The sequence below is a fragment of the Oncorhynchus gorbuscha genome, linkage group LG08 (genome assembly GCF_021184085.1).
Source record: "Oncorhynchus gorbuscha isolate QuinsamMale2020 ecotype Even-year linkage group LG08, OgorEven_v1.0, whole genome shotgun sequence".
Taxonomy (NCBI): domain Eukaryota; kingdom Metazoa; phylum Chordata; class Actinopteri; order Salmoniformes; family Salmonidae; genus Oncorhynchus; species Oncorhynchus gorbuscha.
In genome coordinates this window covers 4,894,976-5,039,154 of record NC_060180.1, presented here as the reverse complement: position 1 = coordinate 5,039,154, position 144,179 = coordinate 4,894,976, and the positions used below count along the sequence as shown (strand labels likewise).

Below are 144,179 nucleotides of genomic sequence, written 5' to 3'. Positions count from 1 at the left end.
GGACTTGCAACGCGATCTGCGCCAGAAATAGAACTGACTTCTATTTTAGCCCTTGGCAACACAGACGCTCATTGGCGCGCGCGAGCAGTGTGGGTGCAATGATTAAATAATATAGATTTCTACATTTATTTTGGAACACTCACACGACGTGAGCAGTGTAGTCAGCCTGTTAGGTCTCCCTTTATGAAGTATTGTCTCTCTTGTTGTGATGTGTGTTAAATTCTGTATTTATAATGTATTTATTATTTATTTTTAATCCCAGGCCCCGTCCCCGCAGGAGGCTTTTTGGTAGGCCGTCGTTGTAAATAAGAATTTGTTAACTGACTTGCCTAGTTAAATAAAGGTCAAATAAAACATTTAAATAAACAGACCGGTGGAAATCTGTCCTTTTGTCTGATGAGTTCCAACCGTTTTGTTTTTGTGAGAACCAGAGTAGGGTCCCTGGGCATCTCTGCAGGTTCTCAGGATTCCATCTAGAACATCCCTGTAGGTTCTCAGTGTTAAATAACATCCCAGGATGAAGGTTCAACATAAAGGGTACTAAAGGGCTACAATCTATAGAATCTATATAGTTCTGAGTGTGAGAGAATGAGCATACTCCCAGGCAGTCCACTCTCTCAGCCATGCCTTATGACATCCCATCTATAGAGCAGTGAACAACTAAGCAGGCCTGGCCTGCAGAAGAAGACATTCTATTAAGTGGTATTGGGAGAATTAAAGACAGCTTTCAAATAGGCCGCTATTAGAGAGATGATTTAGCTTTCATGATTACAGCCTTAATGGATAGGCTCATTATGAGCAATGATAGAAACAAGCAACATTGGTTGCATCGTTAATGAATTATCTTTGGAAAACACACGTGAACTTAATGCTGTACATGATGTGCTACCTAAAGGAATGCTATACATGGTGTGCTACGTAAAGGAATGCTGTACATGGTGTGCTACCTAAAGGAATGCTGTACATGGTGTGCTCCCTAAAGGAATGCTGTACATGGTGTGCTACGTAAAGGAATGCTGTACATGGTGTGCTACCTAAAGGAATGCTGTACATGGTGTGCTCCCTAAAGGAATGCTGTACATGGTGTGCTACCTAAAGGAATGCTGTACATGGTGTGCTCCCTAAAGGAATGCTGTACATGGTGTGCTACGTAAAGGAATGCTGTACATGGTGTGCTCCCAAAAGGAATGCTTTACATGGTGTGCTCCCTAAAGGAATGCTGTACATGGTGTGCTCCCTAAAGGAATGCTGTACGTGGTGTGCTCCCTAAAGGAATGCTGTACATGGTGTGCTCCCTAAAGGAATGCTGTACGTGGTGTGTTCCCTAAAGGAATGCTGTACGTGGCGTGCTCCCTAAAGGAATGCTGTACATGGTGTGCTCCCTAAAGGAATGCTGTACATGGTGTGTTCCCTAAAGGAATGCTGTACGTGGTGTGCTCCCTAAAGGAATGCTGTACATGGTGTGCTCCCTAAAGGAATGCTGTACGTGGTGTGCTACCTAAAGGAATGCTGTACGTGGTGTGCTACCTAAAGGAAAGCTGTACATGGTGTGCTCCCAAAAGGAATGCTGAACATGGTGTGCTACCTAAAGGAATGCTACGTAAAGGAATGATTCAGCATGTCAGAGCTCACACCAACCACCTTGTGAGAGATCAAGTACTGTGGAGAAAAATCCTTCATTGAAGATATGCTTTTCAAATCTAGAATGTACTTCATCAAATCCAAACAGGGAATAACAGAAATCCTCTAGTCTGTAGAGGGGAATAACAAGAGAAGCGGCCACAGACTGCAGGTCGCTTCGGGTAGGCGCAGGCCGTAGTAGACAGAGACACCTGCTCACACGCAGCATCTGATGAAGGCAAAAAAACACGACAGGACAGGGGCGAAACACAATCACAGCATGGTGAATACAAAACCGACGGGACAGGAACGGAACACAAAGGAATAAATAGGGACTCTAATCAGGGGAAAGGATCGGGAACAGGTGTGGGAAGACTAAATGATGATTAGGGGAATAGGAACAGCTGGGAGCAGGAACGGAACGATAGAGAGAGGAGAGAGAGGGAGGGGAGAGAGAGGGATAGAAAAGGGGAACGAACCTAATAAGACCAGCAGGGAAACGAACAGAAGGAAAAGCAAAATGACAAGATGATATAAGACAAAACATGACAGTACCCCCCACTCACCGGCGCCTCCTGGCGCTCTCGAGGAAGGAACACTGGCGGCAACGGGAAATCATAGATCAAACGGTCCAGCACGTCCCGAGAAAGAACCCAACTCCTCTCCTCAGGACCGTAACGAAAAACGATAAAAAGGAAACTAGGGTACTACTCTAAAAAAAAATGAGAACTAGGGACAGACTGAGACACAGCAAGGGCAGGAACAAGAACAGGAGAGATGCGATGGCAGGGAACAGACTGAGACCCAGCAAGACCAGGAGCAGAAGCAGAAAAAAAAAAATTACCAGACTTCTTCTGCGCGCAGTCTGAACACGCAGCCACGAAACGGAGGCGCGTGTCACGCTCCTGAGTCGGCCACCAAAGCGCTGGCGAATAGACGCAAGAGTGCCTCGAACACCGGGATGACCAGCTAACTTGGCAGAGTGAGCCCACTGAAGAACAGCCAGACAGTGGAAACAGGAACGAAAAGGAGGTTACTAGGACAAGCGCGCGGCGACGCAGTGTGCGTGAGTGCTTGCTTAACCTGTCTTTCAATTCCCCAGACTGTCAACCCGACAACACGCCCATAAGGAAGAATCCCCTCGAGATCAGTAGAAGCCACAGAAGAACTAAACAGACGGGATAAGGCATCAGGCTTGGTGTTCTTGCTACCCGGACGGTAAGAAATCACAAACTCGAAACGAGCGAAAAACAACGCCCAACGAGCTTGACGGGCATTAAGTCGTTTGGCAGAACGGATGTACTCAAGGTTCTTATGGTCTGTCCAAACGACAAAAGGAACAGTCGCCCCCTCAACCACTGTCGCCATTCGCCTAGGGCTAAGCGGATGGCGAGCAGTTCACGGTTACCCACATCATAGTTGCGCTCAGATGGCGACAGGCGATGAGAAAAATAAGCGCAAGGATGAACCTTATCGTCAGACTGGAAGCGCTGGGATAGAATGGCTCCCACGCCTACCTCTGAAGCGTCAACCTCGACAATGAATTGTCTAGTGACGTCAGGAGTAACGAGGATAGGAGCGGACGTAAAACGTTCTTTTAGAAGATCAAAAGCTCCCTGGGCGGAACCGGACCACTTAAAACACGTCTTGACAGAAGTAAGAGCTGTGAGAGGGCAGCAACTTGACCGAAATTACGAATGAAACGCCGATAGAAATTAGCGAAACCTAAAAAGCGCTGCAACTCGACACGTGACCTTGGAGCGGGCCAATCACTGACAGCTTGGACCTTAGCGGAATCCATCTGAATGCCTTCAGCGGAAATAACGGAACCGAGAAAAGTAACGGAGGAGACATGAAAGAGCACTTCTCAGCCTTTACGTAGAGACAATTCTCTAAAAGGCGCTGTAGAACACGTCGAACGTGCTGAACATGAATCTCGAGTGACGGAGAAAAAATCAGGATATCGTCAAGATAGACAAAAACAAAAATGTTCAGCATGTCTCTCAGAACATCATTAACTAATGCCTGAAAAACAGCTGGCGCATTGGCGAGACCGAACGGCAGAACCCGGTACTCAAAATGCCCTAACGGAGTGTTAAACGCCGTTTTCCACTCGTCCCCCTCTCTGATGCGCACGAGATGGTAAGCGTTACGAAGGTCCAACTTAGTAAAGCACCTGGCTCCCTGCAGAATCTCGAAGGCTGATGACATAAGGGGAAGCGGATAACGATTCTTAACCGTTATGTCATTCAGCCCTCGATAATCACGCAGGGGCGCAGAGTACCGTCCTTCTTCTTAACAAAAAAGAACCCCGCCCCGGCCGGAGAAGAAGAAGGCACTATGGTACCGGCGTCAAGAGACACAGACAAATAATCCTCGAGAGCCTTAGTTCGGGAGCCGACAGAGAGTATAGTCTACCTCGAGGAGGAGTGGTCCCCGGAAGGAGATCAATACTACAATCATACGACCGGTGAGGAGGAAGGGAGTTGGCTCGGGACCGACTGAAGACCGTGCGCAGATCATGATATTCCTCCGGCACTCCTGTCAAATCGCCAGGTTCCTCCTGAGAAGTAGGGACAGAAGAAACGGGAGGATGGCAGACATTAAACACTTCACATGACAAGAAACGTTCCAGGATAGGATAGAATTACTAGACCAATTAATAGAAGGATTATGACATACTAGCCAGGGATGACCCAAAACAACAGGTGTAAACGGTGAACGGAAAATCAAAAAAGAAATAGTCTCACTGTGGTTACCAGATACTGTGAGGGTTAAAGGTAGTGTCTCAAATCTGATACTGGGAAGATGACTACCATCTAAGGCAAACATGGGCGTAGGCTTGTCTAACGGTCTGAAAGGAATGTTATGTTTCCGAACCCATGCTTCGTCCAAAACAACCCTCAGCCCCAGAGTCAATCAAGGCACTGCATGTAGCACCCGAACCGGTCAGCGTAGATGGACCGACAAAGTAGTACAAGATCTAGATGAAGAGACCTGAGTAGTAGCGCTCACCAGTAGCCCTCCGCTTACTGATGGGCTCTGGCCTCTTACTGGACATGAATTAACAAAATGTCCAGCAACTCCCGCAATAGAGGCACAGGCGGTTGGTGATCCTCCGTTCCCTCTCCTTAGTCGAGATGCGAATCCCTCCCAGCTGCATGGGCTCAGTCTCAAAGCCAGAGGAGGGAGATGGTTGCGATGCGGAGCAGGGAAACACCGTTGATGCGAGCTCTCTTCCACGAGCCCGGTGACGAAGATCTACCCGTCGTTCTATGCGGATGGCGAGAGCAATCAAAGTCCACATCTGAAGGAACCTCCCGGAGAGAATCTCATCCTTAACCACTGCGTGGAGTCCCTCCAGAAAACGGCGAGCAGCGCCGGCTCGTTCCACTCATAGAGGCAGCAAGAGTGCGAAACTCAATAGAATAATCCGTTATGGACCGTTCACCTTGGCATAAGGAAGCCAGGGCCCTAGAAGCCTCCCTACCAAAAACTGAACGGTCAAAAACCCGAATCATCTCCTCTTTAAAGTTCTGGAACTTGTTAGAGCAATCAGCCCTTGCCTCCCAGATAGCTGTGCCCCATTCTCGAGCCCGGCCAGTAAGGAGTGAAATGACGTAAGCAACCCGAGCTCTCTCTCTAGAGTATGTGTTGGGTTGGAGAGAGAACACAATCTCACACTGCGTGAGAAAGGAGCGGCACTCAGTGGGCTGCCCGGAGTAGCAAGGTGGGTTATTAACCCTAGGTTCTGGAGGCTCGGCAGGCCAGGAAGTAACAGGTGGCACGAGACGTAGACTCTGGAACTGTCCAGAGAGGTCGGAAACCTGAGCGGCCAGGTTCTCCACGGCATGGCGAGCAGCAGACAATTCCTGCTCGTGTCTGCCGAGCATGGCTCCTTGGATCTCGACGGCGTAACGAGCGTCTGAAGTCGCTGGGTCCATTCCTTGGTCGGTTCCTTCTGTCATGCAGGTGATAGAGGACCCAAAAGCGACTTAACAGAAACAGAGTTTATTCAAATCCAAACAGGGAATAACAGAAATCCTCTAGTCTGTAGGGGAATAACAAGAGAAGCGGCCACAGACTGCAGGTCGCCGGGTAGGCGCAGGCCGTAGTAGACAGAGACACCTGCTCACACGCAGCATCTGATGAAGGCAAAAAACACGACAGGACAGGGCGAAACACAATCACAGCATGGTGAATACAAAACAAGGAACCGACGGGACAGGAACGGAACACAAAGGAATAAATAGGGACTCTAATCAGGGGAAAGGATCGGGAACAGGTGTGGGAAGACTAAATGATGATTAGGGGAATAGGAACAGCTGGGAGCAGGAACGGAACGATAGAGAGAGGAGAGAGAGGGAGGGGAGAGAGAGGGATAGAAAAAGGGAACGAACCTAATAAGACCAGCAGGGGAAACGAACAGAAGGAAAAGCAAAATGACAAGATGATATAAGACAAAACAGCATTTCTGCCTTGCCATGAGGCTAACAATAAGTTAGCTGCCTTGCCATGAGGCTAACAATAAGTTAGGCTAACAACAAGTTAGCTGTTAGCATGTTGATGGGAGGCTAATGGAGTTTTTACATGACAGCCCATATGATAATTTGTATGAGGGTTACATGGATAAACTGTCAATTCTCATTCCTCTCAAAAAATGTAATTATAAATGTTGTCCAACATCATTATTTGGAAACAGCACATTGATGATATTTTTTCAATGGAAGAGTGATGTTGAACAGCGCCAGCAGTTCCATGCTTTTCTTAACTCTTGTTCTGAGCACCCCAGATTCACCATGCAATCTGACATTGATGAATAAATGATTGCATTGGAGCAACTAGAGAGTGAAGCTTTTCCTTTTCTTTTTACATGACAGCCCAGCCTGCATGTTTGCCCTCTGGGTCTAGCTAGATACCCATCAGAGCCCTGTTGTCGTCACACAGCTAGTCTGATATCTGAGCAAACAGAGCCGAGGTGGCACCACTGAGATTCCTGAAGGTCACAGTCATGTTCTCTACACTGCCTGCCTCCCTCCCTCCTTCCCACCACCAATCCCTCCCTCTTTCTCTTCTTTCCTTCCTTTCTCTCTCTCTCCCGCCCTATTTCACTCTCTTTCTCTGCATCACTGCACACAGCTCAAAGTACCAATTATGACGTTAAGCACATTTTGATTTCTGCAGATCACTGGTTTGCTACCTTCCCTTCCTGGCTGCTAGGGGGTTGAGAATGGGGGAGGGAATGGGGAGACTGGGGGGCGCAGTGTGAGAGGGTGATGGCTGGCTATGGCTTAGTAATAATAAGCAGCAGCACCAGAAGAGAGCAGCAGGCTATTGCTTTGCGTGTCCCAGCAGTGTCCGGTCACTGTTCCCGTGTGATAGCGGAGAGAACAGACAGGACATTTCCATAGGCACATTGTTCCAACGAGACCAAACTGGCACTCAGGATGGCATTGTGCATAATATGTCTGTCTCAGCTAGTCAACTTGCATTCAGGGTTGATCTGTGCTGGCAGAATAGAGGAGCTTTTATTTAACAGTACACAAATATGCACACACACACAAACTAAGACTCACTCAAACAAACAGAACAATTAGCAGGAGATGCTTCTGAGAGGGTGAAAATGGGTCTCATATCCTATATCCTGACAGACCATGCAGAGTCCATCATTCCCCCTGTGATATTTAGAATGAGGCACTCTAGACAGTATCAGTAACCGACAATGGCGCTGCTATTGTGGCGAACACTGACAATACCAAACCTAAATAAGCACATTCCACTGAAATGACCTCAAATCTCCATGTGATGGGGGATGTGACGGGGGATGTGATGGGGGATATGATGGGGGATGTGACGGGGGATATTTACATTTACATTTAAGTCATTTAGCAGACGGGGGATGTGATGGGGGATATGAGCACCCTAAAACAATCCATGCCCTTTGTGTGGCCATAGTGCACCCTAAAACAATCCATGCCCTTTGTGTGGCCATAGTGCACCCTAAAACAATCCATGCCCTTTGTGTGGCCATAGTGCACCCTAAAACAATCCATGCCCTTTGTGTGGCCATAGTGCACCCTAAAACAATCCATGCCCTTTGTGTGGCCACCCTAAAACAATCCAGTGCACCCTAAAACAATCCATGCCCTTTGTGTGGCCATAGTGCACCCTAAAACAATCCATGCCCTTTGTGTGGCCATAGTGCACCCTAAAACAATCCATGCCCTTTGTGCCCTTTGGCCATAGTGCACGGCTCTCCATCAAGAAAAAACAATCCATGCCCTTTGTGTGGCCATAGTGCACCCTAAAACAATCCATGCCCTTTGTGTGGCTATAGTGCACCCTAAAACAATCCATGCCCTTTGTGTGGCCATAGTGCACCCTAAACAAAAATCCATGCCCTTTGCTGCCCTCCATCCTAAATGCTGCCAGCTCCAAAGCATCTCACTCACACGGCTCTCCATCAAGAAAATGGGTTTCTCAGACACATCGCGACTGCGCGCATCCTTATCCAATTCCAAGGTGCATAATAAAAACATTGGGATAACTGTCTATATTTACTTTGTCAGCCAACAAGATTAGTAGGCCTAATGAAGAGCAAAAGCATGTTATTAGCCTCGGTCAATCTACTGTCCCCCATAGTACAAAAGTTGACCTATTCTATTCTGAGCGAGAAATAAATATTCCAAACAGATCCAAAATTACTACAACCACCAGCATCAAAAACACATTGTTATTCCCAGAGCAGGAGAGAGGGGCATGTTATTCCCAGAGCAGGAGAGAGGGGCATGTTATTCCCAGAGCAGGAGAGAGGGCATGTTATTCCCAGAGCTGCCAGAGCAGGAACAGATCAGAACGTTTAGCATGTTTCCCAGAGCAGGAAAATGTTGATGAACTATTAGGCTTTTTCATTCACATTATAAGCGTCCCAGAGCAGGCAATGTGCATGTTATTCCCAGAGCACAGCAGTAGGCTGTAATGTTATTCCCAGAGCAGGAGAGAATGTTCAGAGCAAGAGAAAATTCCCAGAGCCATGTTATTCCCAGAGCAGGAAAGGGTAAGCAAGAGAGAGGGCATGTTATTCCCAGAGCAGAAAAACCATTATGCATGTAATGCTTCTATTATAAAGGTGCTTTTTTATGGTGAAATGTATCTGATCCAAACCCAGGACATCAGAGCAGGAGAGAGGGGCATGTTATTCCCAGAGCAGGAGAGAGGGGCATGTTATTCCCAGAGCAGGAGAGAGGGGCATGTTATTCCCAGAGCAGGAGAGAGGGGCATGTTATTCCCAGAGCAGGAGAGAGGGGCATGTTATTCCCAGAGCAGGAGAGAGGGGCATGTTATTCCCAGAGCAGGAGAGAGGGGCATGTTATTCCCAGAGCAGGAGAGAGGGGCATGTTATTCCCAGAGCAGGAGAGAGGGGCATGTTATTCCCAGAGCAGGAGAGAGGGGCATGTTATTCCCAGAGCAGGAGAGAGGGGCATGTTATTCCCAGAGCAGGAGAGAGGGGCATGTTATTCCCAGAGCAGGGGCATGCAGGAGAGCAAGAGAGGGGCATGTTATTCCCAGAGCAGGAGAGAGGGGCATGTTATTCCCAGAGCAGGAGAGAGGGGCATGTTATTCCCAGAGCAGGAGAGAGGGGCATGTTATTCCAGGAGAGAGGGCATGTTATTCCCAGAGCAGGAGAGAGGGGCATGTTATTCCCAGAGCAGGAGAGAGGGGCATGTTATTCCCAGAGCAGAGTTATTCCCAGAGCAGAGAGGGGCATGTTATTCCCAGAGCAGGAGAGAGGGGCATGTTATTCCCAGAGAGAGAGAGGGGCATGTTATTCCCAGAGCAGGAGAGAGGGGCATGTTATTCCCAGAGCAGGAGAGAGGGGCATGTTATTCCCAGAGCAGGAGCAGGAGAGGGGCATGTTATTCCCAGAGCAGGAGAGAGGGGCATGTGTGTCAGTGAGTAGAAACTTATCACGCCCTGGTTGGACGGCTGGGAGGCACGCTGCCGACTCCATTCCAGTATCAACAACACATGACACAACGCATCGAAGTCAACCACTGACAGCCTACTGTAGCAGCCAGGCCATAGGGAGGGACAACACATACAGTAGGCTACAGTGGACAGCAAAAGGTCAGGAAATTGTCCAGTGCTCATTCACAGTTCAGATGAATGGACCAATGCACATTTTGAAAAGGCATGTGATATTTATTATGACCTTTTTAAAGTTATTTCTCAATTGTATTTCTCACTGCATTTATTGGTAAGGGTCGGGTGCTTTTTCTATGCTTCCCTTTTGTTTTTCTTCAAAAACGGCCGAATACACAATATTTTTGGTTAAGGAAAATATTATTTACAACGTTTTAAATAGTACAATGATTCTCTACACAATGATTGCTTGTTTTGTCACAAAATCTGAAATTAGGCGAACTATTAGAATTTTAGCAACCAGGAAATGGCAGAGAGATCACTGCATAGTGCCCCTTTAAAAACAAACAAACTGCAGCACCACCTCTCAGGCTGTCTCCCAATGTACTGCTGGCACTCTGCTCCCATTCCAGTGTGTGTGTCCTGGTCTAAACCTTGCATGGAGTCCCCAGACACCCAGTCTGGTCGTAGGAAGTACAAAGTAGGAAGTACAAGTCAGCAACACTGGGACACTAAGAGAAAATAATAGGTACCCCTGTATATAGCTTTAGAACTGCATTATCCTGTTTCTTCTCTCACATTTCACGTGTTTTATTTCATATCAATATTACAACCTTCTTTCTCCATTGTTGGGAAAGAGCTCGCAAGTTAAGCATTTCACTGTACTTTATTGCACATGTGGATGTGACCAAAAAGCTTTAAAATGTTCCCCTGCAGAAAACACCTGCCTGAGTGAATGTGATAGGTGAGAGCCCTGAGTTGAGTGCCCATCCAGTGATCAGGAAGGGAGGGAGATGAGGTTAAAATAGATGAAGAGAGGAAGCCATTTAACAGTATCGGGACATGTCCCAGGGATGGTACAGAGAGGGGGTAAGGGAATGAAATGCAACACCACCTCACACACGCATCACCCCCCCCCCGCAGCCATTAGTTTCCCCCTGATGCCCAGTATCCCCAGTGCCAGAGGCCCCCGCTGCCCTGAATCCCGTTACTAACACCATGCCAACGGAGCCGGCCTCGCCAGTCAGCTGAACACGGATCCGGTTTCCCTCCTTAATGCTCCCAACAAGCCTGTTCCCTCTGTGGCCAAGTGTCAAACCAACCCCTCCCCCCAAAGTCACCCCCGAGGACTAGCACCACTCTACCCTGCCTTCACCCTGAATATCTTTATACATTATATTGAGAAAGGCAGGTGATCCATCCAGAGACCCAGGTCAGGCATGGTTGCGTTAGAACCGCTCCCCAGGTACAAAGCCAAGTGTTTCAGCTGGGCTGCCTGGTTGGCTGGCTGGCCTGGGTGATGTGTTGACGCTGGTAATTCAAAGGGAATACAGGAAAGATAAGCTGTTAGACCTATAGCTCTCCCTGGCATAATCCTAACTTCAGATGCAGGAAACTGCAACTCAAATCTTAGCGCGAATTTCCTATTGAGACCAATGCACGATTCAATGGTGAAGTAGTTTCACGCATGTTTCTCAAATTAGGTTTCTATCCTTTAATTACTCCTAACCAGAAGGGACACACCATCGTCACGTTAACAAACATCATAATGCCCAGTTTCACATCCCCCAAAATCGGCTTAAGGGGTTCAACACAATCTGTCATCTTCTAAAGAGGAAGCCTGTGTCAGAGGAAGGCCCAAAAAATGGTCAAAGACTCCAGTCACCCAAGTCATAGACAGTTCTCTCTGCTAACACACGGCAAGCGGTACCAGAGAGCCAAGTCTAGGTCCACATACATACTACTATAGGACGAAGTGGATATACACATACACACACAAAAGTATGTGAACACGCATTCAAATGAGTGGATTCAGCTATTTCAGCCACACACGTTGCTGACAAGTGTATACAAATCAAGCACACAGCCATGCAATCTCCATAAACAAACACTGGCAGTAGAATGGCCAGTACTGAAGACCTCAGTGACTTTCAACGTGGCTCCATCATAGGATGCCATCTTTCCAACAAGTCAGTTCCTCAAAATGTCTGCCCTGCTAGAGCTGCCCTGGTCAACTGTGTCGTGTCTGGACTATCATTAAATGTGAAGACCGCTATTTTATCAAATCTATTCCCTGTGTAATTATTATTACATGATTTCACAAATCATGTAAACTTTGACTAGGAATTTGGGGCACCACGGAAAAATGTTTATAGAGTCTCTAATTCCCGAAATTACTCTTCACATATTTTCATATCTTATCGATTAGTCTTCTATGAATGTATCATTATTACCTCATGAGTTCTCATTACTGAACGTCGCAAACCCTTGGATATCTGCATGAACCCTAGCCTAAATGATGAATCATCGATATATAAATTGGCTTAATTATTTATTTACTGATTAACGAAATAACCACAGAAATACATAAAACAAACAATAGATATTGGTTAATAACACAATGCATTGATATGTCCCTAGTGGGCTAAACCCATATGACGGCTTGGTAGACAATGAAAGGGGTGGGGACAGATAAGAGTGGGAAAGACTAAATTGATTCACTACACACAGTTGATAATTAAATTAATTGAACTGCTAATCCTTTGCACATGAACGGCCGCTCATTCGAGAATAATTGCAACGTATATATTGTCGTCTTCTCTGTTGGAATTGCTGGTCCGTATTGCCAGTCAGTTTATCAGAGAGTCTCTGGTTAACTTCCCCAGGAGTCAATGTCTTTCGTAGTTGTCACTTTCTCCGCAGCTCTGGATAGTGTCTGTTGTAATGGATACGCCAGACGTAGCATAGAATAGATTATTCAGCGGACGTCGGTATTCTCGTACTAGACTTATGTCATTTCCAGCTGCAGACTAGTAATTCTACGTCTAGGATTTGCTCTTATTCTGTAGTGATCGATAGTCTCAGAGTTGAACCATTTCCAGCCGTGTAGCCAACACTACACTCTGTATGGTCTCCATGGACTACAGAGTTGTTGTTCTTAACCATTTCACATGTTGCGTCAGCTGCATGTTTTCTGGTCTAATAGTCTATAGAATTGTAGCCATTCCAACGTGGGGACTCCGTCCTGGCGTTCTCTGAATTCATGTCAATTTTTTAGGTAGTGGGTTTTATACTCTGTGGAAAAAGGGACGATTCCATGACACATGATGTCATGTCTGGCCTCATGGGGGCATGGTCACTGACTAGTTCAACTTTATATGAAAATCCATACTCAAATTTAGAAGGCTAACATCACATTACATCTTTTCACAAATAGTTCATATTTACTCATTCATTTTATCCAACATCTATATGTAAATCTGATCATTGAAAAGTGTAGACAAACAGAAATACAGTAATGTGGGTTTCCTGTCCTTCATGAGATCACCAAATGAAACACACTCGTCATGACTGTTCCTTAAGTGTCCACAGACCACTCCCACATTATCAAAAATAGAACATTTATTTCATTATTCAAACTTTTGATGTCCAAGGGTTTCTCTGTGTTCCACAGTTTACATTCCAATCTCCAACACTACAGAGCATAGGGGCAGCGTGTTTTATGACAGACCATAAAACAGCCAACTTCCCACTCCCAACCTGAACCTTCAGATCGTCACAGGAGAGTTAACAGCTCTAAGTGTTGTTATTGTGAAGTGGAAACGTGTAGGAGCAACAACAGCTCAGCCTGGGAAATGGTAGACCACAAACTCACAGAGTGGAACAGTGAAGCGCTGAAGCTTGTAAAATTTGTCTGTCCTAGGTTGCAACACTCACTACTGAGTTCCAAAGTTCCTCTGGAAGCAACGTCAGCACAATAACTGTTCGTCGGGAGCTTCTTGAAATTGTTTACCATGGCCGAGCAGCCGCACACAAGCCTAAGATCACCATGTGCAATGCCAAGCGTCGGCTGGAGTGGGGAAAAGCTAGCCGCCATTGGACTCTGGATCAGTGGAAATTAGTTATCTGGAGTGATGAATCACGCTTCATCATCTAGCAGTCCGAAGGACAAATCTGGGTTTGGCGGATGCCAGGAGAACGCTATCTGCCCCAATGCAGTGTCAACTGTAAAGTTTGGTGGAGGTGGAATAATGGTCTGGGGTTGTTGTCATGATTCGGGCTAGGAAAATCTTAAAGCTATAGCATATGATGACATTCTAGACAATTCTGTGCTTCCAACTTTGTGGCAACAGTTTGCAGACGACCCTTTTCTGTTTCAGCATGACAATACCCCTGTGCACAAAGCTAGGTCCATACAGAAAAGGTTTGTCGAGATCGGTGTGGAAGAACTTGACTGGCCTGCACAGAGCCCTGACCTCAACCCCATTGAACACCTTTGGCATGAATTGGAAAGCCGACTGCGAGCCAGGCCTAATCGCCCAACATCAGTGCCCAACCTCACCAATGGTCTTGTGGCTGAATGGAAGCAAGTCCCTGCAGCAATATCCCAACATCTAGTGGAGAGCCTTCCCAGAGGAGTGAAGGCTGTTATAGCAACAAAGGGGGTGGCAACTCTGTATTACACTGTACTTGTGCATGTGAAAAAAAAAATGTGAAGTTGAAATTAAGGGATGGTGGAGGCTGGAGGATAGGAGGAGGGTGGATGGAAAGAGTGCCCTCTGCCTGTCCTGCTGTCATCCCTCTGATGCCCCTGGCTGTCACAATACAACACCCAACAGAGATGGGCGGAAAGGGGCCGTCCCCCCACCCTATGCCAGGAGGACTTTGCAGAGGGGCGGAAAGGGGCCGTCCCCCCACCCTATGCCAGGAGGACTTTGCAGAGGGGCAGAAAGGGCCCTCTTTCTCACTCTCGCAACCTTTTTTGGGGGGGTGCAATTTCAAAACTTATTTCTTGTAATTATACACATTTTGCAACGACTTAAGCCATGTTCATATGATATCTGAGTGAGAGTGACTAACAAAATCAATGGGGGTCCCTGGAGGTCAATGTCGCTGGACACTTATATAACTGGCAAGACTAACTTACTGTAAATTGAAAATGTTAGTGACTGTCAGTGACTGACATAAGAGGAAAACGTCTGATGCACCAAATGTATAAATTGCATGTTATTATATTATGCTCCCAGTAAGTTGAGACCGACTGACTTCCTAAAACAGGTTTTTTTAACCCGACAGCATCATCTGTGCAGACTGGAGAAAACAATGAAATGCTCTTGGAGTTGCAGCGGTGTATTACGTGTGCAATTTGATTTGATCTGTGAGGTGCCCACCTCGGAGGTCTAGAACTATCCAGCTAAACCAACAAGAGGACCACTTGTGCCCTATACAACACGGAGTGATAGCAAACTGAAGCAGCCGTTTACCCACAGGTGATTCATACATGATTCATTCTTTATGTGGGCCACCCCTAGCCTACTGTTGCACTGGAACAAACCAACTAGGCAGGCAGCACAGCAGGGGCATCCATACAGTCTATTTTCAGATCAGCCATCCAGGTTACATTCATCAAGCAACAACACAGGGCATTTCACAGACACAGAATACTGAAATATACCAATAATTGATTCTACTGAAATATACAAAGTATTAACTCTACTGAAAAACATGTAATAACTGGTTTCCCAGGGGCCTGGAATATTACCATAAAATAAGATAAAATAGAGAATTTTGCAGCCTATATTAGGTGTACTCCCCTACCACATAGACTGGCCTGTTATTGTATGTTGGTGAAAGTTTTCTAGCTATAGGGTAGTTGACAGCTCCTCAGCCTACCCACTTGGAAAAAAAAAATCAACGTTGTTTCCACATCATTTCAACAATGTGGAAAACTTCACTATTTTTTTCACCCTACCTTTAACCTAAATCCAATAACATGTTTTGTTGATTTTACGTTGAATAAACGTTAGTTGACAACTCAACCAAATGTAAATCAACACTATAAGTTGATGGTGAGTCACTATCCCAGTGAAGGCTAATGCAACAACACGAATTGGACTCCAAGTCAATATGCCATGGTAAATCAACCACCCCAGCCCAGGCCGGGGAGCTTTTATAAACAATGGATGACAACGGTGGACAGTAAAATGTGTCAAGACAGACAGTGGCGTAATATCTATCACCGTAAATGTGACATTATGCACAACTTGCCATTATAATATGAGCGCCACATCAATAACAAACCGTTGAGGTGTTTGTCATTACCTTCTTTTTGATGTTACAGTGGCAGCAGACGGTCCACAGGTATTTGAGGGTCCTCCACAGGAGAATGATGAAGAGACCCCCGAAAAACGTGACCATGGAGGAGGCGAGGAATGCCCACCACATGCGCTGCCCATTGTTGTCGCAGGGCACGTCTGGCGAGAAGGGGATGATCACGTCCATCTTGGACATAGAGATCGAGGAGTCCGGATTTTTGTTAAAATAGTTATTTCTACTCATCATAGAGTTGCCGCTTCCATGGGTAACGGTGGCGTCCGCCTCAGCTAGCATCTAGGAGCCTTGGAGAGCCTATGCCAGCGTCCCCAGCCCCACTCACCAGCCATATTGCTTTAGAAAAACTATGCGTTGTATATTCTCACCCGCACTTAATTAATTGTATGTTTATTTCAATCTATTTCAGATTTCCACGACAGTCGAAAACGCAACACGCACTAACTGGACCGAAATAGCCGGTCGGTGTCCATTCGCGAGAGGCATTTAAATCCGCAGTAATGACTAACGTTGAGCGCTTTTCATTTTGAGAGCTTTTCCGAGTTTTTCAGGACCAATGCCATGGCAAAGATGGACTGTCTCATCTAGCAGCCGTCGAGGCTGCCAATGATGTTTCAGATTATGATAGGCGCAGCGACATTGAAAAAGGGCTGTTTTCTTCAAACAGTTTCTGTCCGACCTCTCAAGTCGTCTTCCATCCAGGGATTCGGTCGATTAACAGCGGAAAATTGATTTCACTTTTCTAAACACCAATTTCATCGATAGCTTCTGCCATTCAAAAACCATCAGTCTATTTCAAGTCCCCAAACTGTTGCCACGATGCGAAAACACAAACGACATCATCTAGCGGAGTGTTCGCTTTCTGACATATAAGCGCTCGGGTGATGTCGCCTTCGCAACTGACTGTCCCCATTCCTCCCCCTTGATCCAGCCCAGGATCGCGCAGATCGGCCAGTTGATAGTGCCTGTCAGAGCCGCTCGCTCCACTGAATGCAAGAGAGATTTACAGGTCGGAGGGGCGGTGCGTAGCTCAAAGATGGTCAGAAAGCAGTAATACCGCCAAGCGCTGATGTTTATACCAAGTGCCAGCCACTTGTCTCAGTCAGTTCCTATTGTGCTTTCAAGACCACTGAGAACTCGGGGAAAAAATAGATAAAGTCATGACGTCGTGACGTCAGGTCGGAAAGTCGGAGATCTAGAAGGAGCCACCGAGTTTCCGATTTGGAATTCGGAGTTGGGATGACCGTTCAAAAAAAGAAAAACCCCAGTCGCAGCTTGTTTTTACCGAGTTCTCAGGGGGTTTTGAACGCGGCATTGGGCAATACATTGCGCTCTTTCGGCTTAATGTATTCACGTTGAAAGTGACACATGTCTCTGAGCTCCATATGTGACTGTCATGTCCATTTGAACAGCAGCCGACAATATCTCGTACTGTGATGCATCAGCAACTTTGGTTTGAAATGCCAAGGCTTCCATTTTAGGACAGTTATTAGATTAGCCACCATATGATTCCATCGCGTTCATACAACACAGCAGTTGTCCCCATTTTAATTCTCAGAAGTGAACCTGATGATAGGACTTTCCCTTTGCTACACAGGCCTCTGTCACTATAATTATATTTTCTCTTATCTGTAACTGACATTGGCTTATTTTCATCTTCATTTGAAGGAGGCTCCTTCAATCATTCACCATAATGTGTTTCCAGTTGCCAAAGCCCTTATTCTGCCCCCAGTCAATTATCCTTTACATTCTGAAGACAATTAGACAGAGGATAAGACAGGAACAGGTGCCACCCACAGACGGATATATCAGTGGCCTCTAGAAAGACTGTGTCTCAGGACAGGACGGTCACAGAGGGCGCATGAGGACCCACAGCTGGGAGTGGGACTTGGACTGGAACCAGTGACCTTACCCTTCCAGGGAAAGTACACTAGGCCTACCATGTGCCATTGTCTTGACAGAGGTCATAGTGTGCTACACTGTCTCAACACCTCCCCTATTACCTATGTCCTTTGAGGTCAAAGCCTTGAATTACTTTTCACCATATTCTATACTAACTACACTGTTGAACTGATCTGTGTTGATGATAGAGGCTGACTGGGACAAACATTGGCCCAGGCATTTTTAACACACCGACCCCATTTTTTTCCTTGAGGCCCCCATTTTTAGCCAGATAAGGATCCTTTTTGCACAAAAATCCAAGTTTGACAGTCCCACGGGGCTAAAACTGGACCAGCCGATCTGGTGTATGCCAGAAATGCCAGATGCCTAGTCCTCCCCTGGTTGATGAGACCAAGGACACACAGATCAAAAATATTTAAATCAATCAACAGTTTCAGGGAGACGTGTAGCCGCAGGTCGTAGGCAACCCTGAATGAAAACAAGGGGGTTGACCCCTGAGCCTTCTTGGGCTGGCTTTCTGGGCAGCTGCAACCTGGCCTCAGAGCATTTCAAATGATTCTGTACGTAAATCCGTGACACTCCATTTAGTATGATCTGTTGCGTTTCGTATGGTATGTATTCATTTGTGGATGTCCGTCATCCATTTCATATGATATGTTACGAATTACAATTCGTATATGTTACTAATTGCAATTCGTACAATATATTAAGAATTTGCAAAACGTACAATATGTTACTAATTGCAATTTGTACAATATATTAAGAATATGCTAAATGTACAATATGTTACAAATTTGGTTAAGGTTATGAGTTAGATTAAAGGGTTTTCAAATGGCTGTAGATATTTCAAGTCCACAAACTGTTGACACAATGCTGTTCCTAGGCCGTCATTGAAAATAAGAATTTGTTCTTAACTGACTTGCCTAGTAAAATAAAGGTTTAAAAAATATATATATATATATATATTTTAAAAAGGCGAAAACACAAATGGCACAATCTGGCAGCGTAGGGTTGAGGTTAGGAGTTAGGTTAAAGGGTTAAGTTTAGGATTAGGGTTAGCTAAAAGTTGTAGGGGAAGGATTAGCTAACATGCTAAGTATTTGCAAAGTAGCTAAAAGTAGTAAGTAGTAGCAAAGATGCTAATCTACTAAAATGCTAAAGTTGTTCGTGAAGCGATTCAACCATGCAACCTTTGGGTTACTAGACGTTTACATTATACATCCACCCCGACCAACCACCCTCCTTTTGTTTATGCCTTAGGTAACCTTCTGTCTTATGTAACCATCCTAACATATCATACTAATTTGAGTGTGTCCCGGATTTACATTTACTTTGTTACATCTAGTTTATGAGACCAGAATGCTGGGCAAGGTGCGTCTTTGTGTTAAATCCTGCCTACTTGAATGCCCCTGCTGCCATGGCCTGGTCGTCACTAGTTACCACAGCCACAGTCATAAACCCTGCTTATTTCTAGCATTTCTCTTCTTAAAATCAGATTTTATGCTGCGTTCACGTGCTAGTTGGAACTAGGAAACTCAGAAATGTCCAACTTCCCAATTGGTAGAATGCGGCATGTGTTTCGGAAAGTATTCAGTATTCACTCCTCAGTAAAAGGCACATGACAGCCCGCTTGGAGTTTGATAAAAGGCACCTAAACTCTCAGGCCATGAGAAATACGTTTCTCTGGTCTGATGAAACCAAGATTGGTGGTTCCAAACATCTCAAGCATGATCAATGGAAACAGGATGCACCTGAGCTCAATTTCGAGTCTCCTACGAGCAAAGGGTCTGAATACTTATGTAAATAAGGTATTTCTGTTTTGATTTTTAATACATTTCATAAACTTTCAAAACCTGTTTTCACTTTGTTTTTATGGGGTACTGTGTGAAGATTTGTTTTTATTTATACATTTCAGAATAAGACTGTGAAACAAAATGTGGAAAAAGTCAAGGGGACTGAATACTTTCCGAATGCACTGTATGTAGAGGACACAGTTGTGACTTACTTATTTAGTGGTAGTTGTCTTTTTACGTGGATTTTTACATACAGGGGGGCAAAAAAGTATTTAGTCAGCCACCAATTGTGCCAGTTCTCCCACTTAAAAAGATGGGAGAGGCCTGTAATTTTATTTTGAATTTATTTGCAAATTATGGTGGAAAATAAGTATTTGGTCAATAACAAAAGTTTATCTCAATACTTTGTTATATACCCTTTGTTGGCAATGACAGAGGTCAAATGTTTTCTGTAAGTCTTTTTTACACTGTTGCTGGTATTTTGGTCCATTTGAGTCCCAGCTCTCTGCAGGTGTTACTGATGGTAGGCTTTGTTACTTTGGTCCCAGCTCTCTGCAGGTCATTCACTAGGTCCCCCTGTGTGGTTCTGGGATTTTTGCTCACCGTTCTTGTGATCATTTTGACCCCACGGGGTGAGATCTTGCGTGGAGCCCCAGATCGAGGGAGATTATCAGTTGTCTTGTATGTCTTCCATTTCCTAATAATTGCTCCCACAGTTGATTTCTTCAAACCAAGCTGCTTACCTATTGCAGATTCAGTCTTCCCAGCCTGGTGCAGATCTACAATTTTGTTTCTGGTGTCCTTTGACAGCTCTTTGGTCTTGGCCATAGTGGAGTTTGGAGTGTGACTGTTTGAGGTTGTGGACAGGTGTCTTTTATACTGATAACAAGTTCAAACAGGTGCCATTAATACAGGTAACGAGTGGAGGACAGAGGAGCCTCTTAAAGAACAAGCAAGATTTCTGGCTCTCACAGACAGAAGTTACAGGTCTGTGAGAGCCAGAAATCTTGCTTGTTTGTAGGTGACCAAATACTTATTTTCCACCATAATTTGCAAAAATTAATTAAAAATCATACAATGTGATTTTCTGGATTTTTTTTTCCATTTTGTCTGTCATAGTTGAAGTGTATGATGAAAATGACAGGCCCCTCATCTTTTTTGAGGAGGTGTGACGCTTGGCTAGGGGAGGGTTGAGCTCTGAGGAAGAATGACACAGTTCATAATATGTATTCCGTGCACGTATTAGACAAACTGGTCTCCATTTGGGTGCCAAGCTTTCCATGACAACAAAAACAGTGTTCCTATTTTATGGAATATGGTGGGAAACTTCCTCCAGCTAATACATCAGCCTATCTGATCGCGTACATAATTGTGAATAATATATTTTTTCAAATCTTTGATAGGGAGTGAAAGAGTGCACACTTTGGGGAGAAAGGGGAGCAAGATAACGGTACTTGAGGGTTGGTCCAAGGGCCTGGCAAACGGGAGAGGGTATGGTGGGTCATGGGACGATCTCTCACCCCAATGAGTAGGCCAGGGAGCTGGAGGCCAGTTATCTCCTTGAACATCATGGGAAGAAGACCATGTGACCTTAGTTACAGCTTTGAGAAAGTGACATTGAGCATTGGAAGCCCAATACACCAATCAGATCTGGTGTAGTTAGAGGCTGCCTAACTTGATGGAATGGGGAATCACACAGCACAAAGTGCATTTCTGGTACTGGACTGTATAGAAATGTTGTGTCTAAGTTTCTTGGATCTATTGACAGTGAAGATACTGTAGTTTATCAGTAATGAGAATATTGTAATTTCCCCAAATGGAATATAATCATGCAAATACAATTTTTGGGGGGACATTTAGCCATTTCCATTGTTAAATCCATTATAATGATCAGTGTAGGACCATTTGATGACACAGTTGGCAAGACCGTTGGCCAGAACATTCAGTAAAAGAACATGACCCTTTCTCTAACATTCAGTCTCTCTTCCCATCCTGTACACTGATGGGAGAGGAGTCAGAGGACTGAACAGGTGAAAGTCCTGTCTCTGTGATGTCAGCCAAGAGTGGAAAACCTGGTTTATTGTTGCTTTACTATTACATCTTGGTTAGGGATGTCGGTTTGAATGCAGAGGAATGTGTGGCAAGCTTTGTCATTTCTGAGAAGCCGTATCTCTCTACAGTGATCCAGAGAGATACAGCTGCCTTCTCATTCTCTGCACAGAAAAATTGATGGATGTTGGTTTTATCTGCCATGTCGTTTACTCTGCTGCGTTCAGCTAAATTATATATTTTTTATTATAGTACATCTCTGAAGGGTGGCAGATTTTAGGGGCATCATATTTCAGAATGCGAAACACTACATTTTCCTGCTTTATATCAAAATCAAAATAAACCTCTGTGCTGTGTATCTTACATGTATTTGCTGGGGATCTGTCCTCTATGGATCCACTGTGCGTTCTCATCCAGCTGCCAGACCATCAGAGGCCAATGCTGCCCTTTAGGTAACTGTGCGTGGTGTCTGGTTGGGTGCCTTTTCAATGCAAAATGAACAATAACTACTGTATTCTATTTCCAAAGGGATGATTGAACAATATTAAGTGGTCTACATTTAATATTTCCTAGTACTGAATGAAACAAGGTTGCCAACTAACTCATTCAAGAACAGGGAGAGATAACGAGACACAAATAACTGATGACTCCCACTTGCAGAGATAATCAGCGATCAAGTCGTGGAGATCTCCACAGGTGGGTGTATCCTTAACAGCATGCAGCAAAATGGCAGTTTGGCTAACAACCAATGTCAAAGCGTTCTTGCAAGAGCTGCACTCTACCGATTGGCTGTTGTGCAGTCACGTCGCTGAAATGTGCATAAACCTTTGGAACCTTGAACACTGGTAGCTAGCTCGCTGGTCGCCAACCGTTAAATCGCTGTGTCTCCTCGCATCTTCTTCCACTGAAAATGAATGCAGCTACGTCGCTGATATTCTCGCCAAGTGTAAGTCCCCAGTAATGAGTCTGACACAAAACCATGTCATTGCGATAGAGAAAATGACTTTTATTCTAATGTTCATGTCTTAACATTTGATACATATCACATTTTTCAAAGAAAATAAAAATAAAACCGCAGAACAGTACCTGGCAGCTTGTCATTCTTCTTAGAAATACAACCATTTCACATGGCATCCCTCATTTTAAACCATCTCTACCTACTACAAAAAAATGTACATTACAATTGTACTTAATATGCCTATCATACAGCCCAATAGTCAAACTTCAGATCTGATTTTCCTTTGAAAAACTGTGTATTAAGTCCCTTTTTCAGCAAGAATGCAAATATGGAGGAGCATTCTGTCTGTCTGTTTTCTAATCAAGATGATTAAAGAATAAAAAGGCCATCAATGAAATGTATGGAACTAATGTGATACATTTAAAATGTGAATTAGTTGGTAAAAATGATATAGTACCTATTTATTTATAATGTCTACTGGGAAACCTAGGAACCATTTGTTAAGGTCCACAGAATAACAAGTGCAAAACAGAAATAAAAAAGATCAAACTGACGTACTGGATTTTGGCACATTAGGATGCAGGAGAATGTGTTTATGCCTCTTAGATAAAAATACAAAAATACATTAAATAACAATGGAAAAAAAATATCACTAACATTTAAATGGTTTTATTAAGGAATAAGAAAAAAATATATGTATATATTTGCTCCATGGTGTCATTCTGGTTTGTGAGTACATTTAAAAAAGGTGACAACCAAAGACAAAAACAGTAAAACATGCAAATACCTGCTAAGACATGACTACTGAACTTCCACAGGCCTGAGAACTAGTTGAAATACATGTACTATAGAATAATTCATCTGCATACTGTTACAGTCCATAGGCCCCTGTGAGGCATGTACACTCACACAAACATATATATATATATTCTCTATATTGTCTTTAAATATGTGACAGATAGATATGTGATGGAGACACAGCGGTCTGTCTAGCCCTGGAGTGTATTCTGAGGTGGTCACCGTCTGGCCTACCCTCACAGCCTTGCCATTGTCATACGCTCTGTACGGTCTCATTCCTGGACCCCAGGACCGAGTTTGGGAAGCCCTGCTCTATAGTGTTTGTTTGCAGACCTATAGTGTTTGTTTGCAGACCTAGTGTTAACTTGGGTTGACAAATTCTGTGAACTTTCAATAAAATCCTTGGTTTACGGATTTCCTGCTTATTCACCTCCCGATTCCAGGAATCCTCCAACTGGGATTTCTGGAACTACAGGGAATTTTGCAACCCTAGTGTTAACTTCATGGTGTTTGCAGATCTGAAGGTAACAGATGGGTGTGAACAGCATGGTGATGGCTCCAGCTAGCCTTCCAATGGGGAGGTCCTATTGCCATATTGCTTCAACTTATTCTGTTCTATCAGATCGGAAAGGGTAAGGAATGGGGGCCTGTCTCCGACGGAAGGCACTTCCGATAAGCCCGTAAACTGTCCACTCACGTGCAGTAACCATAGAAACGCAACGAATAGACCAGACACCATTCGCTACTGCCATGTGTGATTTTCATGGCTTTTGCTTTGCTATAGACACACAATTTAATTTGACACAGTTACACACGTGATGCACACCGAAGTTTGGTATGATTGAAAACTGTAAAATATTGTTTGATTTGACCCTTTCAAAATCGCCTTTTGGATAAAACATTTTTGACAGAAGACCGATAAGACATATCGCTTGGAGAGGTTTGTCTGTTCTACAGGTAACGTTTCTATGGCGTCAACTTCATACCAATATCAAAGACCATGTTTCAATCCAACCAACAAAGTCATTACAATTCATCAATAATATTACTCTCTCTCTCGTACACACGATTCATACGCACACACAGTTATTATTATTCCACATTATTAGTTGTCAGTCATTGAATGGGGTGTGTAAAACAGGGTGATGTCATTTGATACACAGGTTTGATTTAAGGGCTGATTCTGGGTCAGGGGGGTCTAACACATTCCAGCAGAACATTTAACAGCAATACACACTCATGTCTTAACTGTAAAAGACTGCTTACAATGCAGCTTTACAGAAACACCACCTTAAAACCCTTAGCGAAGACCAAATGAAGTGTAACAGCCTGTCAGTTCTACCAACCTGCTACAGATTACACAGAGAAGAAAAGGCTCTGGTTAAAAAGGTACAAATCAACACCCTAAAAACAATAACAAAAATATCTAGCTTACATGTGTAGTAGCTTACTGTAGTGTACCTATTGGTATAGTGTGGAAGGTCTTGTAGTGTTTGTTGTGAGTGGAGAGGCGCAGTGCAACAGGGTGCAGTGGTGGCCTCCACCCTCTAGGGGAGAAGGGTGCAGTGGTGGCCTCCACCCTCTAGGGGCAGCCAAGGGGAGTCCACAGGACCTTACTCTGTTCCTGGTCAACTATGGTTATGATCTGAGTGCAAATGTAGGGCAGAGAGCCGCCCTGGACAATACCTGGAAAGATACAGGAAGAGCAGGGTTAACGAAGTTAGAAAATGACACACGAAGCCACATACACGTATGCACACGCTCATCCACACACCCCCACACACAGCCAAAGAGAAACAGAGACAGTGCAACATGAGTCGAATACCAACCTGTAAAGAATGTGCTATACTCCTGCTCTATCTTCTGTGCAACCTCAAACTGCTCCTTGGAATGTTTTTGAGAGACCTTGTCTCGCAGATACACTGGATCCTTCTGTTCCCTGAGGAGAGAAAACCAGCGCAGAGTATTAACACAGCCTCACTATCAACACAGACAAACCAATATAGAGTAATAACACACAGCCTCGCTAACACATACAAATCAATATAGAGTATTAACACAGCCTCACTACCAACACATACAAATCAATATAGAGTATTAACACAGCCTCATCACTAACACAGACAAACCAATAAAGCGTATTAACACACATCCTTATTACTAACACATACAGGTAAACTGCCAAAATAAAGGAACCGCCAACATTGTGTCTTAATAGGGTTTTGGGCCACGATGAGCCGCCAGAACAGCTTCAACACGCCTTGGCATAAATTCAAGCGATTGCTGTCCGCGGTGCTGAAACATCAGTGCTCTGTTAAATTGGAGCATTTTACATTTTAGTCATTTAGCAGACGCTCTTATGCTTTTCCTAGACCATGTTGCTATGTGCATAATAGCAAAGTTAACCAGCATATTGGTGTTGAGAACAATGTGGCGGAGGCATCAGCAGAATGAGGAGATGAGAAAACAGCCCTTGCCTTAAATTGTCTACGAAAATTGGGGAAACCAACTTAAATTAGGTACATAATCAATAGCCAAATTGTTAAAAAAAATAATTTAAACCTTTATTTAACCAGGTAGGCCAGTTGAGAACAAGTTCTCATTTACAAATAAAGCAAAGCAGTGTGACACAAACAACAACAAAGAGTTACACATGGAATAAACAAACGTCCAGTCAATAACGGAATAGAAAAGTCTATTTACAGTGTGTGCAAATGAGGTAAGATTAGGGATGTAAGGCAATAAATAGGCTATAGTGGCGAAATAATTACAATTTAGCAATTAAAACACTGGAGTGATAGATGTACAGAAGACGAATGTGCAAGTAGAGATACTGGGGTGCAAAGGAGCAAAAAAAACAAAATCAATATGGGGATGAGGTAGTTGGATGGGCTATTTACAGATGGGCTATGTACAGGTGCAATGATTTGTAAACTGCTCTGACAGCTGATGCTAGTGAGGGAGATAGGAGTCTCCAGCTTCAGTGATTTTTGCAATTAATTCCAGTCATTGGCAGCAGAGAACAGGAAGGAAAGGCAGCCAAAGGAGGAATTGGCTTTGGGGGTGACCAGTGAAATATTCCTGCTGGAGCGCATGCTATGGGTGTTGCTGTGGAGACTAGTGAGCTGAGATAAGGCAGGGTTTTACCTAGCAAAGACTTACAGATGACCTGGAGCCAGTGGGTTTGGCGACGAGTATGAAGCGAGTGTCAGCCAACGAGAGCGTATAGGTCGCAGTGGTGGGTAGTATATGGGGCTTTGGAGACAAAACGGATGGCACTGTGATAGACTGCATCCAATTTGCTGAGTAGAGTGTTGGAGGCTATTTTGTAAGTGACATCGCCGAAGTTGAGGATCGGTAGGATAGTCAGTTTTACGAGGGTATGTTTGGCAGGATGAGTGAAGGATGCTTTGTTTTGCGAAATAGGATGCCGATTCTTGATTTAATTTTGGATTGGAGATTCTTAAAATGAGTCTGGAAGGAGAGTTTACAGTCTAACCAGACACCTAGGTACTTGTAGTTGTCCACATATTCTTAGTCAGAACCGTCCAGAGTAGTGATGCTAGACGGGCGAGGGGGTGCCGGGCAGAGATCAGTTGAAGAGCATGCATTTAGTTTTACTTGCATTTTAGAGACTGCCAGAGGTCCGGACAACAGGCCCTCCGATTTGACACACTGAACTCTATCTGAGAAGTAGTTGGTGAACCAGGCGAGGCAGTCATTTGTGCCCGGCTTTATCAATCATCCACAGATATCTATAAAAATAAGACAGATCCTGCTTCTGTTGCCTGTGATTGTTTAACAGCCTACTGATTTCGTGATCACCAAGCTTCATGCAACCACAACGTGTTAGAAAAACAATTTCACAAATTCAGCTTTTTTAAATCTTTGCTGTAATAAAGACTATATACTTTTTGTTAGAACTGCATTTATTGTGTTGTTAACACTATCAAATTGTCAGAAAAATTCATTCATCATAATATTGCCTATAACTCTTTTTTTGATCTCCCTATTGTTATTATTACTATTATGACCATCATTATAATAAGTAATTATCAATATCATTAGTAGGCTTAGTATAGCAGCCTTGTATAACCACCATTGAGCTGTAGGCCTAAGAGCACATCCTGTTTAGTCTTAATACCATAACTTGAGTGGACCTAAATCCTTCACTTGTTTGTGTCATCACACAGTAGAAATCTAATTGTATTTGTCACATGTGCCAAACACAACAGGTGTAGCCCTTTACAGTGAAATGCTTACTTACAAGCCCTTAACCAACAATGCCGTTTTAAGAAAAATAAGTTAAAGTATTTACTAAAATAATATGTACATGTAGGTAGAGGTAAAGTGACTATGCAAATAGTCCGGGTAGCCATTTGATTAGCTGCTCAGGAGTCTTATGGCTTGGTGTTGGAAGCTCTTGGACCTAGACTTGGCGCTCTGGTACCGCTTACCATGTGGTAGCATAGAGAACAGTCTTTGACTAGGGTGGCTGGAGTGTGACAATTTTTAGGGCCTAAGACTGCCAACTTCTGGGAAAAGAGGTTTGTCTGAGTAAAATATATGAAATACTTTTGTTGACATTGTAGAATTCTAAATAATAGATACATCTAAATCCCATGTCACTACAACTCTACTCATCAGTCCTGGGACAAACCAATTTGGTGCCCTAAGATCTTTAAACAATGCATAAAAATATGTAGTAGAGGAAACAACACCATTTTAAAGTGTTTTAAAAGGGTGGCAAAAATGGATGCAAATGCCACCGCAATTCAAGAATGAATCGTCTACTAACACAGAATCATCTTCTCTCATAAATTGTAAGAAAAAAAGAAGTCAAATTATAGCAGGGCTCTAACCCTGTTCCTGGAGAGCTACCCTCTCCTGTAGCCTTTCACTACCACTCCAGTTGTAACTAACCCGATTCAGCATATTAACCAGCTAATTATTAGAATCAGGTGTGATAGATTAGGGTTGGAGTGAAAACCTACAGGACAGTAGCTCTCCAGGAACAGGGTTGGAGATCCTTGGTATGACAACACATTCTGGCTAACACAGGCCAGCTGCTTGCTAACAGTAGGACCACACAGATATTACCACACAGAACATGTGGCTACACCAATTGACATTACATAAATAGTTTGGAGGGGGAAAAAAGTGGAAGAGCATCTCCAGCTGTTTGGGATTACACAAGGGTGTGTGTGTGTGTGGGTGGGCAACACTCCGAGTTAACACTCCTGCAAAACACACACACACACCAGGGTTTCCGTTAGCCGGAAATGTATGAAAAGCTGTTTAATTCTGTTTAATTCTGTCCAGCCATTTTCTTTGGCCAAATTAAGTTACAACTGTAAAGCTGTGTTTGCCGCAACATAATAGCCTGCTCTTATTTACCCTATAAACAATGGCTTGACTTACTTTTGAATTACTCTAATTAAGTTGAGAAACTTTTGTAAAAGTTGTGGCTATTAGCCTATTATACTGCAGGCCTATGATATAAAGGCATGATATGAAGGCAGTACAGGACGGCGCTCCTACTAACAGTTGAACTTGAGGTGAGGAAGTGTTTCAGGCCTACCAGACTTACTCCTATAATCTAACAATATAATGCTTATCGTTATACTAAATATATGGAGAGAAAATGTTTGAATTAACCTCCTTCTGTACGTCAATATCTATATAGCAGACGCAGTAACAATCTGACAAAGAAATGCGTGTCGTTATTGCATGCAGCCGGCTTATCTCCATCTCTCTGGGGCCAGGACTAACCTTCTCTTCTTTCTTTTTAAATACTTGATTTGTAAACACATAGATACACTTAATAATATAAACACTTAATATATATATAATATCCACCAGAGCTGTTGCCAGAGAATTGAATGTTTAATTCTCTACAATAAGCCGCATCCAACATCATTTAGAGAATTTGGCACTACGTCCAACCAGCCTCACCGCCATGTGTATGGCGGTGTCTGGGTGAGAGGTTTGCTGATGTCAACGTTGTAAACAGAGAGCCCCATGGTGGCGGTGGGGTTATGGTATGGCCAGGCATAAACTATGGACACTGAACACAATTGCATTTTATCGAAGGCAATTTGGCCCACTGTGAGGCCCATTTTTTAAAAAGGTATCTGTGACCAAGAGATTCATATCTATATTTCCAGTCATGTGAAATCTATAGATTAGGGCCTAATGAATTTATTTAAATTGACTGATTTTCTCACATGATCTGTAACTCAGTAAAATCAATATACGCACGCACACACATTTACAGTTGAAGTCAGAAGTTTACATAAACCGTAGCCAAATACATTTAAACTCAGTTTCAGAATTCCCTGTTTTAGATCAGTTAGGATTACCACTTTATTTTAAGAATGTGAAATGTCAGAATAATAGTAGAGATAATTATTTATTTAATCTTTTACTTCTTTCATCACATTCCCAGTGGGTCAAAAGTTTACATATACTAATTGAGTGTTCGGTAGATTTGCCTTTAAATTGTTTCGCTTAGGTCAAACGTTTCAGGTAGTCTCCCACAATAAATTGGGTGAATTTTGGCCCATTCCTCATTTTCTATGGGATTGAGGTCAGGGCTTTGTGATAGCCACTCCAATACCTTGACTGCGTTGTCCTTAAGCCATGTTGCCACAACTTCAGAAGTATGCTTGGGGTCAGTGTCCATTTGGAATACCCATTTGCGACCAAGCTTTAACTTCCTCACTGATGTCTTGAGATGTTGCTTCAATATATCCACATCATTTTTCTCCCTCATGAAGCCATCTATTTTGTGAAGTGCACCAGTCCCTCCTTCAGCAAAGCACCACCACAACATGATGCTGCCACCCCCGTGCTTCACCGTTGGGATGGTGTTCTTCGGCTTGCAAGCCTCCCCCTTTTTCCTCCAATCATAACGGCGGTCATTATGGTCAAACAGTTCTATTTTTGTTTCATCAGACCAGAAGACATTTCTCCAAAAAGTATGATCTTTGTCCCCATGTGCAGTTGCAAACCGTGGTCTGGCTTTTTTTAATGGTGGTTTTGGAGCGGTGGCTTCTTCCTTGCTGAGCACCCTTTCAGGTTATGTCAATATAGGACTCATTTTACTGTGGATATAGATATTTTTGCACCAGTTTCCTCCAGCATCTTCATGAGGTCCTTTGCTGTTGTTCTGGGATTGATTTGCACCATTCGCACCAACGTACGTTCATCTCTAGGAGACAGAATGAGTCTCCTTCCTGAGTGGTATGACGGCTGCGTGGTCCCATGGTGTTTACACTTGTGTACTACTGTTTGTACAGAAGGTGGTACCTTCAGGTGTTTGGAAATTGCTCCCAAGGATGAACCAAACTTGGAGGTCTACACATTTGGCTGATTTCTTTTGATTTTCCCATGATGTCAAGCAAAGAGGCACTGAGTTTGAAGGTAGGCCTTGAAATACATCCACAGGTACACCTCCAATTGACACAAATGATGTCAATTCGCCCATCAGAAGCTACTAAAGCCATGACATCATTTTTGTGGAATTTTTCAAGCTGTTTAAAGGCACACTCAACTTAGTGTATGTAAACTTCTGGCCCACTGGAATTGTGATACAGTGAATTATAAGTTAAATTATCTGTCTATAAAAAATTACTGGAAAAATTACTTGTGTTATGCATGAAGTAGATATCCTAACCGACTTGCCAAAACTCTAGTTTGTTGAAAATACATTTGTGGAGTGGTTGAAAAAACGAGTTTTAAATGACTCCAACTTAAGTGTATGTAAACTTCCAACTTCAACTGTATATGCACACACACACACACACAATACAGTGGATGCCTAAGCCTATTGATCTATGCATGAAATGCCCTGATGCAATTAGTGCTAAAATCGCTGACAGTTGAACAATGAGATGGACAATTACTGTTTTAGGAAAGTAAAGACCAATAAAATATTAATGTTGCATGTGCTACAAATCGAAACATAAGGAATAGTGTTTTTGTCATCGGTTGTTTTTAAGGCTGCGCCAGGTTGGATCTGAATGCATACGGATGTCCGGTAAGTTAACATCTTCCTAGGCACGTTGTCTGGCGTGAAATCTTCCTCATGTAAACTGACACACACCCCTCATTCAAACACTCATGTCCACACACAGGTCAGACAGAGCTATTCAGCACGGCAATGTGTCTGCCGGGGGAATCTCATGGTAGAGAGGAAATCTATCCAACCGTTTCATTACCGACTGTTCAAGGAGGAGAAGAAGTGATCAAATAACATTCGGATACAGCCAGGGGATTTGTCAGTGTGCGTGTGGTAGTAGTCAAGAAGGAGCCTGGGGATTTGACTGTGCTAGTGTTATACTGTTCCTGCTGAATCCCTTCACATCCCATTCATTTCTTCAATTAGTTAGTTACTCACCCGGGGCACCATCGCACACACACACACACACACACACACACACACACACACACACACACACACACACACACACACACACACACACACACACACACACACACACACACACACACACACACACACACACACACACACACACACACACACACACACACACAAAAGTACAAATGGACAAAACACATTAAAGACTCGTCTCCATGGAATTATTTCATCTCAGACCTGGGAACTGGTAAAATGGAACATAACATTTTAAAAGATCTAGAATTATTAGAACACTGAAAATCTGTGAAGAGGATGGGTGTATCTGGCTACTTACTTGATCTGCTTGGCGTTTTTGTAGCGGATGAAGATGACGATAGGATAGATGTGAACGCTGTGCAGCCTCTCAATGGCGTGGGGGGCGATGTCTAGCAGACAGTGACAGTCCTAAAAGGGGGAGAAGAGGAAATCTCAGTTCAGTCGTGTTCTAGGTACAACAACTGGGATGACAAGCAACATGATGCTGCTGCTGCTTTCAGAAAGGACCACCATGATGCTGCTGCTGCTTTCAGAAAGGACCACCATGATGTTGCTGCTGCTGCTTTCAGAAAGTACCACCATGATGTTGCTGCTGCTGCTTTCAGAAAGTACCACCATGATGTTGCTGCTGCTGCTTTCAGAAAGGACCACCATGATGTTGCTGCTGCTGCTTTCAGAAAGGACCACCATGATGTTGCTGCTGCTGTTTTCAGAAAGGACCAACATGATGCTGCTGCTGCTTTCAGAAAGGACCACCATGATGTTGCTGCTGCTGTTTTCAGAAAGGACCAACATGATGCTGCTGCTGCTTTCAGAAAGGATCACCATGATCCTACTGCTTTCAGAAAGGACCACCATGATCCTACTGCTTTCAGAAAGGACCAACATGATGCTGCTGCTGCTTTCAGAAAGGACCACCATGATACTGCTGCTGCTTTCAGAAAGGACCACATGATACTGCTGCTGCTTTCAGAAAGGACCACCATGATCCTGCTGCTGCTGCTTTCAGAAAGGACCACCATGATCCTGCTGCTGCTGCTTTCAGAAAGGACCACCATGATCCTACTGCTTTCAGAAAGGACCACCATGATCCTACTGCTTTCAGAAAGGACCACCATGATCCTACTGCTTTCAGAAAGGACCACCATGATCCTACTGCTTTCAGAAAGGACCACCATGATCCTACTGCTTTCAGAAAGGATCACCATGATCCTACTGCTTTCAGAAAGGATCACCATGATCCTACTGCTTTCAGAAAGGATCACCATGATCCTACTGCTTTCAGAAAGGATCACCATGATCCTACTGCTTTCAGAAAGGACCAACATGATCCTACTGCTTTCAGAAAGGACCAACATGATCCTACTGCTTTCAGAAAGGACCAACATGATCCTACTGCTTTCAGAAAGGACCAACATGATGCTGCTGCTGCTTTCAGAAAGGATCAAATGCAAGAGACTCGACGTCTATTAAGACAGAATGTTGTAAATTGTGAGAAATGAAAAACCTGAAGACTGCTTTTGAGGTGACATTAAAAAAAGCATTTAATTGACCACATCTAACTTTATTCTGAAATAACTAATGGGAACACTTTAATTTGATAAAAGAGACGAGAATCTGACAATATAGAAGTATTTATCTTGGATCAGGTCCCCCCCGTTCATACAATATTTTTTCACTATTATCTAAAAGGTGATACTGATGCTAGATCAGCCCTGATGTTGTACCTTCTCTGTGATCTCCTTGATGGAGGCCACGGTGGTCACATCAAAATGGCCACTCCTGCGTTTGTAGTCGATGAAGAGGCAGTCTTTGACTCCGCGCTCTATAGCCTGCTGGGATGCCTTCATCACCTCTGAGGAAAACACACAGACAGAAGTCAGAGACTGTTCACCCTAATGAATACAACCCAGTAGTCTAACCAAAGAAATAGAAAATGACAAGAAGGGCTACACTCAATGATTGTATTTCTATAAGTCTAAACCCCATTCTGTTCGATAAAATGAGAAGCAATCATCAATAGGCAATAATTTAATAATATATTATTATGTATGCTTTTCTTTTGGAGTGCATGTAGGACAATGTGTCCCAAATGACACCCAATCCACAGGGCACATAAGGCTGCGGTCAAAAGTAGTGCACTACAGTGAATTCGGAAAGTATTCAGACCTTCACTTTTTCCAGATTTTGTTACGTTACAGCCTCATTAATCTACACAAAACAGCCCTTAATGACAAAGCAAAAACTATTTACATAAGTATTCAGACCCTTTGAATTGAGACTCGAAATTGAGTTCAGGTGCATCCCGTTTCCACTGATCATCCTTGAGATGTTTCTACAACTTGATTGTATTTCACTTGTGGTAAATTCAATTGATTAGATAGGATTTGGAAAGGCACACACCTGTCTATACAAAGTCCCACACTTCACAGTACATGTCAGAGCAAACACCAAGCCATGAGGTTGAAGGAATTGTCCATAGAGCTCAGAGACAAGATTGTGTCAAGCCACCAAAACATTTCTGTAGCATTGAATGTCTCCAAGAACAGAGTGGAAGAAGTTAGGAACCACCAAGACTAGAGCTGGCCTCCTGTCCAAACTGAGCAAACGAGGGAGAGGAGCCTTGGTCAGGGAGGTGACCAAGAACCAGATGGTCACTCTGGCAAAGCTCTGTGGAATTAGGAGAACCTTCCAGAAGGACAACCATCTCTGCAGTACTCTACCAATTACACCTTTATGGTAGAGTGGCCAGACAGAAGCCACACCTCAGTAAAAAGACACATGACCGCCCACTTGGAGTTTGGAGTCAGCCCACTTGGAGAGTAGTCAGGATCGAGGGAAAGATGAATGGAGAAAAGTACAGAGAGATCCTTGATGCTCCAGAGCGCTCAAGACCTCAGACTGGGGCAAAGGTTCACCTTCCAACAGGACACCAACCAGAAGCACACAGCCAAGACAAAGCAGGAGTGGCTTCGGGACAAGTCGCTGAATATCGTTGAGTGGCCCAGCCAGAGCCCGTACTTCAACCCGATTGAACATCTCTGGGGAGACCTGAAAATAGCTGTGCAGTAACGCTCCCCATCCAACCTGACAGAGGTTGGGAGGATCTACAAAGAAGAATGGGGGAAACTTCCCAAATACAGGTGTGCCAAGGTTATAGCGTCATATTCTAAAAAGTATTATTGGGTAAGGTTGTAATGTAACAAAATGTGGAAAAAGTTAAGGGATCTGATTACAGTGCTGATCTCAACTCAACCAGTATTATTAGTATTATATTGTGGTAATATATATATGTTGTACTCTACTCAACCAGTATTATATTGTGGTACTGTTGTACTTTACTCACCCAGGACACATCTGCAGAACTTCCCGGGGGACTCTTTAACCAGCATGTCCTTGACGGGGTCTGAGAGAGGGCCGAGGATCACGACCGGCCTAGAGGAAACACACACTACCTTCTGGACCCGCTGGTACGCCAGGCTCACACAGTCTGAGGGGGAGACACACACACACACAATCAGTCCGTGGGGTGGCGTTACACACGAAGCCTCATACTCTGTCCATGTAAAGGTGTGTGTGTCCTCACCCTCTAGAAATGGTATGGAGTCTGTGCTAATGGCGTCCTGGGCCACCAGTTCCTTGCCGTCTTTAGAGCTGCTGCGTTTGTGTTTGTGCTTCCTCCTAAAGAAGGATCTCCTGGCGGCAGCAGACAGACTCTTACTGTCCTTGTCTTCCTTCAGCTCTGTCATACTGTGTCGGTACAACTCCTGGTCCATCCTACACACACACACACACACACACACACACACACACACACACACACACACACACACACACACACACACACACACACACACACACACACACGGAAGTTACCCAAATGATAAGGAGAGACTAACTGGTATCAGCTAATAACTTAATAGTGTGTGTGTGTGTCCTACATGTATTTGCTGGGGATCTGTCCTCTCTGGATACGCTGTGCATTCTCATCCAGCTGCCAGACCATCCAGCTGCCGAAGCTGCCCATTGGTAGAGTATCATCCACATACAGAATGTCATCCTTCTGAAAACTCAGGTCCAGCTCTGCCTCTGCAGTCCGCTCATAAAGTGCTCTAGAGAGATGGAGGGGGGGGAAGTACGGCGAGGGGGAGAGCGAGAGGAAGGGTGGAATGGAGAGAGGGTTAGTGTGTGTGTGTTAACTGTGTGTGTGTGTGTGCGCTCCCATGTGAGTGAGCATTCATACCTATTCCCCTTTAAAGTCTAGCCCACTGAGGTTGGAGCCCCATAGCTCTTTTTCTCAGCATATCTGTGTGTGTGTCAATCTGTGTGTGTGAAGGCCCTGTCAGGGATGGGGCTGTGTGTGTGCATGTATCTGTGCGTGTGAAGGCCGTGTCAGGGTTGGGGCGGACATCCTGACCCGGTCTGTGTGACTTCGGCAGGCAGCTGCTGCCATGCAGAGACTCAAGTTGCATCTCGAATGGCACTCTATTCCCTATAAAGTGCACTACTTGGCAATGGGCCCTAGTTCAAAATGGTGCACTATATTGGGAATAGAGTACCATTTGGGACACAGAGTCAGCTTCTTACAGACTTCTAACAATGAACACCTGCACTGACCGACACACACCTTCTCCTCCATAGCCTGTAGTCTATGAGCTGTCCCGGTCTGCCTCGTGCACACACATGCGAACACACGCAAACTCTCTACATGGGAATTTAACCAGGGGCTAATGGAGAGGGCAAATCTCCTCTGTTTTTCTGTCTGAAGGTAAACCATTCGTAGACAGACAGGACCTCTATAGTGAGATACTAATTGTAACAATGTTCAGAACAGAGCAATCCGCTGCTTTCTTGGTCTTCACAAACTGACTCCAAACCTGGCCATCTGTGGAGATATGGGTTGGGAACCATGTGTGGTTTGGCAAAAAGGTGACATGGAACAGACTGATACATTTGCCAGAACACAGAATCGCAAAAAAAAGTTTTACTGGGACCTTAACCATTTTGTAGACCACGGAGAGTTGTGAGTATCTATGTTTTGTGAAACTGATTTGCAGGATATATAGGAACAAATTACCAGGTGGTGTTAACCAAATCAAGGACAAGCCTTTGTGGAAAAATGGGCAGTTGATTTTGAGTTTCAACTTAAACTTAGAACGTACACTCAACGAGAAATACACTCCTGAACCATATGTAAGTCTGAACCTAACAAAAAACCAAAGCTCAGTTTGTGCTCAGATCCATGGGTAGAGTTAAAGCCCCTGAAGAGGAGGCATTTTGCCTACTGTGTGATCTTGGGGGAATCAAAAACCAAACACATTTAGTGTTTCATTGCCCTCTGTATGATCTGACATGATGATGATAACCTTAAAGGATTCTGGGTACGGGACGAGTACAGGCTTGAATTTTGTTTCAGACATGGTGTGTTTGAGATTGCTCAGTTTGTTCAAAATGCTTGCATTTTATTTAACTAGGCGAGTCACAATGCCTGGAAAAGGAGAAATGTACTTTTTGCGTAGTGGGGCTAGATGGTAGCCGGTTGCGTAGTGGGGCTAGATGGTAGCCGGTTGCGTAGTGGGGCTAGATGGTAGCCGGTTGCGTAGTGGGGCTAGATGGTAGCTGGTTGTGTAGTGGAGCTAGACAGACAGACAGGTTATAGACAGACAGAGACATATCCAGACAGGCAGATTCAGACGTAGACAGAGACCGGCAGATACAGACAGAGACATAGACAGGCAGATACAGACATAGACAGAGACAGGCAGATACAGACATAGACAGAGACAAGCAGATACAGACATAGACATAGACAGGCAGATACAGACATAGACATAGACAGAGACAGGCAGATTCAGACATAGACAGAGACAGGCAGATACAGACATAGACAGGCAGATACAGACATAGACAGAGACATAGACAGGCAGATACAGACATAGACAGAGACATAGACAGGCAGATACAGACATAGACATAGACAGGCAGATACAGACAGAGACATAGACAGGCAGATACAGACATAGACAGAGACATAGACAGGCAGATACAGACATAGACATAGACAGGCAGATACAGACGTAGACAGAGACATAGACAGGCAGATACAGACGTAGACAGAGACATAGACCGGCAGATACAGACATAGACAGAGACATAGACAGGCAGATACAGACAGGCAGATACAGGCAGGCAGATACAGACGCAGACAGAGACATAGACAGGCAGATACAGACGTAGACAGAGACCGGCAGATACAGACATAGACAGAGACATATACAGGCAGATACAGACAGGCAGATACAGGCAGGCAGATACAGACGCAGACAGAGACATAGACAGGCAGATACAGACGTAGACAGAGACCGGCAGATACAGACATAGACAGAGACATAGACAGGCAGATACAGACGTAGACAGAGACATAAACAGGCAGATACAGACGTAGACAGACACATAGACAGGCGTAGACAGAGACCGGCAGATACAGACATAGACAGAGACATAGACAGAGGCGTAGACAGGCGTAGACAGGTGTAGACAGAGACCGGCAGATACAGACATAGACAGAGACATAGACAGGCGTAAACAGAGACCGGCAGATACAGACATAGACAGAGACCGGCAGATACAGACATAGACAGAGACATAGACAGAGACATAGACAGGCGTAGACAGAGACCGGCAGATACAGACATAGACAGAGACATAGACAGAGACATAGACAGGCGTAGACAGAGACCGGCAGATACAGACATAGACAGAGACATAGACAGGCGTAGACAGAGACCGGCAGATACAGACATAGACAGAGACATAGACAGAGACATAGACAGGCGTAGACAGAGACCGGCAGATACAGAGAGACAGAGACATAGACAGAGACATAGACAGGCGTAGACAGAGACCGGCAGATACAGACATAGACAGAGACATAGACAGGCGTAGACAGAGACCGGCAGATACAGACATAGACAGAGACATAGACAGGCAGATACAGACGTAGACAGAGACATAAACAGGCAGATACAGACGTAGACAGAGACATAGACAGAGACATAGACAGAGACATAGACAGAGACATAGACAGAGGCGTAGACAGAGGCGTAGACAGGCGTAGACAGGCGTAGACAGAGACCGGCAGATACAGACATAGACAGAGACATAGACAGAGACATAGACAGGCGTAGTCAGAGACCGGCAGATACAGACATAGACAGAGACATAGACAGAGACATAGACAGGCGTAGACAGAGACCGGCAGATACAGACATAGACAGAGACATAGACAGGCGTAGACAGAGACCGGCAGATACAGACATAGACAGAGACATAGACAGAGACATAGACAGGCGTAGACAGGCGTAGACAGAGACCGGCAGATACAGACATAGACATAGACAGGCGTAGACAGAGACCGGCAGATACAGACATAGACAGAGACATAGACAGAGACATAGACAGGCGTAGACAGAGACCGGCAGATACAGACATAGACAGAGACATAGACAGGCGTAGACAGAGACCGGCAGATACAGACATAGACAGAGACATAGACAGGCAGATACAGACGTAGACAGAGACATAAACAGGCAGATACAGACGTAGACAGAGACATAGACAGAGACATAGACAGAGGCGTAGACAGGCGTAGACAGGCGTAGACAGAGACCGGCAGATACAGACATAGACAGAGACATAGACAGAGACATAGACAGGCGTAGATAGAGACCGGCAGATACAGACATAGACAGAGACATAGACAGAGACAGGCGTAGACAGAGACCGGCAGATACAGACATAGACAGAGACATAGACAGGCGTAGACAGAGACCGGCAGATACAGACATAGACAGAGACATAGACAGAGACATAGACAGGCGTAGACAGAGACCGGCAGATACAGACATAGACAGAGACATAGACAGGCGTAGACAGAGACCGGCAGATACAGACATAGACAGAGACATAGACAGGCGTAGACAGAGACCGGCAGATACAGACATAGACAGAGACATAGACAGAGACATAGACAGGCGTAGACAGAGACCGGCAGATACAGACATAGACAGAGACATAGACAGGCGTAGACAGAGACCGGCAGATACAGACATAGACAGAGACATAGACAGAGACATAGACAGGCGTAGACAGAGACCGGCAGATACAGACATAGACAGAGACATAGACAGGCGTAGACAGAGACCGGCAGATACAGACATAGACAGAGACATAGACAGGCGTAGACAGAGACCGGCAGATACAGACATAGACAGAGACATAGACAGAGACATAGACAGGCGTAGACAGAGACCGGCAGATACAGACATAGACAGAGACATAGACAGGCGTAGACAGAGACCGGCAGATACAGACATAGACAGAGACATAGACAGAGACATAGACAGGCGTAGACAGAGACCGGCAGATACAGACATAGACAGAGACAGGCGTAGACAGAGACCGGCAGATACAGACATAGACAGAGACATAGACATAGACAGAGACCGGCAGATACAGACATAGACAGAGACGTAGACAGGCAGACATAGACAGAGACAGACGTAGACAGAGACCGGCAGATACAGACATAGACAGAGACAGAAACATAGACAGAGACAGACGTAGACAGAGACATGCAGATACAGACATAGACAGAGACAGAAACATAGACAGAGACAGACGTAGACAGAGACCGGCAGATACAGACATAGACAGAGACATAGACAGAGACATAGACAGGCGTAGACAGAGACCGGCAGATACAGACATAGACAGAGACATAGACAGAGACATAGACAGGCGTAGACAGAGACCGGCAGATACAGACATAGACAGAGACATAGACAGGCGTAGACAGAGACCGGCAGATACAGACATAGACAGAGACATAGACAGAGACATAGACAGGCGTAGACAGAGACCGGCAGATACAGACATAGACAGAGACATAGACAGAGACATAGACAGGCGTAGACATAGACAGGCAGATACAGACGTAGACAGAGACATAAACAGGCAGATACAGACGTAGACAGAGACATAGACAGAGACATAGACAGAGGCGTAGACAGAGGCGTAGACAGGCGTAGACAGGCGTAGACAGAGACCGGCAGATACAGACATAGACAGAGACATAGACAGAGACATAGACAGGCGTAGATAGAGACCGGCAGATACAGACATAGACAGAGACATAGACAGAGACAGGCGTAGACAGAGACCGGCAGATACAGACATAGACAGAGACATAGACAGGCGTAGACAGAGACCGGCAGATACAGACATAGACAGAGACATAGACAGAGACATAGACAGGCGTAGACAGAGACCGGCAGATACAAACATAGACAGAGACATAGACAGGCGTAGACAGAGACCGGCAGATACAGACATAGACAGAGACATAGACAGGCGTAGACAGAGACCGGCAGATACAGACATAGACAGAGACATAGACAGGCGTAGACAGAGACCGGCAGATACAGACATAGACAGAGACAGAGACATAGACAGGCGTAGACAGAGACCGGCAGATACAGACATAGACAGAGACATAGACAGGCGTAGACAGAGACCGGCAGATACAGACATAGACAGAGACATAGACAGAGACATAGACAGGCGTAGACAGAGACCGGCAGATACAGACATAGACAGAGACATAGACAGAGACAGGCGTAGACAGAGACCGGCAGATACAGACATAGACAGAGACATAGACAGGCGTAGACAGAGACCGGCAGATACAGACATAGACAGAGACAGAGACAGAGACAGGCGTAGACAGAGACCGGCAGATACAGACATAGACAGAGACATAGACAGAGACAGGCGTAGACAGAGACCGGCAGATACAGACATAGACAGAGACATAGACATAGACAGAGACCGGCAGATACAGACATAGACAGAGACAGACAGGCAGACGTAGACGTAGACAGGCAGACGTAGACGTAGACAGAGACCGGCAGATACAGACATAGACAGAGACAGAAACATAGACAGAGACAGACGTAGACAGAGACATGCAGATACAGACATAGACAGAGACAGAAACATAGACAGAGACAGACGTAGACAGAGACATGCAGATACAGACAGAGACAGACGTAGACAGAGACATGCAGATACAGACAGAGACAAATACAGATAGACATTTGGACAGGCAGATACAGACGTAGGCAGAAACAGACGCAGGTAAAATACGGAACGGTTCCGTATTTCACTGAAAGAATAAACTTCTCGTTTTCGAAATGATCGTTTCCGGATTCGACCCTATTAATAACCTAAGGCTCGTATTTCCGTGTGTTATTATGCTATAATTAAGTCTATGATTTGATAGAGCAGTCTGACTGAGCAATAGTAGGCACCAGCAGGCTCGTAAGCATTCATTCAAACAGCACTTTCATGCGTTTTGCCAGCATTTCGACGTCAACAGTGAAGAGGCAACTCCGGGATGCTGGCCTTCTAGGCAGAGTTCTTCTGTCCAGTCTGTTCTTTTGCCACTCTTGGTTTCTTTTTAATGGCCAGACAGATATGGCTTATTCCTTTCAACTCTGAGTAGAAGACCAGCATCCCGGAGTCACCTCTTTGCTGTTGACGTCGAGACTGGTGTTTTGCAGATACTATTTAATGAAGCTGCCAGTTGAGGAATGTGCTTTTCTTTCTTTCAAAAACAAGGACATTTCTAAGTGACCCCAAACTTTTGAACGGTAGTGTGTGTGTGTGTGTGTGTGTGTGTGTGTGTGTGTGTGTGTGTGTGTGTATATATATATGTAAAAATATACATACAGACATATAAACAGACAGACAGTATCTCTATAGTGTAACAGAGGATGATTCTCCTGGAAGTGGGACATAATTGCTTTAGATGTTGAGAGAGTTCCTCTCCATGGGCTTCACTGGTGCATCATGAAACAGGCATTTTGGAGACAGGTGTGTGTGTGTACCTGATATAGAAGCCGTCCCCCGGTGTGTCTTTAACCATGTTGAAGTCGTCAGGTCGTTGTTGGACTCTGAGAGTGACTGTCTCGGCCGGCTTCAGCATCTCTACATACATCTCCTCCACCGTCTTGTTCTTCATATTCACTGACCCATACTGAGATAGAGAATTGGAATTTACAAACCCCTTTATTGGGTAAACATCATCATTACACAAAGAAATGTTTAAAGAAAATATATATGACAGAGGGAGAGGGGTTGGGGGGGATGAAAGGAGAGAGAAAAAGGAGAGAGAAGAGGGAGAGGGGGGTGAGAAGGAGCAAGAGTGTGAGATAGAGAGAGAAAGGGAAATAGAGAGTGAGAGAGATGAGTGATAGATTTTGGCAGTGTCACTCTAGACCAATCAATACATTCATTTCAAAGCCCTGGGCTGGTCCACAGAGTAAAACACAGACTCCTTCAGCCTCTGTTTTTTTGGTTGCATGTCTGTCCATTGATTAGGAGGAGGATGCGAGAGGAGGAAAATGGACAGAGTTCTGTTCTGATGACAAGGCTCTAGGCCTGCTTGAAGAACAGAGATTAAAGTGACAAGAGTGGGAGCATGACAGGAATGGGACAGTGCGAGTTACTCTACTTATAGAGATTGGCCGTGTAGGTATACCACAGTGTACAATGAGAGAAGGAGAGGAGAGAGGCAATCGATAAAGGAACAAAGACAGACAAGGAAAACAGCGATGGGCTTTGGCAGAGATGCTGCACAGTGAAAAATGTTCGCTCATAAAAAAAGTTGTGATAGACCTTGTGTGTGTGTCCACCTACATGCTGGTGCATGTAACCTACCTCCAGTATGAGGTCCCCAGGCTGCAGGCCCTCTGGTCCCCTAGCAGGGCTGTCCTTCTCCAGACTCTTTACATAGACCCCCCGGAGGTTCCCTCCACACAGCCCCAGCCCCAGCTCTGCACCCTGGGCCCTGAGCACCGTCACCACCCGTGGCTCACACACCTTACGACTGCCCTCTGACGACACCCTGGAGTGGAGAAGGGAAGAACGAGAATACCTTACCAAACAGAAATGTGTCTTCTGCGGTACCCAACCCCTGCAATATACACAAATCGACATGAAGTTGGAGAGGCTGGAGCAGTCAGATGTGGGCCCGGCAGAGGTATGTGTTACCTGATGAAGCTGTGAGGACTAGTTGTAGGGGTGGTCTGTTTGGAGGAGGGGGTGAGTGTTCCTTCATCCTGTTCACTCAGAGTGTCTATAGTAGAGTGGTTGTCTGGGGTGGTGGCTCCACTGCCCTGGGGCGTGAACTGGCTGCTCACCGGCTCCAGACCAGAACTACACACGCAGAGAGAGAAAAACCTTAGTATGGGCTCCCGAGTTACGCAGCGGTCTAAGGCACTGCATCTCAGTGCTAGAGGTGTCACTACAGACACCCTGTTTTGAATCCAGGCTGTATCACAACCAGCCGTGATTGGGACGGGTTTGGCCGGTGTAGGCCATCATTGGAAATAAGATTTATTTTCTTAACTGACTTGCCTAGTTAAATAAAGGTTAAATATTGGTACCAGCTATTTAAAAAGTGGTAAATGAGGCCTGTATATTTTATATGACTACGAGATTTGTCATGGCATGTCCTAGGTCAATTTTACACACCTTTTGAAGTATGAAAGACTGACATTATCTTTGATTACTCGTATATTTATGTAAATTTACCACTGGGAAGAAATGTCATTGTTTACCTGGATCGTGAGGGGTTTCCCAGCTGGTACATGTGGGGGTTGTATTGAGCCATAATGGTGATGGTGTCACACTGCTGACCAATGATCAGCCTGGCCTGCTGCTCTGTGGCATTACGCAGGTTAATACCGTTATACTGGAGGAGAAGAGAAAGTTTAGATGTTATTGAAAAATCTTCACTGAAAATAAACAACACTTCTCAATTCTACAGGCATTAATAATAATATTTTTATTTTTTATTATTGAATATTCGAAACTTGCAGTGAAGCCGCTCAACAACTGCATCATACAAGTCATCCAACAGATGCGACACACAGAAGCATCCAGGGTCAATGCCCTGCTCAAGGGCTCGTTGACAAATCTCCCACCAGGCCAAAAAACGTGAACCTGAAACCTCCAAGATCCCCCCCACAGTTCCCCAATAGCTGTCCCTCAACCATTTGAGACCACTCCCACAGTCCCCCCCAGGAAGAAAAATAAAAAATACAATGAATTCCGTTCCCCACCCCCAGAACCACCCAATGCACCAGCAACCAAGACAATGAACTAAAGAGAAAAAAGGAAAAGACAGAAGAAAACAGTAAACAACAATGCAAAAAAATAAATAAATGTAAAACAAAGGAGAACTAAAATCATAACAGCAATGCCAACTTTATATGTTTGTGTGCATGTCTGGCACTATAACATGTATGTGTGTGTTCTTGTATGTGTTTATTTGAATGAGAGCATGTGTACAAACACCTGCACGGCATCGGCAACCATTAGTTGTAAAAACACTGCCACTTAGTGTCATTTAAACATACTTTTTATTATGTTTCATTTTGATTTTTTATATTTTTTAAATAATTGTTAAAAGTTTATCTTTGACCATCATTCCATCTCCCACACAGCAACTCCACTCCAACTTGTCTCCAATTCCACATACCAACCCTCAGCCCATCCCACCCATCTCTGCTGGCCACCCACTTTGGGTTGCTAGGCAACACATTTCTTTCAACTATGCTGTGACGTTTAACGTACAATTTCAATCTAATTGAATAGAATCCACAGATTGCGAGTTGAAGACAAATACTTTTACTAAGAGTATCAGTATATTAGTAATTGACTGACCCGGTCTCTCCATCTCCTAACAGTACTATTTCTAGGGTCAATTTTAGATCAATTCTATGCATTTTCAGCCATTCCTGAACCTGAGACCAGAAACAGGCTACCTTATGGCAATACCAAAATAAATGGTTTAATGAATCTGTAACAAAATCTGCAGAGCTTCGATGATTTTATGCCCCAAATATTAAACATTTTGTTGGTGGCAAGAATTCTATATAATAATTTTAGCTGAAAAGCACAAAGTCTTGAATTTTGGGTTGTTTTATATAGCAACTCAAACACCATCCTGTACCATCAAATCTCTTCCCAACTCTGTATGGCACAATTGTCAACATTCTGGTCCTCAAATGGAACTGGTATACTTTCCTATGTATGCTATTTTTATTCCTCCACAAGTTATGATCCTTTATATTGGGCAGACAGACCAGTTCTCTACCTCCTCCCACTGCCACCTGCCTCCTCCATTTTTGGGGTAATGCTGTAATCAATTGGTTGTACTCTTGGATTGAGCAGACCTTCCCGTACAATTCTGATAACTCTATGAAGAACATAACTCTCCCATTCCAATTTACAATATCATTTAAGAACAATATACCCTTTTCAAAAATCTTTCCCATAAATACAGATATTTTATCAACCAGCATATTTGAGTTCAGCCATAATATTTGTTCTATCTTTTCAGGGGGATGAAATTGAAATTGTAGCCAGCTCTGCAATGCTTGTTTGAAAAAGAATAATAATTCAATTAATCGAAAATGCGACATGGCAATCTGCACAAAGGCAAAGAGGCCATTTTTAAACAATGGATGAGCTTTTCTTAGTAATCTACTTGAGAACCATTTAGGGTTCAAATAAAACTTTTGAATGAGTGAAGCTTTTAGAGAGAGGTTTAGTGCTTTTATATTTAATCATCTCAACCAGCCCAATTCATATTAATTATATAGATAGGCTCGTTTTATTTTGTCTGGTTTAGTGTCCCAGATAAAGCAACATTTTCTTTGCTCATATGATTTGAAAAATAAATACATTTTTTAAATTTTTATTTAACCTTTATTTAACCAGGTAGGCTAGTTGAGAACAAGTTCTCATTTACAACTGCAACCTGGATAAGACCAAGATAAAGCATAGCAGTGTGAACAGACAACAACAGAGTGTTAGAAAAAAAGTAGAAAAGAAAGAAAAAGTCTATATACATTGTGTGCAAAAGGAATGAGGAATAATTACAATTTTGCAGATTAACACTGGAGTGATAAATGATCAGATGGTCATGTGCAGGTAGAGATACTGGTGTGCAAAAGAGCTGCTCAGATAGCAGATGTTTAAAGTTGGTGAGGGAGATAAAAGTCTCCAATTTCAGCTATTTTTGCAATTCGTTCCAGTCACAGGCAGCAGAGAACTGGAAGGAAAGGCGGCCAAATGAGGTGTTGGCTTTAGGGATGATCAGTGAGATACACCTGCTGGAGCGCGTGCTACGGGTGGGTGTTGCCATCGTGACCAGTGAACTAAGATACGGCGGAGCTTTACCTAGCATGGACTTGTATATGACCTGGAGCCAGTGGGTCTGGCGACAAATATGTAGCGAGGGCCAGCCGAATAGAGCATACAGGTCGCAGTGGTGGGTGGTATAAGGTGCTTTAGTAACAAAGCGGATGGCATTGTGATAAACTGCATCCAGTTTGCTGAGTAGATTATTGGAAGCTATTTTGTAGATGACATTGCCGAAGTCGAGGATCGGTAGGATAGTCAGTTTTACTAGGGTAAGTTTGGCGGCGTGAGTGAAGGAGGCTTTGTTGCGGAATAGAAAGCCAAATCTAGATTTGATTTTAGATTGGAGATGTTTGATATGAGTCTGGAAGGAGAGTTTACAGTCTAGCCAGACACCTAGGTACTTAAAGATGTCCACATATTCTAGGTTGGAACCATCCAGGGTGGTGATGCTAGTCGGGCGTGTGGGTGCAGGCAGCGAATGTTTTAGGCTGGGTTTCTGTACAGCACTTTGAGATATCAGCTGATGTACGAAGGGCTATATAAATACATTTGATTTGATTTGATCAGGGTATCGCCCGCAGCAAGAGCAATATCATTGATATATACAGAGAAAAGAGTCGGCCCGAGAATTGAACGCTGTGGCACCCCCATAGAGACTGCCAGAGGACCGGACAACATGCCCTCCGATTTGACACACTTAACTCTGTCTGCAAAGTAGTTGGTGAACCAGGCACGGCAGTCATTAGAAAAACCGAGGCTACTGAGTCTGCCGATAAGAATATGGTGATTGACAGAGTCGAAAGCCTTGGCCAGGTCGATGAAGACGGCTGCACAGTACTGTCTTTTATCGATGGCGGTTATGATATCGTTTAGTACCTTGAGCGTGGCTGAGGTGCACCCGTGACCGGCTCGGAAACCGGATTGCACAGCGGAGAAAGTACGCTGGGATCCGAGATGGTCAGTAATCTGTTTGTTGACTTGGCTTTCGAAGACCTTAGATAGGCAGGGCAGGATGGATATAGGTCTGTAACAGTTATAGGTCTGTAACAGTTTGGGGTGTCCAGGGTGTCTCCCTCTGAAGAGGGGATGACCGCGGCAGCTTTCCAATCCTTGGGGATCTCAGATGATATGAAAGAGAGGTTGAACAGGCTGGTAATAGGGGTTGCGACAATGGCGGCAGATAGTTTCAGAAATAGAGGGTCCAGATTGTCAAGCACAGCCGATCTGTACAGGTCCAGGTTTTGCAGCTCTTTCAGAACATCTGCTATCTGGATTTGGGTAAAGGAGAAGCTGGGGAGGCTTGGGCGGGTAGCTGGGGGGGGCTGTTGGCCGAGGTTGGAGTAGCCAGGAGGAAGGCATGGCCAACCGTTGAGAAATGTTTGTTTAAGTTTTTGATTATCGGTGGTGACCGTGTTACCTAGCCTAGGAGGTACTCTTGTTCTCCATGGACTTTACAGTGTCCCAGAACTTTTTGGAGTTAGAGCTACAGGATGCAGATTTCTGCTTGAAAAAGCTGGCCTTTGCTTTCCTGACTGACTGCGTGTATTGGTTCCTGACTTCCCTGAACAGTTGCATATCGCGGGGACTATTCGATGCTATTGCAGTCCGCCACAGGATGTTTTTGTGCTGGTCAAGGGCAGTCAGGTCTGGAGTGAACCAAGGGCTATATCTGTTCTTAGTTCTGCATTTTTTGAACGGAGCATGATTATCTAAGCTGGTGAGGAAGTTACTTTAAAAAATGACCAGACATCCTCAACTGACGGGATGAGGTCAATATCCTTCCAGGATACCCGGGCCAGGTCGATTAGAAAGGCCTGCTCGCAGAAGTGTTTTAGGGAGCATTTGACAGGGATGAGGGGTGGTCGTTTGACTGCGGACCCGCAGCGGATACAGGATTCAGACACGGCAAGGACATCAGGGTTGGCAGAGTGTGCTAAAGCAGTGAGTAAAACAAACTTAGGGAGGAGGCTTCTGATGTTGACATGCATGAAAGCAAGGCTTTTTCGATCACAGAAGTCAACAAATGAGGGTGCCTGGGGACATGCAGTACCTGGGTTTACCTCCACATCACCCGCGGAACAGAGGAGGAGTAGTATGAGGGTGCGGCTAAAGGCTATCAAAACTGGTCGCCTGGAGCGTTGGGGACAAAGAATAAAAGGAGCAGATTTCTGGGCATGGTAGAATATATTCAGGGCATAATGCGCAGACAGGGATATGGTGGGGTGCGGGTACAGCGGAGGTAAGCCCGGGCACTGGGTGATGATAAGAGAGGTTGTATCTTTGGACATGCTGGTTGTAATGGGTGAGGTCACCACATGTGTGGGAGGTGGGACAAAGTAGGTATCAGAGGTATGAAGAGTGGAACTAGGGGCTCCATTGTAAACTAAAACAATGAAAATGCCAAGAGTGTGCAAAGCTGTCATCAAGGCAAAGGATGGCTACTTTGAAAAATTCTAAAATATATTTTGATTTGTGTAACACTTTTTGGGTTACTATATGATTCCATATGTGTTATTTCATAGTTTTGTTGTCTTCAATTATTCGACAATGTAGAAAATAGTAAAAATAAAGAAAAACCCTAGAATTAGTATGTGTGTACAAACTTTTAACTGGTGCTGTAAATTACTATAATGTTTTATTCCATTAATAGGAATAAACTTCATCACAGAATCACATTGACAATTTCCTCCTGATCTGAAATGTATTTGATCCTTAACCCTGCCAGGAAGAAATGAAACAGGAAGTTACCTCGAGGAGTTGGTCACCGTACTCCAGGCCGGCCTGGTGGGCGATGCTGCCTCCCGTCACCTTGGAGACGAAGATGCCGCCGTTCTCGCCACCGACGATAGAGATGCCCAGAGGCTCCGCCCCTTTGTGAACAATCACGTTCCGAGGTTCCTCCAGGTACGGCCTGATGGGAGGGAGGGATGAGAATAAACATCAGGGCTACATGTCAACTCCCCAATAAGGGTCTGGACAAAAGTAGTGCACTACATAGGGATTAGGGTTCTATGAAACACACATGTTGATTTTCACAATACATAGGCATAGCTCATACACAGAGCCATATTATATTTCACAGGAAGGACCAACAGTCAGAAATAAAAGGGACATACAGTGTGCTAAAAGACGAAGAAAAGCAAAAGGTGGTGAGGTGGACCCAGAGGTAGCTTCACACTCAGCATCACGACTAGGATTGGACCCAAACACACAGAGAATGCCATGCCATCTGCAAAAGTTCACAAACCTTCAGTAGCATGCAGCTTCAGTGAGAATGACTTTACACATGAAACAAGGGGCCACGTAATTTCAAACAAGTCCAATCAAACGAACACAATTGAGAGACAGCACACATCAATCCATCAAATCTGGATCAAGAGGAATAGTTGGGCAGGTTTTCTGGATCTTTGTAAACCTAGCATGCACAGACCTGTTTGACTGGAAGGTGGGATTGAGGCCTAACTGCTGTTCGGGTTGAGAAATACCACACAACACATGCTTTATACATCCCAGGTGTCTAGACCAGATCTCGATGGGCTCTCTCCTTGTTACTAGGCCTCAGCGTAGGGGTTGTTTCTGGACAAGCCTGAGTCTCTCTCTTTATCTCAAGCATGTTAACAGTAAGATCATCTGTGTCTGAGGTGGATCCAACGAACCTGAGGCTCCTGAGAGAGGAGAACCTCGGCCTAGCAGCCAGAGGGATCCTCAGAAAAGACCTGTTACAGTACAGAGACATTTACACACATGGCAGATAGAAGAAACGAGGGAGGAGATGGAGGAGAGAAAAGCAGACAGGGCAGAGGAAGAAAGACAGCAAGGTGGTGAGAAATAGAAAATATGCAGAAGCCAAACAGTTCTGCTGTGATAAGAAAAACAGAAAAATAAACAAGAATACTAGCCTGGTTCCTTCTGTGTGTGCTTTAGCAAATCCTTCTAACATCGTCATTCCACTGGCATAGTCAGGGGAGTTGGCTAAAGCACAAACAGATCTGGGATCAGGCTACAAAGAGAAATGACAGCAGCATACTGCATTTACCAACAGCATTATAACTGATCTATAATCAATGCATCACACTTCCTATTTGTATTTTTGCCAAACCTCTCATCGAGTACCCTCAGCCTATTCCAGTACATGCACATCTGATTCAACTAATAAAGTACTTGGTGATTATTTGACCAATTGAATCATGTGTTCTAGTACTGGAACAGAGTCACCACATAGAACTGCTGGTGGCAGGAGGTACTACAGACATGGTTTTACACCTTCCTGCCCTTTTCAAAATCATTCTTATTTTTTCCCCCACTTGTCTCGTCTTTTCCTTCCTACCGGTCTTTCCTCCGCTCTCCTATTGGCACAGGGCTGACGGAGAATCTGGGCAGGGTGGAGATAGAGCTCTGTGATTGGCTGCTAGCGAAGGAGGAAGTCTCCAGGTTGAGAGGTGAGTGGGGTGGAGTGATGAGGCTGGGGCTGCTGCACTCTGAATGGGACAGGGAGCCTGGAGGCGAGGGGCCGGGGAGAGACGAAGGGAGAGGGGGGAGAAGAAACTTATAATGAGATGAGAATGTACTTAATCAATCCCAAAAGGAAAATGTGTTTGTCATTCTTACAACCGTAGTAAAAACAATTAAAATGCTCAAAACAGTTCAAACATGGTAGTAGGACGAGAGGGAGAGAATTGGTCCATAGTTCCAGTATCATTTCTCAGAGAGGTAATCAGGTTGGAAATACCAGACACAAGCATGTTCACTCCCAGTTTTAACTTCGAGGGACCGAAAATATATACGATTAACCAAGTGTTTCCCTGAGTTTAGTGTTATGACTCTTTTCGTCCCCCCTCTTTCAGCAGTAAATCACAGCACCTTTAAATGAGCTGCTAACAGGGCTGTCACATTCTCCTCCGAGAATACATGAGCGTAGTCACCTGTTTGACTTGGAATAAGTTCTTTAGTTGAGTGGAAAATCAGTGCTCTAAAGGCCCATTGGGTGAAGCGTCAGAAAATATTGGTAGAGATGCCCAATATTCAGAGAACAGGAATCTTAAAAAGTTAATACATTCATTCATCCATCCAGCCATTTGTTTTTTCAATCATCCATTCATGCATAAATTAATCCGTTCATTGCTCTATCCATGCATGTACCTCTGTCAGAGCCCAGCATGGACCGTGGGTAGCGGGGAGTGGAGGGGATCTTTATCCTCTCTGTCCGGTACTGGACGTTACTGGACCAACCTGATGGAATAGAGGAACAGTCCATGAGTGTGTGTGTGTAAGCATGTACTGTATAATATGAGTGTTGTGTGTGTGTGGCATGCGTGGGTGACGGACTGACTGACCAAGGCCCAGGCGAGCGCTGGAGGGTAGTGAGTTGGTACCATGGGAGGTGCTGCTGCTGCGTGACGAGGACGATGAGTAGTCTGCTGCTGGACGTTTCTGGCTCAGGTCCAGGCTCAGACGACCCTGGTGCTGCGGACTGACACACACACACTCTAACTACATAACTCATGGGTTGCACTTAGCATCATTTACGCACGCCATTGTTATAAAATGCATCTTGAGGACTGGTGCACGACTGAACTCAATACATTCTCAAAGAGGAAGAGATTTCAAAAGAAGGCAACTAATTAGTAGAAAAACCTTTGGTCATCACTGTAATGTCGTCACAGACTTCACATGTTGTTCAACGTTAGCTAGCTAGCTAAGATTGAGGGGAGAGCATTTAACCTAGCTAACATTAGCATTGCTAGATATTTTTAACAAGCTTTCCTTACTAATAGCAACCTTGCCATCTGTCTAAAATAAATTTGACTACATTATAATGATGACCAAGTTGTTTCCTACAAATTATTTGCCTACTTCAGCAATGGCATCATATTTTTAAGCCACTATACTGTAATTTAGACGAAACAGTCATTTGTCCCCGTTAAGAATGACTGGGCATCTTGGTTTTCGGGGCAGTTATTCTGTCTGGGGTAGTTACCTGTGGTGTTGGTTGTTGTGCTGGTGTTGGCAGATCTGGGAGGAGACAGAGGGACAGTTGTTGGTGTGGACTCTGTGGCTGCGGACTGTGTATACTGGGTTCCTCATCACAGCAGTCACTGCTGGACACGGGGCCAGGCCACGATGGGCCGAATCTGACAACACAACACACACTGGTTTGAGAACATTACCACACTGGTTAGATGGGAGGAACACACTGGTTAGATGGGAGGAACACACTGGTTAGATGGGAGGAACACACTGGTTAGATGGGAGGAACACACTGGTTAGATGGGATGAACGGTTAAGAGCATTGGGCCAGTAATTCGCTGGTTCCAATTCCCAAGCGGACAATGTGGAAAAATCTTCCATTCTGCTCTTGAGCAAGGCAGTTGACCCCCAAGAACAACTGCTCCCCGGGCTCTGAGGACATGGATGTTGATTAAGGCAGCCCCCCGCACCTCTCTGATTGAGGGGTTGGGTAAATGCAGAAAACGCATTTCAGTTGAATGCATTCAATTGTACAACTGACTAGGTATCCCCTTTTCTTTTTGATGCGTGCGTGTGTGAGAGACTCACTTGCAGACAAGGTACCGTTGTAGACTGTGGAGCCGAAGCCCACACTCTGTCTGTGGAAGCGGTTGGGGGAGGAGCGAAGCATCTCTCTGGGCTCTGGAGAGTGGTCATCATTGGAGTAGCTCTTGTGATTGACAGATACAGAAATCAATTAGTTTAATGATGATAAACAGAAACAGCAGGTGAATAAGGAGAAGAACCCATTTCAGAGTGTTGGGATGACAATCACAGTTCAATAACCAGGAGCAGAAAAAGGAAGAGGGGACTAAAGGAGCCTTTTGAGAGTTTTGGGACGGGACCACAGCCCCTGGCTCAGCACTGTGAGACATGGTCTGCTTATTGCCTGGAACTCTGTGCAGAAGTATCAAGCAGTTTCTCTCTTTGTGTTTTGAGACATAAGACGCATCTCTATAGTCTTAAGTGGCATCCTCTCCTCTACTCGATTACAGTTGATGTTAAACATAGTCTTGGAAGGTGCACGCAACATAAGAGGGTGCCTTCACCTGTTCAGTTCTTTAACGTCACTGTAGATGGAGGAGAGGAAGCCTTTAGGGTAGACTATTGTGACCAGCCCTTGTGAAAAGCACTATAGATAGCATCACATTTTAACAAACTGACCTGGAAGGAGGGCAGGGTGATGGACTGGGGGGTCATCCTACGTCTGAGCGCTGGGGCAGATTTAGGGCGGGGCCTCTTTACCTCAGGCTCCTCACCCCGGGTTCGACCAATGTCCTCATCACATGACTTCCTCTGTGTCAGGACCTTCCCGTCCAGGAAGTAGTGGTTCCCGTTCCTGTCCCTCTCTCGTTCCCCACTGCTCTCCCCCATAACCATGGCAACAGCCTCCCCTTTGCCCCCGTCGGAGGTAAGCGTGCAGTCGGAAGCAGAGCTGCTCTGCTGTTTGTGTTTGAATTTGAACGAATCGTTGCGGGTGGGCGGAGTCGGAGGTGTGGGTGTGGCCGTAGAGGAGGAGGAGAGAGATTCCATCTTGGAGGGCTGCGGGGAGTGGGCCACCAGCTGACTGGACGACAGGAACTCCATCTTGGAAGACTGGGGCGCAGTCTCAGGCCGTGGTTTGAAGGCATCCGGGTTGAAGATAGACTTCCTCTGTTTGGGCGACTTGAAGATGGACAGTTGGGCCGGAGTCATCGCTGTGGTCGTATCCACGGCGACGGACATCCCACCTACGATCACCTTGGGCCAGGTACCACCACTTTGCTTCCTCTCCAGGGTGGTCTCCATGGTGATGCAGTCGGCAGGTTTAGAGGGGTCATAGGTGATGGGGGGTGGGGGAGCATTGGCATAGGGGGACCCAGAGCAGCACTCCTGGAAGGCGCTGGAGCCGTAGCGGCCTGGGGGACCCAGACTGAGGTCAGAGGACAGCCGAAGGCTGGTTGAGTGGAGAGACACCATGGAAAAGGGCTTCCTGATGTCCCCGTACACCCCCATCCCCTCCTCAGGTTCACCTGCCCCACCCTTCCTCCTCTCTCCAGGGATGTTGACGTTACTACCCCCCCCTCCTGTGTCGGGGCAGAAGATGTCTGTCTGCGTGGAGCTGTTGTGTTTGAGGCTGTTCCTGGAGAGTACCTCGGAGAGACGGCCGTTGGACGATGACTCCCGCAGGCTCTCGAAGATGCTCTGGCCCGACGAACTGTGAGGAAAGAACTGGGGACATAAGAGGATAGAGGACAGAGAAAGAGGTGTGTTAGGAATAGTGAACACATTTACTTTCCCCCCGAAAAAAGTATTACACTATCCTGATATCTTGCCACTGTAGCGTAGCAGTGGAGGCTGCTGAGGGGCAGCTCATTACGGCTGGAACGGAGCAAATGGAATGGCAATAAACAATGTGTTTGATACCATTCCAATGATTCTACTCCAGCCATTACCTGCCTGTCTTCCCCAATGAAGGTGCCACTAACCTCTTGTGCAGTGCATTAGTAACTAAAGTGTTTGTTATTGAGAAACTCAAATGAGTACTAAAATTATTCCCTGATCCACCTCTACGCAGACGACACCATTCTGTAAACTTCTGGCCCTTCCTTGGACACTGTGCTATCTAACCTCCAAACAAGTGTCAATGCCATACAACACTCCTTCCGTGGCCTCCAACGGCTCTTAAACGCTGGGAAAACCAAATGCATCCTTTTCAACCGTTCGCTGCCTGCACCCACACGCCCGACTAGCATCACCACCCTGGATGGTTCCGACCTAGAATATGTGGACATCTTTAAGTACCTAGGTGTCTGGCTAGACTGTAAACTCTCCTTCCAGACTCATATCAAACATCTCCAATCTAAAATCAAATCGAGATTCGGCTTTCTATTCCGCAACAAAGCCTCCTTCACTCACGCCGCCAAACTTACCCTAGTAAAACTGACTATCCTACCGATCCTCGACTTCGGCGATGTCATCTACAAAATAGCTTCCAATAATCTACTCAGCAAACTGGATGCAGTTTATCACACTGCCATCCGTTTTGTTACTAAAGCACCTTATACCACCCACCACTGCGACCTGTATGCTCTAGTCGGCTGGCCCTCGCTACATATTCGTCGCCAGACCCACTGGCTCCAGGTCATCTACAAGTTCATGCTAGGTAAAGCTCCGCCTTATCTCAGTTCACTGGTCACGATGGCAACACCCACCCGTAGCACATGTCCCAGCAGGTATATCTCACTGATCATCCCTAAAGCCAACACCTCATTTGGCTGCCTTTCCTTCCAGTTCTCTGCTGCCTGTGACTGGAACGAATTGCAAAAATCGTTGAAGTTGGAGACTTTTTTTCTCCCTCACCAACTTCAAACATCTGCTATCTGAGCAGCTAACCGATCGCTGCAGCTGTACATACAGTAGTCCATTGGTAAATAGCCCACCCAATTTACCTACCTCATCCCCCATACTGTTTTTATTTATTTACTTTTCTGCTCTTTTGCACACCAGTATCTCTACCTGCACATGACCATCTGATCATTTATCACTCCAGTGTTAATCTGCTAAATTGTAATTATTCACCTACCTCCTCATGCCTTTTGCACACAATGTATATAGACTCTTTTTTGTTTAAATGTTTTTTTATTTTTTATTCTGTGTTATTGACTTGTTTATTGTTTACTCCATGTGTAACTCTGTGTTGTCTGTTCACACTGCTATGCTTTATCTTGGCCAGGTCGCAGTTGTAAATGAGAACTCTCAACTAGCCTACCTGGTTAAATAAAGGTGAAATAAATAAAATAAAATAAGGTTGTTGCAGACTCAAGGATGACTAAAATGCAAGGCCAGTTTGGGTAAAGTTTAGATTAACCTTCAAGTCAAAGCCCTATTCTAAATGAGACCGTTATGTGGCACCACACTGGCTGGAGGAGAACTTTAAGCTACTGCGTATTGAAGGAGCTTAGTACAAGGGGCTAGTTTAGATTCACCTTCATGAGAGAGAGGCTTAGAGAGTCCCTACAGTTCCTCAGCAGAGTCTCGCACTCAGTCACCGACTTGTTGTCCAGAGCAATGCCGTTGATCTGGGGAAAACAGAGGACACGCTCAGAAAAACACTACTCAAACTACACCTTTCTCAAACACACATTCTCCTAGGTTGAGAATGAACTTAACCCTAAGAGATTCTCTGCCCCTGAAGAACAGTGCTAGAGACTGCATTCTGCCTTCCTTCCTGCTGCAGCGGCTCTTCTATCAGAAACGCGGGCCAGCGGCTCTTCGATCAGAAACGCGGGCCAGTGGCTCTTCTATCAGAAACGCGGGCCAGCGGCTCTTCTATCAGAAACGCGGGCCAGCGGCTCTTCTATCAGAAAAGCAATCCCCCCATTTCAATGAGAATAGGACTGAGGCGAATTATAATAAAATACTGTGGAGGGGAGAGGGGCGCAGGGAGGGAAAAGAGTCTTTTCTAAAAAGAGGTCAGACTAGTGAATATTTAACACTACTGTTTGAAGCAGTTTATTCCATCTTGGGACTGACAGCTTAGTTTGAAACATTGGAGTAATGAGCATTAGTATATACAGATTGTGCACTGACTGCATGTCGCTCTAGGGTCAGCGCGTTCAAATCCTTTCCCTACTAACATCATTAAACATCTACCGTATATGCGAAATATAACCTGCTACATTCATTAACAACTACAAGGACATCGTATAAGATGATACACAACCATGATTGACATCTGCAGGCATCTGATCCAACAGTCGCTAATCACTAACACTGAGCAGTCATCTCCCATATCAGCTAGCCTGACTTTACCATTTAAGGTGAGAGTATCAACTAGGTGTATCCCAAATGGCACCCTAAGCCCGATATAGTGCATTACTTTTGACCTTGGCCTAATGTGCTCTGGTTAAAAACAGTGCTACATGTAGGGAGTAATAGGGTGCACTACTGCAGCACAGCCCTGGTCTGCCATTAGAGGTGAGTGGGGAGACATTAAGCCCAGTAGCTTTATTAAGTAGTAGAGCTTCACCGTCAGGATCTGGAGGATTATGCTTTCTGCTGCAGTTGGTGGATCATGATTAGAGAGCAGGTCATTCTGCTAGGTAGAGTGATGACTGGCTATGATTCTGTCTGCCACTAAGTCACTAGAGACATACGTGGAACAGGGGTGAAATCAGGTGAAGGAAAAGGAGGGAGAGGTTGGAAGATAATGGATTAGAAGAACAGGAGGAGGAGAAGAGCAGGAGAATAAGAGGAGTAGAGCAGGAGAATAAGAGGAATAGAGCAGGAGAAGAAGAGGAATAGAGCAGGAGAAGAAGAGGAATAGAGCAGGAGAAGAAGAGGAATAGAGCAGGAGAAGAAGAGAAAGAGCAGGAGAAGAAGAGGAATAGAACAGGAGAAGAAGAGGAGTAGAACAGGAGAAGAAGAGGAGTAGAACAGGAGAAGAAGAGGAGTAGAACAGGAGGAGTAGATGTAGCCGTGGGAGGAGTAGACGTGGGAGGAGATGGAGGATGAAAAGAGGTGTAGGAGAAGAAGAGGAGGAGTAGATGTGGGAGGAGGTGGAGGATGAACAGAGGTGTAGGAGAAGAAGGACTTACAGCGATAAGTCTGTCTCCGACTGTCAGAGATCCCTCTCTGGCAGCAGGACTCCCCTGGACCAGGGCCGTCACAAACACGCCACTCTCCAGACCTATACCGCTGTCTGGATTAGAGAGAAGGATAGAGGACAAAGATATAAAAGCCATATCCACTAGATGGAATATTATTAAAAGGGATGCATCATAAGGCAGAGTTCAATATGAAAGGTGCCAGAACACTCATTACCAACGTTAATTCTAAATAGAGTTTGTCAAAAAAGCTGGTACCTTTGTGTCCGATTAGGTTGATGTGTATGGGGGTGACCAGCCTCCCTCCCAGAGACTTCCTCCTGCGCACCACCATGTTGATCAGTCCGCCTCCATTAAGCACCGCGTTCACCACCTGCTTCCTGTCCTTATTGGTCAAATTCACATCATTTAACTTCAGCAGCCAATCGTTCACTCTGAAAAGCAGGAAGTGAAAATGTGTTATTGGAGATGAGGAAAGAACAGGTTGTGTTGAGTAATGTTAACAGTAACAGATGGAAAAGTTTTTAAAAAATCTGAGAATTACCTTAACCTTCCATCTGCAATACTTCCTCTGTCAACTCTTGTTACAAATATTCCACAATCTCCTGGTAAATACGGATCGTTTACCCCTTCTGCTATGTCAAACCCAAGTGCCTTCAAATCCATGTCATCCTGCAGGAAAACATCTAAGTTTAATACACTGGTTTTCTATACATCAGTTCAGAGACAATGTATTTACCAGGATTTGGAAATCAAGTTACCAAATTATGAAATCAGTCAATCGAGCCATCAATACATCCACGCAAATAATAATTCAATTAAATCGATAAGAGTAGTTGATGTCTCTAGACTGACCCGGTCCTTCTCAAACTCCACCACCTCAGTCTCCCACTCCAGAGAGTCTGTGTCGATAGCCGAATCATGGGAGCTGTGTGCCATCAGCTGACAGAACCTTGCCTCCTTGTCCAGCTGGCTCTCCATCTTCTCTCTGAACACAGTGACAAGACACAGGTCAGGAAGTGATAACAAAGTATGTGTGGATGGCTGGGGGTTGTTTCGAAGCATCTGGAAGTTGGAGAATTTAACATTTTTCAAACACCTGATAAAGCTTTTTCCTGCAATCTAGATTTATAATCATTATGCTACCTAAAGAATATGTCACATTTTCCAAATATCTAAGCCTATCTCTTAATCGGTCTGAGTCCTCCTGACTGGTGGTTCTTTATTAAACAAACTACATTTGCTTCTCTGGTCAAATCTAGGTAACACATTCAAAAGAAAGTGAGACTTACTCAGCAAATTTAGTTATTGCTCGTTTTTCTAAAGTCTACCAACCTTGCCAGCAGGCATGCCAGCTAAGATTGAATAGCTAACTTGTCTAAACTAACTTGATTGTTAGCCTGAAATTGGTTCTTGAAAATATGTGGGCTAGCTAAAGCCAACTTTAGAAAATTGCTAGGTGGCTAGTAGCACTACAAAAAAAGAATCAGGCAGGACAAGTCTGAGGGGGCAAGTACCCCTGTGCCGCCTATGGGCATGACGCCTCTGCACACAAGTCATGAAGTGACATCCCAGAGCTGGCTAACATTAGCCACTAGCCATGCAAAATGAGTGTTGGCAGTGGTGAGTGGTGAAAAAAACAATCAGATTACCCACATGATCTCTGCGTAGTAGGCTACCAGAGTTGTTCAACCTTTGCTTAGTATTAGCTCGCTAAAGTAGCTAGCTGACTGTGCTGTTGTGATAATTTCCATCTGCTTGGAGCCTTCCTCCCAATCCCTCTGAAGGGTATCGCTCCTTGGCCCTTCTTTGGTAGCCAACTCAGCCGTCAATCGGTAAGTCTCTGCTCTCTCTTTTTGTGTGTGTTCTGTAGGTTCCTGCCTGTGCTAGACTAGTTGGTGTTGTACTCTGGCCTACTAGCCATGTTGACCATGGTTGGTTGGCTAGCTAGCTAGCGTCTGCAGGCGGACGGGGCTAGCGTCTGCAGGCGGACGGGGCTAGCGTCTGCAGGCTGACGGGGCTAGCGTCTGCAGGCGGACGGGGCTAGCGTCTGCAGGCTGACGGGGCTAGCGTCTGCAGGCTGACGGGGCTAGCGTCTGCAGGCTGTCTCAGCCTCCAGTATTTATGCTGCAGTAGTTTATGTGTCAGGGGGCTAGGGTCAGTTTGTTATATCTGGAGTACTTCTCCTGTCCTATTCGGTGTCCTGTGTGAATCCAAGTGTGCGTTCTCTAATTCTCTCCTTCTCTCTTTCTTTCTCTCTCTCTCGGAGGACCTGAGCCCTAGGACCATGCCCCAGGACTACCTGACATGATGACTCCTTGCTGTCCCCAGTCCACCTGGCCATGCTGCTGCTCCAGTTTCAACTGTTCTGCCTTACTATTATTCAACCATGCTGGTAATTTATGAACATTTGAACATCTTGGCCACGTTCTGTTATAATCTCCACCCGGCACAGCCAGAAGAGGACTGGCCACCCCACATATGCTCTCTCTAATTCTCTCTTTCTTTCTCTCTCTCGGAGGACATGAGCCCTAGGACCGTGCCCCAGGACTACCTGACATGATGGCTCCTTGCTGTCCCCAGTCCACCTGACTGTGCTGCTGCTCCAGTTTCAACTGTTCTGCCTTATTATTATTCGACCATGCTGGTCATTTATGAACATTTTAACATCTTGGTCATGTTCTGTTATAATCTCTACCCGGCACAGCCAGAAGAGGACTGGCCACCCCACATAGCCTGGTTCCTCTCTAGGTTTCTTCCTAGGTTTTGGCCTTTCTAGGGAGTTTTTCCTAGCCACCGTGCTTTTACACCTGCATTGCTTGCTGTTTGGGGTTTTAGGCTGGGTTTCTGTACAGCACTTTGAGATATCAGCTGATGTACGAAGGGCTATATAAATAAATTTGATTTGATTTAGCGTCTGCAGGCTGACGGGGCTAGCGTCTGCAGGCTGACGGGGCTAGCGTCTGCAGGCTGACGGGGCTAGCGTCTGCAGGCTGACGGGGCTAGCGTCTGCAGGCTGACGGGGCTAGCGTCTGCAGGCTGACGGGGCTAGCGTCTGCAGGCTGACGGGGCTAGCGTCTGCAGGCTGACAGGGCTAGCGTCTGCAGGCTGGGGTCTGCAGGCTGACAGGGCTAGCGTCTGCAGGCTGGCGTCTGCAGGCTGGCGGGGCTAGCGTCTGCAGGCTGGCGGGGCTAGCGTCTGCAGGCTGACGGGGCTAGCGTCTGCAGGCTGACGGGGCTAGCGTCTACAGGCTGACGGGGCTAGCGTCTGCAGGCTAACGGGGCTAGCGTCTGCAGGCTAACGTCTGCAGGAATTCTGATCGGAAAATAGAAAAGTGAGGTGTAACTTTGATGCGTACAATAACGCAAAAAAAAAAAGTCAAAAAAGCGGTAGCAAGATCATATTCTGCAGTGTGTAAAAGAAAGTTTGAAGGAGAAACTGGCCTACGGTGGCTGACTGTCACTAAGATACATTATGTCCTTATGAGGCCGGCCTAGAGGGGGTTGTTGACATGAAAGTCTAAATCTTACTATTTTCTTCTTCGTCACAAGGAAGGAGGTCGACCTCTCAAAGTCACAAGAAACAGAAAGAATTTAAAGTGGCAGTCACACACTGACCAGTAGAGGGAGATGTTCACATCAATACAGAGGGGATGAGAAAGTTGAAAGTGCTTGTGTGTGTGTGTGTGTATAAAGACACAGGGACTCACTTGAATTCTTTCAGTTCCCGTGACGAGTCGTTCTTCTGCTTCCTCATGTCGTCAAGGTTACGCAGGGCGTCGGCCAGATCGCTGACTGCCCGGTCCCTCTCCCTACGCAGGTTATCACACAGCGTCCTGGTGGGGCAGGATATGGCATCGTCAAGCATCAGCACAGTTTAGTCTGTTAATATCCCTTGCATCCACTCTCCTTGCTGCCTTCTCAAAACGCATTGGGGAAGATCCGAGGTTCCCCCTCTCTGACCATTTACTCCAATGCATTTTCAGAAGGGGGCAAGGAGAGAAGATACAAGGAATCGAATAAAGACTAATTAAGAGCGAGTCTACACCACCTTTTCTTTTCCCTCTCTCCATCCTCCCTTCTCTCTCCCCTGTACTCACCGTATGCTCTCTCTCTCTGCCACTATTTTGTCTCTCTCCTGGAAGGCCCAGTCACGTCGACACTTGGCCACCTCAGCCTCCTGCGTGGCCTCCTTCAGCTCCTGGGACATGGCTTCGTACTGCTTTCGCAACACCTCCATCTCCTTGTTGACACGCTCTATGTCCAGGGTGGCAGAATCTTGTTTCTGTCACACACGCACACACAGGAGACACGGACACACACACAGGAGACACGGACACACATGAGACGCGGACACAAGAGAAAAGCGGACACACAGGAGACACACACACAGGCGACGCGGACACACGCACACACAGGAGACACAGACACAAGAGAAAAGAGGACACACAGGAGACGCACACAAAGGAGACGCGGACACACGCACACACAGGAGACACAGACACAAGAGAAAAGAGGACACACAGGAGACAAAGGAGACGCGGACACACGCACACACAGGAGACACAGACACAAGAGAAAAGTGGACACACAGGAGACGCACACACAGGAGACGCGGACACACGCACACACAGGAGACACAGACACAAGAGGACACACAGGAGACGCACACATAGGAGACGCGGACACACGCACACACACAGGAGACACAGACACAAGAGAAAAGAGGACACACAGGAGACACAGTTAGTCAGTCACTTTCAGTACATTCAACTTCAACAGATCAAACCCAAATTTCCAGAAACTTTCCAAAGGTTTCCAGGTTTCTCAGTAATCCCAGTTGGAGAATTCCCACAATCAGAAGGAAATAACCAGAGAGGAAATCCTCCAACTGGTATTTCTAACACAATATTTTAAAGGTGAACTCAGCGATACGACGTAGATATAGAAAGTAAACAGCATAGTGGGTCAATTTAGAGGGTTGAAGCAAGGCTCAACTTCTCCGTCGTTTTGGTCTCCTGGCGTCCACGCTGTGACAGCATGACGCGAACATGTGCACATGCGCAGAAACTGTGTGTGCCTGTGTGAGAGCGAAGTCTTGCATCTCGCTCATCTCAATATCTCCAGTGCTGCTCGTGGCAATGTCATTTCGCTGAGTCGGCATCCCGACTATTTAAAATGTATTTTACCTTTATTTAACTAGGCAAGTCAGTTAAGAACAAATTCTTATTTTCAATGACGGCCTAGGAACAGTGGGTTGACTGCCTGTTCAGGGGCATAACGACAGATTTGTGCCTTGCCAGCTCGGGGATTTGATCTTGCAACCTTTCGGTTACTAGTCCAACGCTCTAATCACTAGGCTACGCTGCCGCAGTGTAAACCGTAGTAGGAGGGCCATCTAGTGGTCTGAACAGGGAAGTTTCAGCAGCAGCATTAATCTAGGGGACTAAATCTGTTTTAGGGTCATTCCACTAACATAATCCAATGGTTGACAGTTTATGGGATACTCCAAGCTCCATCATGTGTCTGACCTGTGGATGGGAGCTGTCACTTCATCATGTGTCTGACCCGTGGATGGGAGCTGTCACTTCATCATGTGTCTGACCTGTTGATGGGAGCTGTCACTTCATCATGTGTCTAACCTGTGGATGGGAGCTGTCACTTTCATCATGTGTCTAACCTGTGGATGGGAGCTGTCACTTCATCACGTGTCTAACCTGTGGATGGGAGCTGTCACTTTCATCATGTGTCTAACCTGTGGATGGGAGCTGTCACTTCATCATGTGTCTAACCTGTGGATGGGAGCTGTCACTTCATCATGTGTCTGACCTGTTGATGGGAGCTGTCACTTCATCCTGTGTCTGACCTGTGGATGGGAGCTGTCACTTCATCATGTGTCTGACCTGTGGATGGGAGCTGTCACTTCATCATGTGTCTGACCTGTTGATGGGAGCTGTCACTTCATCATGTGTCTAACCTGTGGATGGGAGCTGTCACTTCATCCTGTGTCTGACCTGTTGATGGGAGCTGTCACTTCATCATGTGTCTAACCTGTGGATGGGAGCTGTCACTTCATCATGTGTCTGACCTGTGGATGGGAGCTGTCACTTCATCATGTGTCTGACCTGTTGATGGGAGCTGTCACTTCATCATGTGTCTGACCTGTGTGTTTTACCTGTCTAGCCTGGTAGTATTCTCTCAGTAGCTGTTCTTTCTGTATGATAGCCTCTGTCCTCTCCTTGCGGGCCACGTCTCTCTCCTCCCGGACCGTCTCGATGTCTTTACAGGCCTGGCTCAACTCCTTCTGGGCCTCAGCCTTGTCCTTCACCTCGTGGCAGTACTTCTCCAACAGCTCGTTCCTCTCACAGATTGCTCTGTCCCGGTCCACCAACGATGAGTTCAGCTCCTAAAAACAAACATTTCAATCAGATTTAACGCCATAACACAATCACAAAATCTCTTGGTTGATCCGGCAGCGACAAATTAAGCTAATTGGCAGTGGTCTGAGAGCCTAGTAACCAACAAAGTGTTAAACAAATCAAAATCCTTAAAATAGCCACTGTAAGAATATGTTTAACGTAAATGCACAACGCAGAGAACTAGAATTAACGATCAATGGAAACAGCGGTTTTTGGTAATAGGGCATCAATGGAAATAGTTGGTTTTTAGTTCAACATCTGTTAGTAATGTCAGTCCTTAACTCATAGCTATGCGTGGCACGTTCTCATTGGTCCAACCTGAAATAAGATACTTGTTATTTGGCCATTGGCCCAGTTTTATTGCAAGGAATTCTAATTGGTCAACCACAGGCTAGGGCTGGGTTATAAACTACATCCTGTCCTTTTGTTCTGTGGAGAAACACTGAGGCCAGGTAAGCATGTACACCCACCTCCCTGCATGATTTGTCCCACTTTGAATAAGAATAATCCTCCCCTGATTTGTTTTGGGGTCTGTGTTATTGAAGAATAACTTCAACTGCTAACATTTGGTGCCGTGACCCAAAATGAATTGGTCTAAACAACAACAAGAAACTCAACTGTGTGATCCAGAAGAAAGGCTGAGCGCAACCCACTTTGGGGAGTCAACTCTTAATCTCCTGATTGATGGCATAAGTGCTGGGTAAGTCAAGACCAATATAATTTAAAAAATATTTGTTTTGAATCTGGTTAAAATTAGTGCATACAATGAGTGATAAGTATAGGTAGGCCAGTTGAGAACAAGTTCTCATTTACAACTGCGACTTGGCCAACATAAAGCAAAGCGACAAACAACAGAGTTACACATGGGATAAACAAACCTAGTCAATAACATAATAGAAAATCTGTATATGGTGTGTGTGCAGATGAAGTAAGGAGGTAAGGCAATAAATAGGCCATAGGGTCAAAAGTAATTACAATTTAGCAATTAACACTGGAGTGATAGATGTGCAGATGAGGATGTGCAAGTAGAAATACTATTGTGCAAAAGAGCAGAAAAAACAAATGGGGATGAGGTAGGTAGTTGAATGAGCTATTTACAGATTGGTGGGCGGGGATGGGAGGGTAATCAGTGCTGATGGGGCACACCTGTGAAAGCTCAGCTGTGGCATAAAACCACTGGTTCCCCATTCAGCAAGAGATTCCTCTCCATACATACATTTGGTTGTTTTGTTGTGGCTTTGGCAGTTGACACCTAATTTACTGACCATCATGCCTAATTACGGTGTTTACTTTATTTATGGGATAAATTCCTTTTTGTTATTCCTTTACTGTGTGTGGTTTCCCATTGCTTGTTACAATCTTGAGCCAGGTAACAGGTGGGGGCTCATCTGTGACTTCTGGAGTTACTCCCTGGAATTGCATTTGTTTAGTAGCATTTTCTAACTGGTTAATGTGGTATTTCAAAGTAAAGTGCTTTGTGATTATTGTTTGGCTAACCCTTCTGTCTATGGGGTTGTGTTGTGGGCACTACTTTGATTGGAAGTTGTATACTAAGGTACAAAGCATGTGACAATTGGATACTGCCAGTTGCTACTTTCTTTGGTTACACACCTATGGTTGGTGTAGAAGTAGTGTTGGTTTGTGCTGCAGTTGAGAGGATCACAGTTTATCTCCATCCCCTGTTCCGTTTGGAGATCCTGCTTTGCTCATCGTTGGGACATCAGGTTAGTGTTTGTGCTGTGTTAGCAGTGGACTGACCACCTGGACTGGTCTTCTCCCCTGGTAGGTTTAGTGACATTATGATATGTTGGACAGTGTTAGCTCTTTGTTACTTTTGTCTGGCGACCGTGGCTGGAGTAGTTGTCTCGGGAGCACATCCGTGGCTCAGAGGGGAAACCAGCTTGCTGGGAGCTTTTTCTGTGACAGCAGGCTAAAGTACATAAATACCCACTGCCAGTAACTGCATGAAGACTAGGGTTAAGATAGTAATAGGTCTTGAGGAAGCTCCATTTGTTTTGTTTTTTCTCTTGTGTGGTTGACACCGGTGCTTCTATTTTCATGTACCCAATTGGGCGAGAGCAGGTTGTTTGTCCATAGTTTGTTGACTGTTAGACTATGGCTAACATTGACAAATTCTTCAAGTCCCGAGGGAGGAGCTTCTGGATTGCTATACTAAAGACCAATTTATGAATTGAGATTGACGATGAATGTCTGAAAGAGATGTTAAAGTCCATTCCCCTAATACGGTTTTATCTTCTGAAAAGCAAAAGGAACAGTTGTTGCTACAACTGGCTGAAACAGCAACATGCCTTGGAAAAGGTGTTGGAGGTAGAAAGGCTTAAACAAGAACCTGAGTGTGTGAAACTGACACTGCAACAAGTCTGTTTTGATTTGGTCAGAGATGGTAAGCTCTCTGGCATGTCTCTTAATGACAGTTGCGGTGATATCTCCGGAGGTCGTGCTCAACTTTCCTTCAACTTGGCTGGAAACTTGAGGCTCCTGCTGAAATTCAGTGAAAAGGAACCCAATATTTTTTTCACTGTTTGAAAGGATTGCAGATTTTAGGAATTGGCCTCCGACCGTACGTTGATGTTGCAATGTGTACTAACTGGGGAAGCACAAGAGGCCTACTCGGCTCTTTACTTTGACAGCCAAAACTATGGTAAAGTTAAAGATGCTGTGTTGCACACCTATGAGTTAGTTCCTGAAGTGTATCACCAGCGGTTTAGAACCTGGAAAAAAGCTGACAGACCTATGTTGAGTTCGCACGGAATTTGCACACCCAGTTTAACCAATGGTGCACTTAATTGGATGTTACAACCTACGAGCACTTTAGTTGTGCTGGAGCAGTTAAAATATTCTGACTGCCTTGCCACACACATAAATGAGCATACGGTGCAGACCGCCACGGAGGCTGCCGCTTTGGCTGATGAATATGTGCTGACTCATAAAGGTCACTTCGGGGAACCCCTTCTTTGCAGTGATGGTCCCAAGGAGAGTTTTGGGACAATTCTTTACTACTGGGCCTAATCTTGTCTTAAGGGTTGAATGTGGTTCCCATGTGAAATCCGACCATGGCAAAATCTGCCATTTCTGCCGTGGTAAAGGTCATTGAAAAAAGTAATGCCCTGTCCTTAGAGTTAAAGCTGGGGTTAATGCGGCACCTGCTTTTAAGTTAAGGGATTCAATTGTTTCACCTCAAGACCAGTTTAAAAAAACATTGGGTATGGTTGACAGTGCATCCATCTATTCACTCTTCATTACGGAGGGTTACGTATCCTTGATGGGTAACCAAGGATGGTCCCAGTTAACGTCCTGCAAGACACCGGTGCTTCAGAGTCTAATTCTTCAGTCAGTGCTCCCTTTCTCTCCAGAGACAGATACAGGGCAGTGTCTTGATCCGAGGGATAGGTTTGCATATCGTCTGTCCCTCTACACAAACCTGTGCTCTCCACAGATCTGGTACAAGGTGAGGTCATCATAGGAGTGTGTCACTCATTGCCTGTCGAAGGAGTGGCAGTGATTCTAGGAAATTACCTTGCAGGTGGGCGGGTCTGGTGAGAAAAATAACCACCTCCTGTGGTTTTCATGCCTTCTGGCCATCTCAGGTGCTGGATGAAAGTGCTGAGTTTCCCCAAAGTGTTTACTGCTTGTGCAATGAACCACGCTGATTCCGTGTCGGAGTCTGGTGTAGGGACCAGTGAGGTGGCAGACTATTCTGTAACTTGTGGACCAGACCTTCCTTTCTGTTTCCTGTAGTGACCTGGTAGCAGAACAGCGGGCTGACCCTACTCTGAAATTATTGTTTGAGCAGGTCCTCCCGGCTGATGTTCCAATTGTAGTACAGCGATACTACTTACAGGATCAAATTGTTGGTGAGGAAATGGATGCCTCATGGTTACCATTTTTTGGGTGACCCTGTCATTCAAAATTGTGGTACCATATACATTCTGTGATTTGGTTTTGCAGACCTCATGGGGATATTACTGGTCATTTGGGTGTCCGGAAGACCTATGACCGTATTGTGTGTGATTTCTTTTGGCCTTGTCTGAAAAGGGACGTCTCAGCATTTATCTAACTTTGCCAGTTGACTGGGAAGCCTAACCAGACGTTAAAGCCAGAACCTTTGTACCCAATACCAGAAGTAAGCCAACCCTTTGAGCATTTAACTATTGATTGTGTTGGCCCATTGCCTTGTTCCAAAGCCGGTTATATTTACCTGCTTACGGTGATGTGCCCAGTGACCCGTTATCCCTCTGCTTATCCTCTCCATACCATAACAACGAAGTATATTGTTAAGGCATTGACTCTGTTTATTTCTGTTCTCAGAATATCCCAAATTATTAAAAGTGATCAAGGTTCTAATTTCACGTTTGCACAGGTGTTAAGCCAACTTCGCATCAGACAATCTTGCGACCGCATATCATGCACAGTCAGGGAGCCCTGGAGCGGTTCCATCAGACCTTGAAGTTGTTGTTGCGTGCTTACTACACTGAGTTGTACCGAGACTGGGAGAAGGGATTGCCTTGGTTGATGCTTGCAGCTAGAAGTTTTACAGGAAAGGACAGGTTTTAGCCTTGACAACCTAGTCGCTTAACCCAGATGGTGTCCTAGAAGGATGGTTAACTTCTCTTGGGTAGGGGCAGCATTTGGAATTTTGGATGAAAAGCATGCCCAAATTAAACGGCCTGCTACTCGGGTCCAGATGATAGACATATGACTGGTAGATTTGGATAGAAAACACTCGAAAGTTTCAAAACTGTTAAGTGTCTGAGTATAACAGAACTGATTTGGCAGGCAACCTGAGAAAATTGAAGTCTTTTTTTTGTGTTTTTGTAGTTTTCTATTCAATGCCATTACAGTATCCATTGATTTAGGACTCAAATTGCAATTCCTATGCCTTCCACTAGATGTCAAGTCTTTAGAAATTGTTTCAGGCTTGTATTCTGATAAATGAGTGAGTAAGACCCGTCTGAATGAGTGGACCCTGACGTGTCACAGAGCTTTTTCATGCGTGCGACTGAGAGAGTGCCTTTGTTTACCTTTTATATTGACAACGTTATTGTCCGGTTGAAATATTATAGATTTAGGCTAAAAACAACCTGAGGATTAAATATAAACAACCTGAGGATTGAATATAAACATTGTTTGACATGTTTCCATGAACTTCACGGATGCAATTTGGATTTTCCGTCTGCCTGTTGACTGCGTTTGAGCCTGTGGATTACTGAAGAAAATGCAAACATAAACGGAGGTTTTTGGATATAAAGAGACTTTATCAAACAAAACATTTGAGTAAATTAATGTCTTCTGAGTACCACCATATGAAGATCAAAGGTAAGGGATTCATTTTATCTCTATTTCTGACTTGTGTAACTCTTCTACTTGGCTGGTTACTGTTTAATGGTTTGTCTGTTGGGCTACGTTCTCAAATAATGTAAGGTTTGCCTTCACTGTAAGGCATTTTTTCAATCCGACACAGTGGTTGGATTCACAAGTTCATCTTTAAACCTGTGTAAAATATGTTTTGTTTTCTGAATTTTTATAATGACTTTCTGTATTTGAATTTGGCGCTCTGCAATCTCACTGGATGTTGGCCAGGTGGGATGCTAACATACCCGAGAGAGGTTAAAGAATTCAGAGTCTCTGGGTAGATTGGATACTCTGCTGGGACACTTGCCTGTTCCTTGTCGTGCCGAGCTCTGAATTTGGTCACGAGTTTCACTTTAATTACAGATATGCCTTCTTTTAACCATTTGGTAAATCATGATATTGACTTTGATGCCACACTTATCCGGCAATGGTTTTACCGTGTGTCGTTAGAAACAAACATTTAAACTCAGATTCAGTATGTGCTTATATGCTTAATGAAATATTAAGGGGTGGACAATGTTTTTGGCTGATGCGTTGTCCCGTGTGCCTTCTCCTTAGCCGTCCTGTTTAATAAGGTGTTGTCTGTTCTCCGACAATTTTGTCTCTCTCGGTCTCCCTCTTCTTAATTTGCATCCAGGTGCCATGGTTGCTGAAGCTGGAGGTGTGAGTTGAGTTGTGGTGGACCTAGGTGGTTGGCTGTCCAGGGAGTATAGTATATTTTAGTTTGCTTGTGTTTATTAAAACATTTTTGTGTTAGTTTCAGGGACCTATGAGGTGCCCGTTTTTATGGGTGGGGTGTGATCGCCCCTCTGCTCCGTCCAATGGATTTTGCTACGCTTACTTCCTGCAGAAGATTGGTGGGCAGAGCTGGGAGCATACCTTTGTAGTTGACACCTAATTTACTGACAGTCATGTATCATTGTTGCGAGTGTTAACTTATTTATGGAATAAATTAATTTTGTTAGTCCTTTACTCAGTGTGTGGTTTCTCATAATCTTGAGCCAGGTTTTAACAAGTCAAATGAAGAACCATTTCAAAGTAGAAGTGTAGGCGAGAGAAATATTCTGTAATTGTTGACAAAGATGGAATCTGTCTGATATACAAAAAGCTTGGGGAAAAATAATGTCTCATTCGTTGACAGACTATGGTCTAACTGTTTTGGCAGAAGAAAGAAAACGGGTTGAGAGACAGATTGTAACGTTCTTTGTTTCACGGAAACATGGCTCACTCGTGACGCGTCAGAGTCTGTACAGCCACCTGGCTTCTTCACGCATTGCGCCGACAGAAACATCTCTCTGGTAAGAAGGCCGGGGGTGTATGCCTTATGATTAACGAGACGTGGTGTGATCATAACAACACAGGAACTCAAAGTCCTTTAGTTCACCTGACCTAGAATTCCTTAATCAGATGTCGACCGCATTATCTACCAAGAGAATTCTCAATCATAAACAGTTGTGTATATCCCGCCCCAATCAGACATTGACGGCCCTGAAATTAATTTGACTATGTAAACTGGAAACCACATATCCTGAGGCTGCATTTATTGTAGCTGGGGTGTTGAGTGTAGGGGGCAGTATTTCGATTTTTGGATGGGGAAAACTTACCCAATTTTAACTGTCTATTTCTCAGGCCCAGAATATGCATATAATTGTCAGATTAGGATAGAAAACACTAAAGTTTCCCAAACCGTCAAAATATTGTGAGTATAACAGAACTGATATTGCGGACAAAAATCTGAGGTAAATTCAACCAGGAAGTGGCCTGTTGACATGTTTCTGTGGACATTACGGATACTATTTGGAATTTGTCTGCGATGTCGTGACCGCTCGCGCCTGTGGATTTCGCCAACCAAATGGAGGTATTTTGGATATAAAAATAATCTTTATGGAACAAAAGGAACATTTATTGTGTAACTGGGAGTCTCGAGAATGCAAACATCAGAAGATCATCAAAGATAAGCGATTTAATTTATTGCTTTTCTGACTTTGGTCACAAGTCAAATCTACTTGGCGTCTAGCTGTTAATATTTTGTCTACTGAGAGAGATGTTCTTACAAACGCTTGGATAGCTTTTGCCGAAATTAATATGAGTTTGGCGCGCTGCAATCCAGCCGATGTTGACGTAAATGATCCCGCTAACGGGATGGGTGCATCAAGAAGTTACCTTTTTATGGCTGGGGGGCAGTATTGAGTAGCTTGGATGAATAAGGTGCCTAAAGTTAACGGCCTGCTCCTCAGTCTCAGTTTCAAATATGCATATTATTATTAGTATTGAATAAAAAACTCTGATGTTTCTAAAACTGTTTGAATGCTGTCTGAGTATAACAGAACTCATATTGGCAGGCAAAATCCTGAGTTGAAATCAAAACAGGAAGTGTTGGGGGAAAAAATCAGAATTAGTTGTTAACATAGGTAAGATTTATATTCATCATATGTTTAAGTTATTCAAATCAGAATTTTTTTTGTATAATACTGTGGTGAATTGGTAAATACAGGAAATTTCCACGACAGAAGTCAGAAATCTGAGCTTGTATGTATTCAGAGTCCCCAATGAAATCCCCTTGATATGAATGTTGCACTGCCTAGGGGTTCCACTGATGTCAACCATCAATAGAAATTATAATGAGATTTCTATGATGTTGTGGGAGTGAATGATAGCAGAATCAGTCAGGTGTCTGGCAGTCAGCCATTTTCTGACCATGTTTATTCCTCGTGGTAGTCACTTGCGTTCCATTGCTCACGAAGACAAGGAGCAGTACTCCGGTTGGAACTTTATTGAAGCTATATGTTAACATCCTAATGATTGATTCTGTACTTAGTTTGAAATGTTTCTTCGACCGGTAATATCACTTTTGAAGTTTTTGTCCGACGTGACGCTGACCAGAATTATCGTTTGGATATGTATACCAAATGCGCTAACAAAAGATGGTATTTGGACATTAATAATGGACATTTTCGAATAAAACAAACATTTATTGTGGACCTGGGATTCCTGGAGTGCTTTCTGATGTATGTCTGAAGGGTCTTGGATCATAAACAGTAAGGGAATGTTTAAAAAAAAAAAAAAATCATTGTATCTATACTTCCATGTGTAACTTATTTTATGATGAGTTTCTTTTGAATGATGTGGCTATGCAAAATCACTGGATGTTTTTGGAACTAGTGAATCTAATACGCCAATGTAAACTCAGATTTGATATAAACTTTATCAAACAAAACATGCATGTATTGTGTAACATTAAGTCCTATGAGTCATCTGATGAAGACAATCAAAGGTTAGTGATTCATTTTATCTGTGCTTTCTGTCTCTCTTTGGCTGGTAAAATTGGCTGTGTATTTTGAGTTAACCTAACAATTGTTTGGGGTGCTTTCCCCGTTAAATATTTGAAATCTGACACTGGTGGGATTAACAAGACTACCTTAAACGATATAAGATACGTTTGAGGAATTTTAAATGAGATTTCTGTTCTTTTGAATATGGCGCCCTGTACTATCACTGGTTGTTGTTATATCGCTCCCGGTAACGGGATCTCAGCCATAAGAAGTTAATAACCTGTGCGATCCCCGTACAGGGACCAACATCAGGGGAAATTTCAGAGTGACGGCTAAAAATACAACGCTGTAACATTAAACATACTTGAAAATGCAAGTGTTTTACACCCTTCAAAAGATTAGAATCTTGGTAATCAAACTACGTTTTCCAATTTAAAAATAGCTTTTACAGAACAAATCCCATGCTTTTGTTTGAGAAGAGCAATCAAGGAATACCTAGGATAGGATAAGTAATCCTTCTCACCCCCCCCCCCCTTTAAGATTTAGATGCACTATTGTAAAGTGACTGCTCTACTGGATGTCATAAGGTGAATGCACCAATTTGTAAGTCGCTCTGGATAAGAGCGTCTGCTAAATGACTTAAATGTAAATGTAAGAACAAACATTTCCCGGCATGAGTTATTATTATTATTACACATTCACATCTGAAGGTAAAATTATGACTTACATTCTGATATCTTGCTCTTATTTCTCTACATGAGTGTCCCATTGATCAAATGAAGGGCCATTTTCTTAGATTAAATCAAAACATTTTGTAAACTGTTTGTGCCATGAATTCCATCTATCAATTTTACTGTAAACAATCATTTATCTAGTCATGGTGGGTTTCAATGCATTCCTCTGGATATTTGCAACACAGCCAAAAATATTTTTTTGCGGGTAGTATTGACCGAAGTGATCTGATTTGAAGACAACAATAAATGACTTCATTGACTGACTATATTTCTGCCCAATGACCACTGATCTTCTTGAAATCTAGCTGGGTAGATAGCCAATGAGCTGAGGTAAATGCCAGTATGTAATGGTTTGTGGTTGGACCACAATTCCTTGGTTGTAATCACATGCGCAGGGAACTCCATTCTCGCCTTGACGATCAGAGGAGTTGCTGTAAGGCTATTCACGCGCAGCTGTATTTCGGAAAGTTGTAGTTAATGATTTCATGGCGAATAAATCATGTAAAGCGAAGTCAAACTCTAAAGTGAAAAAGTGAAAGATCTTTTGTTTGAGGAATCTGGGAGTGTTATGATTTAAACAAACTGAGGAGCTGTTTCTGCAAGGACAGGACATGCTTCTGGACTGGTAGGTGCTAATGCCGTTTTATGAAATATAAAAATATTATAACAATTATTTTTTTTGCAATGAAATGTGTAGTTTGTGTGCACACACACACACACACACACACACAATGGCCGGAGTTGAATGGAACACCTTAGTGACTGTTCCCTCTGCTCTATACAATCAATACATATCTGTTTATTTTATGTGATGATGAAAGGCTAATACAATACAAATATTTATGTTTTCTTTCACAGTGATGGCGACTGGGATTGATGCAGGGGTGTGGATAGGCTCATTTGAACAACCTATTTTAGGCCTTGATATTATTATGAAACATGACTACATTAAACATTTCTGAAAGAAAGGTGACATGTCTAATTTGCCAACTGCAGGGATCTACAGTTCAGAACCATCATTTGGACTATGAAAAAAATAAAATAAGTTTGGAACGTTGGATATGGAACCAGAGTGCTTGACAGGTGTTGCCCCACCTTGCACAAAACAAAGGAAGCTGTGGCACACCATGTTATCCAGCTACTCTAATGCTTCCTCCAGATACCACATTACTTGAACACGACTGAGTTGGTTTTGGATCAGCTGCTTGATGGGTTTATTAAGAGTCAGCCGTTGGAAAACGCTGAGTTTCTTATACGCAGATGTTTTAAACATTGTGGTGTGAGGAAGGCAGGCTGGGCAGTTACTACAACGGACAATGTGATAGTGACAGGGATGTTATCTGCAGGAACATCAGCACAGGTGGCGGAATTGGTGGCCTTGACAGAAGCACAAACAGGCTGAAGGAAAAACAGCTAATATCTACAGCCACAAGGTATGATTTTGGAAAAATATGGAAAAAGGAGTAATATCACTGGGAGCTCCTGTGAAGAATGGACATTCTCACCTATACTGAATACTTTCCAGTTACCTGGACAAGTTGCAATTTTGAAAATGAAAGCACATGGAAAAAATCTTTACAGACGAGTAATGGTAATGATTTGGCTGACAGAGCTGCCAAGGCGGCTGCCAAAGAACACCTCTGTCACCTAAACTGATTAGGAGATACATTGCAACAGAGATGCAAAGCAGTGCACCAAAAGATGAAGGTTGGGAATGGATGGCTGCAGGATGCAAACTCAATCAAGGTGTGTGGAAACACAACCTGACCATCCTCGGTGACACAGATCCACTCTTTGGGACACTTTGGTGTGGGCAAATGGTGGAATCCTGGTGTGCGGAAAGAGGCCGAGGCTGTTGTGGCGAATTGCAACATTTGTATGGAAAACACCACCAAAGGACGAGTGAAAGTACAGACACGACGAGCGCCTGCCCCACCAAGACCCTTCAGACATCTACAGCTTGGATTATATCACGCTGCCCAACTGTATAGGAAACAAAGGGCGGCAGGGTAGCCTAGTGGTTAGAGCATTGGACTAGTAACCGGAAGGTTGCGAAGCCTTCCCTACTAAGAAAGGAACTGCACAACAAATTTTGATTTGAGAAATCATAAAGACAATTAAAAGAGTGGTGAATAACTCCCGAGGGGGGACATGATGTCATGCCAGGACAGTGGGTGATGGTAAAAAGATAAGACATCAGGGCCAAAATGGGAAGGTCTTTATCAAGTTTTGCTCATAATGAGGTCTTCAGTTAAAGTCCAGGGAAAATGGATACATGTCCATTTTGATGACAAAGCGGAGCCTGGAGAATAAAGAACTGATTGATTAGCAATCGGGGGCCAATCTCTGAAGAAGCCTAGTAAGATTATCAGAACCTGATAAGATTCTATGCTGTATACCACAGTCATCATATTAGGGATATCTAGGTGAAATGTCCAACTTCTTCCTGAAAATCACGACATGCTTACTTAGGGAAATCTATATGAAACATCAATTTCTCTTGAAACCAGGACATGTTACTTTCACATTTGTTTCCTTTGTTACAGGTTATGAGAATCTACAGTCTGAAGCAATATCCCTTGATCCAGGACTGTACTTGAAATGATACAAGATCACCTGTGAAGTGCTCATTATAGAGAAGAATTCCTCACTACGGGCAGACTGCCAGAACATAAGTTCTAATATCAGTGTGGAAGAGCAGGTCACTTAAAGGACTTGGTGAATAATTACCTTGTCTACAAGACAATAGTATTAAATTGTTCTATTGGCAATTCTTTATTTTGTGTTTCCTCCTAGTACCGGATGTAGTAGGAATCATAAGGGACATCATTACACCTGTTAATACTTATTTTCTATAACTTTGTTTGAAATCTTATTGTAACAGCAAGTACAATATGGCCTTTGTGTTTTATAGAAATGCAAGGTGTAATGTGAATTATTTTGTTACTGCTAATGTTTTTGATACGGTCTATTTGTTAATGTGTTTTGTTTTCATGGTCTAGGGGGAGTAAAAATATGTTGAAGATAAATACACAATGCAGAGGACGAGAGGACTAGAATCAACAATCAATGGAAAGTGTTTTTTTCTGTAGTTACGTGGGGCACGTTCTTATTGGTACAACCTGAAAAAGGATACTCGTTATTTGACCATTGGCCCAGTTTATTGCAAGGAATTGTAATAGGTACAGGTTAGGGCTGAATTACAAAGTAGATCCTGTCCCTTTGTTTTGTAGAGAATCACTGAGGCCAGGGGAGCATGTACACATCTACCTCCGCATGATTTCTCCTGTTTGAATAAGTATAAACCTCTTTTCCTCCATCTGATTTGCTTTGGGGTCTGTTATTGAAGAATAACTTCTAGCACCACCTTTTGCCTTGACAGCTTTGCACACTCTTCCCATTCTCTCAACCAGCTTCATGAGGTAGTCACCTGGAATGCATTTCAATTAACAGGTGTGCCTGTGGAATTTATTTCCTTAATGCGTTAATGATTTGTTTGGTGTACTGATTGATTCCATTCTAAATTGATCTGAACCTGTCTGAGAGCCTCCGTCTCCTCGCTGGCCACCATCCTTTCAGAAGAGGTGTTTTTGAGGCGGGCCTCTGCAGCCTCCAGCGCCATCTGCAGCTTTTCCATCTCCTTGATCACCTGTACCACAGAATTTAATAAACCACTTCATATTTTAGTATTACAATTTTATTCCTGGACAAAAGAAGCATACTCAATGGTGATTATACATTGAAAGTAATTGCTTAGTCCAGGACTAGGAAGAAACTGGGCTTTGAAGTCAAATGTATTTCTCTCTGACCTGGTCCCTCTCACTCATGATGAGCCTGTACTCGTTGAACACAGAGTCTCTCTCCTCCTTGAACTTCTCACAGTCCTTTACTGCCTTCAGCTGGAAGTTCTTACAGCGCATCACCTCCGACTGCAGCCGCTCCATCTCCCGCTGCAGCACCTTGTTCTGGGCTGAAGACTTCTCCAGCTCCTGTTGTACAGAGTCAAACCTGGGGAGAGAAGGAGAGGTGTGTAGTGCTGTATAGGTGTTTGTATGTAGTGTATAAACTATTCTCGTGGATTGTGCAGTGTGTGTTTACCTCCTCATGGACGTAGAGCAATGTTGTTGGTAGTGTATGGCCTTGTCTCGTTGTTTCAGCAACGTGTCCATCTGTTTCTGTAGTCGTCGGTTCTCTTCCTCCGCCTGCTCCAGCCTGCTCAGGTCCGTGTTGTGATTGGCAACTTTCTCACCGTAGCGTTTGCTCAGCGAATCATATTCCTTCCTCACCCCCTCCAGCTTGTCCATGGCTGTGTCGTACAGTTTGTTGAGAACCTCTGAGGAACCGTTCTCTCTCATCACCTGGAGGAAAGACAGTCATCCAGCTGATGATTTTAGAACTATACCTACATTTCATGTTCACAGTTCCCGTCTCTGTGTGAAACTATGAATTTAACAGATTTAAAATATACAGTTGACACATTACATTTTTTTTATAGATGCATTCCTTCAGATTGATAGTGGGTGGCAATGTTATTGTTCTAAAGCACCAAGCCACAAGGAAACATTAACAAGCCACAAGGAAACGTTAACAAGCCAGAATGAGCATGGATTCATTTTTACACCAGTTAATCAGAGGGCGACAGCGAGGAGATGCAGAATGGATTATTCAAGACCATTAGGCTGTGTTTATACAGGCAGCCCAATTCTGATATTTTGCCCGATCTAAGGATCTAATAATAATTAGAAAAATTGGACTGCCTGTGTAAACGCAGTCTTAGATAGTATGGTGTAACTAACTAGGTTTCATTTTGCCGGCCTGTAAAATTACCTCTTCATCATTAAAATGCAATAACCTCCAGGATTGCTGAACTCTGTGGTAATTAGTGTGGGAGCAGGTGAGACCCCAGGGCAGTACTGATCCAGACTACATCACAGCATGTATAGGTATGTCTGTAGCCTTACAGGAGATGGAGACCTATATGCTGCTTAGTTCAAACACCTCCCCTGACCTTACAAAACTCTGAACGATGACTAGGTACCAGGGGGTATGTGTCTACACACCATTTACATGATCCATTGACATTGTCCTCAAACACTGCCCTTTACCAGAAGGGCTCCGTATGCATCTCCAAGCAGTGTGTCTCCTGTCCACCGCAGTAGTCTACTCCCGGGATGTGTGGATGTGTGAAAGCCCGGCAGCCAAGTATAGGTCACAGCAACCTTGTGTGGTTGTGTGTGGATGTGTATGGTACCTCTTGCTGCTGCAGCCTCATGTCAGCCACCTCCTTCTGGCCATCACTGTGCATCCTGCGGAGCTCCTCACAGCTCTGCTTCAGGTGGTTGTGTTCCCTGACCAGCTGAGCGTGGTCTCTCCTCAACACCTCCAGCTCCTCCTTCAGTTGAGACTGGTCTCCTAACACACGGCTGTGGAGCATACTGGAGACCGAGAGGGGGAGGTCAAAACTGGGGGAGGGGAAGACACTGATGGCACATTCCTTAACACGGTCCGAATAGAATAGAGATTCTCCATGATCACATGGTAGTCAGACTAACACCAAACTGTCCTCCTGACTACAGAGTTTGGCCAGGCTGCTTGGTGTTGTAGGCACGATGGAGTCGATAATAAAAGGCAGCTCTACTGTTTTAAAGTTTGGTTCTCCTCAGTCTCACAAAAATCCCTCATGGACAACCGCACACAGAGCTCCCGAGCACCGCCCCTTTCCCATAACACTGTTGGATTTTCAAATCTAAACAATGTGAAGTCTCAATCCCCCAGGAAATAAAAAAAACATTGAAGAGAACCAATCAAAGCTCAGCCCATTATTGTGCCAATACTGCTACAAAGCTGATACCTGCTGGACTGTTCATTTATCACAGTACTCCACTTTGTTAACCTTTTGTTTATCTGTCAGCCCTAGCCCGAACACAGGCCCTGTGTGTAGTTAACCAACCCTCGCTGTCCATTCATCGCCATTTTACCTGTTGTTGACTTAGCTAGTTCTCCCAATCAACACCTGTGATTGCTTTATGTCTCACTCAAATGTCAATATGCCTTGTATACTGTGGTTTAGGATAATTATCATTGCTTTAGTTTACTGCGGAGCCCCTAGTCCCACTCAACATGCCTTAGATACCTCCTTTGTCCCACCTCCCACACATGTGGTTTTCTCACCCAGTATAACCAGCATGTCCAGAGATGCAACCTCTCTTATCACTCAGTGCCTGGGCTTACCTCCACTGTACCTGCACCCCACCATACCCATCTGCACATTATGCCCTGAATCTATTCTAACACACCCCGAAATCTGCTTCTTTTATTCTCTGTCCACAACGCACCAGACGACCAGTTTTGCAAGCCTTTAGCCATACCATCATCCTACTCTGTTCCTAGGGTGATGTGCAGGCTAACCTAGGCCATGTGTGTCCCTAGGCACTCAATTGTTGACTTCTGTAATCGAAAAAGCATTGGTTTCATGCATGTTAACATCAGAAGCCTCCTCCAGTTTGTTTTTCTCACTGCTTTAGCACACTACGCCAACCCCGATGCCCTTGCCATATCTGAATCCTGGCTTAGGAAGGCCACCAAAAATTCATGATTTCCATACCCAACTACAACATTTTCCGTCAAGATAGAACTGCCAAAGGGGGCGGAGTTGCAATCTACTGCAGAGATAGCTTGCAACATTCTGTCATACTTTCCAGGTCTACACCAAGACTCAACAGCCATAGTTTCTCAAATGACTGTCTCACCAACTACTTTGCAGACAGAGTTAAGTGTGTAAAATCAGAGGGCCTGTTGTCCGGACCTCTGGCAGTCTCTGGGGGTACCACAGGGTTCAATTATCGGGCCGACTGTTTTCTCTGTATATATCAATGATGTTGCTCTTGCTGCAGGTAATTCCCTGATCCACCTCTACGCAGACGACACCATTCTGAATACATCTGGCCCTTCTTTGAACACTGTTAACTAAACTCCAAACGAGCTTCAATGCCATAAAACACTCCTTCCGTGCCCTCCAAATGCTCTTAAACGCTAGTAAAACCAAATGCATGCTTTTCAGCTGCCCGCACCCACCCACCCGACTAGCATCACTGGACGGTTCTGACCTAGAATACGTGGACAACTACAAATACCTAGGTGTCTGGCTAGACTGTAAAATCTCATTCCCGACTCATATCAAACATCTCCAATCCGAAAATCAAATCTAGAATCTGCTTTCTATGTCGCAACAAAGCCTCCTTCACTCACGCTGCCAAACACCCTAGTAAAACTGACTATCCTACCGATCCTCGACTTCGGCGATGTCATCTACAAAATAGCTTCCAATAGACTGCATCCAATTTGCTGAGTATACTATCACAGTGCCTGCCGTTTTGTTTCTAAAGCACCTTATACCACCCACCACTGCGACCTGTATGCTCTAGTTGGCTGGCCCCCGCTACATATTCGTCACCAGACCGCTCCAGGTCATCTATAATTCTATGCTAGGTAAAGCGCTGCCTTATCTCAGCTCACTGGTCACGATAACAACACCCACCTGTAGCACGTGCTCCAGCAGGTATATCTCACTGGTCATCCCCAAAGCAACACCTCCTTTGGCCACCTTTCCTTCCAGTTCTGTGCCGCCAGTGACTGGAACGAATTGTAAAAATCGCTGAAGCTGGAGACTTACATTTCCCTCACTAACTTTAAACATCAGCTATCTGAGCAGCTAAACGATCGCTGCAGCTGTACATAGTCCATCAGTAAATAGCCCACCCAATCTTACTACCTCATCCCCAAATAGTTTTTATTTACTTTGCTGCTCTTTTGCACACCCGTATCACTACTTACACACCATCATCTGCTCATCTTTCACTCCAGTGTTAATCTGCTAAATTTGTAATTATTCTCTCCTATGGCCTATTTATTGCCATACCTCCTCATGCTATTTGCACACACTGTATATAAACTTACTTTTTTTCTATTGTGTTGACTGTACGCTTGTTTATTCCATGTAACTCTGTTGTTGTTTCTGTCGCACTGCTTTGCTTCATCTTGGCCAGGTCGCAGTTGTAAATGAGAACTTGTTCTCAACTGGCCTACCTGGTTAAATACAGGTGAGATAAAAATAAATAAAAACAGATGCCTGTCCTGGACCCACTTCCCAAAACCATTTTTTATTAACGGTGGACTTAATCGCTCATAAGGTAACGCCTGCCTCAGAGCACTCTTACAACAGCTCAGTGTGTCGTTAGATCACTGTCACTTTACACACAGAAGATCTCAGCTAGACAAAGAATGAAGATGTCTCTGTGACCGCCAAAAACTTCATAGTTGAATATAAATAGACTAAAACGTTTACAATGTTATAAACAAGCGAAGCAAGCAATGAAAACTGAGAACAAAATTATATAATAGTTTGATTATTAGGCTAAAGATTGACATCACTTTCATATGTGCAATCGATAGACCTACGTAGTACAAAGCAATTAGTTACTATGCCGGCACAGTAATCTATCTATAAGCTAATGTATTTCCCTGTAGCCTAACCAATAACCTAAAGGTCAACATATTAGGTCTATGGCAACGTTGCTTCACCATGCTTCATTCATTCATTATTTAAATTGTAGAATATCTATAAGTCTACTTGAAGCTCAATTTCTGCCACCCATACTTGACTTTGGCTTTATTCATTCATTCTTGCTCACCTCACACACACACCTTAAAATTATAGTTCAGGATTTTGGCAATGAAGCCCTGTCTCTACTTCCCCAGAGTCAAATGAACTCATGGATAGCATTTTTATGTCTCTGTGTCCAGTATGAAGAAGCTAGAGGTAAACTCAACAAAAAAAGAAACGTCCCTTTTCAGGACCCTGTCTTTCAAAGATAATTTGTAAAAATCCAAATAACTTCACAGATCTTCATTGTAAAGGGTTTAAACACCATTTACCCATGCTTGTGCAATGAACCATAACCAATTAATGAACATGCACCTGTGGAACGGTCGTTGAGACAATAACAGCTTACAGATGGTAGGCAATTAAGGTCACAGTTATAAAAACCTAGGACACTAAAGAGGCCTATCTACTGACTCAAGAGAAAGAAGCCCAGGGTCCATGCTCATCTGCATGAACGCGCCTTGGGCATGCTGGCATGAGGACTGCAGATGTGGCCAGGGCAATAAATTGCAATGTTCATACTGTGAGACGCCTAAGACAGTGCCACAGGGAGACCGGACAGACAGCTGATCGTCCTTGCACTGGCAGACCACGTGTAATAAAACATGCACAGGATCGGTACATCCAAACATCACACCTGCGGGACAGGTAGAGGATGGCAACAACTGCCCGAGTTACACCAGGAATGGAAAAAAAGTGCTCTTCACTGACGAGTCGCGGTTTTGTCTCACCAGGGTTGAATGTCGGATTTGCGTTAATTGTCGAAGGAATGAGCATTACACCGAGGCATGTACTCTGGAGAGGGATCGTGAGAGAGGTTCCGTCATGGTCTGGGGAGGTGTGTCACAGCATCATCGGACTGAGCTTGTTGTCATTGCAGGCAATCTCAATACTGTGCATGGGAAGACATCCTCCCTCATGTGATACCCTTCCTACAGGCTCATCCTGACACGACCCTCCATCATGACAATGCCACCAGCCATACTGCTCGTTCTGTGTGTGATTTCCTGCAAGACAGGAATGTCAGTGTTCTGCCATGGCCAGCGAAGAGCCCGGATCTCAATTCCATTGAGCACATCTGGAACCTGTTGGATCAGAGGGTGAGGGCTAGGGCCATTCCCCCAAAAATGTCCGGGAACTTGCAGGTGCCTTGGTGGAAAATCTGGTACAGTCCATGAGGTGGAGATGCACTGCAGTACTTAATGCAGCTGGTGGCCACACCAGATACTGACTGTTACTTTTTAACCCCCCCCTCCTTTGTTTTGGCATACTGGACAAAGCGACATACAAATGGTATCCACAAACTATCCCTTTAATTGCATGCACGCAGACACCTTCCATGCCTGGATTTACTGTCATGGATTACCACATATAGGCTACCTATGGCAGCAGGCAGCCTAGCGGTTAGAGCGTTGGGCCAGTAACCGAAAGGTTGCTAGATGGAATACCCGAGCTGACAAGGTAAAAATCTGTCGTTCTGCCCCTGAACAGGCAGTTGTTCCTAGGCCGTCATTGTAAATAAGAATTTGTTCTTAACTGACTTGCCTTGTTAAATAAATAAATAAATAAAAATGTTTTACCCTGGTAAGTGATTAAAAGCATGACAGGTACACATACTGTCAGTTGACTAACGCATTTGGTAGGCCTATAGAACATAACTTGATAGCAATCCATTATCAATTGACTATGAATGATAGACCTGCCAACATGGATGCATTATGCGTAACAACTACGCAATTCTCTGTCCATGTACGAAGGTATGAGATCAGAGTTAAAAGTATGCAGAAATGAATAGGGCTGGATTTATTTTATTTAATATTTTACATTTAAATAAAAAAATCCATCCACTGAGTAAATCTAACATCCTGATTCTCGAGCTGCAACACACAGACATGTACATCGTGTGTCAACGGACATGGAGATAAATACATCATTATTCAACGGAGCTGCCCGGTGTCTGCCCCTCCTGTTTGCTGTGATTCTGAGTTTGCCGACTGTCTGCTGTAGGTAAACACATGGACAAATCCCTTATCAACTACATGTGTTGTGGAAAGGTAAACACTAATTGTTTCAAGTTAACCTTTGTGAACATAAGATGGACATTCAGTGGGTTTTAAAGTGCCAGCAGTTCACTCGCATTTGCTAGTGAAAGACATTTAAATGCAAATACGAAAAATAACTGGTCGCATGTGCGCGAGTGTCATGGACATTTAATTCTGCATCCATTAGGTGTATTTTCCACGTAACATTACAAGGATCACGCAACCTGATAGAATAACTGTAATTACTAACTGTGATCCACGTCACAAAAAGCATTACAGAAGTATAATAAAACAAAAAGTAATATAAACATCTTGGCATGAAATGGAGTGGGGAGTTTAGGAGACTGCGTGATGAAGAATGAATGGGTGTCTGGTATTAGCAGGGGCAATGCTTCTATAGACTCACAAACTGCGTGCGCACGAGCGTGGGGGGGGGTAAATACCCATTCTGAGCTGTGCTACAAGCACGAGTTGAATCTCCAATTTGCCGCGCGCGTCTGGTACTCTAAAAAGTTGAACAGGGTTGGCAGATCTACAACTCCTTAAATCAGATAATCCCCATTACATTTCAATAAAAACACACCATTAGCACATCAATGTTCTTTCAATTAGTGTAATTGCAGCACCAGGCACTTCCCCAGCCTAAGTGAGTAAAACCATGATGCCATACAACCTCTCATTATTCCCATCTAATTACAGTCTATTCAGAAACAGTAGAGGAACAGAGGATTCCTGATATTAGGCTGGGAAGTGTCTTCTAGGACCACTAAAGGTCCACCTCTACCCAGACATGACACGTCTTTCTTTCAACAACCCAGTCAGTCAGTCGACCAACCCACCCACCCAATCAGTGATGTGATGGTGGTACTCACTGGTAGAAGTCAGCCTCCTTGACAGCCTCCTCACATCTCTTCAGAGTCTTGGTGTGTTGGTTCTGTAGAGTCTGGAGATCTGCCATGGCCCCCATACACTGGTTTTTCAGACGCTCGTAATCATGGCTGGCTTTGGAATTTGGCCTTTGGGGAGACGAGACAATAAGATGCTACACTATATAAGAACTACCAACTGAGACCTGGTCTACAAGGGCAGCCCAATGTCAGTTTAGATATAAGAGTTAGATAGAACCAAGGCATGCAGTTGCTTTGCATCAAAATGCAGAGGGACCCAAAGGAAAATGCATCCATGAGTCAAGCCAGAGCTGCAGAGCTCAGCAAATTGTATGACGGGTTCCTAATTTGCACGCAGACTGGAATTTGATTGTCTTGGTACATTTGGTTAAATGCAAAGTACCTCTAATTAAAATGGTAAAATGTCATAACTGAGTCATGTCAAACTATACCTCTCTCTCCTACACTTCAAATCCACTAGGCATCCCTCCCGGTTCTGAATTGCGTTTTAAACAACCTGGTACCCGGAACTCACGAGGGCTTTCATAAACTGAACAGGATGGTTGCCTAACAATTTATGTCAACAGTACCGATCGTAAAGCCAGATGACAGGGAGGGCAAGAGACTTGATAGGACCTTAAATAAACTCAGTCAGAGGCAGGGCTACTTTGCAACTTTCAGACTACTCTTCATAGATGTGTCAGCAGTTTGTTGACTAAAATCATTGGATTGTAGCCCTTTTCCCTGAGAGCACGTCTGCCTATGAGAGATTAACTCACTATTGTGCATCCCTCTAGAGAATGCTTCATAAAAATGTTTGTAAACATGACCAATCATAAACCTACAGGTCAATATCCTGAAAGTAATGACCGACAGAGAGAAATTAACAAAATGTTAGTGTCCATTGTAGCAGACCACGTCTGATGTAGTTCAGGTGCTTAGGGACAGCACAACAATGGCTGATTTCCTTGAATTTTATGAATAGCTAGACGGTATTCTGTCTAAATCTTGCATTTTGACCACTTGTTGCATAGAGACATTCAGTAAAGATGATCTACTCTACTTATATATAGATGTTGTATTTGACCAATTGTTGGATTAATACATTGATTTACAGAATAAAGACTATCCACTCTGCTCTTCCGTCTCCTCAGTCATGTGGTGGGTGGAGGATGTCTGTACCTGCAGTCGTCGAAGGTGGTGCCGGGTGATGCCAGGGCCAGGCGTTTGCGGAGCTCGTCCCTCTCACGGGTCACCTGGCGCAGCTGGAACAGGATGGTGTCCAGGTTGTCACCAGCTGGCCGGTTGTCGTTGAGGGCTGGGGCGGAGACGAGGCTGAGCCGTTACCGGTACCGGGGGGTGAACCTGCAACAGTGAGTATGTCACCACGGGCAAGAGCAGCTCACCGCCACCGGAATTCATGGGACAGGAAGGGGAGGGGTTGGGAGAAGATTAAATGGACGCTTGCATCATAATAACAACCAAACACAGAAATACCTAATGTTATTAAAAAAAAACATTTTATAAGCGCAGTCCATTTTTTTTTTTTTTTTTTTACCTTTACTTAACCAGGCAAGTCAGTTAAGAACATATTCTTATTTTCAATGACGGCCTGGGAACAGTGGGTTAACTGCCTGTTCAGGGGCAGAAGGACAGATTTGTACCTTGTCAGCTCGGGGGTTTGAACTCGCAACCTTCCGGTTACTAGTCCAACGCTCTAACCACTAGGCTACGCTTCATATTGGAAGAACACTAGAGTTCAGCGAGAATTGATTGGATAACCTCTAACTTGAAGTGATACTTGATCTGATTCTTCTCCTGTGTCTCATTCTGGGTAGAATAGGGTTATACCACAGGCCATAGGTCTACCACATCTGACTTGAGTTAAACAGGTTATTTACATAAACAAGAATTAGACTTGCAAGTTGACATTGATGTATTATTCAGGTGAAGGCTGAGATAAGGCACATAAATCCCAAGTTAGGATTTCAGCTAACAAACAGGAAAGAGTAACCTCACTTGAACCTCATGCAACTTTGTCAACTTCTACTAGACTGGCCTAATACTTTATTAATGTTGGATATGAGTGCAATGTTCCTCAAAAAAACTCAGTTATCACCACCAGCAGACTGGGACAGAAAATTATGATTAAATGCAACACAGCAAGTCTGGACTATGACAAAAACAAACAAACCTAAAGTGGTTGAGGCCTTGTCCTTGACATTCTCAACCAATTCACTATCAAAGAACTGCTTTAGCACAGCATATTCTGATATGAAATTCCTCTAATATTTTCCATGAAAATATCCAAATTTTCCAAGAATAGCCTCAGATCCACAAGGCAACAATGCTGGTAATCTCAGACAGCAGCATACTAGAGATAATATTTATATCTGATAAAACATATTTCCAGTACTTTTTGTCTGGCTGGCTTATGCAGAGTCTCTGGGGCACTTTTATCGCGTTGCATTAAGCAACAGATTTGTGTAGTCGTACAAAAAGACAATTTAAAAAGGTAAATTGAGGAAGTAGAAAATAAAAGATTAATAGTCTACATTGAAATGAATAATTTCCCCTTTTCCCTTAGCTACGATTATGACGTTTGTTCTGGAGGTTGACCGATTATGATTTTTCAATGCCGATACCGATTATTGGAGGACCAAAAAAAACAATGCCGATTAATTGGATGATTTTTACAATGTATTTGTAATAATGACAATTACAACAATACTGAATAAACACTTATTTATCTTAATATAATACATCAATAAAATCAATTTAGCCTCAAATAAATAATGAAATGTGTTCAATTTGGTTTAAATAATGCAAAAACAAAGTGTTGGAGAAGGAGGTAAAAGGGCAATATGTGCCATGTAAAAAAGCTAACGTTTAAGTTCCTTGCTCAGAACATGAGAACATATGAAAGCTGGTGGTTCCTTTTAACACGAGTCTTCAATATTCCCAGGTAAGAAATTTTAGGTTGTAGTTATTATAGGACTCTCGCTCTCTCTATACCATTTGTATTTCACATACCTTTGACAATTGTATGTTCTTATAGCCACTTTAGTATCGCCAGTGTAACAGTATAGCTTCCGTCCCCCTCCTCGCCCCTATCTGGGCTCGAACCAGGAACACATCAACAACAGCCACCCTCGAAGCATCGTTACCCATCGTTCCACAAAAGCCGCGGCCCTTGCAGAGCAAGGGGAACAACTACTCCAAGTCTCAGAGTGAGTGACCAATTGAAAACGCTATTAGCGCGCACCCCGCTAACTAGCTAGCCAGTTCACATCGGTTACACCAGCCTAATCTCGGGAGTTGATAGGCATGAAGTCGTAAAAGGCTCAATGCTTGAAGCATTTTGAAGAGCTGCTGGCAAAATGCACGAAAGTGCTGTTTGAATGAATGCGTACAAGCCTGCTGCTGCCTACCACCGCTCAGTCAGACTGCTCTATCAAATACCAAATCATAGACTTAATTACAACACAATAACACACAGAAATACGAGCCTTAGGTCATTAATATGGTTGAATGCGGAAACTATCATTTCAAAAACAAGGCGTTTATTCTTGCAGTGAAATACGGAACCGTTACGTATTTTATCAAGCGGGTGGCATCCAGAAGTTTAAATATTCCTGTTACATTGCACAACCTTCAATGTTATGTCATAATTACGTAAAATTCTGGTAAATCAGTTCGCAACGAGCCAGGCGGCCCAAACTGTTGCATATACCCTGACTCTGCGTGCAATGAACGCAAGAGAAGTGACAATTTCACCTGGTTAATATTGCCTGCTAACCTGGATTTCTTTTAGCTAAATATGCAGGTTTAAAAATATATACTTGTGTGTATTGATTTTAAGAAAGGCATTGATGTTTATGGTTAGGTACAGTCGTGCAATGATTGTGCTTTTTTCGCAAATTTGCTTTTGTTAAATCATCCCCCGGTTGGCGAAGTTGGCTGTCTTTTTTAGGAAGAAATAGTCTTCACACAGTTCGCAACGAGCTAGGCGGCCCAAACTGCTGCATATACCCTGACTCTGTTGCAAGAGAAGTGACACAATTTCCCTAGTTAAAATAAATTCATGTTAGCAGGCAATATTAACTAAATATGCAGGTTTAAAAATATATACTTGTGTATTGATTTTAAGAAAGGCATTGATGTTTATGGTTAGGTACACGTTGGAGCAACGACAGCCCTTTTTCGCGAATGCCCACCGCATCGATTATATGCAACGCAGGACACGCTAGAAAAACGAGTAATATCATCAACCATGTGTAGTTAACTAGTGATTATGATTGATTGAATGATTGTTTTTCATAAGATAAGTTTAATGATAGCAAGCAACTTACCTTGGCTTCTTACTGCATTTGCGTAACAGGCAGGCTCCTCGTGGAGTGCAATGTAATACGGCCAAATCGGTGTCCAAAAATACCGATTTCAGATTATTTTGAAAACTCGAAATCGGCCCTAGTTAATCGGGCATTCCGAGTAATCGGTCAACCTCTAATTTGTTCCATCCTTTTATTGACCTACAGATCAAGAAAAAAAGCATGTTTTTTCTACTAAGCTGCTGTAGGCAAATAGTCTATCCTAATACTTTCAAATATCCCTTTACCTTTTCTTTGCATCTCTTCCTTGTGAACACCTATAGGTGAAACACCTGGATCATCTAAACATGACTACGGTGTGATACAGGACGTGTTTAGTTAGCCTACCAAGGGCTGTTACGATGACTGTATTACCGCCAAACCGGCGGTCACAAGTTATGGTCATGTGGAATTTGACCACAGTCGTTTAGTCACGGTAACTAGGCTTCTCCAAGCTCAGATGCTGGTCATTAGTAGCCTACTAAATGTGGTAACTGGCACTCTATTGTCCCTCTAATCAATGCAAATATAATTGAAAATCTAAATCAAACAGTTCATGAGAACCATGAGCTCATGTTGCGCAACATTTTAATAGGTTATGCAATTGCGTGAGAAAACAGTGATTTCCTCCATTAAAAAGAGGATCCAACAGCTTTCTATAGGCTATGCCTACTATATTTATTTCTCAACTTTCCTAATATTAAGCACATTGTTTACGTTTACAGCAGGAGTATAGTCTACATGACTGGCATGACAATAAACCACACGGGGAAAAGCGTCCTCCATTCACTATTTAAGTGCAAAGATGAAGTGTATTGTTTCCCGCTGCCCCCGTTTCCATACAGGTGCATGATAATGGTCCATTCTAATTCAAAACTAATCTCACATATATTATTTAGTATATGTACAGACACGATTAAATCAGGAATAGTCTGATGGGTGACAATATTAGACTATCACTTGTGAGCGCTGTATTGTCACTTGTGAATGATGCCCAGAATGTGCAGTAAGACAAGACAGTCGGTGTAGAGCCTAACTGGCATACACAGTCGGCGCGTGAGTTTCAACTTTGGGGAAGATCATTTTTACCATAAAAATGCACCTTTATTATAAAGGATTACATTAATAAATCACATTTGCGGTCACTTTTGAGAAAACATCATTTTGGAACATTCGCGCTTACAGCCTACTGCCGTGAGCACATTGCTGCACTTATAATGTGAAGAAAGAGCCTAATAGTTCATCAACATTTTAAGCTAAACGTTCTGATCTGTTGCATCAGCCTCATTGCTTTTGAAATGTTTGATGCGAGTGGTTGTATTAATTTTGGATCTATCGCATCTCACAACTGTCCCAAAGCATGTTTGGAATATTTATTTATTGCACAGGAGGACAAGTTAACCAATAGAATGTCAACTTTTGCACTATGGGGCATAGTAGAATGACATAGGCTAGTACTTTTGCTGTTTGTTAGGCTTACTCACCTTGTTGGTTGATGAAAATTAGGCTAAATATGGACAGTTCTGCTAAACATCTTCAATATGCGCCTCAGAATTTGATGAGGGAAGTGCAGTTGCGTCCCCAATGTGTCGGTCTTCACTTGTAGTCTACTTCTAGCTGAGATGCCTGTGAGAAGGAACCAATCACGTGACAGGCATTGGCTAATAAGAATTGAGATATCTGAGAGAGCCATGTGAGTGAGGTGCTTCGGAGCACGGCAGCTCAGAGAAGGGAATTATAATATTCAGCCCAAAAGCAAAATGGCCACTGGCTGCAAAAAGCATGTTTTAAAAAAATAGGCATTACGGCCACACAAGGGGAACGCCGCCGTGAAATTTGAGGCATGTTGAGAATAGTATCAAGTGCTTTTCAAATTGTGAATGAGAGACTGATGAAGTGTGTACAGCCTGCACTGCCTTCCATGCTACTTTTTTCAAATCCTCATTAGAGTCGCATCATGCAGTCTTAGAATGCATTAAAAATCCAAACATATAGCCCAACGTTGCACAAATAACCTTAAATTGCGCATATAGGAGGACATGTTTCTTTGTTAACCGCTCAACACAGAATAGCTACATGTCCGCACTCCCTCGGAAACCATTTGTAGAAAATATCCTTTTTATTTTATTCGGCTATGTTCAATTGTATTCTTCATACTATAAAATAATGCCACGGAATACTAAGCAAACCTTGTCTGCTAAATGAACTAGTGTAGCCCACAGCCATATGGAGTAGCCAGAACAGGACAACTCAAGAGTATGATATTTTGTTCTTCTGAAATAGACCACAATTTCTTTAGATCACGTTTCTTTCGACCGGTCTAAAATAAATAAATAATTTATTGTGATGGTGTAGGCTATATTAAATGGATTTATTGTAGATGTTTCAAAAAGGTCTGTATCAGTGGCTTCTAGACTATGTGTGGAAGCAAGGAGATTCAAAACATGTTTTGTCAATTACCATGAGACTGGCAGTTATTTGCTTGACAATCACCGGCTGACAAAATGTCATAACCGCCGCAGCACTAACACGGAACCCAAACCGGCTGCGCGCGTGCGCTATCGTGCATACATTTATTTTGTCCCCCTACACCAAACGTGATCACGACAAAAGTTAAAATATCAAATCAAACTCTGAACAACTGAAATTAATATGGGGACAGGTCGAAAAGCTTTGAACATGTATGGCAATTTAGCTTGTTAGCTTGCACTTGTTAGCTAATTTGTCCTATTTAGCCATCTTGCAGTTGTTAGCTAATTTGTCCTGGGATATAAACATTGAGTTGTTATTTTATCTGAAATGCACAAGGTCCTCTACTCTGACAATTAATCCACACATAAAACGGCCAACCGAATCGTTTCTAGTCATCTCTCCTCCTTCCAGGCTTTTTCATCTTTGAACTTATATGGTGATCACATCTAAACCTTCATAGTATTACCACGACGACTGACAAAACAGTTAATCTTTCAATCACCCACGTGGGTATAAGCAATGAGGAGATGGCACGTGGGTACCTGCTTCTATAAACCAATGACAAGATGGGAGAGGCAGGACTTTCAGCGCAATCTGCGTCAGAAATAGAAATGAGTTCTATTTTAGCCCTTGGCATCGCAAACGCTCGTTGGCGCGCGCGAGCAGTGTGGGTGCAATATTTGAATAACATGGATTTCTACATTTATTTTGCGCCACTCACGCATGCAATGTGTCTGGTCAGCATGTAAGCCTACACCACGCCTTTCATAGAAGACCCCTCTACGTCCCTTCACCCTCTCTCTTTTAGTTTACACCTCCTTCCCACTCATCCCAGAACAGAAGCAGGCCTGTCAGGGAGGCCGACAGACAGAGACAGGCCCATCTCTCTCTACCTCTACCTCCCTCCCTCACTTTCCAGAACAGAAACAGAAGGAGGAGCGGGCCAGACCAAGAGACAGATGGACCGGCAGGCAGAGCCACGCAGGCAGGAACTCTGAGGATTATGTGCCATCCTTGGCATCAGGTTGGGCCTTTAAGGGTTTACGTAACACCCAGTGATGCTGAGTCATTTGGACCCCTGTCAAGCTCTGGCACTAAGTGAGTGTTAAGAAGGAAGCATGGTGAATACACACAGAAAATGTTGTAGGCCCAATACTTACCAACACTGCTTAGGGAGCTGCTACTCTCAGAATCTGAGGGCATGGTGGAGAGAACACTGTATGTAGAGCCTGCAGAGACAGTGATGAGGTGGAGAAGAGAGTAATCAGTAACCAGTCAAAAAGAAGACCCCGAAATCAGGTGTTTTACATTGAAGTCGTTCTTGAAACAAATGGTTTGGTTCGTCAATCGATGAATTAGTATTGTAAAGTTAGCTTCATAACCCAATACAAATATGCATGAAAAAAAATTGACAAATATATCTTCTCCTGTACTTATGATTTTAACTCATCTTTATTCATGTCCCCTCTCGCTCTCCATGCAACTAGTACAATGCTTTGATGTATATTTCCTGTATGGCCCTGCTAGTCAAGCAGTGTCACAGTTAGAAAGGAGAAAATTGCATTCTAGGTCAAGCAGCACATGGAGACAGCACTCAGGACTATGATGCCATATTTGCATAGTGCTACACACTTCTAAAGGCTTCTTTCTGCATGCTTCCCAGCAAAAACATTTCCAAAAAAGGTCATGCATATATTATGACGTTGTTGTTTGTTTTGGACTTAGGTAAGGGTTTTTTCAGCTGTTCGGGCACAATATTTTCTCAAGGCAAGCCAAAGTCAGTAACTGAAGTCTACTCCCCTTTGTTGGTGATTTGTCAACAGTAGGGATACTTCAATAAAGACTGTCGTCACTCAACGAGAGACGACTCGTTTTCAAGCACATTTTTTCCATTGAGAAATACTGGACCAAACATCTTAGATGTAAAATTGCATGATTAAGAGCTCCTTGACAAAAAGCTGAAACTAATGACTGATTTGAGTTCTTAGATTCATTTTGACTATTTTTTTTGTAGTTCATACTGGCAATGGCATCTCAAAATGGACAAACAGTACTATTGCCGCTTTATTCTTGTTTTTCAAGTGATGGTCTTTTAAGGGAGTATGCGAGCACACTAGTTTGGTTCGCCTAGCCAACCTGAAGCATGCCGACTCCTTTACGCCCAAGGGAGATTTAATTTGATCTTTATACGTTTTAGTCGTTTAGCAGACTCTAATCTAGAATGACTTACAGGAGCAATTAGGGTTAAGTGCCTTGCTCAAGGGCACAGACAGATTTTACCTAGTCGGCTTGGAGATTTGAACCAGCGACCTTTCGGTTACTGGCCCAATGCTTTTAACCACTAGGCTACCTTTTCATGTAGAGGAATCCATAGAGGGAGCTATACAAGGTCATGCTGCTGGACATCACAACTCTAGCTGCAGCAACAGATCAGCAACATAGGAGTTTAACCCTTTGTGGAGTGAGTTCTTAGAATGTCATCATTCTCAGTGTTCCACTTTGGAATTTTTACTTCAGTACAGACTGAATGAGCAGCCCTTGCTGTTGTCATCTTTAAGAATCAGTTAGGTTTGCCATAGTACATAATATAGACATACCGTTTATTGCTCCTTTGAGTATTAAGAAGACAAACAGATATACATATAGCTGTTTATATATAGTCTAATGGGTATATTGTGATCAACTGAGATGTGCCTCTGTCACACTTCAAGCAGGCATAAGACTGCAATTAAAGGAGGTTTTTTTTTTTTTTTTTTTTTACAACCAAATCTAATTATGTAAATGGCATGTTATAGAATGGTCCAGACACCTTTGTGATTTCACATGTTTTCGATAAAGTTACCCCAAAACAGCAAATCACTTCCTCGTCCTCATTGTGTAGAATATGGGGGCCCCCAAAATACACCTCCAAACGTAATTTTAGAAATGGCAAAGCTCTCAGTAAAGTGATGCAGGTCTTTAGATGTTGTACACATGAAAGAATTGTGTCTCTCAGAACTTTATCTGCAATGTTATATTCTCTTTTGCGCTACTCGAGCCATTTCATTTTCCATGTAGCCTGCTGCAACAGGTAACTGCCAAAATAAAAAAGGTAAGCACCTCACGCTTTCAATATAAATTGTATCACTCATTACACAAGTGTTCCCTTTGTTTAATGTATTTTTTATTTTACCTTTATTTAACTAGGCAATTCAGTTAAGAACAAATTCTTATTTTCAATGACGGCCTGGAACAGTGGGTTAACTCCCTTGTTCAGGGACAGAACGACAGATTTGTACCTTGTCAGCTCGGGGATTCAATCTAGCAACCTTTCGGATACTAGTCCAACACTCTAACCGCTAGGCTACGCTGGCAGTTACCTGTAAAATGGACGGAGAGGTATCGCTTGAGTCACAACAAAATGGATTATAACGTTGTGGATGAAGTTCCCACTTCCTGGTTAGATTTTTCTCAGGTTTTCGCCTGCCATATGAGTTCTGTTATACTCACAGACATCATTCAAACAGTTTTAAAAACTTCAGAGTGTTCTATCCAATACTACTAATAATATGCATATATTAGCTTCTGGGCCTGAGTAGCAGGAAGTTTCCTCTGGGCATGCTTTTCATCCGAAAGTGAAAATGCGGCCTCCTATCCCAAACAGGTTAAAGTGTGTCCTCTAAAACCCAGTCATGACACACACCAAAGACAGGGTTTTTTTCTGAATCAAAGAAGGGACTTGGGTGGTGGGCATGGAGTGGAGACAATTTGAGTTTTAAAGCAAACTTCCTGCAATCCTGTGTTATTTTGCTCTGGCTAATCCTGTGTTATTTTGCTCTGGCTAATCCTGTGTTATTTTGCTCTGGCTAATCCTTTTATTTTGGTGATTGTGTCAATTATTATATTATAATTATTTTGCTTTATATCTGGCTAATCCGTTTTTGTACAAATTTGAATTTATCCCAAAGATTTGCTATGGCTAATCCTGTGTTATTTTGCTATGGCTAATCCTGTGTTATTTTCTGACACTCCCTGAAGCTCGGCCTCTGCTGCTGCGCTCCACTGGGGAACACAGGGGATTTCACACTGTTCTATCTGACATGAGAACTGCACACTACTACTAGTCTGCTGCATACTGAAGGCACACTTTTGACTAATTTTCCCAGTTTTCTTAAGTCTGCTAACTGAGGAGTGTTAATTCACCTGTTTCCATACATGTTTCATTTTAAAACATTTATCTTACAAAAGGAGTTGTTTAATCTAAATGCTTAATTATTAATCTGTACATGAATCGTATATGTTTTTTCAACCATTTTTCCCCCTAGTCTTTACAGGAAAATGCCAAGGGCGCTATCTGTTTTGTGGAGACATTTCACTGCAGCTAATGTAGAAGGAGAAGCTGTGGACATTTGCAAATACTGTGCCAAATCGCATGTGAAGGCAACAAAATGCAGAATTCCCTCAGCGCTCACATCAAGAATCCTCTGACAGAAGTCCCTCTACTTCTATTCGAGGTGAAAATAAGGTGTCTGATTCATCATCGATAACAGCTCATAGTCCTCCTGGAATCATTTGTTTTTTTTTACTCAATGGAGGAACGTATTCAGAGAAATTATGATGAATGTCTTGCTCAAGGTGTGTATGCAACTGGTTCACCTCTGATGCTCACAGGCAATGTGTATTGGAAGAGATTTCTGAATGTTATTTGCCCAGCATACATCCCTCCAACCAGACATGTGTTATCTACTCATTTGCTGAATGCAGAGTTCAACAGAGTTCAAGTGAAGGTCAAGCAAATCATAGAGTTGGCAGACTGTATTGCAATCATCTCTGATGGGTGGCCGAAAGCTTGTGGGCAAGGAATAATTAACTACATCATCTCCACCCCTCAACCAGTATTCTACAAGAGCACAGACACAAGGGATAACGGACACACCGGTCTCTACATTGACTGACTTCAGCTTATCTGCAATGACCTTGGACCAGAGAAGATATGTGCACTAGTGACAGACAATGCTGCGAACATGAAGGCTGCTTGGTCTAAAGTGGAGGAGTCCTACCCTCACATCACACCCATTGGCTGTGCTGCTTCAAGCATTGAATCTGCTCCTCAAGGACGTCATGGCACTGAAAACAACGGATACAATCTACAAGGAAATGGTTTGGTATGTGAAGGGTCATTAAGTTACAGGAGCAATCTACCTCACCTAGCAAACAGAAGAATAAGGGCACCACATTGAAGCTACCCAGCAAAACCCGTTGGGGTGATGTTGTCATCATGTTTAACAGTCTCCTGGAGGGGAAGGAGTCTCTCCAAGAAATGGCCATCTCAGTCTGCCGATATGGACAGCCCCATCAAAAGGATCCTCCCGGATGAAGTATTTTTGGAGAGAGCGGTAAGCAGTCCGAAACTCCTGAAACCTATAGCAGTAGCCATTGCACGGATTGAGGGAGACAATGCCATCCTGTCTGATGTTCAGACTCTGCTTGCAGATGTAAGAGAAGAAATTCGTACTGCCCTGCCCACTTCACTGTTGCTCCAAGCAAAGGAAACTGCAGTTCTGAAATACATCAAAAAGTGTGAAGACTTCTATCTTAAGCCCATACACGCCGCAGCGTACATGTTGGACCCCAAGTATGCTGGTAAGAGCATCCTGTCTGGTGCAGAGATCAACAAGGCCTATGGTGTCATCACTACCGTGTCATCACTGCCATGTCTCACCACCTTGACCTGGATGAGGGCAAGGTTCTTGGCAGTCTGGCGAAGTACACTTCCAAGCAAGGGCTTTGGCATAGAGATGCAATATGGCAATCGTGCCAACATATCTCATCCGCCACCTGGTGGAAGGGACTTTGTGGATCTGAGGCTCTTTCCCGTTGCCTCCATTATCCTCCAAATCCAACATCAGCCGCCTCAGAGCGCAACAATGACCAAGTATAGATCTGGTACTAGGCTGGGGTAAAGAGTCTGAATATTGAGACGCAATGAGAGGAGCTGCTCGCTGTCCCTCTGGCAGAAATGCTGAACAGCAGCAGTCTAGCTGGTCCAGTAATGCTACTACTTGCATTACAGCGAACACACAGCCTATTATCTGCCAAGCTAGTGGTGCTTTAACCCAGAAGAATACTAGAAGTCAGCATAAGTGAGACAAAGATTTTTAAAAACAACTATGATAGCAGCTCATAAATCTCGATAGCGGAGGTGCATTGCTCGGGTCCTCTGGGGCCGCAGTCCTGCTGATTACATCACCACTGGCTTTTGACAACGGACTAATTTCTCCAGGTGTGTGAATTCTCCAGCCAATCTGTAGCCTCCTTCCAGGGAGATAGGGAAACCAGCAGAATGCTGTGACCACTTGGCAAGTGTACAGTCATCATTAGGCTATAGCTTGTCTTGGGCATGAAGTTGTGTAATATACTGTGATCAGATGATATCTGTACATCCTGAATAATCTTGAGTTATCGCCGAGAGCAGAACCCCTTTATGAACAGGGTAGGTAAATGTTAATACACACCCTGTCTAGACTACATATTATCATGACATAACATAGTAGCAGAAAACACAGGCCTTTGGTCATGCATCAGAGACTGCAGTGGAAGTGACAGAGAAGGGGACGGACGGACGGTAGACGACAGAGAGATATGGAGGGGGGGTGTAGAAGACAGAGCGAGAGAGGGGGGTAGAATACAGAGGGGGGTGGTAGATGAGAGGGGAACATTCTACATCTCGCTAGAAATTCATAATGAAAGATCTTAGAGAAAAACATCCTCGCGTGCTACCTATATTCCCCAATAGAATCCCCATGCTTTAACAATGACAGCTTCTCCATCCTAGAGGGGGAGATCAATCATTTCCAGTCTCAGGGAAATGTACTGTACTCATTTGTAGTGACCTAAATGCCAGAACTAAACAAGAGCACAACAACCTCAGCACACAGGGGGACAACCACCTACCTGGAGGGGACAGCTTCCCTCCCCAATAAGCCACCCTTGACACAACTAAGACAACATAACCAACATAAATGGGTTATAACTCCTGCAGCTCTGTCGGACGCTGGGTATGTACAGTTGAAGTCGGAAGTTTACATCTTAGCCAAATACATTTAAACTCAGTTGTTCACAATTCCTGACATTTAATCCTAGTAAAAATTCCCTGTCTTAGGTCAGTTAGGATCACCACTTTATTTTAAGAATGTGAAATGTCAGAATAATAGTAGAAAGAATGATTTCTTTCTTTCATCACATTCCCAGTGGGTCAGAAATTTACATACACTCAATTAGTATTTGGTAGCATTGCCTTTAAATTGTTTAACTTGGGTCAAACGTTTCGGGTAGCCTTCCACAAGCTTCCCACAATAAGTGTGGGGAATTCTTGGCCCATTCCTCCTGCCAGAGCTGGTGTAACTGAGTCAGGTTTGTAGGCCTCCTTGCTCGCACACGCTTTTTCAGTTCTGCCCAAAAATGTTCTATGGGATTGAGGTTAGGGCTTTGTGATGGCCACTCCAATACCTTGACTTTGTTGTCCTAAGCCATTTTGCCACAACTTTGGAAGTATGCTTGGGGTCATTGTCCATTTGGAAGACCCATTTGCAACCAAGCTTTAAGATCCTGACTGATGTCTTGAGATGTTGCTTCAATATATCCACATCATTTTTCTCCCTCATGATGCCATCTATTTTGTGAAGTGCACCAGTCCTTCCTGCAGCAAAGCATCCCCACAACATGATGCCGTGATTCACGGTCGGGATGGTGTTCTTCTACTTGCAAGCCTCTCCTTCGCCCTCCAAACTTAACAATGGTCATTATGGCCAAACAGTTCCATCTTTGTTCCATCAGACCAGAGGACATTTCTCCAAAAAGTACAGTCTTTGTCCCCATGTGCAGTTGCAAACCGTAGTCTGGCTTTTTTATGGCGGTCATGGAGCAGTGGCTTCTTCCTTGCTTAGCGGGCTTTCAGGTTATGTCGATATAAGACTCGTTTTAATGTGGATATAGATACTTTTGTACCCGTTTCCTTCAGCATCTTCACATGGTCATTTGCTGTTGTTCTGGGATTGATTTGCACCATTCGCACCAAAGTACATTCATCTCTAGAAGAGAGAACGCATCTCCTTCCTGAGCGGTATGACGGCTGCGTGGTCCCATGGTGTTTATACTTGCGTACTATTGTTTGTACAGATGAACGCGTTACCTTTATACGTTTGTAAATTCCTCCCAAGGATGAACCAGACTTCTGGAGGTCTACAATCTTTTTTCTGAAGTATTGGCTGATTTCTTTTGATTTTCCCATGATGTCAAGCAAAGAGGCAGAGTTTGAAGGTAGGCCTTGAAATACATCCACAGGTACACCTCCAATTGACTCAAATATCCTATCAGAAGCTTCTAAAGCCATGACATTTTCTGGAATTTTCCAAGCTGTTTCAAGGCAGTCAACTTAGTGTATGTAAACTTCTGACCCACTGGAAGTGAAATAATCTGTCTGTAAACAATGGTTGGAAAAATTACTTGTGTCATGCACAAAGTAGATGTCCTAACCAACTTGCCAAAACTATAGTTTGTGAACAAGAAATTTGTGGAGAGGTTGAAAAATGAATTTTAAATGACTCCAACCTAAGTGTATGTAAACTTCCGACTTCAACTGTACATCTACCCTTTACAGAAATAGAACCCAGTGATGAAACGTGAATAATTGATAACTTTAGACAATTTCAAAAAGTGCGGTATCAGAATCATCTGTACCGTTTCAGACAGTAGGGCTGCAGTCCAAATATGTCATTTTTATCCCTGAGTCCTCGCACCAGCCGCTTTCCAATGGGGGAATCCCAGTCGAAACCAGATGCAATTTGATTGTAATCTTAAGACGGTCCAATTCACTAACGCTGCCCCCTCAGCCCTCGATTTAGCGAGTGAAGAGGTATAGGTATATTAATAGCTTTAGGTCGGTTGTTTTTAAGCTCCATTTCAAGATTACCACCAAGGACATTGCCTTCCGATCACCACTCTTCCCCCGCTAGGACAAGGGACATCTAAGGTACACTCGTACATGGCGAGGTAAAACGTCATTCAAAAGGCTGAGGGTTTAGGGCAAAGGGCTGTCTACTTTGAATTTGGACCCCCAGCCTAGAACTGTGTTCCGGCATATAATATTCTATTGTTTCCCTGACAACAAACTGATGTCCAGCTGTGTTGTTTATGCAGTTTTTTAATGGTAGGGTAGCTAGATGTGCTTTCTTTCCACTAAATGGTTTGGTAAGTTGTGATATTTAACTAACTTTTTTAGGAAATAGTGGTCTGCACGCAGGTAGGCTAGGACTGACAGATCTGGTTACCGAGTGATGGAAGTTAATCCCGCTTCAGAATTGGCATTATTTTACAGGCAAGTAAAATGCTGTTCATGTCTCCAGAGAAGGTTTAGTGTCTGCGTTTAAAAAGTGTAGTGATCCTACCCAAACAGAAAAACAAACATGCCGTAGCCAAAGACGCTTTCAAGGGGACACATACCATTATATGTGAAGAGGAGAATCGATATAGGCTATAAAAATCGGTAGCTACTGTCATTTCATATTATGAGACAAAAACACCCCCACCCACTCCGCAACGAAGAGTAGCCTACCCTGTGTGCTCGAAAGACTGGCCCCGTCATTAGCAAAAAGAAAGAGCAGGCAGGCCAGTGCGAGGGAGAGGGGGTGGGCAGGACAAAGCGATAGCGAGAGGGAGCGAGAGAGAGAGGAGGGGCAGGCCAGGGCGAGAGAGGAGGGGCAGGCCAGGGCGAGAGAGGAGGGGCAGGCCAGGGCGAGAGAGGAGGGGCAGGCCAGGGCGAGAGAGGAGGGGCAGGCCAGGGCGAGAGAGGAGGGGCAGGCCAGGGCGAGAGAGGAGGGGCAGGCCAGGGCGAGAGAGGAGGGGCAGGCCAGGGCGAGAGAGGAGGGGCAGGCCATGGTGAGAAAGGAGGGGCAGGGGGCAGGCCAGGGCAGGCCAGGGCGAGAGGAGGGGCAGGCCATGGTGAGAAAGGAGGGGCAGGCAGAACTGTGCACCTACGTCTTGGTAATCTGCATTTCACCATGTTTTAATTGTCTAGCATGCCTCACAAATTTACCAAAGTGGCTTAAAGTTTGCCTGTTCCTCTCTGGCTTTATTTAAATTACAGAGAGGAGCCATATAGGGCAGGATAATGGGTGATTAGGGAGTGGAATTGGCCGATATTCACTAAAAATACCAAAATCATTATCGGCCCAATGTCTAGTTGAACGCCGATGTGCATAACTGATGTCAAAGCTGACGTGCATACCTATATAAAATGTAGGTACATGGCGTAATGACGCCATACGCGCTATACGTGCAACACAGCATTCCTAACCTAGTCCACAATGTCTGCTGTGTGGATCGAGCAGTCAACAATTCCAGCAGTCATTTTAAAGAATAATAAAATTTCAGCGAGACAACTCAAAGATGAAATCCATTAAATTTGCATGTGCAAGCCAAGCACCACCACTACTATCAGTAGCACTGTCAAAGCTGTACAAAAAGTCTGCAAACAAGCAAACACCGACCACGAATGATGTGTTTACAATACTGCGTTGGTAATAAAGCATTATTTGCTCGACCGCAACGTCGACCGGTAGCTAGCTTGCTGGACCAGTAGCTAGCACCAATACAACCAGTCTGAAAACAATGACCAGTAGAACCTGCAGTCATTTTCATTATTCTCAGCAATGATTTAGGAATCCTTGTGAGTAAATATTAGCGGAGTAGCCACTTGTTTGTTTCTTAAAAGTTGATAATTTCATGAAAATAAATAGCTAGCCAGCTACTTAATCCTGTCGCCAAAAGCTAACGTTATAAGCAGCCAGCTAACTTATTCTGTCTACAGTAGTGATGCTCGACCGGACAGGGTTATGTTGTGAAGCTAGCCACAATAAGATTTGCCACAGTAGTGGAATTTTCAGTTTGCCTTCAAAATAAAAAAGTACCTCTTTGAAAGTGATGCAGATGGTTACAAATTGGTGTTATCATGCCATATTTAGACTAGATGATGTTAAACAAGGTTGGAATGTGAAGCAATGAAATGGGGTATCAGGCTACTCGGTGACACCCACAGAACACAACTGTGAAGAGTTTATGCAAATATTTGCGTTTTAGCTCTTATGGCGGGACTGTGACTGTGTGAAATCACCTCCCCAGTCAGCCTATTGTGTGCATTGACATTAATATTGCGCTGTACAGCTTTACCTAAGGATTTGGGATCAATGAAATGGGGTATCAGTCTACTCAATACATTTTTTTCCCAAAGTCCTCCTCTGAGTTATCAGACTTCAAAACATTCACACGGTATTGTTTTTCCTCAGGAATAGTGTTCAATACACATAGGTTGACAATAAATGTGTCTCAATTCACAGTTGTTTCAGAGTCCCGCAATAAGAGCTACAATGCTAATGTTCTCTGGGTGTCACTGAGTAGACTGATACCCCATGTCATTGATCCACAATCCATAGGGAAGGCTGTTCAGTGAAATAACGATGCCCCCAACGCAATTGTAAAGTATAATATATCCAGTGTGAGTTCAGGTTTTTGTCAAATTAACAAATTGTCTATTGTTGATTTTATATAACATTCCAACCTCATTTAGCATGATCTATTCAATTATGGCATAATTATACTATTTTTATTAATTTGCATCACTGTGGCTAATCTTTATTGTGGCTAGCTTCACATAGATGGGGCCAACCACCATTAATCAAATAAGAACCGTCTAATATATTAGGGTTATTTTAGATTATGACACCTGCTATCGAGTTAACTAGCAAACTATAGCTACTGGAACATATGTATTTTTGCTGTGTTTATGGTGAAAAACATTGTTTGCATCCATGAGCTAGCTAGCTTTTATTTATGACCAGCACTGACAAATTTACCAGCATCATAGCATACGTTGATGAATCGTTGTGACATATTTGAAATACGAGTGAGTGTAATAAATGTGTAATAACTAGGTAAAAAAATATATAAACGTGTTAAATTATTATGTGACGTGCAGTCATATTCAGGTCCAGATTGGTTGACACGCAAAGACCCAAAAGGCGTTCCATAGTATAAGAAACCCTGGTTGAGAATGAAAAAAATGAACAACGAAACAGAATAGGAAGTAAGTGAAAGAAATTGGTTTTGATGATGTTTTACTGGTAATGGGGACATACGTAAATTCCAACAAAATAACTTTTTAGTCACTGTGGTGTGTGTGTGTGTAACCTTTATTTAACTTGGCAAGTCAGTTAAGAACAAATTCTTATTTACAATGACTGCCTACACCGGCCAAACCTGGACAACTCTGGGACAATTGTGCGTCGCCCTATTCACGGCCGGATGTAATACAGCCTGGATTCGAACCAGGGACTGTAGTGACGCCTCTTGCACGGAGATGCAGTGACTTAGAACGCTGTGTCCATGTGTGTGTGTTAACTATTAAACCGTACTAGAATGCTTAAAAAGCAGCTAAAATGTTAAATATGGGTTATCAGTATCGTTTTTTGGGGCAAAGAAAATATCAGAATCGGCCAAAAATGTCATATCGGTACTTCACTAACTGTGATAACTTCACTGAGATTTAAATTATGTGGGGGGGATTGTTTATGGATTTTTCTTAACGTTAAGGACCCCAACTTCACACCCCTAATTGTAACCCATTATGCTGGAGTGGATACACCACGGCAGTACAACAGACAGTAATAAAATGCCCAGTGACATGTAGTATAACATAAGGCCTATGAAATTACATCATATCCAGCAGACAGGCTGGGTGTACGATGGATGGATTGATGGCCTAATCTAGAGACATGCTGTGAGAGAAAGAGAGCGATTGTAGCTTGGCGCTACAGTAGTCAGATCCCAGGAGAGAGATAAGAGCACTGGGTTGGGAGTAGTGAGTAGCAGTGACAAAGTGTCAGGACATAACTCATTGTGTCCCCATGGTTTATGTGCTTCTGGGAGTGGGACACTGGTCGACAGGCAGACAGACCCACTGGTCCTGTCCTAGTACACACACACACACACACACACACACACACACACACACACACACACACACACACACACACACACACACACACACACACACACACACACACACACACACAGAACAGCAAGCTGCTAATTGGGAACTTTGGGCCTGCTACACTTCAAAACAGATGCAAAGTCTGAGGAAGAGACTAAAAATAGAGAGATAAAGGCATAGAAAGAGAGAAACGGGGAGGGTGGGTGAGATAGCTAGAGGACTTAGAGAAAAAAGAAGACAGAAAGAGAGGCCTTCTCTTAACGACTGCCTCTCAGCTCACCACAAATCAGTAGAGCGTAAAAACAGAGGTGTTTTCAGAGTACACTGCACACACCTGAGTCGAGTTGAGGTGTAGCCCAGTCGCCCAGAGGCAATGGTCCATCTTCAATACACAGAGAGAGCTCCTGTCAGGGAGCAGTGCATAACTCATTCCTCTTTGTGTCTGTTTAAATCAATGTCTGTCAGTCAGTCAGGAGAGAAGGGCCTATACAGGTAGAACTACTCTATAGGTGAAACACCAAAGCACTGCAAGGGACTGGGAGAAGTCTCTCCACAAAGCACTGGGAGAAGTCTCTCCACAAAGCACTGCGCAGGGGACTGGGAGAAGTCTCTCCACAAAGCACTGCGCAGGGGACGGGGAGAAGTCTCTCCACAAAGCACTGCGCAGGGGACTGGGAGAAGTCTCTCCACAAAGCACTGCGCAGGGGACTGGGAGAAGTCTCTCCACAAAGCACTGCGCAGGGGACTGGGTAGAAGTCTCTCCACAAAGCACTGCGCAGGGGACTCTCCACAAAGCACTGCGCAGGGGACTGGGAGAAGTCTCTCCACAAAGCACTGCGCAGGGGACTGGGAGAAGTCTCTCCACAAAGCACTGCGCAGGGGACTGGGAGAAGTCTCTCCACAAAGCACTGCGCAGGGGACTGGGAGAAGTCTCTCCACAAAGCACTGCAGGGGACTGGGAGAAGTCTCTCCACAAAGCACTGCAGGGGACTGGGAGAAGTCTCTCCACAAAGCACTGCAGGGGACTAGAAGGCATGAAATTGGTTTTGATTAGCCCTATTGCACCAAATGTGTGCGAATGAAATCAGCTTGAAATACTATAGCATAGTTTATTATACAAGGCAAAGATACCGGTGGTCTACTTAGCCTATATATTCTCTAATTGACAAAATACAATTGTCATATTGGCAGTTGACAGATTTATTTAAAACCCCCATTGAAAGAATTCCAATAAACTAAATGTGGCATTATGGCCCTGCATTTTGCACAAAGTGACATGCCTGGATATGAACCTTTATTAAAGCTCTTCATAATCTGAGAACCCATTAGTGTAACAGTGCATTAAATGAAGGTACATTTCTCTCGGTTTCCCACAGCAGCCATATTGGGAGGGTTGGAGAGGGAAAACCAAAGCGCTGCTCTTCCTCCACGGTCTACGTGCTTGCAAGTGTGTGTGTGCCTTGAAGTCAAAGGGGTTTGTACAGTGTGTGATGCATGCACTGTGTGTGTGTCTCAGTGAAAGGAGGAGAGAGTCTGCCAGTGAGGAAATGAGAATATGAGAGGATGGCTTGAGAGCAGGTTGCTATCACACAAGAGCTAAGTCTGCTCTCTACGCTCCCTTTCTTTCTCTGCCTGAAGCAACTAGGACCCTCGTCTCCGTTCTCTCACCAGCCAGCCTGGTTAAACGCAGGAATCGAGTCAGCCTGAATCGCTGCACTTAATGAAAATAATTCAAAAATATCTCTCAACTACAGCTCACCGTGTGTGTGTGTGTGTGTGTGTGTGTGTGTGTGTGTGTGTGTGTGTGTGTGTGTGTGTGTGTTGTTCCACTGGATGTCATAAGGTGAATGCACCAATTTGTGTGCTCTGATGTGCTAAATGACTTAAATGTAATGTAAATGTGTGTGTGCTGAGGCAGCAGCAGCCGGGAGGGCGCAGGAGTTAATACAGAGGGCAGTGGAGACATGATAATACACCTCTCACAGAGACACCTTACAACAGGCAGGTAGAGTAGAGCTAGTGCTCTGGTCAATAACCACCATGGACCCACACGGACTGCGTACAACATGCAACCATATCCTCTATGTAGTGCACCACTTCTGACTAGGGCCCATATTAGTGCACTACTTCTGACTAGGGCCCATAGGGATTTGGCCAAAAGTAGTGCACTAAATAAGGCAAGAGGGTGCCTTGTGTGACGCAGTCGAAGTTCCATACGTACAGTCCAGCTACTGCTCATCTACAGCATTAAACAAAGGTGGCAATGTGCAAATTGCCAATGTTGCAAGTTTAACAGAGATGGTTCAGTGAGTGAAACACACCTGTGTGATGAGTTATAGTTACTCATTCCTTGTGTTATAATTATTTCTCCCCACCCCTCTGCATTGTTGGGAAGGGCCCATAAGTAAACATCCCTCTACGCCTCAACCCCTCTCTCCACACAGCCACTGACTAAATGAAGCATGGTATCACCAACCATTCAAAAGTGCATTTTGATACCGGTGAACTACAATACACTAAAAAGGGAGTATGCACTAAAGTGTATGCATGCATATTAGGAACGTAACAATTCACAGACACATTGGTCCCCGATTCAAATGTTTAATGATACAACAGCATTGGTCTGCGGACCCTAAACCGAGCCAAATGGAGCATGCATAGGTCTGGAGAACCAATTCAAATGTTAAGAATCACATGTTCTTCCGAAAATACCTCTCCTTCAGTGTCAAACTAAGCATGGAACTGTGTTGTAAGTCATTGATCTACAAGAGATTTTGCATGCCTAACAACCCTAGGGAATATTAAAAGCCTTGGCAAAGTGTGCACTAGTTCGATGGTTCAGGTTCACCATCAGCAATAGTTTTGGTAGTCAAAACAATCAGTAGACCTACAGTTGAAGTCGGAAGTTTACATACACTTAGGTTGGAGTCATTAAAACTTGTTTTTCAAATCAAATTCAAATCAAATTTTATTTATATAGCCCTTCGTACATCAGCTGATATCTCAAAGTGCTGTACAGAAACCCAGCCTAAAACCCCAAACAGCAAGCAATGCAGGTGTAGAAGCACGGTGGCTAGGAAAAACTCCCTAGAAAGGCCAAAACCTAGGAAGAAACCTAGAGAGGAACCAGGCTATGTGGGATGACTCCACAAATGTCTTGTTAACAAACTATAGTTTTGGCAAGTCAGTTAGGACATCTACTTAGTACATGACAAGTAATTTTTCCAACAGTTATTTACAGACAGATTATTTCACTATCACAATTCCAGTGGGTCAGAAGTTTACATACACTAAGTTGACTGTGCCTTGAAACAGCTTGGAAAATTCCAGAAAATGATGTAATTTACATACATACAAGCCATGACATAATTTTCTGGAATTTTCCAAGCTGTTTCAAGGCACAGTCAACTTCTGATGGGCTAATTGACATCATTTGTGTCAATTGGAGGTGTACCTGTGGATGTATTTCAAGGCCTACCTTCAAACTCAGTGCCTCTTTGCTTGACATCATGGGAAAATCCAAATCCAAAGTTTTGGCAAAATGGCTTAACGACAACAAAGTCAAGGTATTGGAGTGGCCGTCACAAAGCCCTGACCTCAATCCAATAGAAAATATGTGGGTAGAACTGAAAAGGCGTGTGCGAGCAAAGAGACCTACAAACCTGACTCAGTTACACCAGCTCTGTTGAAATGGGACCAAATTCACCCAACTTATTGTGGGAAGCTAGTGGAAGGCTACCCAAAACATTTGACCCAAGTTATACAATTTAAAGGCAATGCTACCAAATACTAATTGAGTGCATGTCAACTTCTGACCTACTGGGAATGTGATGAAAGAAATAAAAGCTCAAATAAATAATTCTCTCTACTATCATTCTGACATTTCACATTCTTAAAATAAAGTGGTGATCCAAACTGACCTAAGACATGGTATTTTTACTAGGAATAAATGTCAGGAATTGTGAAAAACTGAGTTTCAATGTATTTGGCTAAGGTGTATGTAAACTTCCGACTTCAACTGTATATGGTCCTTTTCAGATACACAGGGTAACGTCACTATGCCCATGTTTGAGCGCTGACCGATGCAAGGTAGGCAGCCTGTTCCTGATCTTGCACATTAAAACAGTAACCGCAAAACACCAGTCTCAACGTCAACAGTGAAGAGGCGACTCAGGAATGCTGGCCTTCTAGGAAGAGTTCCTCTGTCCAGTGTCTGTTCTTTTGCCCATCTTAATCATTTTTATTGGCCTGTCTGCGATATGGCTTTTTCTTTGCAACTCTGCCTAGAAGGCCAGCATCCCGGAGTCGCCTCTTCACTGTTGACGTTGAGACTGGTGTTTTGCGGGTACTGATTTAATGAAGCTGCCAGTTGAGGACTTGTGAGGCATTTGTTTCTCAAACTAGACACTCTAATGTACTTGTCCTCTTGCTAAGTTGTGCACCGGGTCCTTCCACTCCTCTTTCTATTCTGGTTAGGGCCTGTTTGCGCTGTTCTGTGAAGGGAGTAGTACACAGCCTTGTACAAGATCTTCAGTTTCTTGGCAATTTCTCACGTGGAATAGCCTTCATTTCTCAGAACAAGAATAGACTGACGAGTTTCAGAAGAAAGTTCTTTGTTTCTGGCCATTTCGAGCTTGTAATCGAACCTACAAATGCTCCAAATACTCAGCTAGTCTAAAGGAGGCAAATTTTATTGCTTCTTTAAATCAGGACAACAGTTTTCAGCTATGCAAACATAATTGCAAAAGGGTTTCTAATGATCAATTAGCTAATCCAAGTTTATAATTTTGAAAGGCTAACACAACGTGCCATTGGAACACAGGAGTGATGGTTGCTGATAATGGACCTCTGTACACCTATGTAGATATTCCATTAAAACAACTCTGCCGTTTCCAGCTACAATAGTCATTTACATTTATTATTATTATTATTATTATTATTACAACATTAACAATGTCTACACTGTATTTCTGATCAATTTGATGTTATTTTAATGGACAATTTTTTTGCTTTTCTTTCAATATCAAGGACATTTCTAAGTGTCCCCAAATGTTTAAACGGTAGTGTATCGAGATACGTATCCTCTAGAAAGGGAAAGACACATCCCAAATCAAATTTTACTTGTCACATACACATGGTTAGCAGATGTTAATGCGAGTGTAGGGAAATGCTTGTGCTTCTAGTTCCGACAATGCAGTAATAACCAATGAGTAATCTAACCTAACAATTCCACAACTACTACCTTATACACACACAAGTGTAAAGGGATGAAGAATAAATATATATGAATGAGTGATGGTACAGAACGGCATAGGCAAGATGCAGTAGATGGTATTGAGTACAGTATATACATATGAGCTGAGTAATGTAGGGTATATAAACATAAAGTGGCATAGTTTAAAGTGGCTAGTGATACATTTATTACATAAAGATGGCAAGATGCAGTAGATGATATAGAGTACAGTATATACATATGAGATGAGTAATGTAGGGTATGTAACAGTCTAACAGTTTACAGTCTGATGGCCTTGAGATAGAAGCTGTTTTTCAGTCTCTCGGTCCCTGCTTTGATGCACCTGTAGTGACCTCGCCTTCTGGATGATAGCAGGGTGAACAGGCAGTGGCTCGGGTGGTTGTTGTCCTTGATGATCTTTATGGCCTTCCTGTGACATCGGGTGGTGTAGGTGTCCTGGAGGACAGGTAGTTTGCCCCCGGTGATGCGTTATGCAGACCTCACTACCCTCTGGAGAGCCTTACGGTTGTGGGGGGAGCAGTTGCCGTACCAGGCGGTGATACAGCCCGACAGGATGCTCTCGATTGTGCATCTGTAGAAGTTTGTGAGTGCTTTTGGTGACAAGCCAGATTTCTTAAGCCCCCTGAGGTTGAAGAGGCACTGCTGCGCCTTCTTCACGACGCAGTCTGTGTGGATGGACCATTTCAGTTTTTCCGTGATGTGTACGCCGAGGAACTTAAAAACTTACTACCCTCTCCACTACTGTCCCGTCGATGTGGATAGGGGGGTGCTCCCTCTGCTGTTTCCTGAAGTCCACAATCATCTCCTTTGTTTTGTTGATGTTGAGTGTGAGGTTATTTTCCTGACAACACACTCTGAGGGCCCTTGCAAATATACGATGTGCATTCATCAAGAGTCAACTGTAGTCCACCTTCAAACTGTCTGGGAACGGTTGGTTTCAGCCTCCATTAGAGAAAGTGCATACAGGCTGAATGAATGACTGTCATTCAGATTCAACATTTAAAAAATGGTCTAGTACAGGGTTCACCAATATATTTTTTTAAAACAGACCACGGCTGAATGGAACTGGGGACCACTGGTCTAGTAGGACAATAACTGGGTGTATAGTACTGGCTATATGCAATCTACTGTACAATGGAAAATAGAGAATATGACTGACACCATGTTATGGTTTTATAAGCATAGTTATAGGCATGCACATCATGCTAGGGTCCATATGAAAGGGCACGTCAGCCACGAGAGCATATCCATTGAAACAAGTCAGGCTGTGAGCGTATAATATAAAAGACAGGAAACACTTGTATTTAAAAGTAAATGCAAATTACATTATATTAATATATTGATGACAACTTGGGAAATTACGTGCACATTTAGCCCTACACAGAATAGGCTACTGCATTTCATTTCCCTTAATAAACCTAAAGTAAAAGGACACTTGAATTACACTGAACAAAAATATAAATGCAACATGTAAACTGTTGGTCCTATGTTTCATGAGCTGAAAAGACCCCAGAAAGGTTCCATACTCACAAAAAGCTTATTTCTCTATTTTGTGCACAAATGTGTTTTACATCCCTGTTAGTGAGCATTCTCCTTCGCCAAGATAATCCTGACAGGTGTGGCATATCAAGAAGCTGATTAAACAGCATGGTTACAGTTTTGTCACAACAGAATGCCACAGATTTCTCAAGTTGAGGGAGCGTGCAATTGGCATGCTGACTGCAGGAATTTCCACCAGAGCTGTTGCAAGAACATTGTATGTTCATTGCTTTACCATAAGCCGCGACCCAACATACATTTTGAGAATTTGGCAGGATGTCCCACAGACCTCACAACCGCAGACCACATCTATGGCGTTGTGTGGGCAATCGGTTAGCTGATGTCAACGTTGTGAACAGAGTTCCCCATGTTGGCGATGGAGTTATGGTATAGGCAGGCATAAGCTACAGACAACGAACACAAACGCATTTTACCCAGGGCAATTTGAATGCACAGAGATACCGTAACGAGGAACTCCGGCCCATTGTCGTGCCATTCATCTACTTCCATCACCTCATGTTTCAGCATGATAATGCACTGCCCCAAAATGTCCCAGTTCGTCCATGGTCTGCATTGTCACCAGACATGTCACCCATTGAGCATGTTTGGGATGCTCTGGATCGAAGTGTATGACATGTTCCAGTTCCGGCCAAAATCCATGAAGTAGTACATTCATTAGGCCCTAATCCTCATAACAGAGCAGTGGGACAACATTCCACAGGTCACAATCAACAGCCTGATCAACTCTATGTGAAGAAGATGTGTCACACTGCATGAGGAAAAACAGTGGTCACATCAGATAATGATACTTGTTCTGATCCATGCCTCTACTTTTTTTAAAGGTATCTGTGACCTACAGATTAATATCTGTATTCCCAGTCATGTGAAATCCATAGATTCGGGCAAAATGAATTTACTTCCTCATATGAGCTGTAACTCTCTTTGTTCAGTATAGTTTGATGGGGAGAAAAAAGCATACCTACATACAGTGAAACAGCCCCATCTGTATCCTATACATTGTAGAATATGCCCACTTTGAAGGCGGCTATGATATGTGCATTGCAACTGTAATGAAGATATGTTGTTACCTATATATGGGTGGTCCCTTAAGTGTTATTCTGGAATACATATTTCATGCTCCTCATTCAAAAGGAGGAATGGCAAGTGTGTTCATTTAGCATCTACTGCCTAGCCAAACAGTAGCAGAGTCCACATGGACTATAATAAATAGCGATAAGAGTTTGGTTATAGAGCCTGTGGCCTCTATGTCTCTGCTGGTGATAATTTGCTTATTTGAAGGTGAAATGTTGCTGTGTAATGAACAATGTGATGATGAAACAGAACCAAACTTTGGTAACAACCTAAAATGTTAACAAAGTTCCATTCTTTTCAGCATCACATTTTACATTCCACATCAATATTTCTCCTTCAAAAAAGATCCATCCTGAAAGAAAGCACAAAGGCCACACAAGGACCTGGAGTTCTGGTAATATAGCTTTGAATATGGCTTTGAATGCTGCACATCAACACCCCTAATGTCAACATGAGAATGACATAGCTAGTCAATGATCCATAGGATCGTGTGGCTAGGGTTGGAAGGAAACAGTTTTATCTCATGTAGAATAGCTTTTAGAAGTATTGCACAGCAGACCACCCGGTAAGTGCACTATGAGACTTGGGTATAGGTAGTAGCACTTCAATATCTCTAATGTTGTGTGGAGGAATGTAGCAAGAATGCTTCATACGTTTTGATGTGCAAAAGTGTTGCATGGTATCTTACCAGACGAATGGTCAACGGGTCCACCGCCGTTAGTAAAGAGTGCAGAATACAGCTCGGGGTACGTCTTCTCCAAGGCCACACACAGTTCGAGGAAATGGTCGCTTTCCTTGTTCACAAGCATCTTCAAAAGCTGGTCCACTTTCTCCGCGCTGGAAGAGCAGTTTTGGTCCAGTTCGAAGCGGTCGAGCTGGCTTAGAGTACCGGAGAGTATCAGCAACTCTATCAGCCGGTCTGCGTCAGTTATTGAGTCCAGCAAGTTTTGGTGGCATTGGTCTAACAACTCTTTGTGCTTTGGCTCCATTGCCGTTCGCTTTAGTTCGGTAGCTAACTAGCTAACGTTAGCAGACTGGTTAGCTAACGTATCCTTGGCTTTATTTCTCCAAATGACCCCCTGCCCGATAAGCGAACAAGGAACTAACTTCCTAATTGTCACTTGTATGAATTCAGCAGAACAGCCATTACATAGAATGGCATGGGACCGCAATTTTTATAACAAATAGGAAAAGGCACACGAAGCCATATTTGTTGCCTACTGTTGACTGCACTAAACAGCCATACATTTTCCCAGGTTACTTACGTTTGGCAACTTCATCCAGTTTTGCGTATTCCGACAAAACCCTGCTCTAACACATGAGCTTTTTCCAAAGAGTCATTTATTTCATGCACTAAACCAACTCAAGTGCTAGGAAAACTACCGTAACTCTCTCGCCGTTCCCCAGCTATACTGTATCCTGCGCAATGTCTGGGCTGTTCAGCAGCTGCTGCCTTATGTCAATCAAATTCCCATACAATGCCATGTAAAGTAAAACGGGGCGGGCCTTACCCCAAGACACACCTGATTTTTCAATGGGCGTACGTTCTGAAAACCTAGGCGGAAAAGATGAGAATGGGTTAAAAAAAATGCATTAAAATGTTGCTGTGATACATATATTGTAGCATAAATAAATTGTAGAAGAGGCAGTAATGACAACCAACTTAGCAAACATTGTTGTAGCCAATTAAAACATTTTTGGTATCCAACATATATCAATTTTGGTGAGATGAAGAGGAGATTTTCACTGTACTTGTGCACGTGACATTAAAACTTAAAATAGAAACTGAAGAGATGTTTTATTATGTTTATATTAATATAAATTAATATGTTTAGATTAATTAAAATCGTTGAATATATTAATTCATATGGTTTTGTTGTGAAAAAAATATGGTTAATTACATAGCAATATACACAGCGCACAAAACATTAGGAACACCTGCTCTTTCCATGACATAGACAAACCAGGTGAATCCAGGTGAAAGCTATGATCCCTTATTGATGTCACCTGTTACATACACTTAAATCGGTGTAGATGAAGGGAAGGAGACGGGTTAAAAATATATTTTTAAGTCTTGAGACATATGGATTGTGGATGTGTGCCATTCAGAGGGTGAGTGGGCAAGACAAAATATTTAAGTGCCTTTGAACTGGGTATGGTAGTAGGTGCCAGGCGCACCGGTTTGAGTGTGTCAAGAATTGCAACGCTGCTGGGTTTTTCATGCTCAACAGATTCACGTGCATATCAAGAATGGTCCACCACCCAAAGGACATCCAGCCAACTTGACACAACTGTGGGAAGCATTGGAGTCAACATGGGCCAGTATCCGTGTGGAATGTTTTTGACACCTTGTAGAGTCCATGCACCAACAAATTGAGGCTGTTCTGAGGGCAAAAGGGGTGCAATCAATATTAGGAAGGTGTTTCTAATGTTTTGTCAACATATGTATACATGTGATACTGAATGAACCATTCTTACCAGTGTGCCAACTGTAGTGAGACATTTCTCAGTCTCTGACACGTTGTGCAACCAAAATTAATTGAAGGGAGGCAGCAACCAAGAAGATGAATAATGCCATCACTAGCACAGAGAGGCTGCTGCCTTCATACAGACTTGAAATCATTGGCCACTAATGGATCACTCGTCACTTTATTAATATTGCCACTTTAATAATGATGTTAACATGTCTAGCATTACTCATCCCATATGTGTCATGCAGGTGAAAGAGGACCCAAAAGCGACTTAACAGAAACAGAGTTTATTTAAGTCCAAAACGGAATAACAGAAATCCTCTAGACTTGTAGAGGGGAAATAACTGGAGAATTGCCACAGACTGCAGGTCGTTCGGGTAGGCGCAGGCCGTAGTCGACAGAGACACCTGCTCACACGCAGCATCTGATGAAGGCAAAAAACACGACAGGACAGGGCGATACACAATCACAGCAAAAACACGACAGGACACTTTAAACGCAATCACAGCATGGTGAATACAATACAAGGAACCGACGGGACAGGAACGGATCACAAAGGAATAAATAGGGACTCTAATCAGGGGAAAGGATCGGGAACAGGTGTGGGAAGACTAAATGATGATTAGGGGAATAGGAACAGCTGGGAGCAGGAACGGAACGATAGAGAGAAAGAGAGCGAGAGAGTGAGAGAGGGAGGGGAGAGAGAGGGATAGAAGGAGGGAAAGAACCAAATAAGACCAGCAGAGGGAAACGAATAGCATGGGGAGCACAGGGACAAGACATGATAATAAATGACAAACATGACAGTACCCCCCACTCACCGAGCGCCTCCTGGCGCACTCGAGGAGGAATCCTGGCGGCAACGGAGGAAATCATCGATGAGTGAACGGTCCAGCACGTCCCGAGACGGAACCCAACTCCTCTCCTCAGGACCGTAACCCTCCCAATCCACTAGGTTTGGTGACCCCGTCCCCGAGAACGCATGTCCATGATCTTATGTACCTTGTAAATAGGTGCGCTCGACAAGGACGGGAGGGGGAGGGAAGACGAACGGGGGTGCGAAGAAAGGGCTTAACACAGGAGACATGGAAGACAGGATGGACGCGACGAAGATGTCGCGGAAGAAGTGGGTGCACAGCGACAGGATTGACGACCTGGGAGACACGGAACGGACCAATGAACCGCGGAGTCAACTTACGAGAAGCTGTAGTAAGAGGAAGGTTGCGAGTGGAAAGCCACACTCTCTGGCCGCAACAATACCTTGGACTCTTAATCCTGCGTTTATTGGCGGCTCTCACCGTCTGTGCCCTGTAACGGCAAAGTGCAGACCTCACCCTCCTCCAGGTGCGCTCACAACGTTGGACAAACGCTTGAGCGGAGGGAAGCTGACTCGGCAAGCTGGGATGAGAACAGAGGAGGCTGGTAACCCAGACTACTCTGAAACGGAGATAACCCGGTAGCAGACGAAGGAAGCGAATTGTGAGCGTATTCTGCCCAGGGGAGCTGTTCTGCCCAAGATTTAGGGTTTCTGAAAGAAAGGCTGCGTAGTATGCGACCAATCGTCTGATTGGCCCTCTCTGCTTGACCGTTAGACTGGGGATGAAACCCGGAAGAGAGACTGACGGACGCACCAATCAAACGACAGAACTCCCTCCAAAACTGTGACGTGAATTGCGGACCTCTGTCTGAAACGGCGTCAACGGGAGGCCATGAATTCTGAATACATTCTCAATAATGATTTGTGCCGTCTCCTTAGCGGAAGGAAGTTTAGCGAGGGGAATGAAATGTGCCGCCTTAGAGAACCTATCGACAACCGTCAGAATCACAGTCTTCCCCGCAGACAAAGGCAGACCGGTAATGAAGTCTAAGGCAATGTGAGACCATGGTCGAGAAGGAATGGGGAGCGGTCTGAGACGACCGGCAGGAGGAGAGTTACCATTGACTTAGTCTGCGCGCAGTCCGAACAAGCAGCCACGAAATTGGCGCGTGTCACGCTCCTGAGTCGGCCACCAAAAGCGCTGGCGAATAGACGCAAGAGTGCCTCGAACACCGGGATGACCAGCTAACTTGGCAGAGTGAGCCCACTGAAGAACAGCCAGACGAGTGGAAACAGGAACGAAAAGGAGGTTACTAGGACAAGCGCGCGGCGACGCAGTGTGCGTGAGTGCTTGCTTAACCTGTCTTTCAATTCCCCAGACTGTTAACCCGACAACACGCCCATAAGGAAGAATCCCCTCGGGATCAGTAGAAGCCACAGAAGAACTAAACAGACGGGATAAGGCATCAGGCTTGGTGTTCTTGCTACCCGGAGTAAGAAATCACAAACTCAAACGAGCGTAAAAACAACGCCCAACGAGCTTGACGGGCATTAAGTCGTTTGGCAGAACGGATGTACTCAAGGTTCTTATGGTCTGTCCAAACGACAAAAGGAACGGTCGCCCCCTCCAACCACTGTCGCCATTCGCCTAGGGCTAAGCGGATGGCGAGCAGTTCACGGTTACCCACATCATAGTTGCGCTCAGATGGCGACAGGCGATGAGAAAATAAGCGCAAGGATGAACCTTATCGTCAGACTGGAATTTTGGGATAGAATGCCACCTCTGAAGGGCCAACCTCGACAATGAATTGTCTAGTGACGTCAGGAGTAACGAGGATAGGAGCGGACGTAAAACGTTCTTTTAGAAGATCAAAGCTCCCTGGGCGGAACCGGACCACTTAAAACACGTCTTGACAGAAGTAAGAGCTGTGAGAGGGGCAGCAACTTGACCGAAATTACGAATACGATAGAAATTAGCGAAACCTAAAAAGCGCTGCAATCGACACGTGACCTTGGAACGGGCCAATCACTGACAGCTTGGACCTTAGCGGAATCCATCTGAATGCCTTCAGCGGAAATAACGGAACCGAGAAAAGTAACGGAGGAGACATGAAAAGAGCACTTCTCAGCCTTTACGTAGAGACAATTCTCTAAAAGGCGCTGTAGAACACGTCGAACGTGCTGAACATGAATCTCGAGTGACGGAGAAAAAATCAGGATATCGTCAAGATGGACAAAAACAAAAATGTTCAGCATGTCTCTCAGAACATCATTAACTAATGCCTGAAAACAGCTGGCGCATTGGCGAGACCGAACGGCAGAACCCGGTATCAAAATGCCCTAACGGAGTGTTAAACGCCGTTACGGGATGGAGGTCAATGTCGTTCCACTCGTCCCCCTCTCTGATGCGCACGAGATGGTAAGCGTTACGAAGGTCCAACTTAGTAAAGCACCTGGCTCCCTGCAGAATCTCGAAGGCTGATGACATAGGGGAAGCGGATAACGATTCTTAACCGTTATGTCATTCAGCCCTCGATAATCCACGCAGGGGCGCAGAGTACCGTCCTTCTTCTTAACAAAAAGAACCCCGCCCCGGCCGGAGAAGAAGAAGGCACTATGGTACCGAGCGTCAAGAGACACAGACAAATAATCCTCGAGAGCCTTACGTTCGGGAGCCGACAGAGAGTATAGTCTACCAGGAGGAGTGGTCCCCGGAAGGAGATCAATACTACAATCATACGACCGGTGAGGAGGAAGGGAGTTGGCTCGGGACCGACTGAAGACCGTGCGCAGATCATGATATTCCTCCGGCACTCCTGTCAAATCGCCAGGTTCCTCCTGAGAAGTAGGGACAGAAGAAACGGAGGGATGGCAGACATTAAACACTTCACATGACAAGAAACGTTCCAGGATAGGATAGAATTACTAGACCAATTAATAGAAGGATTATGACATACTAGCCAGGGATGACCCAAAACAACAGGTGTAAACGGTGAACGGAAAATCAAAAGAAATAGTCTCACTGTGGTTACCAGATACTGTGAGGGTTAAAGGTAGTGTCTCAAATCTGATACTGGGAAGATGACTACCATCTAAGGCGAACATGGGTGTAGGCTTATCTAACTCTCTGAAAGGAATGTCATGTTTCCGAACCCATGCTTGTCCATGAAACAACCCTCAGCCCCAGAGTCTATCAAGGCACTACATGTAGCACCCGAACCGGTCCAGCGTAGGTGGACCACAAAGTAGTACAGGACCTTGATGGAGAGACTTGAGTAGTTGAGCTCACCTGTAGCCCTCCGCTTACAGATGAGCTCTGGCTTTTACTGGACATGAATTAACAAAATGTCCAGCAACTCCGCAATAGAGGCACAGGCGTTGGTGATCCTACCCTCTCCTTATTCGAGATGCGAATCCCTCCCAGCTGCATGGGCTCAGTCTCAAAGCCAGAGGAGGGAGATGGTTGCGATGCGGAGCAGGGAAACACCGTTGATGCTTTGCTCTCTTCCACGAGCCCGGTGACGAAGATCTATCGTTCTATGCGGATGGCGAGAGCAATCAAAGAGTCCACATCTGAAGGAACCTCCCGGGAGAGAATCTCATAACCACTGCGGGAGTCCCTCCAGAAACGAGCGATTCGTTCCACTCACTAGAGGCAGCAAGAGTGCGAAACTCAATGGAATAATCCGTTATGGACCGTTCACCTTGGCATAAGGAAGCCAGGGCCCTAGAAGCCTCCCCACCAAAAACTGAACGGTCAAAAACCCGAATCATCTCCTCTTTAAAGTTCTGGAATTTGTTAGAGCAATCAGCCCTTGCCTCCCAGATAGCTGTGCCCCATTCTCGAGCCCGGCCAGTAAGGAGTGAAATGACGTAAGCAACCCAGCTCTCTCTCTAGAGTATGTGTTGGGTTGGAGAGAGAACACAATCTCACACTGCGTGAGAAAGGAGCGGCACTCAGTGGGCTGCCCGGAGTAGCAAGGTGGGTTATTAACCCTAGGTTCTGGAGGCTCGGCAGGCCAGGAAGTAACAGGTGGCACGAGAATAGACTCTGGAACTGTCCAGAGAGGTCGGAAACCTGAGCGGCCAGGTTCTCCACGGCATGGCGAGCAGCGGACAATTCCTGCTCGTGTCTGCCGAGCATGGCTCCTTGGATCTCGACGGCAGTGTAACGAGCGTCTGAAGTCGCTGGGTCCATTCCTTGGTCGGTTCCTTCTGTCATGCAGGTGAAAGAGGACCCAAAAGCGACTTAACAGAAACAGAGTTTATTTAAGTCCAAAACGGAATAACAGAAATCCTCTAGACTTGTAGAGGGAAATAACTGGAGAAGCGGCCACAGACTGCAGGTCGCTCGGGTAGGCGCAGGCCGTAGTCGACAGAGACACCTGCTCACACGCAGCATCTGATGAAGGCAAAAAAACACGACAGGACAGGGCGATACACAATCACAGGACAGGACAGGGCGAAACGCAATCACAGCATGGTGAATACAATACAAGGAACCGACGGGACAGGAACGGATCACAAAGGAATAAATAGGGACTCTAATCAGGGGAAAGGATCGGGAACAGGTGTGGGAAGACTAAATGATGATTAGGGGAATAGGAACAGCTGGGAGCAGGAACGGAACGATAGAGAGAAGAGAGAGCGAGAGAGTGAGAGAGGGAGGGGGAGAGAGAGGGATAGAAGGAGGGAAAGAACCAAATAAGACCAGCAGAGGGAAACGAATAGCATGGGGAGCACAGGGACAAGACATGATAATAAATGACAAACATGACAATATGTATATACTATATTTTAAACCATCTATTGCACCTTGCCTATGCCGGTTAGTCATTGCTCATCCATATATTTATATGTACATAGTCTTGTTCCATCCCTTTACTTAGATTTGTGTGTATTAGGTAATTGTTGTGCATTGTTAGATGACTTGTTGATATTGCTGCACTGTCAGAACTAGAAGCACAAGCATTTCGCTACACTCGCAACAATATCTGCTAACCATGTGTATGTGACCAATCCATTAAAAAAAAAAAACTTTTATTTAACCAGGTAAGCTAGTTGAGAACAAGTTCTCATTTGCAACTGCGACCTGGCCAAGATAAAGCATAGCAGTTCGACGCATACAATGTAACACAGAGTTACACATGGAATAAACAAACATACAGTCAATATTACAGTAGAAAAAAAAGTCTAAATACAGTGAGTGCAAATAAGGTCAAATAAGGGAGTTAAGGCAATAAATAGGCCAAGGTGGCGAAGTAATTACAATATGGCAATTAAACACTGGAATGGTAGATGTGCAAAAGATGGTTGTGCAAGTAGAGATACTGTGGTGCAAAAGGAGCAAAATAAATCAATACAGTATGGGAATGAGGTAGATAGATGGGCTGTATACAGATGGGCTATGAACAGGTGCAGTGATCTGTGAGCTGCTCTGACAGCTGGTTCTTAAAGCTAGTGAGGGAGATGGGAATTTCCAGCTTCAGTGATTTTTGCAGTTCGTTCCAGTCAGTGGCAGCAGAGAACTGGAAGGAAAGGCGACCAAAGGATGAATTGGCTTTGGGGGTGACCAGTGAGATATATCTGCTGGAGCGTGTGCTACGTGTGGGTGCTGCTATGGTGACCAGCGAGCTGAGATAGGGCGGGGCTTTACCTAGCAGAGACTTGTAGATAACCTGTAGCCAGTGGGGTTGGTGACGAGTATGAAGCCTAGGGCCAGCCAATGAGAGCATACAGGTCTCAGTGGTGGGTAGTATATGGGGCTTTGGTGACAAAACGGATAGCACTGTGATAGACTACATCCAGTTTGCTGAGTAGAGTGTTGGAGGCTATTTTATAGATGACATCGCCGAAGTCAAGGATCGGTAGGATGGTCAGTTTTACGAGGGTATGTTTGGCAGCATGAGTGAAGGAAGCTTTGTTGCGAAATAGGAAGCCGATTCTAGATTTAATTTTGGATTGGAGTTGCTTAATGTGAGTCTGGAAGGAGAGTTTACAGTCTAGCCAGACACCTAGGTATTTGTATTTATCCACGTATTCTAAGTCAGAGCCGTCCAGAGTAGTGATGCTGGATGGGCAGGCAGGTGTGGGCAATGATCGGTTGAATAGCATACATTTAGTTTTATTTGCGTTTAAGAGCAGTTGGAGGCCATGGAATGAGAGTAGTATGGCATTGAAGGTCGTCTGGAGGTTAGTCAACACAGTGTCCAAAGAAGGGCCAGAAGTATACAGAATGGTGTCGTCTGCGTAGAGGTGGATCAGGGAATCGCCCGCAGCAAGAGCAACATCATTGATATATACAGAGAAAAGAGTCAGCCCGAGAATTGAACCCTGTGGCACCCCATAGAGACTGCCAGAGGTCCGGACAACAGACCCTCCGATTTGACACACTGAGCTCTTATCAGAGAAGTAGTTGGTGAACCAGGCGAGGCAATCATTTGAGAAACCAAGGCTGTTGAGTCTGCCAATAAGAATGTGGTGATTGACAGAGTCGAAAGCCTTGGCCAGGTCGATGAATACGGCTGCATAGTAGTCTCTTATCGACGGCGGTTATGATATCGTTAAGGCCCTTGAGCGTGGCTGAGGTGCACCCATGACCAGCTCGGAAACCAGATTGCATAGTGGAGAAGGTACGATGGGATTCAAAATGGTCAGTAATCTTTTTGTTAACTTGGCTTTCGAAGACCTTAGAGATGCAGGGTAGGATAGATATAGGTCTGTAGCAGTTTGGGTCAAGAGTGTCTCCCCCTTTGAAGAGGGGGATGACCGCGGCAGCTTTCCAATCTTTGGGAATCTCAGACGATACGAAAGAGAGGTTGAACAGGCTAGTAATAGGGGTTGCAACAATTTCGGCAGATAATTTTAGAAAGAGAGGGTCCAGATTGTCTAGCCCGGCTGTTTTGTAGGGGTCCAGATTTTGCAGCTCTTTCAGAACATCAGCTATCTGGATTTGGGTAACGGAGAAATGGTGGGGGCTTTGGTGGGTTGCTGTGGAGGGTGCCGGGCAGTTGACCTGGGTAGGGGTAGCCATGTGGAAAGCATGGCCAGCCGAAGAGAAATGCTTATTGAAATTCTCAATTATAGTGGATTTATCGGTAGTGACAGTATCCTAGCCTCAGAGCAGTGGGCAGCTGGGAGGAGGTGTTCTTATTCTCCATGGACTTTACAGTGTCCCAGATCTTTTTTGAGTTAGTACTACAGGATGCAAATTTCTGTTTGAAAAAGCTTGCCTTAGCTTTTCTAACTGCCTGTGTATATTTGTTCCTAACTTCCCTGAAAAGTTGCATATAACGGGGGCTATTCGAGGCTAATGCAGAACGCCACAGGATGTTTTTGTGCTCGTCAAGGGCAGACAGGTCTGGCGTGAACCAAGGACGATATCTATTCCTAGTTCAATTCTTTTGAGAGGGGCATGCTTATTTAAGATGGTGAGGAAGGCACTTTTAAAGAATAGCCAGGCATCATCTACTGACGGGATGAGGTCAATGTCGTTCCAGGATACCTCGGCCAGGTCGATTAGAAAGGCCTGCTCGCAGAAGTGTTTCAGGGAGCGTTTGACAGTGATGACGGGTGGTCGTTTGCTCGCAGACCCATTACGGATGCAGGCAATGAGGCAATGATCGCTGAGATCTTGGTTGAAAACAGCAGAGGTGTATTTGGAGGGTGAGTTACGTTGTTTGGAGGGTGATTTACCATGTTGGTTGTGAATAAGATCAAATAGTCACTGAGTAGCAGGCCTGGAGTGTAAATCATTAGTCCAAACAGTTAAACAATAGTTTCAAATTCAGAAAAGTCCCTTGCCATTTAGTTTGCTTCCATTTAATAAACATTTTGGGGTGCTTATATTTGTCCTGTTTCAATGCATTTACAAGTGGGTAACATGTACAAGCATGAGGTGTGAAATGAAAATGTTTTTCTTTTGCATATCCTGAGAGAGTGAGGTCATAGCCAGGGATCAGCCATTATTGGCAGTCTCGACAGCCTTGGTTTCTCAAATGATTGCCTCGCCTGGTTTACCAACTACTTTTCTGATAGAGTTCAGTGTCTCATATCGGAGGGCCTGTTGTCTGGACCTCTGACAGTCTCAATGGGTGTGCCACAGGGTTCAATTCTCGGGCCGACTCTCTTCTCTGTATACATCAATGATGTTGCTCTTGCTGTTGGTGATTCTCTGATCAACCTCTACCCAGACGACACCATTCTGTATACTTCTGGCCCCTCCTTGGACACTGTGTTAACTAACCTCCAGACGACCTTCAATGCCATACAACTCTCCTTCTGTGGCCTCCAACTGCTCTTAAATGCAAGTAAAATTAAATGCATGCTTTTCAACCAATGTCATATTGGCTTTTTACCAAATTACCGTATGACAGACCATGTATTCACCCTGCACACCCAAAATGACAAACAAACATAAACAAAGGCAAAGTCTTCTTATGCTTTGTTGTTAAAAAAATAATTTTACTCAATTTGGCATGAGGGTCTGCTACACAAATAAATGGAAAGCAGTGTTGGGGAAAAACATTAGACATTAAAATTGGCAAAAAAACATTTATTTCCACAGGGCCATGGTGTGAGACAGGGATGCAGCTTTAAGCCCCACTCTCCTCGAAATATACATACATTATCAACAAATTGGCGAGGGCACTAGAATAGTCTGCAGCACCCGGTCTCACCCTACTAGAATCTGAAGTCAAATGTCTACTGTTTGCTGATGATCTGGTGCTTCTGTCAACAACCAAGGAGGGCCTACAGCAGCACCTAGATCTTCTGCTAAGATTCTGTCAGACCTGGGCCCTGACAATACATCTCAGAAAGACAAAAAAAAGACATGGTGTTCCAAAAAAGGACTACAAATTTAATCGAGACACCGTTGCCCTCGAGCACACAAAAAACTTTAACACTACCAGTCAAAGGTTTTGACACACCTACTCATTCAAGGGTTTTTCTTTATTTGTACTATTTTCTACATTGTATAATAATAGGGAATACATCAAAACTATGAAATAACACATATGGAATCATGTAATAACCAAAAATCAAACTAAACAAATCAAACTATATTTTATACTTGAGATTCTTCAAATTAGCCACCCTTTGCCTTGATGACAGCTTTGCAAGCTCTCAGGCTCAACCAGCTTCCCAAAGTAGTCACCTGGAATGCATTTCAGGTGACTATTTATATATTTGTGTATTGTTTATAGTAATTTATTCTTTATTTAATAAAAAATACTTTTGCCATCTCTTGACTGGTGTGTTGACTGGTGACTTGACTCAATTTGTTCTCTTTTAGCTCGGTATTGCCTCTACTTGACAACAGCTCAGAGTGGAGATGTTTCATTTATTTACAGGGAGGGAGAGGTTCCCCCTACTGGTCCTCATGCTTCAATACAATTTCAACGTATGAATCACTACGGCTGCGTTTAGATGGGCAGCCCAATTCTGATATTCTTTCCACTAATTGGTCTTTTGACCAATCATATCAGATCTTTCACATCAGAGCTTTTTCAGAGCTGATCTGATTGGTCAAAAGACCAATTAGTGAAAATAATATCAGAATTGAGCTGCCTGTCTAAAGGAACTATGGAGGCAATTAAGCCTGTCCAGAAACAACCCTTAGTCCCTACACTTGTGGAAATCTGAGAGGATTTGATAGCATTATGATAATAACTCCACCTTGTCCTCCGATTGGTTATGTGGGATTTTCACAATATTGCTTACACCTCCAATCCTTTCAGAACTACACAACTGTCATGCCTTGGTCATCATATTTTGTGTTTTTGTTATATGTTTGGGTAGGCCAGGGTGTGACATGGGTTTATATGTTGTGTTTCGTATTGGGGTTTGTATTATTTGGGATCACGGCTGATTAGGGGTGTGGTATAGGCTTGGCTGCCTGAGGCGATTCTCAATTAGAGTCAGGTGCTTATCGTTGTCTCTGATTGGGAACTGTATTTAGGCAGCCTGAGTTCGCTTTGTAATTCGTGGGTGTTTGTTCCTGTCTTTGTGTAGTATTCACCAGATAGGCTGTAATTAGTTTCACGTTTCGTTTGTTGTTTTCGTATTTCAGTTATTTCATGTACCGTCATATCTTTCATTAAAGTCATGAGTAACCTACACGCTGCGCTTCGGTCCGACTCTCTTCATTCAACAGATGTACAGAAACACCCACCACTCACAGACCGAGCAGTGTGTAAACTGGCAGGATCTAAAGGAGGATGTTATGGACGGTAGAGGCATGGAGTATAAGACGTGGGAAGAAATCGACAGGTGGGCGGCCGACCCAGAGCGGGTGCAGGACCGCCTGGGATTCCCTGCAGCAGTGCGAAGAGGGCTATAGAGGAATGGAGTCAAAAAGGAAAACACGGGGACGCAGAGCGAAAACTGAAAGTAACCCCCAAATATTTATTGGGGGAGAGCGCAGAGAGAGAGTGGCTGAGTCAGGAAACAGACCTGAGCCTACTCTCCCTGTTAATTGTGAGGAGCAGCAATATAAGGACTTCTGGTCTTGGGAGATGATATTAGACGGAAAATGACCCTGGGCGCAGCCGGGAGAATATCGCCGTCCCAAGGAAGAAATAGAAGCGTATAAAAAGCGGAGAGGCGCAGGTATGAGGAGGCAGCACGGCGACGCGGTTGGAAGCCGGAAAAGCAGCCCAAAAAAATGATTGGGGGGAAGCTAGAAGGGAGAGTAGTTATGCCAGGTAGGAGACCTGCACAAAATCCCTGTGCTCACCGTTGGGCTAGAGAGACCGGGCAGGCACCGTGTTAGGCTATGGAGCGCACTGTGTTTCCAGTGCTGGTGCAGAGCCAGGTGCGACACATACCAGCCATTCCTATTGGCCGGGCTAGAGTGGGCATCGAGCCAGGTCAGCTTGGGCAGGCTCGGTGCTCAAGAGCTCCAGTGCGCCTGCATGGTCCGGTCTATCCAGAGCCACCTCTACACACCAGTCCTCCGGTAGCAGCTCCCCGCACCAGGCTTCCTGTGCGTGTCCTCGATCCAGTACCACCAGTTCCAGCACCACGCACCAGGCCTCCAGTGCGCCTCGCCTGTTCAGCGCAGCCAGCGCTTTTCTCCTCTCCTGCGCTGCCGGAGTCTCCCGTCTGCCCAGCGCCGCCAGTCTACCCAGCGCCGCCAGTCTGCCTAGCGCCACCAGTCTGCCCAGTGCCGCCAGTGCTCCCAGTCTGCCCAGCGCCACCAGTGCTCCCAGTCTGCCCAGCGCCGCCAGTGCTCCCAGTCTGCCCAGCGCCGCCAGTGCTCCCAGTCTCTTCCAGATCTGCCCGACAACCAGTCTCTTCCAGATCTGCTCGACAACCAGTCTCTTCCAGATCTGCCAGCCAGCCAGGATTTACCAGAGCCTACTACCTGCCTGAGCTTCATCTCAGTACTGGGCTTCCTCTCAGTACTGGGCTTCCTCTCAGTACCAGGCTTCCCCTCAGTACCGGGCTTCCCCTCAGTACCGGGCTTCCCCTCAGTACCGGGCTTCCCCTCAGTCCCGGGCTGCTTCGGTCCCGAGCTGCCCCTCTGTCCCGAGCTGCCCCTCTGTCCCGGGCTGCCCCTCTGTCCTGAGATGCCCCTCTGTCCTGAGATGCCCCTCTGTCCTGAGATGCTCCTCTGTCCCGAGCTGCTCCTCAGTTATGTGGGGATCTGGGTGAGGACTATTAGGCCATGGTTGGCGGAGAAGGTGGATTATCCCAGGATGCGAAGGGGAGGAAATAGGACATTTATGGAGTGGGGTCCACGTCCCAAGCCTGAACCGCCACCATGGACAGACGCCCACCCGGACCCCCCCTATGCTCTTGAGGTGCGTCCGGGAGTCCGCACCTTAGTGGGGGGGGGTTCTGTCACGCCTTGGTCATTGTATTTTGTGTTTTTGTTATATGTTTGGGTAGGCCAGGGTGTGACATGGGTTTATATGTTGTGTTTCGTATTGGGGTTTGTATTATTTGGGATCGCGGCTGATTAGGGGTGTGGTATAGGCTTGGCTGCCTGAGGCGATTCTCAATTAGAGTCAGGTGCTTATCGTTGTCTCTGATTGGGAACCGTATTTAGGTAGCCTGACTTTGCTTTGTATTTTGTGGGTGTTTGTTCCTGTCTTTGTGTAGTATTCACCAGATAGGCTGTAATTAGTTTCACGTTTCGTTAGTTGTTTTCGTATTTCAGTTATTTCATGTACCGTCATATCTTTCATTAAAGTCATGATTCGGTCCGACTCTCTTCATTCAACAGACGAACGCCGTTACAACAACTCACTCAATGCATTGCTTTAGCCTATCATAAGGCAATCAGAAAACACTTCACTTAGTGTGGCTTTCCGGCAGACTAGACGGTATGTTGCATATTGCTGCCTTTCACAGTTTGGAATGTGCACAGCACATTTGTTCACAAAAAAAAGGGAAATAGGAAATAGGGAAAAAAGGAAATTGCACTGCCGTCTATACACACTGAGTGTACAAAACATTAAGAACACCTTCCTAATATGGCGCTGCACCACCCCCTTTGCCCTCAGAACAGCCTCAACACATCAGGGCATGGACTCCATAAGGTACTTATGCTGGCCCATGTTGACTCCAATGCTTCCCAAGGTTTTTTCTAGTTGGCTGGATGTCCTTTGGGTTGTGGACCATTCTTGATACTCACGTGAAACTGTTGAGTGTGAAAAACCCAGCAGTGGTGCAGGCAGTCCTTGACACACTCTAACCGGTGTGCCTGGCACCTACTACCATACCCCGTTCAAAGGCACATAAATATTTTGTCTTGCCCATTCACCCTCTGAATAGTACAAATACACAATCCATGTTTCAATTGTCTCAAGGTGTAAAAATCCTTCTTTAGCCTGTCTCCTTCCATTCATCTACACTGATTGAAGTGCATTTAACCCACCTATGACCAGTTTTTATCAAGAATTGATAGGGCTTCTCAGTTGTGTGTACTCTGTGGCAGTGGGGAGCAGTGCGAATTGTTCTTTACACAGTCGCGCATGATGAAGAGGCAGCAGAGTTCCTCAACGTAGGTAGCGGGCGTATAAAGCCCGACCAGCAAAAACAGCTTTATACCGGTTTGTTCTCCGGCAAATAAACCGTATAAAACGGATACTATGCGCGTAGAGCTTCTGGCACCCGGGTCTGCTCACATTTCAGATATAGCCTTGCGGAAGCTCGGCATCTGCATGTGATGTCTGTTAATTAAAAAATATATATATTTAGATTCTATACAAATAGTTATTATAGGGAGACCATCCTTCATGACAACTCCCTGTAGGCGAACGCGCACTTATCCTGCAGTTGCCTGTTGTTGTGCATGTGGCTGTTGTTGATGTTAAGGTCAGTCGCATGTATTTCCTCTTGTTAATAAAATAAGTGACATCAATAAAGATTCATAGATTTTACCTGGATTCATCTGGTCAGTCTATCATGGAAAAGGTTTGTAAACTCAGTGTATATGCAGACGGTATAATTACAATGTAGTTACACATGTAGCCTTTTTTATCAACAATTAATCCTGCCGGGGTCAAATTTTTGTGAGGGCTCCCGAGTGGCGCAGGGGTCTAAGGCACTGCATCTAAACGCATTTTTTCTTAACTTACTAGCCTAGTTAAATAAAGTTTTAATAAAAATGTTATAAATAAAAATACAACCAGTGAACACAATCTGAGAAATGTTCTGAACTTCAAGACATTACTGCCCTCTAGGGGCTAGAATGAAAATAACATATATGACAGGTTGAGATATTGTTGGATATTGTATCTTGTAAACATTATTCTAATCAAAAATACACCCAATTAACATTGATTACATGTATTGACTATTGGCCTCATGACTATCTGAACTCCAGTCCCAGTGTCTTCTGTATTGGAACAGGGTTTATAGACCAGTGTGAAGAAAAGGGTCAAAGATAAATTTAAATGAGTTTTACTTCATATTTATCATCTCCAGCATCACCCCAACATATGTGAAAACAGCACGTGTTTCCGATGACAACATCCAGTGTGTATCATGTGATTTCACTTAACTATGACCTTTAGTTACCTTTTGCCTACTCATAGTTGGATAATAAAATCAGCTGATGCACACCAGATGATGTCATCATAAACACTTATCTTCCTCTACCTTTTTGACTGCAAAACATGGAAACACACATTTTTTCGCATATGTTGATGTTGGGGTGTTGCTGGAGATGATGAATATGAAGTTGAGACATTTCCCTTCAAAGCCTGGATCCATTGTTGCTTTTCACATCAGTAGCCACCCCCCTGCTTATGTTGTGAGAGAGAATAGATAAGAGTTTGAACTACAAACATGGGGGACTGGCCCAGCCACAGGAAAGGTGTGTCTTTCTGATAAATCCGGGCCAGTGGAGTGAGAGGAAACGGAAGGTCTCTAACTGCTCCTACTGCCACCTGACTCAAACAAAGCAAACAACCAAAACCACTGACAAGTCACAAATAAATGACAGACGTTCTCCTATTCAGGTCAGTGTTGATATTGTTGCCTTCACAATGAATGTACAAAACATTAAGAACATCTTTCTAATACTGACTTTAACCCTTTCCCAGTTTAGCCCTCACAACAGCCTAAATTCTTCAGGGCATGGACTCTACAAGATGTCGAAAGCACAGGAATGCTGGCCCATGTTGACTCCAATGCTTCCCACAGTTGTCAAGTTGGCTGGATATCTTTTGGGTGGTGGACCGTTCTTGATACACACAGGAAACTGTTGAGCATAAAAAACCCTGCAGTGTTGCAGTTCTTGACACAAACCGGTGTGCCTGGCGCCTACTACCATAACCCGTTCAAAGGCACTTCAATCTTTTGTCTTGCACATTCACCCTCTGAATGGCACACATACACAATCCATGTCTCATGAGTCTCAAGACTTAAACATCCTTCTTTAACCTGTCTCCTCCCCTTCATCTACACTGATTGATGTGGATTTAACAAGTGACATCAATAAGGGATCATATCTTTCACCTGGTCAGTCTGTCATGTAAAGAGCAGGTGTTCTTAATTTTTTTGTATACTCAGTGTATAATTAAGTAAGCCTGCTAGCTACTTGCTAGCCATTGGTTGAAAATGTCAGGGGGCTGGGGTCATGACAGCAGCAGAAACAGGAAATAGTACTCTTTCTTGCCTCAAGACTAAAACACAGTATGACACAACACAACATTAGCATGGATGGAATTACTAGGGGAAACAGCAGCCGTGCTTCTCAACATTTATTTTCAGATGTAGTCATCATCAGAGCACCGTTACTGAATTGTGATGCAATGAGGTTTACGTTTGGAGTTATATTGACAGATACGCTCAAAGAAAAATACATTTCACTGTACTTGTGCACCATTAAAAACTTGAAACGTATGCTTGTAGCAAACAGCAGAAAACACATGAGTGAGTGTAAAGGAAAGTAAACAACAGTGATAGTGTACACACACCATATAAACACAATTATAAACTGGGCGGTTCAAGCCCCGAATGCAGATTGGCTGACAGACGTGGTATATCAGACCATATACCACGTGTATGACAAAACATTTATTTTCACTGCTCTAATTACATTGGTAACAAGTTTATAATAGCAATAAGGCACCTCAGGGGTTTGTGGTATATGGCCAATATATCATGGGCTGTATCCAGGTACTGCTTCAGAACATCCCTTAGCCGTGGTATATTGGCCATATATCACACCCACTCGGGCATTAACTGCTTAAATATAAACTGACCACTTTGGTATTTTAGCTGCTAATTATTCTTATCAGAGTAACGTATTCAACACGCTAAATCAATTAGTACTGAATTAACTTGTACAATTAGATACGCATAATATTGGCACAGGCTGGTTAAAATAAAATATATCTTTAAAAAATATATATATATTGATTTAAACTCCAAATCTAATCAATGTTGCACATTGTACCTTTAAGGGCATTTTCAGATAGACTAAGATATAATACCAATCAAAGGAAAACTTATTGAAAAATATATACTTTGTTGCTCATAAAAATATAGAAAAGGAACAGCTTTAGGACATGATGTTCTCATATCATAACATGTGACAACAGTTGCATTGAAAAAATGGATGGCATGGCATGCAGAACTGCTGATTGTGGTGCAGAGGAAGACAGTCAGAGAGAGTGGCAGAATGGCACATATTATGATAATGATTATATTATAGGCCAGTCAGTAAATGGATATAGTGTGGAGGAGATCCCGTAGAGAGCTGAGGGTTCCCTCTAGTCGCTCCCTCCACACAGCTTTAACAGCAGTTTCTTATAGTCCCCTGAGGTGTCTCCCTGTCATAGACAACAAAATCAACCACACAAACACATCAACAAACGAGAACATCATGCTAGAATACCTAACTTGCTCTATAACAGTAGCATTGTTGGAGGTTTGTGTGTGTGTGTGTGTGTGTGTGTGTGTGTGTGTGTGTGTGTGTGTGTGTGTGTGTGTGTGTGTGTGTGTGTGTGTGTGTGTGTGTGTGTGTGTGTGTGTGTGTGTGTGTGTGTGTGTGTGTGTGTGGTGAGGAGAACAGATACTTACAGAGATGTCTGTGTAGAGCGACTTGCCGTAGTTCTTGACGTATTCCTGACGGATATCCAGCATGTCCACCTCAGAACGCGTCACCATGATCCGAATCAAGGTTTTGTCTTTGGTCCCGGCCCCCTGTGAACACGAACACACAGGTCAGGCTGGATCTAAGAACTTATTTGAAGAGTACAATTATCAGAAGCAATTACAGTAATAACAATGTCATTTCATTGTAACTGGGAAAGTAGAAATGTAATGGACTTAATCAATGTGCACTTATCAGTCGTGAACATTTCTGTTGTACTGTGTGTATGTACAGTACGTCATAATCAGCCCAGACAGACAGACCGCAAGGGAGGGTGTCTTACCTTCATGGACTTGTAGAGTCTCTCTGCAAAGTAGGCGGGTGTGTTCTTAATACACTTGACTGGAACGCGGAGAGAGCAGAGGGTTAGAATGCCCAGCAAACCTTAGACCAGCCCCAACTACATGGAGGGAGGGACTGATAACAGCCCGATTACCAGTCTGTTAGTGCTAGCATGCCAACTCCTTGTCAGTCATTGCCATGGCTAACGTTTGGGTTGACGATGAAAGCGATGGAACTGGCAAGAGCACAAACAGATCCGAGGGGAGGGAAACTCTCAAACGAACCAAACATTTTAAAATGATAGGGAGGGAATCAACTGAAAATATTGTATATAAAGTACTATCTGAAACCTGAACTCGAGAGTTGAAGAAAACAAGAGAAAATATGACTGTAGTTTGAGCGGTGAAATACATTTTCAAACATCACATCAACCTGACTTCTGTATGGACGAACATGCGTAATGGAAGAAGCACACAACACGTCACACCACATCATCACAAGGGTGTAAGGTTGAGATATTCTCTTCATACACAGTCAGATAACAATGTCATCCAGTCAAATTAATCTAAAAGCATGTTACTGTACCATTAACCTGAGCAATGATAGCCAAGTGGGGAAAAACACAACAACAATTACTAATTCAGGCAGCAACAGTGTGGCAACACATATTGTTAAAGCATCTTCTATAACATCTTTCAACAATAACAATGAGTAAGTTATGGGTGTTAACCAATGATGTATATAAACCCTAGATTGCTGACGCTATGTATTGATCATTGAGAGGCTTTGAAGTCACTGGTCAGCCATATTGCCACTCCCCAGTAGGAGCAGTACTCCATAGGAATGAATGGAATTCTACAGTATTTCAATTAAATGTTTCAAGGACAAAATTGCATGTATTTATTTAAGTATTTCATTCTTGTAGTGGGGGCAGTAATGTTAGTAATCTGTAAAAATATATACTTGAATAAAACTGTTTCAAAATATTTTTAACTTACATAATATAATTTAAACGTATGCATGAATATTTTTTAAATGTTTATTTTGAATTTTTTTACCTTTATTTAACTAGGCAAGTCAGTTAAGAACAAATTCTTATTTACAATGACGGCCTACACCGGCCAAACCCGGACGACGCTGGACCAATTGTATGCCGCCCTATGGGATTCCCCATCACGGCCGGATGTGATGCAGCCTGGATTTGAACCAGGTACTGCAGTGACGCCTCTTGCACTTAGATGCAGTGTCTTAAGGCAGGGGTAGACAACTAGATTCAGCTGCAGGATGATTTTTGTCAGAGACGATGGTCGGGGGGGCAGAAGAGAATTATAAGAATTTGTACACTGCAAATTTCCCACAACTAAGCTCAAAAATAGATCATATTCAAATACAATAATTTCATACCTTGATTACAATGAGACATGTATCATGGCACCGTAGAAGATGGCTGATGTTTTAAGTGTTTTTATTTTAAAAAATAGTGTTATTTTTACAATTATTCTGTACATAATGTTGCTGCTATCGTCTCTTATGACTGAAAATAACTTCTGGACATCAGAATAGTGATTACTCACCACAAACTAGCAGAAGCTTTTTTTTGCCTTAACGAGTCCAACGAGCCCGACATGAAGGACATACTGCTTTCCTGGGAACAGGCCCAAATCCCCGTCATTTGCGTGAAGAGAAGACAGAGAAAAAGAGGACGGAGGTCGGGCTGCCCTCAGAGAATCCGTAGGCAATCGAATAATCCCCCATTACCTTCCGTTCTACTAGCTAACATGCAATCATTGGAAAATTAAATTGACGACCCAAAAGGAAGATTAAACTACTGTCACGCCCTGACCATATTTTGCTTTGTATGTTTTTAGGTTTTGTTTGGTCAGGGTGTGATCTGAGTGGGCATTCTATGTTAGATGTCTAGTTTGTCTGTTTCTGTGTTTGGCCTGATATGGTTCTCAATCAGAGGCAGGTGTTAGTCGTTGTCTCTGATTGGGAACCATATTTAGGTAGCCTGTTTTGTCATTGTGGGTTGTGGGTGATTGTCTATGTTAGTTGCTTGTGTCAACACATTTCGTATATAGCTTCACGATCGTTGTTCATTTATTGTTTTGTTCAGTTTACTTTGTTTTCATCATCCATTAAAATGATGCATTCACACCACACTGCGCTTTGGTCCGCTTCTTACGACGATCGTGACAACTACCAACTACTGTAATATCTTATGCTTCACGGAGTCGTGGCTGAATGACGGCATTATCAACATACAGCTGGTTGGTTATACGCTGTATCAGCAGGATAGAACAGCGGTGTCTGGTAAGACAAGGGGCGGCGGACTATGTATTTTTGTAAACAACAGCTGGTATCTAAGGAAGTCTCGAGGTTTTGCTCGCCTGAGGTAGAGTATCTCTTGATAAGCTGTAGACCACACTATCTACCTAGAGAGTTCTCATCATTTTTCATAGCTGTCAACATACCACCACAGACTGATGCTGGCACTAAGGCCGCACTCAATGAGCTGTATTTTGCCATAAGCAAACAGGAAAACACTCATTCAGAGGCGGCGCTTCTAGTGGCCATTGACTTTAATGCAGGGAAACTTAAATCCGTTTGACCAAATTGACCAAAATGTTAAATGTGCAAAACTCTAGACCACCTTTACTCCACACACAGAGATGCGTACAAAGAGCTCTCCCTCGCTCTCCATTTGGCAAATCTGACCATAATTCTATCCTCCTGATTCCTGCTAACAAGCAACAATTAAAGCAGGAAAGACCAGTGACTCGGTCAATTAAAAAAGTGGTCAGATGATGCAGAGGCTAAGCTACAGTTTTGCTAGCACATATTGAATATATTAATGGCATTGAGAAGTACACCAGATCAGTCATTGGCTTCATCAATAAGTGCATCGATGACGTCGTCCCCACAGTGACCGTACGTACATTACCCAACCATAATCCATGGATTACAGACAACATCCGCACTGAGCTAAAGGCTAGAGATGCCTTTTTCAAGGGGCGGGACTAACCCGGAAGCTTATAAGAAATCCCGCTATGCCCTCCGACAAACCATCAAACAGGCAAAGCGTTAATACAGGACTAAGATCGAATCGTACTACACCGGCTCCGACGCTCGTCTGATGTGGCAGGGCTTGCAAACCATTACAGACTACAAAGGGAAGCACAGCCGAGAGCAGCCGAGTGACACAAGCCTACCAGACGAGCTAAACTACTTCTATGCTCACTTTGAGGCAAATAACTCTGAAACATGCACAAGAGCACCAGCTGTTCCGGACGACTGTGTGATCACACTCTCCACAACCGATGTGAGTAAGACCTTTAAACAGGTCAACATTCACAAGGACACAGGGCCAGACGGATTACCAGGATGTGAGCTTACGCTGACCAACTGGCAAGTGTCTTCACTGACATTTTCAACCTCTCCTTGTCCGAGTCTGTAATACCAACATGTTTTAAGCAGACCACCATAGTCCCTGTGCCCAAGAATACTAAGGTAACCTGCCTAAATGACGACCAACCCGTAATACACACGTCAGTAGCCATGAAGTGCTTTGAAAGGCTGGTGTCATGGCTCACATCAACACCATCATCCCAGAAACCCAAGACCCACTCCAATTTGCATACCGCCTTAACAGATCCACAGATGATGCCATCTCTATTGCACTCCACACTTCCCTTTCACACCTGGACAAAAGGAACACCTATGTGAGAATGCTATTCATTGACTACAACTCAGCATTCAACACCATAGTGCCCTAAAAGCTCGTCACTAAGCTAAGGACCCTGGGACTAAACACCTCCCTCTGCAAATGGATCCTGGACTTCCTAACAGGTCGCCCAAGGTGGTAAGGGTAGATAACAACACATCCACCACGCTGATCCTCAACACTGTGGCCCCGAAGGGGTGTGTGCTCATCCCCTCCTGCACGGCCTGGCATGACTCCAACACCATCATTAAGTTTGCCGATGACACAACAGTGGTAGGCCTGATCACCGACAACGACAAGACAGCCTATAGGGAGGAGGTCAGAGACCTGGCCGTGTGGTGCAAGGACAACCTTCGCCCTCAACGTGATCAAGACAAAGGTTCTTAAGGTTCTACAGCTGCACCATCGAGAGCATCCTGACTGGTTGCATCACTGCCTGGTATGGCAACTGCTCGGCCTCTGACCGCAAGGCACTACAGAGGGTAGTGCGAACGGCCCAGCACATCACTGGGGCCAAGCTTCCTGCCATCCAGGACCTCTATACCAGGCGTTGTCAGAGGAAGGCCCTAACAATTGTCAAAGACTCCAGCCACCCAAGTCATAGACTGTTTTCACTGCTACCACACGGCAAGCGGTACCGGAGCGCCAAGTCTAGGTCCAAGAGGCTTCTAAACAGCTTCTACCCCCAAGCCATAAGACTCCTGAACATCTAATCAAATGGCCACCCAGACTATTTGCATTGCCCACCCCACCCCCTCTTTTACACCACTGCTACTCTCTGTTATTATCTATGCATTGTCACTTTAATAACTCATTTACATATTACCTCGACTAACTGGTTCCCCCACACATTGACTCTGTACCGGTACACCCTGTATATAGTCTCACTATTGTAATTTCACTGCTGATCTTTAATTACTTGTTCATTTTATTTCTTATTCTTATTTGTAATTTTTTTAACTGCATTGTTGGTTAGGGACTTGTAAGTAAGCATTTAACTGTTGTATTCAACTAATAACGACGAATATTTGATTTGACCCAATCACGTCTTTTTTTTCGTGGGAAGACTTGGGAACAGATTTGGGAACAGATTTCCTAAATTAAACACATTTTTTGCTGAATTTCTGGTGATTTTACAGTCTTTGACCAAAAAAAATCACTTGCCTGTATGAGTGAGAAAGTTACAGATGCACAAATATCATACCCATAAGACATGCTAACCTCTCACTATTACAATAACAGGGGAGGTTAGCATTTTTGGGTGGTATGATATTTATGCCACTTAACTTTCTCACTCACTTATTCACGATTCATTAAGGATTATCTGTAGTCATGGTAGCATCCACATTCATGTAGAAGTGTTGAGAAACATATTCAATTGTTATTTACAATAAAAGTGACAAAATGACACAATAAATGATTTACCATTAATTTCTATTGTGCACAAAATACTCTGAAACACAACCAAAACAAACAGCAAATGCATTTAACACGTTTGTAGAGTCCCAAACTCCATGTAATCCTTGCGTGCTAGGAATATGGGACTAAATAGTACATTTTTCACTACTTTAATACACATATAAGTGAATTTGTCCCTATACTTTTGATTCCCTAAAATTGGGGGACTACGTAAACAAAGTGCTGTAATTTCTAAACAGTTCACCCGATATGGATGAAAATGCCCCCAAATTAAAGCGGACAGGAACTTCATAGTCATTTTATCATTTCATATCCAAAGTGCTGGAGTAAAGGGCCAAAACAACAAAACATTTATCACTGTCCCAATACTTTTCAAGCTCATTGGTGTTAACACATTCAATAAATTTGGCCTCAACCCAATTGAGATGGCTTGAGATGGAAGGAAAAGCAGCCAACAAGTGGTCAGCATATGTGGGAACTCCTTCAAGAATGTTGGAAAAGCATTCCAGGTGAAGCTGGTTGAGAGAATGCCAAGAGTGTGCAAAGCTGTCGTCAAGACAAAGGGTGGCTACTTTGAAGAATCTCAAATATAAAAAAATATTTTGATTTGTTTAAAACTTTTTTGGTTACTACATGATTCCTTATGTGTTATTTCATAGTTTTGATGTCTTCACTATTTTTCTACAATGTAGAAAATAGTTTTGTTTAAAAATGAAAAACTCAAACTTTTGACTGGTACTGTAGGTGTGTGTGTGTGTGTGTGTGTGTGTGTGTGTGTGTGTGTGTGTGTGTGTGTGTGTGTGTGTGTGTGTGTGTGTGTGTGTGTGTGTGTGTGTGTGTGTGTGTGTGTGTGTGTGTGTGTGTGTGTGTGTGTGTGTACACATTTTACTATACCTGTGAGTGCCAGAAGTCACAAGAATAGTAAACCAACAAAAATTCTGAGAAGGAGGACATTTTGCCAGTCCTCACTTGTAAAAAGGCAATTTTAGGCTTCGGGGTTAATTATTATTATTTATATTTTACCCCCCTTTTCTCGATCTTGTCTCATCGCTGGAACTCCCCAACGGGCTCCGGAGGCGAAGGTCGAGTCACGCGTCCTCCGAAACATGACCTGCCAAACCGCACTTCTTAACACCTGCCCGCTTAACCCGGAAGCCAGCCGAAACACCGTTCACCTGATGACCGAGGTCAGCCTGCAGGTGTCCGGCGCACCACAAGGAGTCGCTAGAGTGCGATGAGCCAAGTAATGCACCCTCCGGCCAAACCCTCCCCTAACCCGGACGACGCTGGGCCAATTGTGCGGCACTCTATGGGACTCCCGATCATGGCCGGGTTGTGATGCAGCCTGGGATCGAACCCGGGTCTGTAGTGACACCTCTATCACTGCGATGCAATGCCTTAGACCGCTGCGCAACTCGGGAGGCCAAAATATGACTTTGAATGGGAATCAATTGTTGCTCCAAAAATGTCCTCACAAGTATAGTAAGACATAGTGTGTGGGTGGGTGGTGTGCGTTGTTATGGGTGCTATGTAGTGTTAATGTGCCTGTGTAGAAACGTGTAGGTGTGACACCAGATAGACCTGTATAGGCATGGCAGTGCATGTGTGTTTATTAACCAAAAGGTTTTTCCTTACCCACGGCCACCATTCCACTCTCCAGGTCTCCAGACATTTCTCTGTCAATGCTCTTCTCTAGGTCTCTGCCACACATCTGCTGATACTCATGGAACACTACACACACACACACACACACACACACACACACACACACACACACACACACACACACACACACACACACACACACACACACACACACACACACACACACACACACACACACACACACACACACACACACACACACACACACACACACACACACACACACACACACGGATAAGGTAGCGGCAAAGGTTCTAGCTACGAGTCAAGGTGAGCGGAGAGCACCAGCGGACTGACATTTCATATACCTTAAATTGATATGTCATATACATTAAATTTATATTTCATATACATGTAATTGATACTTTATATACATTTAATTTATATTTCATAGATATTTAACTTCTGTCGTCACAGTACCATTCCTCTACCCACAGTACCATTCCTCACCTGCTCTGAGGTGGGGTTTGCTCCTAGAACACAGGATGGCGTTGAACTTGGACTCATCAGTTCCCACCTTGTTCTCCCCAGCAGCATACAGAGCCTGGACAGAGAGCACACAATACACACATCTTTCAATGAGTAGGTAGAGATTTCTAATATGTTGTGTAGAGTCCAGGGTTTCCTGCCCAAATCACGTGGTCATGAAAACTCATGGCCCGACGTATGCTGAAGACATACTACAGTATGTAGATTAGACGTCACAAGGTTCGTAATAGATAAGAAATGGCAATACACGGTACCTGAGCATCTTGTTTAGCTACAGAGATGTCCACTGTCTCTCTTTCATCTCGATTACCCTGAGAGCACAAACACAATACATAATGAATCATCCATCTATATGTACTGTTCCTACATGTATATGCATTTAGAATGTATACACTATTCTATATCGATGGGCCATAGGCTGTACCTGGGCCAGAGAGATGAGGAGTCTACGGAAATGTCCTGAGGTGTCCCCACTGATGGCATCTTCCAGAGTCTTCTTATACTCTGAAATAACACACACAGTCCACTTCCACAATCCAATACAACAGAGGCGTGGTGTGTTTCTGAAAGGAAATATACAACTTCTTGGTTAACATTGTCTCCCTGAACAGGGTTTGTATGTAACTCACCTGTCTTGTAGACCTGGTTGAGCTCTTTGATCTCTGCATTGGAGCGAGAGGACAGGATCTCTATCAGACAGGCCTCGTCCGTCCCTGCGCCCTGTCAGAACATACAGCAGAGAATGGCTGGGAGATTATAACAGGGATATTATTATATACCAAGTATGATTTGTCTTTCTCTGTTCTTTAATTTAGTTTAGCTAGTTAATAACACAAAAATAACACAAAACAAAATATTACTCGTTTTCATGCACGCACGCACGCACGCACGCACGCACGCACACACACACACACACACACACACATGTTAAGAAGAGGGAATATGTCAGTGATTATAAAAACCCTTTTACAAACCTTAATGGCTTCCTTCAGTTCGTAGGCATCAAGCTGGGATGGAGTCTTCAACATGGCCAGCACCAGCTTCTCAAAGTTCCCTGACAGCTCGGACTTAAGATCCTTAACCAGATCCTGGGAAGGTAAGGGGATACAAGCTTGGTATAATTCAATGCTATCCGAGCAGTCTTTGAGTTGGGCCGGTGCTCAGCAATACAGCGAACAAGCCCCTTGAATTTTCTGACTTGAATACAGACACCGTAATTTTCTGTACTGCTTGAGAACTGGCTCTTCTTTTACAATATTGGTAGTAAGTCTATATAGTACAGTGCAGGGCTCTCCAACCCTGTTCCTGGAGAGCTACTGTTCTGTAGGTTTAACCTCCAACCCTGTTCCTGGAGAGCTACTGTTCTGTAGGTTTAACCTCCAACCCTGTTCCTGGATAGCTACCGTTCTGTAGGTTTAACCTCCAACCCTGTTCCTGGAGAGCTACTGTTCTGTAGGTTTAACCTCCAGCCCTGTTCCTGGATAGCTACCGTTCTGTAGGTTTAACCTCCAACCCTGTTCCTGGAGAGGTGCCGTTCTGTAGGTTTAACCTCCAACCCTGTTCCTGGAGAGCTACTGTTCTGTAGGTTTAACCTCCAGCCCTGTTCCTGGATAGCTACCGTTCTGTAGGTTTAACCTCCAACCCTGTTCCTGGAGAGCTACTGTTCTGTAGGTTTAACCTCCAACTCTGTTCCTGGAGAGCTACCGTTCTGTAGGTTTAACCTCCAACCCTGTTCCTGGAGAGCAACCGTTCTTTAGGTTTAACCTCCAACCCTGTCCCTGGAGAGCTACAGTTCTGTAGGTTTTTAACTCCAACCATGTTCCTAGAGAGCTACAGTTCTGTAGGTTTAGTCTCCAACCCTGTTCCTGGACAGCTACAGTTCTGTAGGTTTAACCTCCAACCCTGTCCCTGGAGAGCTACAGTTCTGTAGGTTTAACCTCCAACCCTGTTCCTGGAGAGCTACAGTTCTGTAGGTTTAACCTCCAACCCTGTTCCTGGAGAGCTACTGTCCAACTCTAATATAGCACAACTGATTATAATAATTAGCTGCTTGATAAGCTGAATCAGGTTAGTTACCACTGGGGTGGCAGTGAAATCCTCCAGGAGGCTGGCTCTCTAGGAACAGTGTTGGAGTGAAAACCACCAGGAGGCTGGCTCTCTAGGAACAGTGCTGGAGTGAAAACCACCAGGAGGCTGGCTCTCTAAGAACAGTGTTGGAGTGAAAACCACCAGGAGGCTGGCTCTCTAGGAACAGTGTTGGAGTGAAAACCACCAGGAGGCTGGCTCTCTAGGAACAGGGTTGGAGTGAAAACCACAAGGAGGCTGGCTCTCTAGGAACAGTGTTGGAGTGAAAACCACCAGGAGGCCCACAAGGAGGCTGGCTCTCTAGGAACAGTGTTGGAGTGAAAACCACCAGGAGGCTGGCTCTCTAGGAACAGTGTTGGAGTTGGAATTACAATCTCCAGGAGGGTGGCTCTCCAAGAACAGGGTTAGAGAGGCCAAATGAGTAGAGGTACTTATTTTAGTCCACTTCAAGTACTGATGTCATGTGTGTTCAACTGCTGTGCCATCTGTGTTCAACTGCTGTGCCATCTGTGTTCAACTGCTGTGCCATCTGTGTTCAACTGCTGTGCCATGTGTGTTCAACTGCTGTGCCATCTTTGTTCTGGGTATGTCTGTAGCTATTAAAGTCTGAGTGTATCAGATCCCTCAGCGAGTCATTTACTGGCAGAGCCAACAGCTGCTGTTTAGATATCACTGGCACACACTAGAGAATATACTCTGACTCTCACTTCAAGGCAACATATGCAGACCATTCTATGACACTGCAACAATTATTTTATTGTTCCCTAAAAACTTAATTAGATAAATAAGGTATCACATTTTTAAATGGGAG

At 44.2% G+C, this 144,179-nt stretch overlaps 3 protein-coding genes across 7 annotated transcripts in view; all 3 read right to left on the bottom strand.

Annotated features, from left to right (window-relative positions):
• The window catches only part of LOC124041120 (calcium-activated potassium channel subunit alpha-1-like), a 342,355-nt gene extending 325,419 nt beyond the window's left edge, over window positions 1-16,936 (bottom strand). For all 3 annotated transcript variants that reach the window (XM_046358328.1, XM_046358326.1, XM_046358327.1), the window contains exon 1: window positions 15,865-16,936. In XM_046358328.1, the coding sequence (XP_046214284.1) occupies window positions 15,865-16,152 (288 nt within the window). In that variant the 5' untranslated portion in view covers window positions 16,153-16,936. The remainder of the gene's footprint in view (window positions 1-15,864) is intronic.
• Window positions 16,937-22,599: 5,663 nt separating this feature from the next.
• On the bottom strand, window positions 22,600-114,563 carry LOC124041119 (disks large homolog 5-like). Of its 2 annotated transcripts, XM_046358323.1 has the most exons (35): window positions 114,490-114,563; window positions 94,053-94,121; window positions 87,233-87,415; window positions 86,036-86,179; window positions 79,711-79,894; window positions 78,558-78,817; window positions 78,269-78,467; window positions 77,995-78,108; window positions 64,837-65,067; window positions 62,762-62,946; window positions 62,372-62,497; window positions 59,518-59,650; window positions 59,207-59,334; window positions 58,921-59,096; window positions 58,654-58,757; window positions 57,043-57,135; window positions 54,239-55,285; window positions 53,624-53,744; window positions 53,046-53,199; window positions 52,402-52,538; window positions 52,208-52,297; window positions 51,396-51,564; window positions 50,725-50,784; window positions 49,817-49,979; window positions 44,476-44,609; window positions 43,907-44,071; window positions 43,574-43,760; window positions 42,742-42,890; window positions 35,734-35,904; window positions 35,379-35,569; window positions 35,139-35,282; window positions 33,520-33,647; window positions 32,091-32,200; window positions 25,203-25,312; window positions 22,600-25,059 (listed from the first exon to the last, which is right to left on the bottom strand). In XM_046358323.1, the coding sequence occupies exons 4-35, from the start codon at window positions 86,128-86,130 to the stop codon at window positions 24,956-24,958; spliced, it is 5,562 nt and encodes a 1,853-aa protein (XP_046214279.1). In that variant the 5' UTR covers window positions 86,131-86,179; window positions 87,233-87,415; window positions 94,053-94,121; window positions 114,490-114,563; the 3' UTR covers window positions 22,600-24,955. The 2 variants fall into 2 exon arrangements, with proteins under 2 accessions (XP_046214279.1, XP_046214280.1); XM_046358324.1 differs by lacking the exon at window positions 50,725-50,784.
• A 17,729-nt stretch (window positions 114,564-132,292) lies between these two features.
• Window positions 132,293-144,179, bottom strand: part of LOC124041118 (annexin A11-like) — a 21,727-nt gene continuing 9,840 nt past the window's right edge. For both annotated transcript variants that reach the window (XM_046358322.1, XM_046358321.1), the window contains exons 7-15: window positions 142,258-142,371; window positions 141,913-142,003; window positions 141,708-141,787; window positions 141,538-141,594; window positions 141,245-141,338; window positions 140,765-140,860; window positions 133,988-134,046; window positions 133,632-133,754; window positions 132,293-133,381 (exon numbers count right to left, since the gene is read on the bottom strand). In XM_046358322.1, the coding sequence (XP_046214278.1) occupies window positions 133,322-133,381; window positions 133,632-133,754; window positions 133,988-134,046; window positions 140,765-140,860; window positions 141,245-141,338; window positions 141,538-141,594; window positions 141,708-141,787; window positions 141,913-142,003; window positions 142,258-142,371 (774 nt within the window). In that variant the 3' untranslated portion in view covers window positions 132,293-133,321. The remainder of the gene's footprint in view (window positions 133,382-133,631; window positions 133,755-133,987; window positions 134,047-140,764; window positions 140,861-141,244; window positions 141,339-141,537; window positions 141,595-141,707; window positions 141,788-141,912; window positions 142,004-142,257; window positions 142,372-144,179) is intronic.

Excerpts from the sequence above, each read along its gene's own strand:
- LOC124041119 (XM_046358323.1), bottom strand. The coding sequence starts at position 86,130 with ATGGGGGCCATGGCAGATCTCCAGACTCTACAGAACCAACACACCAAG. Across the intron at positions 62,947-64,836 it reads AATACTACCAGGCTAGACAG|AAACAAGATTCTGCCACCCT; the intron begins GTAAAACACACA and ends CGTGTGTGACAG. Across the intron at positions 43,761-43,906 it reads AGTCCTCACAGCTTCATCAG|GGTGTCGTCAGAGGGCAGTC; the intron begins GTAACACATACC and ends TCTCCACTCCAG.